Here is a 135,573-nt window from a genome sequence, read left to right on the forward strand (position 1 = left end):
CCGTACCATTACTTCCCCTTCTGTCCCAGTCACATTATAGACTGTTAATAAGACCAATGTCTTTCCTGGTTGAAAGGCATTAACAAATTTAAGGAGGCTGGTATAGGTTCTCTTCTCCTCCACAGACAACAATCACCTTCCTCGTGCTTTCTCAGTAGGACACAGGCAGCAGACTAAACATCTTTTTCCTTACCCAAGGAACACTGATGTATCTCTGAACTGACAGGTGGGTCACTTGTACTCCTCTACTCCTGCTGCACGCAGCATCCTGTGTAATGATGCAGTTGGTAGCTCCTCCTGAGCAACGGACTTTGGAAATGTCATTTTGTCCATATAAGATATTCTGGGACAGTTTATAGAAGGCAGAACTTGTGAGACTTCACACCTTATATTGACTAGTTCCCATGCTTTTTTCTTTTGGAACCTTTATTAGAATGGGTCAGTGCCATTTTTCTCACTTTGCAGGTTATTCTGACAGAAGTGGGGAGAGGAATCTCCAGCAAATAATCTTCAAAAGAGTTCAGTGGGCTTCTTATGGCTTCCTCTATAGCCTAAAACCACCAGGTCAGCCTGTACCAAGTGCAAAGAGTGAAGTCAGCACATTCCAAATGGGAACTAAGATGCAATTTATGCCAACTTCAGACACTGTGAGCCTGCTACTCACGCTCAGCCCGTGTTGGAACTGCAGCATGGGAATGAAAATTTTCCTAGGAATTCAAATGCTCCATTTCTGAGCGTTCATCGGCAACTGCCTCTATCCAAGCTCATCCAGATTATCAGTTAGGTTGGCTGCACACTCCCTCTGCCTCAATGTGACAGATGTGCCAAGTCTGAGATGTGCATCCCAGCAAAAACTGCCATTGTATGCAGGGCCCCTCTTAACATAAACCCCACCTATTTGAGCACTTGCACAGCAAGTTTAGAGGGTTCAGAGCCACACTTGCTATCAAGACCCTGCTGATGGAGAGTATCACCCCATTGTACCTGTTGGAGCTGCATTGCAGCGGCAAGCACAAGGGGAGCACAGCTTCTGGCAAAGGGAGTGATCCCATCTGCTGGCCATGCTACCTCAAACCACCAGACTTCCCTGATTTTTGGAATGAGTCCAGCTTTGCAAAGTCATTTCGCTAACAAACAGCTTAAGCCATTAGCAGGACACACTACGCTCTGTTAACAGTCATAGAATCGTTATGGTTGGAAAAGACCTTTAAGATCAAGTCCAAACCACTAACCAGGCCCAACGTTGAACTAAACCATATCTCTCAGCACCTCATCTAAGGACTCCTTCGTGTGCAGAATGCAGCACTGGTTCTGGAGGCAGCCGCTTCTTTCGCTCCAGTGCAGCAAGTTTCACTGGAGCACTCGGCTCCTCACCATTTGCTTCTGATGACAGTTGTGGCTGCTCCCCAAATACTGCTCCTTGTGATGCACACTCTTGCTTTGTTCCAGTTGCTTCTAAATGCTGGGGTAAGATTACAGCTTTGTGTTTAAACACTACTATAGCATAAAGTCAAGCCCTTCAACTTACTCAACCACAAATAAGATTGTTTGTACTGGTGCATAATAACACAGTCTTCTAACTCAGTGGTCCCATGGGACCACAATTCCCTGGTTGCTACTGACTTCTACCACCTCCAGTATACAGTGTGAAGTAATAAAGTTATTTTTATACAGCACTGATCGTCTGCCCTGGTGCCTCAATGAGGCAGATACAAGGTGATAGGCATCTCTTTACACATCTGACCTGGTGTGATTAACAGGGAACAGCATCATATTTTTGGATACAGACCAGGCCAGAAATAAGAGTAAACGCAGCATGCAAGACTAATGCTCAAAATGCTACACACGCATAAACTAAATTTTCCTCCAAAGAGGGTAAAATGAAGTACAGGTCAAATAAACTGGTCAGCCTTTAAGCTCACAGAACGAACTGGATTAAAACATGTAATCTCAGGCAAAATTTCCTCCTTTAAATTATAACCCTTCTCCATTATTGCCTTCTGTGACTTCACTCATCTCTCACACAAGGGGAAAAGTTATAATGTCTTTCAGCTGGGCTTCATTAACTTGGATTCTGCTACCCAGACTGAACTGTGGCAGAAGGAAAGACCTCAGATACAACTCTTACCTCTCAGGGCAGTGACATCTGACAATAGTGAAATTTCTAGAATTACAACAGGGTAAAAGAAGAGGCTTGTAAATCCACATCTCAGATGGCTGTATTCTTCCCCTTCCATTTATTATCAGTCATCATGTAAGCAGATGGATGCACATCATACAGCTGAAGACAATAGGCTTAAGGTCAGTTAGCTAGGTCCTTGACAAATGGAGGCTCTCTACAATTCTTTTTTCTTGTAATAACCTCAGTTCAGATTCTTTAAAGGGCACCTGCAGTTCATACCAGTCACCATGAGCAGGTTAAAAAAACTAAACAATAGCATTTGCTCTTCATTTCTCTTAGTGGTCAAACCCATTTATTCAATACCAGCCAGACATACAGTTTTCCACAGCATTTTCAAGGCATTAAATACTGTCATCCTTCTAAGGAATGCAGCACTGCATATACAAATAGAAAACCTCATGCCTATTGAGTCATTTTCCTCTTAATCTCAAATAGCTTCTCATGACCCAAACAGGATTTCTCACGTGGCTTTATTCCATAAATTGCAGTCTGTATGCTGCTGCTCTGTACAGCTGCCAGGTACTGATCAAACAGAAAGTACAGTTCAGGTCATCCTGTCTCTATACTCTGTTTTTCTACAAAGATGGCTAAACACCTGCTGTTAGCACTACTTCCATGTGAACAGATAATGAAAACCAGGAAAATTAGCTGTCATATTGAGACAAGTTTCAGTTTGGCAGGCTAGCTCAGCATCAACCAGACCCAGGCTTCAGCACAATTTTAAGCAGAACTAACAGTTTTCCTGTACTATTCCTATCCTTTTGATTTATAAAACCTCATGCCTAGAGCATGTTTGTTCTTTTTATTATCAATGACTAAATGGTTATTATGGTGAAAAGATTATACATAATCCCCTAAGGACCAAAAATGAAGAGCACAAAGCTTAATTATTTTCTTAGAGATTACTGGCAGTTTTACATAAGTGGTACTAAATTAAAAGATGTCTCTTGTTAAAAATTCAGCCATTTTATTAATGAAGAGTCTAAGAGTATAAGCAAGATGATTTGCTCAAGAACTTTTGCTGTTCCAGAGGTTACATGTTGGTAGGTGTACTGACTGAAGATAAAAGTCCATACATAACACGTTTGTAACACAGACCTTTTCACAACACGGATAAGTCTTATAAAAAGGAATGCTTCTGCTACTGCACTGTGCACAGACAGAATAGTAGTTAGAGCACTTGCTTTTCTGGGACCAGAGTTTGATTTCAGCTTAAGGCCAGCCATGTAAAGTGAGCTCTAACAGGATTAATCCAGCTCCTTCTAGATGAATTTACATCCTTCTTTTCTAGAACACCAAATTAGGTCACAATACTTGCACAACTCTTCTTTAGAAGTTGCTGGCAGATGAAAAGAAAGCATTTGACAGTTCAGCAATAGATGTTTGCTGGGTCACTTACATAGCTTTGGTACAACACATAAGGCTTGATAAAAATACTAAGCAAAGAGTTTGTTAATTAGGTAGTGACTTTATAAGCATCATGGACTGACTAATATTCCTTTGATTCTGTGAGAATTTTATTATGCAGTTTCCCCAGCACAGGGCTTTGCAATCTTCACGTTAAACTACGTAACTTTTTTTTTTTTTTAAAGAAAAAACCCATAGCGAACATAGAAAATAATTTGGTTTTAATTGGCTTCCAGTTTTCAAGCACAGAATTCCAGTAATACACAGAGAGAGATTTCCTACTCCAAACTGTCACGGTTTTGCCCGCCAGCAATGAAGCACCGTGACAGTCTCTTGCCCAGTGCTCCCCATCCACCCCCACGCTCATTAGGACAGCGGAGGCCCCAGAGAGATGGGAGGAAAAAAGATAACCACGGACATTGTGAATTGAGACAAGGAGGGCTCACTGCCAATTACGGTTCTGGGCTAAACAGACTCCACTACTCGACTTAGAAGTAGGAAAGTTTATTCTACTGTCCATCAAGAACAGAACAAAAAGTAAAACTAGAGTAGGATGATGAGTAAATTACAACCAGCACTTTAAGATCTCCCTCCCCCATCTCTCCTTACTTCCCGGGCGCAGCTCACTGCTCCCAACGGCTCAGGGGGGCAGGGAATGGGGGATGTGGTCAGTCTCTCACAGATGGGCTCTGCCGCTTCTTTCTTCTCAGAGGATGACTCCTCACATTCTTCTTCTGCTCCATTACAGTGTCTCTCCCCCAGGACACAGTCCTTGACAAACTTCTCGGGTGTGGGTTCTTCTCTGCAGCTGTGGCTTCTGCCAATACAGGGTCCCTCGCACTGGACGGAGTTCTTGATGAATATCTGGTGTGGGTTCTTCCCCACAGTTGCAGCTTCTGCAGATACAGGGTCCCTCCCATGTAACAGGCCTTCTTCTGGGCATAATCTTAATTAACTTCTTTGGTGTGGGTTCTTCCCCACTGTCACAGCTTCTGTGAATATCGGGTCCCTCACATGGGACATCGCCTCCTCTGGCCATAGTAACTGCCTCTGGCACAGGGTCTTTACCAAAGTGAGTCACTGCCCTTGATGTGGGGTCTTTAATGAAGTGCAAACAAATCTCAGCTTCATCAGTCCTCTCCACAGGATGCAGGGGAGTCTCTGCTCCAGCACACCTCCTCCTCTCTTTCATCACTGACCTTGGAGTCCGCATGGTTGCTTCTCTCACGCTTCCCACTCCTTGCACCACCAGCAGCCGGAAGAGAAGGGACAGAAGAAAGAAGTAACAGGAAGCAGCCTCCTCTTCCGGCTTCTTCTTAAAAAGTGATCGTGGAGGCATCTAATTGGCTCAGCCTCAGAAGCGGGTCTGGCTCAGAGCTGGGGAGAGTCTCGAGCAACTTCTTACAGAAGCCACCTTTACAGCCCCTTCTCCCTTACCAGAAATGGCTTCATGTCAAACCTAAGCCTGTGCTGCCAGGACTCCCGAGCTTGCTCTTGAACAGAACTGAGGACTTGAGAAAGCTCTCCAGGACCTTCACCACTCCCCTACCAGCTGTGCTGTGAGTCTGACTCCTCTGGCAACTGCAAGGACCCTTGTTTCAGACACAACTTTCCCCATGGCCAGTCTCTGTTCTAAGGATTGCTTCTAGCCACCTGAGTCCGGAGCTGAGTTCAAAAATCTTGCCTGTCCAAGGTGAGGGAAAAGCAATTCCCAACCTCCCCCTTTCCCATCATGAGGAGGCAGAGGGGTGCGAGTTTTGTTTTGGGTTTTTTGACTGGATTCAGTTTTGTCTCAAGAAATTTCATAAGATGTATCTTGAGCTGTCTCTCCAAGATTTATGACTAGATTTAGTCATATATCATTAACAATTAATAAGCAGCAAAATATATCTGTACTGAGTCCAGAACTCTACACTATGTTCTTAAGTTGTTCATGTGACAGTCAATGAGAAATCTTGAAATAAAGCAACATGTTAACACACTAAAAAAAGGTATAATAATTACAAAAGCTAATTACTGTCACAGGTACATATTATTTAGATTTTTTCTCTTAAATACTTCAGTGATTTACAAAATGTATCAGGCTAAATTCTTGTTTCTTGTCTTTCATTTTGACCAAGTAAAATGAGGCAGCAGTATCTTTTACTCTGTGGTCACTGTGGTGCTGGAAAGACAACGGTGATGAATTATGACTAAAGTATTCTAAGGAGACACCTGAAATTGTTCATATTTTTTGAAGTGTTTCTGAGCAAATTCAGAAAATGTTTTTAAAACTCAACAATTTGAAGCCCACACAGAAACTCTTATTCCTACCAAAAAGCTTTTATTTCTGCTGCTTCAGTAAGAGAATTACCCATATGTTTCTGCGGATGATATACAATAAAAGTTAAATGTCTTTCAGATAAAGGTGAGGAATTGAACACTAATACTGTACTGAAATAAAGCAAGAGTCAAAAATCAACCTGCTAACACCCAAGTATGGACAGCATTTATCTTTTATTATGACGACATGATTCTTGAAATTGCAATAAATACCACTTCAGGGTAATCATCCCTCAGAAAAGAGGCATTCCAGGTCAGAATCTCTAATCTCATCCTTAGTCAATAGGATACATTTTACTGCTGTACAAATTCAGTGCTTAGAGGTCAGAGTCAATGTAGAGGATACCCTGAAGATTTGCGGAAGCATATTACTCAGTTGGTAAAACATTTCCTCAGAAATTGTCTGGGAAAACAAAAACAAAGCAAAACCACCAGTAAGCTTTGGCTTTTTGCTGTAGTCTGGAAGAATTAAGTCTCTCTCAACCTTGTTTTTTGACATTTAAAGAGAATTTCTGTTTTATGTAAGACAACAAAGGCTGTTTTCAAACTCTGTGTTATAATTCAATTCAATGAAAAAAAAAATGAACAAAAATATTGTTTGTGTATTTATGTGGCATATGTGTTTCCAGCAGAGTTCTTGTTCCAGTAATTGATTATTTCTGCCCAGTATAAGCAGGATAGTGCTGTTTATTATCTACAGGACTCCTGCTCTCTCATTCCAGGATTAGATTCAGCTGCAGCACTTAGTTTATGCTTGGCTTCCTCCTTCCTCAACAGTTTACTAATTTGTCAAGAAATACATGTTATTTCTTTCCTATTAAAACTTTAATTTTTATGTTACCACCACTACTGCTTTTTAGAACAAAACTTAGTGTAGGTCACCTTTAGAAAACCTCCTGTTGCTGAAGATCAGCTAGAATTCCAGATTAAATAATTTCAGAATCTTACTTACAATTAACTTCAAATACCTGGAGTCATTAATGACTCTGTGGAAGCATGACTGAACTCAGTGCACTGGAACTTTCCAAGTTGTTAGATGGTATGATTAATGAACACTAAACTCACGTAACGCAAGGTTAGCCCACCTCTTTAGAGTAAATAATAGCTAAAAAGTATCTTTTTCAAAGGTAGTGCATTCACTGTTTGTAAAGGTGAAGTTGTATCAGAAGATACTGAAGGGTATATATATATAAAAAAAAAAAAAAAACGCATCCAACTCTCGTTTTATAGGTAAAGAACCAAAATCAGTGCTTAACTTCAGGTCATAGAAAAACAGCAGGGTGTAGCAAAGAAATCAAAGCTAGATCTGCTGACATTTAACTACTTCAAGTAGTTTCCTAGGTTGGATATGAACTTGATTTAACCTACCTGTGGTACCAAGAATTGTACAGTCCGAGAAATTCCTCCATCCCACGAGGCCATTTCCATCATGAAACCTAAAAAAAACCAGCATTCATGCTATATATGTTGCTTATGCAATCCCTGTCATAGAATCATAGAACCATTTCAGTTGGAAGAGACCTTTAAGATCCAGTCCAGCCTTTGTCCCAGCCCTATCAACCATTAGACAATTTTCCTAAGTAAAATATCCATCTGTCTCTTAAACACTTCCAGGGACAATGACTCCACCACCTTCCTGGGCAGGCCATTCCAAAGCCTGACAACCTTTATCAAGCAGTAAGGGAGTTTTCATATACAATTAGGGTTTTAACTGCCTGAATTGGGGATTAATGGTATTTAAATCAGACCTGGCCAACCTCCTGACTGAAATCCGCTTTAACTGGAAAATCAAATTATGAATTATGGAGAAAAAAAATACAACAAAAAATCCTTAAAGAGCAGAATAACCTGTTCTTATGTATAGCACGGCACTAGCCAGCAGAAGTGAGAGATTTCTCCAAATATGCATGAGTTCTTTCAATGGCTTGCTTACATTGAGAAATAGCTTTTCCCTTTAGCTCTGATGTGACCACATCCACATTAGTGAGAACAACCTTGTTGCCAAAACCACAATGACAAATTTGGCAGCAACAGAAAATACCTGGACCTACTGATATGTAAGAAGCTCAGCACTCATTTATTGCTCAACTTACAAGACAGCATTTTTATGCTAGTGTTTCCTTACAAAGGTCCACAGGAACACACTTGTTGCAAATAAAATACTCAAAAAAATACCTGTTTAATGGAAGTGGCTATGTGGATTGTTCTCCACAGTGAATTACTAACAGGTCACAATAGGAAGAGGTTCCCCAAGCAGGTAGTAGAAAGAATATTAAACACTCTAAATGACTGATTCAAGTATTTAAGTGCAGCACACAAGAATGCAGGAAGTAACACCACCACTTGGAAAGACAGAAACCCAAGTTGAGTCATGCAAATTTTCCAGCAAAGAGATGAATTAGAATATAAACTAGTCTTGGGAAAACACGGGGAGTCCTCATTGTTTGAGGCAATCAAAAATACAAAAGCCACTGGAAATTATACCGTAGAGAACGATCAGCTCTTGCCCTCCTTCAGAGATCGCTCAAAGCAGCAGTAAGGGCTTTTTCTTCTATTGTCTGTGTTTAAGTTGTAAAGATGCATTTGAAATATTTTAAGTCTCTACAGTGTCTGAGACTATATCTTGGTATGATATACCATTTTCAAAAGAAAATATGTGTATGTTTTATCAAACAATAAATGATTGAAAAATACGTTTTAGAAAACTCCATAACAGCCTGAGCTAAGGATGGATGTCATCAAATGCAACACAAAAAAAACCCAGCAGAAGAATTCACTAACGTACCTTTCACACACTTGAACACGAGCTCTGCCCTCTTCAAGCACCATGGAATAGTCATTTCCTAAAAAGAATAAATAAATACTTTCACATTAAATGAAGAACTTTAATATCCAATGGATACAACCAACAAAAGTATCAGGGAAGTTACTACAAATAATTAATTCTTGACACAAAACGCGATTTTGACAGGAGGTATTCAAGCAGCATTATGAAGAGAGATTTGGCTTCCCAAGGTATTGTAGGCAGGTGGTATATACCTTACAGGTGACTATAAAAGCATTGAAACTGCTTATTAAAAGGAGAGCCCAGTGATAGAACAATATATGCACTCTAAAGCTGAGATCCTGAATAAAATATTGAAACATTTTCTTATTAGCGTTATTGGGAACAGAGCGCTCTAATTCCCCTGTAAAGGTTCAGAAAAATGTATAAAGTCTGTCAGATTGGTACTTCAGATAAGTAAAGATAAGCTCCTGATCACATCTTAACAGCGGTAAGAGATGATCCCAAGCTATTCTTGATGATTCTGGTTAAGGTTTATTGGCATTCCCACTGCCTTCAGTAAAAGCTGTCTATCCAATAATGGAACTAGATGAAACCCTTCTCCCCTAAAGATGCATTTATGTTAAGAGTTAAAACAAACAAAATCCATCCTTATGTAATGGAGAAGTTTCTGATATAAATAGTCAGCAAATCCTTACAAACAATTAAATACCAAGACAAGATATGAAAATCACAGTGACTTAAGATACATCTACAAACATTGGTCTAAACAACTGAAGTAACAGTTCAAATGCTTCAGTACATTAAACATTCTTTGTTTGTAGGCTACAAAGTCAATTATATCAAGATGAATATTCCTCAGAGAATGTCACTGTAAACACTTCTCAGAAAAAAAGAACACCTGTTTGTTCTGATGTAGTCCTAAAGATAAAAAAACAAGCACTTTCTACTCTGAAAATAGGAATACTGACATGGAAACAAATTTATCATTCTACATACCTTTTCAAACCTGAGCTTTATGTAAGGAAAGCCAGCCTTTATTTTGGAATGACAAACACTGGGCAATCTGCCATTATTAAAGATCTTAATTTCAGGATTATGTTATTTAAGAAGAAAGGTTAAGAATGTCAAACTGGTAACATCAAAACTGTATATGGAACATGGCTGCATTAAATACCTGAAAGGCAAAGTTTCTACTTAGGTGGAAGTATCTCCTACTATCCTCAAAATACTTATGTTAAAACCAACATAACCTAGAGATCTTTTCAGACAACTTTCATTATGTAAATCACTGCATCAATAGATGCTGCTTGTATGGTCTACAACAAATCACACAAGATAGAATAATGGTGGACAACACTTCTTTCCTCCCCCCCATAAGCTTCCTGGAAGAAATACTTGGGTCTTTGTTACAATTTATCTGTCTATGTGTGCTTTCAATTAACGTGGGCATTTATTGTTCATTTTAAACACTGCTTTGGCTTGGGTAAAAAACAAGTGTCTAAAAATAAAGGTCCTGTTGCTCTGAAGACAACTCAGGAGTGTCCTGCATCACCAATAAAGGGACCCAAGCCTTAAAAGGACCGATCAAAACAGCAGGATATGACACTACTCCTTCGACTATTTCAGAGGAACATACATGCTAAATCTTGTGGGCACTCAGTGAAATAACAGGTTGAATCCATAATGTCCCTCCATGCAAGCCACAAAAACTGAAAATGACACAGTAGTGATTCAATTCCAACCCATCTTTAAAAACCCAAGTACTCATGATTTTGCCATTTCACCACGATTTTTCTCTGTAAGCAAACTAAGTAGCAGTTGTGGAAATGATGAAGGATCGGTTAAGTAGCCACTAGAATACAGTGCGGGAGACAGAAAAAAGAGCAAACATCCTATCTCCTATAGTGAGTTTTAGTTAGTAGCATTCAAGCAAGAAAAAAACCCACGAGGGACTTTTGGTTCACTAGCAGAGACCACATCTCACTCCTTTTTAGGATGCAATGATTTTTTTTTTTGTCAAATGAAGATTTCTTCTGCTTATTTTAAAAAACAAAAAACAAAGGGGAGGGGGGAGGGAAGGAGGGGAACGCAGCTTCACTGATTAAGATATGCTGCAAACCTTTTTATTCAAACTGGTGACAGACCCACTACATGGGGCTCACACTTTTATAAAGGGTGTCATAACCAGGTAATGAAAACACTGAAGTCCATAAATTGTCTTGTGGGACAAAGATTTCTAGCCAAATGTTGATGGTTAATTTTAGTAAGTTAAGAATTGGTAACATTTTTAGTCAAAGTGCATCTATGCAAATCCTGAACACCGTCTGAGAAGCTATATACATTTAAAGGCAGGAAACTTAGACGAGATCCATCAATAACCCTTCCATACATATAAATCAACTTCACGAATATGTTACACACTTTATACTCCTTTCATCTTTACTTCATTTGTAAACATTTATTTCCTCAACTGATGATAACAGACCCTTGAAGAATCACAGCAGCAATGGCTTCTATGTTGAAACTACTAAGGAAGTGTGACAGCTTGAGGATCTTTAACAATGTCATGCTCTTAGAGCTATTTCATCCCTATTTATATATCAGTTTATATCGACTTAGAAGTGATGAGACAGTAACATTTCAGTTGCTTGAATCTGAACTTGTCTGCTTTTCCCTTTCTCAAATATAAAAATCAGTTTCTGTCCTGATCTTAATGATCATAACAGAGAAATCCATTCTTGTTGTTCTCATTGTTAAGAAAAATTAAGGAAAATGGAATTGCTGATTTTTTTTTTTTTTCCAGAGACATAATATTGACCTGTAGTGATAATATTGAGATGAAAACACTCTTCAATTCTGTGAGGTTATAATGACTACCTCTTCCAGCTATAACGGAAGAAAATGTTTGGGAAAAGCACAGAGAAAACTCACGATGAATGCCTGTCACAGTGAAGCATGCAAACATCTGCAGCTGTGCTCCTGGTTAACCACTTTACAAAAATGTTTTTATGTAGGTGGTAAACACAGATTCAAAACTGGGGCTGCTGAAGGCACCAAGTTCAGCTTAACTTTGAGAAATCTGTTATTACTCACTCTTCCCTCAACAACAAGTTGTATGTTTCAAATGAGGTCAGCCAGCTGCAAAGCACCATAGTAAGCAGCGTTGCTAATGCAAATCACATAATGCACTTATAAACATATCCTTATCACACAGGTCACTTGCTGCTTACTCCGCAAAGACTTAAAGCTTCATATAAATAGTTTTACTAGGACATTTTAAGGATCCAGCTAGCAAGACAATTCTTCACTTTCATACATCAAAGCAACAACACACTCTCAAAACATGCTGAACACTTGGTCTTGTGCTTTATTTATATTTCAAAAATACAGATATGCAAACGAAAGACAAAACTAGCAGAGTTTAAAGAAAAAAAAGAAAAAGGCAGTCAGATGACAACTTGATTATGAAAAAAAATCAATAAATCTATGAAATATAGTAATTGCTCCCTATGAGTAACTCAGGTTCTATCCTGCAAGTTGATTACTTGCGTTTGTAGTCTTGATACCGGGGATGAAAAATTTTCAAAATAATACAATCTAGTCCTAAAAGTCTCATTTTACATATGGAATTATATCCTTTAGAAGCTTTATAACGAGATGTTTTTAATTTTTGCATTGCTTGCACTTTCACAATTAATAGAATCTGATCTTGCAGAAGGGGGTCACTTCTACACTGTTTTACAAACAAATTGTGTTGTAAAAAGAAGCTCATTGGTGAGCCTTCATCTTGCTATGAGTCAGGCACTTTGAAAGAAGAAAAGATGGTATTGAGATTTACATGTGAAAAATTAATGAGTTATTTAAAAATACCCACATCAGACTATAATTATGCATGCAAGGATAATCATCTCAGTAACTTCAGTAACAGCAACATTACATTATTTTTCTCATTTCTTTAAGTTTATAGACTTTTCATCTGCCAAGCAGGTGGGGCATATCTCTGTACTGCCTACGACTGTACTGTTTATCCACTGCTTCCCTCCCTGCCTGCCCATCCCCTTTTTTTCCCTGCTAGTATCTTATGAGCCGGATGTGATTGAGGAAAGAGGTTGTCAATGGTACTAAATTACTATGCACTGTGAAAAGTTTCAGCTGAGTAAGAGACAAGCTCTATATCAGTGTCCCACAGAAGAGAAGAACACAAAAGCTCAGCACAGTTGTATCTACAAAAAGCCTCAGCAATATGCCTAGATGGTATTTAGAGGATTTAAAGAGGAAACAGGGACAGAAATTAAAGATGCAAGAAATCAAGCAGGGAAGGATGAAACAGTTCAGAGTACAGGTGAAATTCAGTTGGTGCTGTGTAAGGCTGAAGTGGTAGAGATAGTTCTGCTCATAAAGCTTAGTTTTAAATTTTTGCTATCTAAACCTAAAACTGGGGATCTGCTATCACTATAGCATCAGTGAGTCCAAAGGTATAGTTCTTAAGCAAAAGCTGTTTCCAGCTGTTCCAGGCATGCAGTCCCATCACATCTTTCATTAATACTTGTGCAACTGTGCAATGAGTTGGATCAAGGAAGTGAACTGTCAAAAATGAGGGGTGGGAATAAAAAGACCAAAAGTGACTCAGTCAGCTGAAATGTTTTTAACTGGTTCATTTCCTTTACAGGGATGATCCTACAGAAATGGGTGCAGGCAAAATGATGTGGCAGGATCATCTGACTGGAATATAAAACTGTCCCATTTGGTGTTAAACTGGCATGAAACATACTCTTTGCAAAAATCACTTCTACTGCATCCTAGAAGATAAAAACAAACCAAAACATTGCATTTACTTACTTCTGACATATCGTGCACCAATAGGAGAGGAATACTAATGGTAGTAATGTCATGTGTACAGCAAACTTTGAGAATGTTTCTAAGTCCCATGATTGCAGGATCCCGAGCACTTATGTTACCGGATCTTACATTATCATCCACACAGAGGTGAAAAGCAACGTGAATTTCAGAAAGATTTGAATGACGTGTGATGTAGAATTCTCCTACAGAATAATACAAACCAAGAAGGCAAGATATCATGGTCATAATCTGTACTGAAATAAAGCCATTACGCAATGAGGAGACAGGGTCAGTTAAACCAAAAGGCTTATGCAAATACACAACAGAGATCAGAATGTATACATAAGGAGATTAAAAAAAAAAAAAGTTTGAAGCTAACTGATTTAAATCTCCTGGAATATCCCTGTTTTACTATCATCCTATACTCACTGCCCTGCTTTGATGGGTTTCACTGGTGTCACAGACACCTGGTATAATAAGACGTAACACTGCCAGTACCAGCAGATATGATCTATACATAGCACGAAACAGAAAAACAAACACAGAGGAGGTGTAATACTCAAAATACATAATGTAAGCACTGAACTGTAGACAGATGTGGGAGGTGGAAGTACCAAAAATGGATGGGTTAAAATAAAGGATGCAAAAAGTCTGTGGAAAAAGAGTGGGTTATGCAGCAATTAAAGATATGTATCCGATGACAAAGGTATCGGTGACCATTAGACTTCAAAACAATTCATAGTGATGAATTATTTTGAATAGTGAAGGAAAGATTTGCTACAGAACTGTTTGCAAAAAGTTACCAGGATATCTTGTTGAGGGTATTTTTCAGACTTGATATTCACTTATCAAAGGTAGAAAAAGAGTAGGTGCCAGTGAAATGCGGGTATCTCCATCTTGCCTTTCCACTGGAGATCAAAAGTCTATACTAGAGTCAACAGAAAAGCATGTACCCAATTCCCCTACTGTTTTAATCGACAGATAAACATCTTTTTTCAAACCTACTCTCACTGGTCACTTAAGATATTACCTTTATACTGGGACAGCAGAAGAATGGTCATGTCCTTTCTGATGACTGCTAAGGAGGCAGTAATCCCCAGCAATTATCACTTATAGTAGTAATACACATGCCACTGTAGCAAGAGTCACCCAGATTTATGTTAAGGACCCAAGTTGATTTACACTAACAAGAAGTATGTGCTTACACTAACAAGAAGTATGGCAATCATGAAAGTAATTTTAAGAGACTTTCTTATTCAACCATAGGTTTCGTGGATTTAACTCCCCCCTCAACTGTTTATTCATCTTCAAATGCTATAGAAGCTTTCCTTACAAAAAAAAAAAAAAAAAAAAAAAAAAAAATCACAACATATATACGGAAGATACTTGCTCTTTGAAAGGATTTGTTAAAAGTTTGAAAATACATTCTAAAATGCTTTGCTGCATCACAACAGTAACACACACACATATATATATATAAAACACTATTTTCAAAACCAAAATTATTTTCTAATATTAAAGTTTCACTTTTTTTCAGGATACTCGATTATATTTTTTTCACTATCAAATTCTGAAAAGAAATTTTAGGTATAGAAAAGTTAAGTGATTTGTCCCAAATCACATGATGTAGTGGCAACGCTGGGAATAGAAACCAGATGTCCTGACACCCAGTTCTCTGCCTTAGTCACAAGAACATCCTTCTCTTCTGATTGAGGTCAACTTGAGTTTAGTTTATAATCTGCGTTCTGACTTTCAAGCTAAAAATGTGCATCTATAAAACACCATTTGCTTTAAGAAGAGAGAGAAACTACAACAGAACTTACCTGGCAAAATATTTGACTGGTTTCGTTCAATATTCTTTAATTTGTCTTCATTTCCACTACTTTTGTTTTCTGTATCTAAACTCATAACACAAATATTAAATGTATCTTCTATTGATTACACTTTGGTATGCAAAGTTGAAGTAATGAGACGATATCTGTCTTGAATTTTTACCATAAAGTTAACATAATGTCCCCAAAAAGCAGGGTGATGGACAGGAAGTGTTTTTGCTGTCTTCAATAAACACCGAATTGAATACTATTTCAAATCATTAGCTTTCTTAATTAATCATCTTATGATACCCCTTCACTTGGGCAAAAGAAAATACAACAGTCTCAGACATAATACTAAACTTTCCAAATCGCCCCCACAACTACACAATATCTTGCCATTGCTTTTAAACAGCATAACTATATAAAACAAATTTGTTCGTAGTGTTAGAAGAAAAATTTTGAAGAGGTTTACATAAATCAGCAGTAAAAAAACCAGTTTTTGCCATTTTCCTCAAGACTACAGCCAAGATACAGATTCCTAACCCAACTTGTTTCTTTGTGCACTCTTATGAATCTATTCATGTTACTAAAGTATTTAAATAAGTAGTCCTCTGCAAGAAAAACAAAGTTTCATGATGTACAAGTACTGCCTTAACACCACGTGGTCTGAAAATGACACAGCCATTTGTAAATATAACTGCAAAATAAACTATTCACAAAGATTTGATCAGATTCAAAAAAGTATACATGTTTATTCAATTTATTATTCAGTCTTCAGTGTTCACTTCCAAGGAAGGGAAAAAAGCCGTAACTTCTCTTCTGCAATTTTTAGAGCTTTACATTTAAATAAAAGTGAAAAAAGTAAAATCAGATAAAGTTTGAGTTCCTACAGGCAGTTTAAACCACAGAGGAAGGCACGATGGCCTTAAACACTTCCCATGCTGGTGAAGTGTGATCAGAACTACACACTCAATGCCTTTTTTTGTAATGTATATCAGTTATGGCAGCAAAGACATCATGTGAACATGCTGGCTGTGAAGACAGAATTTCATGCAAACTTCTCAGAGTGTATTGATAAAGATTCCATTTTACCCATCAGGTAAGTGAAGAAGAGTGAAATCAGTTTGCCTGTAACCATAAACATTAAGCTGACCACTATTTTATTTTAAGGGAAGTAATTTCGGTTGTCACTGACCATGATGTCTTTTTGACTTACTGCTACGCTGTGCTCTTGCCGTAAGTACAACCTTCTGGACAATTTCAAGCTGTTCTTGAATTCCAGGAAAATGGAAATCCGTGCATTCTTGGCAAACTGTTGCAAAATCTAGGAAGAGAAAAAAAATATATGTCATAAGGCTGTGCTTAGTAACATTATGTAATTCTGCTCTACTGTTCAACCAAGGCCAGTTACAAAAGCAATCGTCCCTCCCAATCCGATGAAGTCCTGCTGTGCTCCTCTTGAAATTATTTTTAAAATATGGCAGAGATGAAACATTCTGGAAAGAAATTAATTGTCTGGGGGAAAAAAAGACACATCCCTGTGTGTTGCTGCTCTTCAAACAAATCTCCCACTCAAAATAACAGCAATATGTCTATTAAATGCAACTGTGCTTTAAAATTTACATCTTATTACTAATAGTCCTTCAATCTGATTCATAGTTATTAAAAAACACAACAGCATTCCAGTTTGTCATTAAAAATGAGCTCTATTAATGAAATTCTAAAACAGTGTCACTCAAAAGCTAGAACTACAGTTCTTTCCTTTTAGTTTTCAAAACACAGTTCTGAAAACTACAGAAAAGTGTCATCAGATCACAAGAGCTGAAAGTTCCTTTTCCTAATAAGCAAGTATTATGTAAAACTTGGAAATATTACACTGATAATCAGGATCATAATATATTGCCTCTCTTCTAAGCTCCTTATCCTAACGTCCAGCTGCCTTTCCAAGTCAATGACAGCCAAGCAAGCTATTGGCAAGGAGTTGGACTATACTAAGCAGTTGCTACCACTTCCCATTTTGAGTTACCTGCTCTAATTCTCCTTAAAGTTCTTAACGTACACTGATTATCTATCTGGAGAGCACCATGTACTGCTGTGATCAGGCCGTAACAGGAACTGGTAGGGTAGAGAGAAAAATCTTAATGTTATCTTTTTACATGAAGTCTCCATCATAAAATCTCTTTTCAATAGGCTTTAATAAATTCTGGTGTCCAAAATCAAGGGAAGAATCACCTCATATTCCAAAAGATTGCAACTCCTGTCTGTATCAAGATGAAATAAAGTCACAAGATACAAACGACAAATCTTTTGTATTTAAATTAAAATTAACTTTTATTGTTTGTCTGAGCTACAGCTACTCGAAACCTGAGTCACAGCAGCCCTACAAAGTCCTAACAGAATAAACTAGCTTATAAAAAGTAGTCTGAATGAAATTAGCATGTTGAAAGTTAACACAAATTTAATGTTCTGTTCAAGGCTGTTTTCTGCACATGTCCAATTCTGATTTCAAAGGTACATTTTGCTTGTTTCTGTTTACACACTATAAGCAATACAGAAAACTGGAAAATACCTCACATATATCCTGAATTGAGACAAATGGAAACATTTTTAGATAACAGATTTACCGAAGATGCAACAGCAAAATGTTTACCAGACAAGAGAAGTAAAATACACTAAATGAAGTACATTCTAAACCTCCTCAGGAGGGAGCTAAACAACCAAAATCAATCAAGCATGTTGCAGGACCTGGTTTAGTGCTTGCCAAGTGATCGGTGCTGCCGAAAGCAACGTAGAATGTTTGGAACAATATCATGTTCACATGAAGCTCATTTATTATAATAACCTTTGAAAATCTCTGAGGTTTGGGGGAGCTTCTAAGCCATAACAAAATAAAGGATATTAGGTTTGTACTTTTCCCTAGCTTTGAAATAGAAGCACAAAATTGCTTCTGCACTTTTGTAACCCAGAAATGTATAGACCGCACAAGCCATGACATCTCTATTTAAATAGCAGCATTAACCGATTATTTACAGGTCTTCTATACAGCAACTTTATCAAATATGCTAGAGGGTTCAAAGGTTATTTCTTAAACAGCCTTTTAGGGAGGAGAATTGATTCTGGCTAGTGCTCTTGCAACAAACAGCTTAAATAGTTTAAGAGTAATGTCTCCTCTCAGAGGTGTTTATTACTGCTCTTCTGTCAGAAGCTACCACTCTCACCGCAGAGTGGATTTAAAGAAGTGTGTCCAAATCTCAGTTGCCACCTATAGTGGTTTGAGGTCTTCATACAACCAGGCATTCACTGATGGTTAAAAGTAAGACATGAGATATTCATTTCTGCAACATTTTTAAAAGAATGGTGCTGCAGACAGCTGTGGAACGTGCCCATAGTTAAGTGTGCCCAACTTAAAGAAATAAAAATGTATTAAGGATTATATTTTACAGACTGTGATATCGTCCTTTATTTTCCCTTTTACCATGGCTACAAGATCTAATTGGTGGCTAGAAGATGCAATTTTGTGAGTAACGGTGTTACTTAAATGTCATCTTCTCTTATCAGCCTATTTAGCATAAAACCAAATATTTAATATTTACTAATTTAAATATGTAAGCAGCAAAAAAACCCCAACTAACCAAAAATGAGTACAAGTATGAAATAACACTGTCAGAATTAATCAACTTAGAAACCATCAACAGCACAAATGCAACTACAATTTGTACTGATACACTTCCATTTCCTTCTTGCTGCAAGCCTGATTTCACACTGATTTTGGAGTTCATTATTTCATGGCATGCTAGAATAATCACAGAATCACAGAATCTCAACAGCTAGAAGGCACCTTGAAAGATCATCTAGTCCAATACCCCTGCCAGAGCAGGACCACCTAGAGTAATAGTGGCTCCAATAAAAAAAAAAAAAGTGTAAATATTTTGGTGTTGAACTTGAAGAGGAAGGTGGGAAAGTCAATAGTGTAGTTCAGAGAAAACCCTGGTGACCAAAATTGGGAGAGGAATAAACACATTTCGTTGGTTAATCTTGATAAAAAAACACCTTTATCATAGTGTCCAGTTACTCAAAGACATGCATTTAAAATGGCTACTAATCAAACTTTCCAGGAATAGGCAAGTAATATTCCTATTGCTCATTTTAAATAGAATTCATAGTGCTGCAGATATCTAAAGCACAGAGTATTATTTACTTACCAATTTAAAATCCTAGTGTATTTCATGTTCACCTTTGCAAATAGGTTTCTGTATATTAATTGGACGCTAGTGAGTCAGAAGCCCCAATAGCAAGTCAAAGGCAGAGAAAGCAACATTGTTCAGTCTAACATGTTCTTTACCCAAATACAAAACCTAGCATATCAAGAGCACAACTCTGTTCCCCATCCTTAGTCATATTTCTTGTTGCATTTGTCACCCTTTTGCAATATTATGTCTAAAATGTTAGGGTCTCCAGTAAATTTTAATTTTTGTGAGAGAAGATAGCAAGTTTTTAAAGTAAAAGTCCTTTTCCCCTCACTTGATATACCCCATTAGAGAACTCACCTCTTTTGATGCCACTATATGAACTGATTCGGTTATCTACCAGTAAGACCAGACCACAGAGAGAAGTTGAATAGAGAGACATGGCAGTTTGAAGCCGGTGAAGTTTTACTCCACTTCGCTGATTGCGCTTGTGTTTACAGAAATCCAGCATATCGGCTCTCAGTAGCCTCAAGTTATGCATAGTTTTCAACTGAGCTCCTGTAAGGAACAGGAAAGATATTAATAAATCCTGTAAAAACAGGGAAAATAAAGACTGTTATTAAAATTCAAGGGATCAAAGTCGTCCCCTAAGTTTAGAAAATTAAGCACAGAAAAATATCTGTAAGGTAAATGTAATCAATGTTACTGAAAGAAAGCTCTTAATCATATGTTCAATTTTACTTTGTGAATTGCTAACACAGAAGTGTAAAATTGTAGTATTTTCATTTTTTACATACCATCACAAAGCAAGGATTATCTATACCTGAAGAGTCTTGTCCCCTATTATAAGGTTATGGATGACATGTTCACTGTCAGAACAGGTAGTGTAAGAATTCTCTACTGCATAAACAAAAAGTAAAAATTGTAAGTATCTATTTTTCTGTTCATTAATTGTGGGAATTTAATTTAATACTCATATTTTCTTACCAAACCTAACAAAAGTTAAAATGTAATTTTTAACTGGAGTGTATTTTGATGTTAGTGCACTTCTTTACACTACTCACCTTGATACAGTCAGTAAAAACTTGCTTCCAGAAAGTCTTCCATTAGGTACGCTCCATTTCAGGTAGCTAAATACTGATATGGTTTATATCATACTGTACCTCTCTTACATATGTAAACAATAAATACAAAATAAACTGTATACACTATAATACATTGACAATTAAATACTGTAAATAATAGATGGCTTAGATACAGCATCTGTGATGATGTTTGGTTTTGATATCAGTTTACTTACCTAAGTGAATAGTAAAACTTTCTTCTAACAGGCTTTGCTCTTCATATATTCTTCCATTTCCTTCTACAGATTCTCTCAGCTGCCATGGCTGAACCTTAATTTCATCACTAAAATTATGAGAAACATACTGAAAAAGTTTATCCTAATTTTTGTTCAAGATCAACAATATTTTGTGAAAGCTACCCAAAGTTTTCTCAGGTAGTCTGTGGAAAACAAGAGACTAAAACTATTTTTAACAAACTCCACTCATCCGAGGTTTCAGTTTCTGGCATACAATACTCCAGTTGCATATCAGCAGCAAGATTTGCACTACCAAGCTCATTTGTAAAGCATTCTGAGATTGAGAAATAAAATTAAATCACAATACTTAAGTTATAAGAAGAACAAAGGAATTTAAGGAAAAAACATGAATTTCTCTTTTCCCTGCACAAAGCAGGGGGTTATTCAACAACAAATCAAATGCTTCACAGTGTTCAATCTAGCAGGAAACATTTAAAAGATTAATTTTATTATTTTCCTAAATTCTTCTGTCTGGTACCAAGTGATATAAATATTATTTCTAATGCATGAAAGAACATGAATACATTCTGCATTAATGTAAAGTTTCTTTGTTCAAATTGCCTGATCTTCAAGGTTGTCTTACAAACTTGCAAGCAATTCCACCAATTGCAAATGCCTAGTGATGAGGTAGAGCTGAGACAGACCATTAATAAATATATAAGCAATTAGATGCATAAAAGGGTGTGTGTAAGGCTGTCCTCCTATAGCCCACGGAAGTTAATGGGGCTGATTATCTGCCTGCAGCCTGTGAAGGAATCCACGCAGGAGCAGGTGGCTGTGCCCGAAGAAGGCTGTGACTCTGTGAGTAGCCCACACTGGAGCAGTCTGTCCCTGAAGGACTGCAGCCCATGAGAGGGACCCATGCTGGAGCAGCTCATGGGAAGGACTCATGTCAGAGAAGTTTGTGGACGACTGCCTCCTATGGGAGGGAACCCACACTGGGGCAGGGGAAAGGTGTGACGAACCCTTCTCTGAGGAGGAAGGAGCAGCGAGATAATGTGTGACAATCTGAGCCCAACCTCCATTCCCTGAACCACTGTGTTGCTGTAAGAGAGGAGGTAGAGGAATCAGGAGCAAAGCTGAGCCTGGGCAGAAGGGAGGGGTAGGGAGAAGGTGTTTTTAAGATTTGGTTGTATTTATCATTATCTTACTCCGATTTCAATGGTAACAGATTAACTTGATTTTGTTTTTCCTCAAGTTAAGTCTACTTTGCCCATGGCCATAGTTGGAATGATCCCTCCCTGCCCTTGTCTCAACTCACAAGACTTTTGTTACCCTCCCCATTCTATAGTAGGGGTGGAATGAGAGAACAGCTGTTTGGTGCTTTGTTGCCAGCTGGGCTTAAACCACAATATATGTCTATATATGTGTATAACAGAGACACAACTCTAGGCTTCTAGTTGCTCTACTATACACTTACTGTACAATATTTTCCAGTGCAAGAGGGACCAAGAGTTTTCAGGATGCAACATAAGTGTAACATACTCAGGATGCAACATATTTTGTACTTAGGAAAATGGTCTAGTGGTTGATAGGGCTAGGACAAAGGCTCGACTTGATGACCTTGAAGGTCTCTTCCAGCCAAAACGATTCTATGATCCTAAGATAAGCAGAAAGACTCCGCTTTCTGCTATTGCATATGAGTGCAAAGGTTAAAATACTATCACTTCACACCTGTTACAAGCATCCAAGACAACAAAGCCAAAACTTCTTCCCTCACTCTCAGGAGTCCCGGCCTCTAGGTCTCTTATCAATCCAAAGTTTAAAGCTTTCAGCTCTAAGCAACTTTATTGTGGTCATATTTTACATATTTACATATTTAAAACTTCTTCTTCCAGTTTTACTCCTATTTTCCTATTAGTAGCAAAGGTGGTGCTTACCAATGATAAAGAATAAGGATCTCCCAAGTTATACATTCTGTTTTCCCTACTATTTCCTCAATCACAAGTCTTTACATTTAACTCCCAAGTGTTGACACTAAAAAAAGTTCAATTTGTGTAGCTATTTAATAAATCAAAGTGTATGATAGTGTTACTATTTATTAAAGTACAATTATTCTGCAGAACATCCTCAAGTGGTAACAGAAAGACCTGTGAAATTGTGTTTAAGATGGATGATGTAAATAAAGGCAAAATAGGAGGAAACTCCATTCAGCACAAGTTGCATTGTACTATACTACAGCACTTTCTGGTACAGAGAAGTTGTAACATTACACAATGAAGAAACTACTAAAAATATAAATATCTGATTATGATGGTTTACTTGCCTTCTATGTGCTTTGACTATCCTATTTAAATGGCTAATCTGAAATAAAGATTATATAAAGCAAGTCCTTCGAACCATTGCAGATGGAAGTATCCATCACACAGGAATTAAATACCTCATTGAGCTGTTGTTCGGATTCTTTAGGTCCTGATGAAGCTTTATTACCCATCCCTGATATTCCTGCTTCTGGATAGCAGTAGACTGTTTTAGTTCATTGGTCCATTTGTTCTCCAAATCCTAAAACAATGATAGTGATAATTTCAGTGCTTTGTAGTTTCTTTTTAAGATAAATTATTTGCATGACATGTTCTAGTTCATTGAACGTCATTTACCTGCTGAGACTCAAAATGCTGAGCTGCTAATGAATTTACATCTTGGTCTGTTAGTGATTTCCCTAGCTCCTGCATCACCTTATCCATTTCAGCTCCTTGTCTGAAAAGGAAGAAAATGCAGATTTACAATAAGCAACATTTCCAAAAAACTGGCAGAACACCCCTTGCTGTCAATAGTTACTGATACAATGATCAGTTGTTATCAGTCAGATGGTCAAAGCTCATCACAAGTGCAGACACAACTGAATCCATAGCTGAAAGATAGATCATGCAGTACTTTGTCCATCTTCTTATTCCAGAATTAGAATTCATATATTTAAGATCTACCCTCACAGATATTCAAAAGAAGGTACAAAAGAAGGTATAACACTATCTCCAGATACTCTTAACGTAGTACTTCACTATCCTTATAGAATCACAGAATCATTATGGTTGGAAAAGAACCTTTAAGACCAAGTCCAACCACTAACCTCACACTGCCAGACCCATCACTAAACTAAACCATATCCCTCAGTAACTCATCTATACATCTTTTGAATATCTCCAGGGACGGTGACTCCATCACCTCCCTGGGTAGCCTGTGCCAATACTTTATAACCTTCTCAGCAAAAATGTTCTTCCTAATGTCCAACCTAAACCTCTTCTGGCACAACTTGAGCCCATTTGTTGATGTCCTGTCACTCATTACTAGAGAGAAGAGATTGACCTCTACCTCACTACAATTCCCCTTCAGGTATTATCAAAGATTTTTTGAAATGGACCTACCCAGTCTCTTGCTTTCCTCCCACCCCAATCACAGTTAATGCGGGCACATAAACACCAGGACTTGTGCTAAAGACACTTATTTTCAATAGCCACATGGGCTTCCAGCCCAGGCTACATTCAAGGCAACCTGAGTTTAAAGGGCTTCTCTGCTACCATCAGTTCATCCAATACCTTGTCCCTTAGTCTTCTTACTCCCTGGCTTCATTTAGTCTTTCACATTCAGCCCTTTCTTCAGCAAGGAATCGCTTTACCCTAGTAGAGATTTAGCAATGAATATCTACAAAACAAGACTGAGTTAACGGTCAGGGATTCTAAGCCAGTTCTTGCAACACCTACACTCATCTAGGATAGTCTCAGCTGGCACTGACATACGGAGTTCCTTGATTATGACAGATGTGGTAAATTCCACAGCTAGATGATGCTACAGCTCTACAGCATTACTGCTCTTAGGATTAAGTGCCCTTTCCTCTAGATGTATACTTGAGGAGAGTTAGTAAACACCTAAAAGTTTTGCTAACACGTTATTTGCAATGTTTATCCCCACATTAGAGATACAAAAGATTCAGCTCAAAAGAATCTATAAAAACATTGTGTAATGTGAGCTTCAGAAAACACATCACAAGAGGAACACAGTCACTTAGATTACTAAAAGATAACTACTTAGAATATTTTGGCACCTCACAAGATTCCCCTGTATTTAGTATCTATGTTGTATGTATATTTGTGTGCATTCATTTTCTTTAACCTATTTAATACTAAAACCACATTGTATGTGCTCCCTCTTGTGGGCAAAGTAGCAATCTGCAGCTATTCAAGCTTATTTTGGAAACTCGGGATCCCACATAGAATTTCCTAAACTTACATCAGAAACTTTTGAATTTGAAAGTCAGTTCAAGTCTTCTGCTCATCTTTTCACCTCACATTTAAATTAAATTTAATATAATGTCATTAAATTTAAATCACAATTCATTTAAATTACACCATAACAAACACAAAACATGGTATTAATGTACGTTTTATTTTCTGGATATCTTGAGCCCTTTACACTGCTTATACCACTTACAACATGGACAGAACAACAGAAATCAAACGTTATATTACTCTGATGGCCTTAGCTTTTATTATTTTCAGTGATTGAGGAGAATATAGACAGCTGACTACCAATATAATCTGTTACATGACTTTAAAGAAGGAAACATAAAGCTAAAATAAGGCTTACAAAGACAAACACACGTTGACACACATTGTCCTACAAGCTCTATGCACCCAGCGGCATGCATCCCTATTACAGGGAAAAAAAGAGAAGGAATACCTTTCCCGTAGCTTCTTCAGTTCCACATCTCTTTCACTTATTAATTCTGAGATACTAACAAAATAATTGTGTTCCAGGTTTAACAGCATTTCAGAAGCTGGAGAATGTATCAGGTCATGATAAACATCTGCAAAATCTTCATCCCAGCTGGTTTCTTCAGGTTTTGCATGCTCTAATGTTGTCTAAAAATTGTAAAAGATTTTAAAGCATACAGTAACTTTTAGGATACAAGGATTCCTCATAATAATAGGGCAAAACCACCTGGGCATGCACATTGTTCAACATGCATGAATTATCTTTCCATATTTGAGTTTTATGTATTCTCCCTTAGCTTTAAAATTTTCTCCCTTCTCATATTCTTTCTCTTTTGAAGCAACTAACAGCAGAAAGATTCAGGTTTTGACTACAGTGAGGAATTCCCAATTCTCAGCCATCACCGGCTTGGAAAGAACAGCATTTGCAACTGATGAATTTTAGACAGGGCCCAAAACACCAGCTGTGCAAACAAAAATGTTTTGCTAGAAAGGATGACTAACTTCTGATGTCATTAGAATTTGATCAACAACTCTGATTTAAGAAAAATATTTACATTGAAGAAAAAATGGCCCAAAGATACTAGTTTTGCAAACTCCTTTACCCCAAAACACTTCTTATATTTGCAATCATTCCCACCAGGTTCAGTTAATGAATTGAGATGGTATCATTGAAATGTAGTCAAGACACTATCTAATCCTAATGCCTGCACTCAGGCTAACTAACACAGACATCATTAGTACAGAAAACTGTAAACTCTTTCAGTGTTCCATGTTCATCCAATACAAACTTTTCCTTCTTAAAGATTTGCTAAATTGATTTTGTTGACATTTGTTACTATAGATGATTTGCTTCCAATTCTCTTTGTAATATTTTTCACACTATTTTTCTATATTTCAAGATCAGCAAATAAAATTCCTACAAGTCTTTCCTCAAATGCTGTAGTTTCTGTCACTCTGGTTTTTTTTCCCCTTCTTCACTAGGACTCCTCCAGTTCTTTTCCACTCCTCTGTTTTGAAGATCATGTACAAAACTTGATGCATTACTGCAGCTAAAGCTTCTTCATTCCTAAATGAAAAGACCTGAAAAGTCTCTCCCAAGGATACACTTTCTCCTTGGAGTCTTCATTGTTATTACAGATGCTTAGGATATGAGTACCACTTTACTATCTCTTACTTTGATTCTAATGCATTAAATCCGTTACATCTAATTTTGTTTGAATACCACTAGCTACTTACCTCTCAATTTTTTATCTTTTGACTCTACCAAGCTTGGGAAAAATCTGACTAAGAACACAGAGGATGAAGATTTAATGATGACTTTCAGATAAAAAGAAAGCAATGTATAAATTCATCAGTAAAAGTGAATTTCAGTGTAATTTTCATCTTCACAGATGTGACTGTGCCTATCCATGTGCAAACACTCTCAAAAAGCAAGTCCTAGATATTAACCTTTCAGTCTTAATCTTACCTCTTTATAAGCTTTCGCCCAAGTATCTGCCAGCTGGTTTATGTCTACTTTTCCCGACTTCACTGCTTCCAGAGCTGTTTCAGCTTCTCTATCATAATCTTTTATAGTTTCCTCTTCTATGAACTTACTAAGAGATTGTTTCAGGTCTATTATAACAAGAAGAGAATTGTCCATCAACCAAATATGTCAGTGGAAATATCAGTTATCATCCATGAAACAGATTAAGTTTTTCTGAAAACCTTTTACTTGGGCACCTTACTTCCCAGTACTGACAGTAATTTTCTTTAATATTTTGCTCTTTAAAAAACAACTTTTGTAAGAATGCTTTAGCAGATACCCTTCTTTCGGTTTCTTAAAGTAGGATGTAAGATACTTGTGGACATGGATACGTGACACTCATTTAAGAAATCAATTCTTACCATTTTCTATAAAGCATGGCAGATTGTGCAGAAGCATTAGCCGTCCATGCAAATGACTAATATTCTCTTGCATGGGAAACTTGAGAGGCACAGTAAGCACCAAGTGTTGATTTCCAGCACTGAATTTGTACACATAGTCTTTCTCCCTAGCGCAGGTCTTTCCTTTATTAGGCTTCATCTTCTTGAGCTTGTCCTGCATTAGAAATTAAAATAACATGAGTTCTACTCTTGTAAATCTTAAGTAAAGTCCACTAACTAAAAACATGGCTTTGTTAATAACTGCTTCTGACAAGAAAACTGAAACTCCCAAATTTTTTACTTCCGTGTACATTGGCTGCAACTGAAGCATAAACACATTTCTATGGCACTGAACGCTTATATACTGTAATTAAGTATATCAACATAAGAATTTGGGTAATTACTCTTACAAATTACAATATAAGCCTTCTGACTTGAAGGCAGAACCAGGCCAAATGAATCCTCATAAATAGCAAACTTTAACTGAGATACAGTTACTGCTTCACAGGGAGTTGTATTTTATTTCTTCCTTTCTGTGGGTAGTAGGCTTGGAATGGGAGGGGGGAAGCAGATGTTTGCAAGCACAATTTTGCAACTTTGTAGCCTGCTTTAGGATAGATTGTCATTCTGTTTACATAACATGATTAAAATAAACCAAAATAAAAGCAAGAGAACTGTCTACAAGATGAAAATACAGGATGAATGATACATATATATACCCGTGTCAGTAATTTTTCCCTCCACTAAGCTCCTCTACTCATTTACACTCCTTGTTTTTTGAGCATTACCTACAAAGCTGGACACATTACTCCAGTGAAAGTGAGTCTTCCCAGTGAAACCTTTCTACTGCTAAAAATCACAGTCCAAGAAGCAGAAAATGAAAGGAAAACAAACAAACAAAGAAGTATTTTCCTCAGCAAACTTAATGGGACCTGCTTATAGGTGTTTATATTTGGCTTTCTTTAGTTTGTGTTTTGTCTCCTGTGAATAAATCTGCATACTGGAACTGGATAAAACAACCAGTTACAAATCGCCACACAATAACAACAGCAACCTCAGAGCAACCGAAGCTAAACCAAGGTGGCCACCTGGCCCGTCACGGAAAGGGATTCCAACAGCAATACAAAACTAACGCCTTCCTGCTACTCCCCCAAAACACATGGTTTAGCGGAGAGGAAAAAGGCGGGGCGAAGTGACGGTCGCTCCCTTTGCCTACTGTGCAATCGGTCTGCTCCAGCAGGAGAGGGTCAAACCCCCTTTGCATAACCGGCGCTTGTGTCCTCACCACCATGTCAGGCTCTAGGATGCCAGACCGGTAGCTCACGCCACGAGAGGCAACATTAGCTCCCGCTAGAGAAAAAGCAGGAGCAAAGATGGCGGCGGGAGGGAAAAGGGCTGCAGGATCCATCTACCTTTACTCCCCTAGGAAGACTCCAAAACCCCATGGTAAACACAGCCCTTCAGCTTAGATGGGGTAGCGCCCACAGGGAACGGAGCCGTTTCCCCCGCCGCGACGGGCAGGAGCGATGTCCTCCTCCTTCTTCTTCTCCCTCCTCACTCACCTGGGGCCCAGGCGGGCAGGTGAGGGGGCACACGGAAGTGTTCAGCCGCTAAGGAAAGCGGCGGCGCTGAGCGGTTCCCGCCTCCCCGTTAGAAGCTCTGAGCCTGGCAGCGCTGAGCAGTTTCCGCCTCCCCGTTAGAAGCTCCGGGCTCGGCGATGCAGATTCGGCACTAATCCGCTCTGTGGCGAATGTACCGGGTCGGCGCGCGCACCGCTATGGGAAGGGGCAGAGCAGCACTGCCGTCAGCCGGGGCCTGTGCCCCGCCCCCGCGGCCGCCAGCCGCCGCGAGCCTCCAAGAGCTGGGATGGCGCGGCCGGTGAGGAGGTGGGTCTCGTCCGTGCGGCGCCGTGAGGGGACGCGGAGCGGCCGTGCGGCCGTGCGCAAGCCGCCGCCGCCGCTGCCGGCCGCCTGGCCCCAAGGGCGCGCGGGAGCCGGGAGCTCGCGCTGGCGGCACTGAGTGACGCTTCTTCGAAAGCCTGAGCGCGCGCAGGCGGCGGCGGCCGTTGCCCACTGAGGGAGCAGAGGAGAAAGACGGGCTCTCTCAGTGCCGCGGCTGCCGCTCTGTCTGAGCCCTGCGTCGCCGAGCCTCTCTCTCCACGTCTTGGCGTAACATGGGGCTGGAGGACAGGCTTGCGCCGTTTCCCATTCAGCTGTTAGGAAACACGGGGCTTCTCCTTTAGGCGGGGCAGCGGTATCCTACGAAGAGTAGCCCTGGCCGCGGAGGCCGTCGGGTGGATCACTGACTGAGGGGTGATCTTGGAACTACAGCCCATACTGCCCTCTGGGTAGGGTAACATCTGCACCAACGGCAGCAACACAGAGAAGGCAGCCTAGGAGGTGTACCTTTAAAAGGAAAACACCTTTTGGGGGCCTAAAAGCGACCCAGGAGATAAGTAATTTCCGTTGCACAGCAGCAGCTCTCAGGTGGAGTGTACATAACGAGAATACAGTGCTCCCAACGAGAACAACAAAAAACAGTTTCTTGAAGATTTTAAAAATTATAGAACCCGCTGCTAATAACGATATTGTATACAGTAGTGCTGGTTATACATACAGTTGAACATCTGTGGCTTTTCTTCCTCTAAAAAATATTTAACCAGAATTCAAGTGTTAGCAAATCAAAATAATAGAATCATAGAATGGTAGGGTTGGAAGGGACTTTCAGAGATCATCTAGTCCAACCCCCCTGCAGAAGCAGGCTCACCTAGATCAGGTCGCATAGGAACATGTCCAGGCGGATCTTGAAGACCTCCAAGGAAGGAGACTCCACAACCCTTCTGAGCAGCCTTTTCCATTGCTGCATCACCCTCACAGTAAAAGAAATGCTCAATCTGGAAGGACTAGAGTGTATGTATTTTGTTGGGTTTTTTCTTTGTGTTTTTTTTTTTACTACAGGAACAAGAAAGTCATTGATTATTCTCAATTTGGGGATTTGGAAGATGATGGTAAGTTGCATGTTCCTGTACATTACAAAAATGCCAAACATTAATGTACTTGCTAAAAAATGTCATCAGAGTGTTTTAGATTAATTAGTTCATTGAGAAGGCTGTTAACTCTTGTCACTGGAAATAGTTGGGACACACTTAGTATCCTAATTCAGCGAGAGTATGATGGCCGTAAGTCAGACCATAATAGCAGTTTGACAGAAAACTGGTGAATACACTGTGTCTTGCTTTGGGAAAATCATTTTCTCTCCCTCAGTTTTCAGTGGTAATTGATTGCCACATATCCTCCTGATTTTCAATTCACAGGGTTGTAAATCAGAATATAAAGGAGGCATGAGTAACCTACCTGTAAATTGAGCATTTCTCCTAAAGATCTATATCTTGATGGGTTTTGGTTAAGGTACTCCTTTCAGTCCTGAGGCCTGCAACATCAGGACATGGAGCTGTTGGAGCAAGTCCAGACGAGGACTGCAAAGATGATCAAGGAGCTAGAGAACCTGTCCTGTGAAGACAGGCTGAGAGAGTTGTTCAGCATGGAGATGAGAAGGCTCTGGTGACACATTAGAGCAGCCTTCCATTACCTGAAGGGTCTACAAGAAAACTGGAGAAGGACAAGGCTATGTAGTAACAGGACAAGGAGTAATGAAAGGAGGTAAATTTGGATTAGATATTAGGAAGTTCTTCACTGTGAGGGAAGTGAGGCACTGCAACAGGTTGTGTTCGAGGCCAGGTTGGATGGGGCTTTGAGTGACCTGGTCTAGTAGAAAGTGTCTGTGCTCATAGCAGAGGGGCTGGAACTAAGATTGTCTTTAAGGTCCCTTCCAACTCAAAACACTCTGATTCTATGACATAGCAGTCAGATTTTTAGTTCCATTCTTAAGAAAAATAGATTGATGGCTATTTGTTTTCATGATAGTTGTCCTTTGCTTCTAAGCCCTAATGGGTGATATTTTTCTTATTGGCTGCTTTCATGGTTTTGCCTTTTTTTGGTCTTTCCGTGCTGTTTGCAGAATCCAGGGAACAGTTTGAATTGGTGGAAAGGGGAGTGCGAAAGTAAATAGTGTTGATGATTTCTTGTGAATCGAGTGGATTAATGGAGATGCTTAATTTCAGTTTAAATGTGGTGCATGACCTTTCTTAGTTTGTAAGTGATCTCTTGTAATATTAAAAAATAGTGTAAATTCCCAGAAACATTAATAATCTTATCTAAGGTTCTCCATTACTTAGAGAATAGTGAAGATATTTTTTTTTCCTTTATTTTGCGCTGTGATCTGCAGTGTCTACAGCTAGAGGAAAGACAGTTTTCATGCTTTCTAGTTTTCTTTGAAAACTGAAGAAATGTACTGTATTTGGGAAGAGACAATATGGAAATCACAGAAGAAGGGGAGCAGCTGTTATTTTTCAAGAAGGGGGACAATCCCCAAAACACTGAGGACTCTAAAACTATTCAATGACTGTGATTGCTATTACAATTGATTGCTGTTTGGTGTATCAAAATGTGAACTTGTAGTTGCAGAAAATCTGTTAACACATTGGACATTGAAGCTTTATTGCTGTATTGATAATAAAAATTGAGATCACTACCTCTGGAATAAAAGTGCACACAAAAGAAGTCTCATTAAATTTTCATTTAAAATGCATTTAAGAATTGTATATTTACAGTTGTGTTGTTTAAAAACAGAATTCATTTCAAAAAGGTTATCTTTGGTATGTTTTCAGTGAGTGATGAAATTAAGTTGAATTTGGTCATATGGAAGAATACAGTAAAACTTATTGAAACTTGTTGCTGTTTACCAAACAGATGAAGACTTTGCTTGTATAGCTGCACCTTCAAGCAAAAAATCCAGAACACAGCTCAGGGACACAAAGAAAGAGAAAAAAGAGAAGCAAAAAAAGCCTCAGAAAGAATTGACTCCATCACAAAAGCAGACACCTAGCAAAAGGTAAGAAATGTTGAAATGTGATTAACTCTGTGTAAAAATGGATTTCAACAGTAGCATTTGATTTTTCTCATTTTTTAATTTGTTTGGTTTTGGTTTGGTTTTAGAGCTGAGAATAAGCAACTAACATATTAATGTGGTAAAGATTTTTGACATTGTTGGTATTGTTGCATATTAGAGATAATGCGATTATGTGTAGAGTCAGGAAAACTTGCCTGAGTTGAGAAGTGAGCTACATCTGTTTTGTTACAGCTCTAAAAAGTTTCAGCAAGTGGCTTGCATAGGTGCAGAAACAGATTTGCACATCTTGATATCTCTACAGTCAAAATATCTGTAACAATTCTAATTTACTTAAGGACCACTGAAACTGTGAGACATAAAGACAAGTTTAACTCCTTAAAAATGAACATACTGAACACTTGATAGAAAAGACTTGTCAATGAAAGTCAGTGTCAATGGAAAGAAAAAAATCTGATTATTTTGGTGGTAAAGTTGTGTATACAAACTACATTTCAGTTTGGTATTTCAAACAAACAGAATCACCTTTGTCTGTGATAATGCCAATTATTACTGCATATATATATATGCACACAGACAGTGTTCTGAAATTATAATCCTTTTAAGTATAGGGTACTTTAAATGTTAACATATACATTGTCTAAGTCTTTAGGGGAAGTAATATTTGTAACATGCTATGCTTTAAAGTATGGATTGAAATATTAATATCTTTACAAGTATTTGAATTCAAGAAGTTCAGTGAATCAGAAGTAGATCTATAATGCTCATGTCATTGTTTTATTATTTGGCATGTTTGTGGGTTTTTTCCCAGGATATCCTTGGATGACAAACTTTATCAAAGAGATTTGGAAGTTGCCTTAGCCTTATCCATCAAAGAAAAACCTGCAGATATCCTCAAGCTGCAAAACTCAGAAGAAAAAGGTTATTTTACAGTTCAATGCAACACTGTATTTATATTTCATGAATTCAAACGTGACTGAATTTAGTTTACATTGAAATAGATTGAAAGTCATGTTTTATTTCAAGATGTCATGATAAGGAAATGAGAATTGCTAGATAGTGCCTGTCTTCTTAAGTTCATGTTTTTTTCTGTGATAAAAATAATTCTTCTATAAGATATTCCAAACATACAGTGTGATTAAGGACAGAAAAAGCAATAGCTATTTTGATTTCTTAATATCTTGGCTTATTGTAATATAGTTTTCTAGTTCTTTGACAACCAGAAACTGCGGTTTAGTCAGTTAAATGTGTAAAATGAAAATCACATGGAAACAAGTGCTGATGTTATGCTTCTGTATAGTATACCTCAAAATCACAAGAAGGAGTTCTGGGGACTCAAATACCTGCTTCTTTTTGAGAAGGACAGGTTTACTGTGAATTCAAATTAATTAGACCACCCTCTGTTTCCTAGATCTCAATCGGATTATTAATGATGATGCACCTAGGGGTGAGAGAAGGGAAAGGACAGCAGCATCTAAAGTTCCAGCAGATCAGAAGGTACTAACTGTTGACAGTGATGATGGAGAGTGTGCAACTGACTCTGAGCCCGAGTCTGTACCCAGTAAGTTGTTCTCTGTAAAAACTCTCCTTATCTGTGCTTTAAATATGATGTCTTGCATTTAGGTTAGATTTTCAGTTAAATGCATATACTGCTTTTATGGAATCTTCCTTCTCCCTCTTTTAATACTAATGACATCTCAATTGCACTTTGACTCTAGATCTAAACATTGGAGCTTATTCATACACATTCCCCAAACTGGAAAAAATGATACTGCCTCTCTGCATTTGGTGCAGTATGTCAGAACAAAATTTTTCTACCCTCTTTGTCCAGGAAGGTTTTGTCTCTTTAAACACCTTCTGTTCATTTTTCCACTCGTTGTCTGGGATTTGCAACAGAGCAGTGACTCTGGAGTAGTGTCAGTGCTTTCAATATGGGCTTTTTTTAAGCTTCTTTTAAAAAGTAAGTAGCCTCCCTTCTTTCCTTCCTCCAGTTTTCAGCTCTTAGAAAGATATGCTGCATCTGACTGATGGTCATTCTGGCCTCATATCTTGCTTCTAGAAGCAGCTTAGTGTTGGAAGTCTGCAGAGTATGATAGACATCTGTTTCATTCCCCAGTGGCTAACTTGTCTTCCTTACTGCAAGTTTTATTGGAAATGTTTCTAGATTTGTCAATGAAATAAGATATCAGGGGAATAATACAGATATTCCTGATGATAGAGAAGTATATTTGCTAATGCCTGGGTGGTTTTCAATAAATATATAAAATCTTTTTTACAAGTGAAAATAGACATGGTGTTTTGCCATTTTAAATAGTTGTGACTAAGAATATGTATAAATTTGAAGATCGGCTGAATTAACTTTTTCATCTCAGTCACTTGGAATATGGAATAGTTCTGCTGTTAAAATCATTATTGAATGCAGTTTATACCAGGGTGTTCCATTATTAAAGTACAGAGCAAGAATATGTTTTATGGTGGCTCTTCCTTTCTCAGTTCAGCATATAAATATGTACAAATTTGTTCTATGTCCTTAAGAAATCCTGGGGTTTTTTACTTCCAGAATGTGATTAGAAGGCCTTGGAGGTAATAGCAAAGTGTATTTCCTGTAAAGAAATTGCATCCTTTTTCCTTGCTGTAGGTGAGGAGTCAGAAGAAGATTCAGATTATAGTGAAAGTGATGATGAAGACTTTGCTATGGACAAGAAGAAAGGCAAAGGAAGTAAAAATACCAGACAAAAGATGCCAGCTGAAAGAGAGAAGAAAACTTTGAACTCCAAGATTAGTATTACGGGTAAGTTTGTCTATGAATTTGAAATAGACTTCTTTATAGTGGAAGTCCCTTTTATTTTTACTGGAGGAATAGATAAATTTGGCTGACAGACTGACCATGCAAGATAATGGTGAAAATGACTATATGCAGAGGAAAGGGAGGACAGTAGAAAAAAATCCTGAAACAATAAACACTTTATAGTAAACAAACATTCCTTGAAATAGAATCAGACAAAAGTGAGTAGACAGAGATAATTTCTTCTTCTATAACTATGTCTAGCTTTTAAGAAAAGGTTAGAGAACAATGAGTGATCTGAGGATTCTTCTTTTAAACATGATCTCAGAGCTTCCTCTTGCAGTTGCATTTATGAATTTTTAATTCAAGAATAGCTAGTACTACTAACCACTTGGTGAAAAACATTAAGTACTCACGTCGTTCAGAGTTAATTGTTCACTGTGTTGCTAACAGAATTTACTTTATATAGTTTAACAAAATTCATATCAGTGTGTTAATCTTGTGTCTGATTTGGTAATGTGTTTTAATTACAGTCCTGAGTCTACAACATTCATATCAGTTTAAAATCAGTTTTACTTATGACAAGGAATTGTTTGCTTTGTCTAGCTGACAGAATAATCTTCCCTCTTAGAAATTTGATATCTTGCAAGTCTTCAATAATTGTTACACTGCTTATTTTCAAACCAAGACTGAAATTCCAGAGCATAACAGGAGTGACAGTATAAATATGTACTGCTATAGTTGTGACAGTTTAGTAGCATGCTTGTTATTCAATGCAGAGAGCTTGTGCTGTACAGTGATCTGTCATGTTACACACAGTGTGATGGTTTTTATGCTAAAGAGTATCTTGCTAAGGTCGCTTTTATTTTCCAACTAAGTTTCACCTGTAGTTTCTCCTTCTCCGATAACGGAACAAAAATTTGAGCCAGCACAAAAGGTGACATCAAGTTGTTCAGAAGCAATTGGGAGGCCTCTACATACATCGAGTCCTGTAACAGAAAAGAAGCCTAAATGGATACCACCAGGTAGCTGTTAGATTGTAATTATTAAAAAAAATTATTAAAAAGAGATATATTAGTTAACTTTTTAGCAATCTCTCCTAAAAGCAAAGACACAAATAAAGAGTCTTTCAGAAAAATGATTGCCCTTTTATAATGAAAGATAGTATTTACACCTTTCTTTTTGTTTTTTAATCTATCTCCATGCTCCTTTTCCTCTTGCCACATTATTCTTCACACCTTTATGTGAGGAGATTAATAAATTATTTTCTAGAGTGTGGGTAAATGTTAAAAGACATTGTTTTGTGGTTATTTATTTCTTATGAAGAGCTTCTTTATCTCTGATACATGCTGCATTATTATCTATCGTAAACAAATAATGGAAAAATGTTTGACTGTTTTAACTGCTCTAGTAAAGCAAATTCCTAGAAGCTTTGTTTTCTTAAGGTATTTGAGCATGCTGCTAGTGACTCCTGTCTCTTCGATTTTCCTTCATATTTACTCTTCTTTTCTGTACACATTTCTTCCTTTTTGGTCCTTTCTTTCAAGCCCTCTTTTCCCACTTGGAATGTGTTCAGTTGTGTGATTCTCTGTGGAGAACCTGAAAATGCACAGTACGCTGGGAACAGTATGCTTGTCCAGGGTTGCTCCAGTGTGTTAATTAAAACTGTGCACCCTACTTGCTGCATTGGCTCACAGATAGATGGACTCCTAGTGAGTATACTGATTTTCATGTGCTTCTGTGCTATGCTGTTCAGACCTTTTTGCAATATCTTTAGAATACTTCTTTTATTCTGCTATGAAAAGTGTAAAAAGGGAACAGTCATGTAATTTTTTTTTTTCTTCTAAACCTCTTACACTTTCTTTTTCTTTTAAAATTATTTTCAGCTGCATCAGGAAGCAGTAATAACTCTATGAAATATGTTTCAGTTAAGGCACCTACTCAGTGTCTTAGACTCGGCCTCTCCAGACTAGCAAGAGTCAAACCGCTGCATCCCAGTGCTGCCAGCAGTTAAGTGGTTGGTAACAAGATGCCATGTAAAGGAAAAGACTTTGGAAAGTGTTTTGTTTATAAATAGAGGGTGGGCAGCAAAATGACATAATCTGTTTTGGTGGACTTGTTTATGTACATGTCTAATACTATAATGAGTTTTTATTTTGCTAAATGCTGGGCATCCTTAAGTCTACTCAATAATAATATTATTTAATCAAGTTGACATCTGACATCAGCAGTTCTTTGCTGGTTTATACTGAGAGATGTGGTTATGTGATAATTTTAACTCTCTAACATCTAAACTCTTGGCATTAAAATAGCCTAGACAGCACTATTACAGTTACAGAATTTGATATCTTAAATGGGTTCTTAACACAAGTGAAAGTCACAGCTTAAAAAATATTTCCACCCCCTTCTTGGAAAGTTTGTCACCCCACCTCAAAATCTGTCAATATTTGCATGTCTTATTTGTGGATTTTAATGATTTTTTTTCTTTACTGTATTGTAGATATAAATATTTTTTAGAATGTTGTATTTTTAAAAAACCCTCAAAAATAAAAGACTTTATATAATCTAGTTATTGTATTAATTGATTAATTGTATTAATTGACTTTATTAGTTTTGAAAATAACTTCTAAATTTTGGCTACAGTCTGGCAAATATTTTTCTATATGCATACTCATACTGGAAGTCAGCAGTGTGAGTCAGGCACAGATGGCGAGTATTCTGCTTTGAGCTCCTTGGTCTTCACTGCAGCTGCCGGTACCATGCGTAGTTAGTGGATTTTGTAAAGCATTGAAGTGATAGTTACTGAGGAGTGAGGCTGAGCTTTCAAACCTACTAGCCTACCACATAAATACTTTCCTGTCTAAGCATATTGACTGTGTCAGATGACACAGCAGATAGATTTCTCCCTGTATTACTTCAGGAATCTGCTCATGACCGAGGGGATTGCATTAATGAAAGAATATTTAAAGTACGGTTCAGAGTAGTTACATAGGTAAAGGTATGGTGCTGCTGAAAGTATGACATGGCAAATGACTTTTTAACTGTATAGTATTTACATTATTAAAACAAGATACTAATAAATGCATTTACTAAAAATAGTACGCTTATTGCCTTGTAGAAGGAACAAGAAGAAATCCACAGATGGAAATCTGTTTCTCAGAAACAAGGAATGGTGTACAGTGTGACACAGAATACATCATCTGAAGGTTGTATTCCCGGTATGGAATCGAATAAGCCCTGAGCAAAGCGTGTTCCACTGAGCTGGGCAAAGTGAGTATAGGAGGGGATGCGCATGCCTACTGGCTCTAGCGCTTACCTGACTCACTTGTGAGCTAAGTTGCTAAAACAGGGCATCAGGAGACCAGATGTTTGCAGCAGGTTGCCATCAGATGGGCTTGAAACTGCTCCCAAACAAGGGTAAAGCAGGAGTACCTGCAGGAAGAAAGGTAGATATCCAAGAATAATGCTTTTGACATATAGTGTGTAACATGCATGTTACATTGTGTTATTCCTCCTCTCACTTCCCTTTCTTTGTGCTTGCTTACATAGCCCCTTTTTGAGGTGTGGAGTGAATAAGCAGCTGTGGCAAAAAGGGAAGCACCAAGAGCCTTGGGTAATTTTCAGTCATCACCTGTTCTTAAGCCCCTCTTTAAGTTGGTGTGGGTTTCCAGTCCACGAAGATTTTCTACTATGTTTTTCCTTTTTTCTTTTTCTGAGTGAAAATTTCACATCAGCAATTAGGAAAAAAATGTCTTGGAAAGGGAAGTAGTACATGTTCTGGATTGTACGATTCAAAACTGCTCTGTAGCTGATCTGCAGAAAACAGGTCTTGCTTGTAGGTGGAGATTGTTTTTATAAACGATGACTTCTTTTGTGTTCTAGGTTATTGAAGGGCATGGCCAAAACCAGCTAAATTTATTTAGAGGCTGTAATTGTTACAGTATTCTGATAGTAATGGAGCGATTGTCTGTGATAATCCCATCTGCTTTCGACCTTGGAAAATTATTTTTTCCCGAAAATAACATTTATAGTTCCCTCTGTGCTCTCAGTTTTAAACAGCACTGCATAGAATTGTCCGTGCATTGTTCGTCTCCTGGTTGTGCAGTGGTATGACATGAAACGTGCTTTGATTTCAGTTTGTCAAGCAATCGGAGGGTGTTGATTTGAAGTTCATACTTCTCATGTCCTTGCTGTTTTAGTCCCCTTTGATGGGAAATCTGTCAAACCTGCACTACAGCAGTGTCTGCCCCAGGCAACGTGAAAAGATCACAGCCCAAAAGCAATGTTAGCATATCAGTTATATAGCCGTCATGCATCACTGTATCACAGTGCTTCAAGATTTAAACCAGTACCTTTGCTTCACATAGCCTCCAGGATGTGTTTGTACACACACCAGAGGAGCTGGGAGCTTTAAGCTGCCTCTGGTGCATATAATGCAGGTTTTACTTGATGCACAGCTTCACCTGAGGCTCAGACCTGTGACTATCTCTGACTCAAAACTGGATTAGGATTTCTTGGCAATTTCATTGGCCTTTGCGGGAAAGAGCAAACCAGCAAGAATGGGTATCAGGAGGTTGGGGCATCCCTATTTTTCTATAGTAGCTAGCAATAGGACAAAGGGTAATGGGATGAAGCTGGAACACAAACAGTTCCACTTAAATATAAGAAAAAACTATTTCACTGTGAGGATGATGGAGCAGTGGAACAGGCTGCCCAGAGGGATTGTGGAGTCTTCTTCCTTGGAGGTCTTCAAGACTTGCCTGGACATGTTCCTTGTGACCTGATCTAGATGAACCTACTTCTGCAGGGGGGTTGGACTATATGATCTCTAAAGGTCCCTTCCAAACCCTACTATTCTATGATTCTATGATCTGTTCAGACTTGGTAGAGCTGGAGTCAAAGTCAAAGTCTTAACACTGATACGTAGTCATGTTTAAATCTCTGTACAGTGTAATTCTTCAAAATGTTAACCAGCTCATAGATATTGTCTTAATATAGTTTTATCAGTCCGAGTTTTTCCTTTGTTTTTCTCTCTTGCGTTCTTGTTTCTTGTAACTGTATGAGAAGGAACATGTGAGAATATAAAAATTATACATCTGAGAAATTTATCCAACTAGCAGTTCTTACTGAGCAATCGTTTCCATTCATTAGCATTAGAGAATATGGTATGTGCAGCAAAAAATATGTATCAAATCTCTACGAAAAATCACTAGCCATCACTAAATACTTAGTCAAATACATGTGCTGCTGCCATTATCCCTAATACATGCCTTTGCAAATCATTCCATTAATGGCTTCGCTGTTTGGGGGTTTTTTTGCTTGCAGATCCATTGTTTATTTGCTCTTGATGTATTATCAATCATATTATCATCATAAACAAAATAATCAGTATTTCAACTTTTACCATTTTAGAGAAAAAAAAACAACAACATAAAACCAACATTGTTGATTCAGAAGCTCTCATCTTGTGAGTATTTCATTGTATGATTCAAAAAGTCTGAAACCCAGTCCTCATTTTCCTGGTCTGTATTGGTTATTCTCAGATGTTCTGTTTATGTGAAATTCTTTGTCTTTTAAGTAGCTAAATAATATATGTGTAACTTAATGCTCACTCAGAGCTGTGGGATTTAATAAGGGAAACAAACCTTTTCCTATTATTTTTGTGAGAAAAAATAAGAATGCACAAATGCTATTTCCTGATATCAACTGCATCAGGAATTCCAGTCAACTCTGTGGGCTGCTCTTCCCTAAACCACTCTTTAATTTTTGATGACAGGGTTATGTTGTAGCAGTGCAAGCTATATTCATTCAAAGACGTAGAGAATCTAGGTAATGCACATGCAGAGACGTACACAGGTAATGTAGTACAACCAACAGAGTTGACTCGAAGCCACCCTTTCTTAGCTAGCTACTTCCTTATATGCTGCTTCTGCCCATGTGTTCACCCAGGGTCCAATTTGTCAAGTCCAAGTCACATTTGTGCCTACAGGGTTAGGTGTCATTTACAAAATGCACTATCTCTAAGCAGATAAATGTCATCTGTTTTTCGTGTTTGATCCTTTTTGTTTACTCAATTTTCTTTTACCCAACAAACCAGCAACGTGTCAGTGCAAACCACAAAGATGAAAAACGGATGTTACCACTTCCTGTGATCCTCTGTGCAGAAACCCGTTCTTTGCATTTTAAAACAGTTTGTCCTGCTACTTCAAAGAACTGTGTGTCTCTACCATGTGTGGTATTGTCCTCTTGAGAGGAAACCAAAAAGCTCTGAAAAAAAATCAAATCTTATTTGAATTAAGGTGGTTTCTCCTGTGCTGAAACTTTCACTCCTCACACCCCCAAGGTTCATGATGCTTGTGTATGTTTTACACAAAGGCTTTAAGCTCCCTCACCTGTTTTCCCTGACCTTAATTGAATAAGACTATGTAAGGACATAAAGCTTGACTAATTGTCACTGTGTGTAAGACAGGATCTACACGTTCCTTAGTGTATTTAAGCTTTTTTCAATCTAATGCTCAGGCATCACAGTTCCTCTCACCAAATTCTTCTTTGTAATTACAGCCCTGTGGCCAAGACAATAATATTTATGTCTTAGACCCTGAGGAACAAAGAAATTGTCTGAAATATGAGAAAATAGAACTGATAAAACATGAAAGACATCTGATATTTACCTGCTTGGAGACAGATTATCTTGGAAAGTAGAACCAAAGATGACATCATTTTCCCATTTCCCTCCTTAAACAGATGACAAATATTACTTCAGTGTCTTTTTTTTTTTTTTTTTTACTTCCACTAAATCTGTAAATATTCCTTTAATTCTGTTAGTTTTGCAGGAGTCAATAAACTGAAAGTCCCTGAAGAGTTTTCATCAGGTAGTTCTTTTAGAAATACCATCTCAGCAGAAACATTAGAAGAGAGATGATTGTCCAAAGACCAAAAATTTCAAAGATGTGTCATCTCTCTCCTTGATGACTGAAGGAGACTGAGGGGTCCGTTGACTACTGACTCTGGATTCTCATGTGAAAACAAAACCTGATAGTAGCAGTGCAAGGTTCTCAATCCTTTCTTCTCAAATTGATGTTTTTTTTCTAACTCAGAGTTGCACAATTGATAGGAAAAAAAAAAAGCAGATTTGTTTTTATAAGCCATGTTGTGCTCTTTGTGTTTCATGTCTTGGATTATTATAAAGAGGATTGGAAGGTTTGTGTTTTGCTGGAGGGCCGTAAGCAGAGAGATGGTACCTATGCAGCATGGGTAGTAGTCTTTTATTTTTGCTAAGTGTCAATGAAATTGAGGGAACCAGTCATTGAGATACTCGTGGAAGTGGCAACAGAATAAAAATGAGAGGAAAATTCTAAAGTGTATATTTTTTGAATTATGAATTAAAAAATCTGGATAAAAAGTATATGGTTGTTCCAATAAAATTTGGTATTAGGTACAACTTCCATACATCAGTAATTTCACAGGTGTCTGAAACTCTCAGGCTGCAAAGTAGCTGTCTTGCTCTTAGTCGAACTCAAATAATCACAATATTCCTTATGTTGTCAATTTAGTCTCAATAGTAAGTCATTAAATGTGGAATTCGTAGCTGATTTCATGATATTGTGATTTCTTTTGGATGCTGCTTGTGATTTTCACTTAAACTGGATTAGTCAAGTCTTTAATTATTCAAATTCTGATGACATTGGTTCTCAACAGTAAAATAATCTTTGCTTGATTGTTGAGAATAATTATTTTAATCATCATTAGCATTTTGGCACAAATTTTGATCTGTTATTTTGGTGCTACTAGGGAACATCAGTGATCCAAGGAACTGATCAGTGGAAATATTAATGCTTGTGTGGACCTTCCTATTGAGTAGTGACCCTTTATGGAATGTAAAAAGAAAAAAACAAGATGCTAGAAACTAAACAAGTTCCCACTATATATAATGTGCTATGTGGTTATTTCAAAAGTAAGCATGAATGAAGATTGTTAACGGTGCTTCAGCTATTGTTTATGCTGTGTTTCACAGCTCTACAAAGCAGGGACACAAGCTTCTACTTCCAAATGTAATCTCAAGAAGGATAGCATTTCAATATTGAATACAAGTCCATTTAAAAATAAAATCAACTGCTGAAAGTTTTTGGGTTGATGCAGAATTTGTAACTAAGAATTATTCACTAGATATCAAACAATATCTCTCTTTTTATTTACCTCCTGACTCGATTTTTCTCATCTCTAATGGCTGTGTTTGAGACCATGAGCAATTAGGAACATTAGGAATATTAAATACTCTACTTTTTAAAATTCCAGCAAAAAAGACCACAGCTTGCTGAGACATTTCTATGCTCCCATTTTAAATGTCAGACAGTAATGGCAGTGTCAAAGCACAACAAAGATGCTACCAAGAGGTGGGCTCCATCGGCATGACAGGGCAGGATCAACTGACAACCACTACTGAAAAAGACACTTGGAAGACCTCCCTGACCCCAGTCACTTGTCCTTAACCACAGGGAACATTTCTGCCACTGCATTGTGAATTGGAAGAAGACTGACGCAGCTTAAAACTAAGCTGAGTTTGCTTTACTGGTTAAATTTTGAGTTTTGATCCAGTTTATTGTAGGATTTCATGAACATTTGTGCTGGTGTGAAGGGATTAAGGATTAAGTTGAGGATTAAGAATAAATAACAAAGTGAGAAGCAGGCTTCTTCCCTCCTCCCCAGCCCCCCTTTTTGCAACAGTGCTGGTTTAAAATGCTCATTAAACTATGGTGCTCTTCTCTGTCCTGCTGTAGCCTGTCTCAGTATGCATAACGAGGCATCTTGAATGTGTTCTTGTCCTCAGTTTTAATCAGTTCAGACTGATCCAAACTGCTCTTATTAACTCTAAATATTACTTTGATATATGAAAGAGTAAAATTTTTTGAAAAGTGCATTATTTAAACCCATAGTGGGGGAGAGCAGATGATAGCAAAGTTGGATATCTGCAGTTTCTTTTGTATTCGGCATTTTCTCTGTGATAACGCGTCCCAGTAGGAAAAGATGTGGTATGTAAAGGATATCTGCCAATTACGTCCATTTTATCCTCTCAGAATATGAAACAGAATTTCAACCAACTCAATTCAGGGAATTCACTTTTAATGATAACAACATGATTTAGGTCACTAGATCCAGAACTTTGAAGTTTGCTTCAAGGCCAACTGAAATTGTGATCAGTCTTGATTTCAGGAGGCTTTTGAGAATAATACCTAGTAATAACTCAGAAAGGAAGATTTTCTTTTCTTTTTAATAAATTAATTCCTGGTGGCCTTGGAAAATCATTGTGTTCTCAGTGCTTGGCATGTAGAGACTTAATTTCACCCATGATCTTTTGCATTTAGTTACCTTTTTTTTGTTTTGTTTTGTTTTTAACAAAGTGGATAATTTCTCCTGGCATGGGGAGGAGAAGAGGCAGGCAGGATAGTAGTGGCTGATCTACATTCTTTTCAACATAAAATCTCATCTGAACTTCAAATATGGCTTTGTTGAATCAGATTGCAGCAAGAGGACACAAGGACTTTTGACACTGCAGACTGTCTTAGCCTGAGGGCAGCAAGACAATAGTATTATACTAGTTTAACATGCAGAGTTGCTCATTTCCTGCACTGGTGTCCAAGTAGTTTTGTTAAAATGCCTTTAAGAAACATTAGTTTAAGACTGGGAGGCATTTTTCTTTCCTAATTTTCAACCCATAGTGACAGTTCATACTTAGTTATGCTTGGATGAAAGATTGCAAACTTAAAAAATAAATAATTGTAGTAGTCATCTTGCTTTTCTCAGACCCCTACTTCAGTCCAATAAACTGAAGGGTTGTAAAGGATATGCTTATATTCTGAGATCTGAAATATCTGAAACATCTGTTTCTGAAATATTAATAAATTACTACAACCTTATCCATAGAAATTCTACTAAAATTCATCATGTTCACTGCCTCCAGTGTACAATTTACTTGATTATGGGTTACCATTGCTTTAACAAATCTTGGAATATTGCTTGTAAAAAGTTGGAACTTTTTCAGGAAATTGAAGATAAGATGAAAGTCATAAAGATAGGTTTATATAATCTGTGACTGTTGCCATTTTGAAACTCTACTTGTCCTTGACCATTTCAACATTTTTTTTAGTCATATCTTATATCAAAGGCATTAATTTTCTGCAGGACGTGATGTATGTTAAAGCTCTGTGTCCGTCTATATGATAATTTTAATAATATCTAGTTCTTTTGTAGTGACTTTAGACAGAACTCAAATCACTTGTAAAAGATGTTCTCCTTGGCTGTGTTCACATGGCTGCGCAGAAGTAACCATGAAGTTGCTGCCAGCTTTGGAGAAGCAGACCAGCTGGTATGCCTGAGACAAAGATCCTTAAGTGAACACTTCTGAGCAAGTTTTCCAGCCATGTGGATGGGTCTTCACATTCTTGTGCCTTGCCTGGCTGCCCCCACCCATTCCATCTGCCCTTCTGACAGATCTAGGAAGGCTGAAGTGTGCCCATAAAGCAAAGCAGATGAGAGATATTTACTCAGAGCTGGCTGAATTTAAGCTACCTGCAAAGGAACTGTAAATGTGAAGTGGCAAGCTGCCAAAGTTTCTGGGAACATGTAAATCATCAGGATATAGATACAGTACTGAACAATTCTGAAACCATCATTTAAAGTAAAAGTCATGGTCTGTGTGGGATATATTTTTCACCTCTAATTTATGTAGTTGTGTGTAGAAAGTCTGATTCTCTTCTCATTTATCACCTTTGTGCACTGTGTCTTCATTACCCCCAGTGAGGTGGTAATGAAAAATAAGTGATAATAGTGTATGTTCTCTGCTGAGCTGTGTACACTTTGGAAAATGAGTGAGCTTGTCTCCACTGAGACGAGAACTTGCTTCCTCTTTTTTCACTTGCTTTGATTCATCTTTGCTGCCAAAGAAATTTGGAGGCAGATTTTTCCAGCTGCTCCTGAAAGAGTTGGGAGTATGTTATTAAAGCGATGTGAAACATTCTGTTCTCCACACATCACAGCCAGCCTGTGCCTAACTCCCAAATTTTGATCTATATCATTCCTGAGACATGTCGCCCAGCACATACTGCAGTAGCTCCTCTGCACACGATTTCTGTACTTCTCCCCATAAGGGACAAAGGATTTATGAGAAAATGGTTTTGTTAACATGTGATATTGATTTACTACTGTTCTGATTATGACATGATTTTACACTCTGTAGTAGGACATGCAGAGGTTGTCTTTGACACAGGGTAAGAAAGTGAAAGTTATCCTCTAAATTGTGAGGTGAGACTGTGGTAACATCAGTAAAAAAATGTGTATATATGTATGGTAAACAGTGATACTGCAATCATAGAATGGTAGGGGTTGGAAGGGACCTTTAGAGATTATCTAGTCCAATCCCCCTGCAGAAGCAGGTTCACCACAGAAGCAGGTTGCAGGAATGTGTCTAGGCGGGTCTTGAAGACCTCCAAGGAAGGAGACTCCACAGCCTCCCCTGGGCAGCCTGTGCCACTGCTCCCTCACCCTCACAGTAAAATAGTTTTTTCTTATGTTTAAATGGAACTTTTTGTGTTCCAGTTTCATCCCATTACCCCTTGTCCTGTTGCTAGATACAAATAGATTCAATATTACAGTAACAACTGTAAGTTGAAACGAAGTTCTTGAGATCATCTGCTTCAACCTCAATTATTCCTGGTACAATAATATGTAACACTTAAGGAAATAGTTCTCCTTTGAAATCTCCCTGATAATCTGCATATTTATAATGCATGTAGAGAGCATTATTAAAGTGATTTTACCTACGTAATAGGAAATCCTCCTTATTAAATACATATATCTCCTAGAATCCTGCTGGGGCGTGATTTGTAACACAGGCCTCCTCTCCAAAGTGAAAGTGAAGCAAAACACATACTTTAAAATTTTTATTTAAATTAACAGTAGCAATACATAAGTGCCAGGTATGGACTTTTCATCACATCCATCTTCAATACAGTGAGATTAATATATTAAAATTCAGCATGTTGTTGTGGTTTAGGCCCATTTTAGGAACAAATGACCATGATCAATACTTTTGAGGGCCTTTGGATTGCCCTAAGGACAGGGAGGGCTCAATTGCCACTTATGGTCCCAGGCAAAACAAGCAAGACTTGGGGAAGAAAACAGAAATTAATTTAATCCACCACCAACCAAAACCATAAAACCCCAAAACACAGCAAACAGAGAACAACTCAGAGTGGTACAAGGATGAAGAGCACAACCAGCCCTTTAATATCACCTTCTCCTCACCTCTCCCCTCTTGCTGTGCTCATAGCTCTGATCCCAGTCTCTCTGCCTCCTCTCCCCATAAATGGCTCAGGGGGGCAGCGAATGGGGCTTTCAGTCAGTCTTTTCCCAATGGCTCCTGCCACTTGTCTCTCCTCATGGTAGATGGACTGACTCCTCACAAGCCCTTCCTGCTCCAGCACAGAGTCCCTCACACACCTGGCAGCCCTACATACACAGGCCACTCACATGCATTCATCCCAAGGGCTTCAGCTCCTCCCTGCCTCCTGTATGGGTCTCTGATGCCCACAGGCTCTCTAGCACATCCTGTGCCATGGCCACTTCCTCACACAGTCTCTTGCAGGTCCAGGTGCACTCACCTGGGGGATGTTTCGAGAACTTACTGGGACCAGCACTGCAGCTCACTCCCCGTGTCCGAGCAAAAATCAGCTCCACTCAAATCTATGCCAATGTATACAGAGCTTGTGTCAGTACTTGGATTTAGCAAAGACTGTAAGCACTCAACTTTGAAGTCCATAGAACCACTTGCATACTTCAAATTAACTGTGTGCTGAAATATCTTGCTGAATCAGTGCCTCAGACTGCTAATTAACTCATGTCTCCCCTACAGAGGTGTTGCCTTAAACACATGTCATTTGGGTCATAGTTGACTGCTCAGTTTAATAACAGCAGATGAAATGCAGACTGCAGTGTGAATCCTGGGGGTTTCCTGTGGTGGTCAGGCACCATCTCACTAGGCCAGTGGTTGCCAGCCAGTGATGCATATGGACATTAGAGGTGGATCAAGGGGACTCATCAAACACAGCACTGACAGGAGCTGTTAACACCCCAAGGAGGCTGCAACAAGGATGGTAGTGCTGCTGGTATGGGAGGCAGTTTGGACCCTTCTCATGTCTGGTGCCCCTTCCTCGTCATACTGCAGCATCTCTGTATCTCTGGCTGCGGCTGTAACACCGTGTCTCTAGGGAGGCTCAGGATTTCTGGAGGTCTGGGAAAGGAGGTGAGCATGGACTCCTAAATGAGGCACTGGATGAGAGCAGGAGGGAGTGGATAGCAGTGAAGCACTTCATTCAATATGCACCTGCATTTCTGATACACCTAAGTGTCTACAGCATTTCTGAAAATTGGGTTTTTGCCAGTAACATGTGTAGTTAAATGTAGATATCTTACAATAACTAAAAGTAGACACCAGCAGTAGACAGTCCATCCTCCCTAAATAAGATCCCTGAGCTTCACATACAGCCCTTGCAGGAAGGCACAACAATTCAGAACACCCAGAGCAAGTCAAATGCAAAATGTAGTCAGAAGGGTAGGCCTGGAAGTTGCATCCTGCCTTTACATGCTTCCACCTTAGATCTGGTTTTATTCCTAATCAAAAATAGCTGGATAAACCTGTCTACACCTTTCTGTAACCTCCTTTCAGGTAGTCATGGAGGGTGATAAGGACTCCTCTAAGCCTCTTTTTCTCCAGGCTAAACAACTCCAGTTCTCTCAGCCATGCTCTGCTCAGCTTCCCATTTGCAGTACTATCCAGTTTTTCACAAGTGCACACCAAATTATACCCTTACATGAGGTACAAGTTAAATATCTGCACAGACTCAGGACCTTTTAATATCTGCCATTTTCCAAAAGTCAATTATATTTTGTCTAGCAGTACGCTTATATCAGCTCACTGCCGTGAACTCATTGCCACTTGTCAATCTCTAAAGGGAGCTGTTGTGGATTCATTCATCTGTCTTTCCTCCTAAGTGAACTTAACTTTTTCAAGTAACTGAAAACAGAGTCCATTTGCCCCCTCCTGACACCTCTAAATGAATTTGACTGGTATAATAACCTACACTAAAATGATCAGAGTTGTTTGGCAGCGTTTGATTGTCCGGTTCGTAAGTATTGTGTTTGTGAAATCTAGGGGAGTCATGACAGGTTTCTCAGTGCTTGAATGAAAGGTCACATTTCTTACGTTGACTTGTTCAGTCTGCAGCAACTGGTTCCACTAGGCTTCACAGACTTCATGCAGTTTCTTCATTTTCCATCGTCTCCTTTCAAGCTCTACATTTGACTCTCATAAACAGAAAAACACTACACTGATGTTTTGTTACCCAATTGTCTTTTTTCTCATCATTCTTTTTCCTTCCCTCCCACTTTTTTTTTCACCCAGTTGTGTTTTTTGTTGTCCTTTTGTCGTGGTTTTGCCCAGCTGGAGCAAAGGGAAAAAACCCGCGACTCCTCCCCCTCCCGGCGGAACGTGGAGTGGATCAGACAAAAAAAAAAAAAGGCAAAGAGCCCGCGTAAGTTTAAATAAGAACAATTTACTACGGGAAAATTGAAGAGGAACAACTATAATAAAGACAAAGCGATATTACAGAGAAAATTGGTGAGTGATGCAGTTGCTCAGCCGACCTAAGCGACCGCTCCGGAACGGCGACCGAGAAACCGCGACCCCGGTAGGGAGCTTCTTCCGGCCAGCCCTCACCTGAATACCGGGCGTAACGTTAGGATGGTGTCGAATACCTGCTGGACAGCATGGGTCAGCTGTTCAACCTGTACCCTTTCCTGGTTCCTCACGGGAATTAACTCTATCCTAGCTCAAACCAGGATATCCTCCTCTTTCCTTTCCTCCCCACTCTTTTTTTTTTTTTCGATTTCCAAAGGAAATAAAAGTTGAATAACGAGATGATATAATTTCAATGTCTTTGGGGTCCTGAATCTTTTTTTGCATTAAAAAGTTTTGAAATGGGGATCTAATAATATTAGTACACATAAAATGACTTTTTAACATTAAAAATATACAAAATTTAATTGGTATTCATTTTAACCTTTTCCAAAAGACAGATTTGGAGATTTCTTTTTTTTTTTTTTTTTAATTTATTCCAAACCTGCTATGGCTTTATTGTCATAAGGCTTGTGTTGCTCTCCTGCTTTTCAAAGTATTTCACTTTGACAAAGATTGTGGCTTCATTGTTCTGTTCTTTATGAAACATGAATTGCCTTAGTGATCTCAGAAGAAAAGTAAAGAAAATAATGAATCGAGACTAAGTGTTAGCTGTTCTCCCATGGAGCCTCTCAGGAGTACAAAAATAGATTATGGCATTCTGAATACAAGATCACTGAAGTCTAGTCCCTTAAAATTCCAGAATAAGACTTCCCATTCTGCAAGCATTTGTTTTGCTGATGCAATATGCAAAAAGCTGTTCAGGCATACAGAGGATTAAATTTTAAGCAGAGACGGGACTACATAGAAATAGTCATTCCCTGACTGCAAGTAGTTTTGAGGGCTAAGAGGAAGCTGTGAATGAAATACCTGAGGCCACTCTTTGGATTCATAGTAAAACTCTGAATTACCTTTGAATTACCTTTATTAGACAATTTATGTTTACAGCAGGAGAGCTAAAGCTATGCTGTGTCTTTGAAAAAGAAGAAAAAAAAAAGAAAAGGAAAGCCAACAATGCACCTTGCCAACAATGCAACCAATGCAAATTTTCCCCCCAAGGGGCAAATTTGCAATCGTGCTGAGCCTAATTGATGAACATGTGCTTGTGCTAAGTTCTCAAAGGTTTCATAGCATCAGCAAAGATGCTACTATTTGCAGTTCAGTTTGATATTATTTGATTTGTGTCAATGCTGTGGAACTGTGCTAGAACAGCATGTGATTTGCTTCCAGTCAGCTCATCCATAAAAATCATCTATCAGCCCATGCTGTGATTCACAGAGGGGCACCTGTATGGCTGGAGACCAACTTAGTGGAGATAGATTTAAAATATGGAGTTTTGTCATTATGAGGAAAGAAAGAAGCAGCAAGAGCTGCTGTGGTTTCAGCTTCTTCAATAACTCTTGTTTACAAATGAAAAGAAACAGAATAACTGAGCCTAAGGTAATAGTGGTTGGTGTTTGTTTTTATTGTTAGATGTGGAAATGTTTGTATTAGGTTATAACATGCCTGTTGTGAGGAATGGAAAATTACTATTAGAAAGCAGAAAGAAAACAGTTTCATCAATTGTACCATGTACCATCCGTTCCATATTATATTTTTGTTGGACTAGCCCGTATTTAAATTTGTTTGGAGAAGTAGAAATAAGATGAGAATTTAAAGGGAAATAATTAATAGTATTAACTCTGCAAAGTTAGGAATTGTTAACATTTTAAAGCTACAAGGCAATCTTACAGGTTTCTGCATAAATGGTGAGCAAATAATTCATTTGTAGAATTCCAGAGCACCTTTCTGCAAAAGATTTCAGACTAACCTTTAGGTTTATGTGAGAGGCTTTGTGGTTTATGTCAATTGCAGGAAGCCAGCCTATTTTTTATTTCAGACATAAAAAGGTAGTCTATATTAATCTTGTATTAACCTGAAATCAAAAGTTCCACCATTTGAAAAACATCTGTGTCTAAGTTTAAACCTAAGACTTGATAATTTTATTTAAATTGACCTTCTACAGGAAAATCAATGTGAGGGATCATTCATTGACGTGCTACTAATTTTATACCCTCCAAAATAATAAAGCTGTGAAATGATACCCCTGATTTTCCTCTCACATAGCACTATTTAGGAAGCATATCTGAAAGCATAGATGAACGTCTGATGTCAGGAGTATTTGGAAAGGTATTTAGGAAGTGTAGTTATGAATTATGCAAGGACTGAGAGGCCTTGATTCTTCTGGACTAACTTTTCCACCTTTCACTTCCAGTCGTCACAAGGGTAACACAGGTGTTTCCCAAGTTTGACCTGGAGATTGGTAGAAAGAGAAGGAGGTCTTTTGTGAAAGGAAGATCTTTCAAGGTATTCAGGGGTTGATAGGAAAGCTAAAAATTCTTTTCCATCATGATAATGATATTTTCATATCAATGGTTTGTTTTTTTTTTTTTTTGCCTGTGACTTCTCAACATAGCTAGAGCTACATTTAATCTGTGTATCCCACTTGATTTCAATAAGCTTGTGTGGTCCATGTCTAATTCACGTTTCTCATGTGATTCTTTTCCAGTTTGTGAGTCCAGGAATAACCATGTTTTCTGCTTTTGTAATAGTTCTAAGAACAGATGGATACTTTAGAAAAAGCTGTTTGAGCACTGATTTCTAGTCTGTCCTATGTTTTCCCAATCTGATTCCTAGAAATGATGATGTTACTAGAGTCCTGGTGGCTTTGTGTAGTCAAACAGCTGTTTGGAAAATCCCCATATACCCAAATTATATTTGACTTTAGTTGTGGACTCTTGCTCATGTGTTAGGCATTATCTCCCAGGGTGATGGTAATTACATCCTTAGCTCCACAATGACTTAATTTCCTCCTATGTAAAATTGCACTCTTGATTCATATCCAGTTTTTGAGCCCATTTAGAAATGAGCAGTATTATTAATTTGGGGTTTTTTTGTTGGCTAAGAGAAAGAGCAGATCCTGACCATGATAGGAATTGCTAACACATTTTAAAGAGCCAATACTGTGGCAAACAATTTAGATGTTAGTAACTTGTCTTTATCATATCTCAAGCTTTTGCACATGTCAGTGGAAGACACATTCTAAAGAAGTCAGAAACTTTGCTACCGGCTTTAACATTTCCATCAGACTTGGACTAGTTGGTTCATCTGGTGTGATTTTGCCCAAGTAAAAGTATGCAAAACCTTAAACCACCCATTCTCTTTGCACTGATTTTGCAATAATCTTATTCTTTAGAGACTTTGAGTATTCATCTTGGTTGCCTCAGCCTGAAGTGGCAGCATTTGACTTTCAAGACTGTGTGTATGCCACAGCATAAGGATGGAGATGATGTTCAGTCTGTTACTCCTCTGTATCTTTTGTCCTCACTCAAATCAAGAGAACCAAAGTGCAGGAGGAACACAGTATAAAGAGTAAAATTAGTCTAATCTAATTTTACAGATACAGACGTGTTTTGGGATAGCTAATCTACAGTATTTGCATAGGCCTTTCCTCAAGCCAAGTCAATAAAAAGGCTGGGGCACTTCCACAGGGAAATTTGTTTACCTTGAATTTTGAGGCTAAGATGGAACAAATCCTCTTCCCACTCCAGAATGACTGCTTTTTTGGAAGCAAAGTTCTTCAGTTTCCTTTGCTTCTAATACTATTCTTCCTCAGAGAGATGTTGCTAAACGTAGTAAATTTGTAGTTAAGGTTTTTGTCTATATGATGATCACAACCAGTGATCACAGCCACAAGGAATTTATCAACCATTGCACATAGCTCTTTTAATTAAAAATCTTTTAGGATTTTTTTTAATGCATTACAAAGTCCATAAATATTTCCTTTGAACTTAACAAAGCTGCTTTCTAATTATAGCTGAAATATTCTATGCACTGCTTTTTACTTCAGTGATTCATGAGTAAAAGTTTGCAGTAATGCAGTCGGGTTTCTCTTGCTTTGGGAGTGTTGTTGAGAAATGTAGGAGAAAGGTTCATATGGTTTCTTATGCTGACAAATATTAGTTGATCCTCTTGAGGTATGAGAATAGGATCATCCTGAAGATTGTTTTTATTCCTGCATGACTTAGCACACCAACTTTGAATATGGTTACAAGAATGTAATAATATAAAACAAGGAGAACAGAAAGCATTGCAAACAACAGGAATAAATCAAAGAAAATAAAGCAGAGGACATTCTTCTTAATGCGATGCCATTGAATGCATGGTCAGGTCTATTCATCACTCCTTTCTGTGTACGCTAACCTGAGAATGTTAATGTTGGCTCTTCGTATACCTGGCACAGCTGATTGAAAGAAGAACACAGAATGTTAATCTCAACTGTCAGTAGTGATTGTAGTTCTTCCTCATCTGTGCAGTATGTAAATATAATATTGACAGTGCACTGCACTCATATTTCCCAGTATCACAAATCTATGTTTTCACTGTTAGAATATATGCCACACACTACATTAGTTAATCCCCATCTTGGGAACCTAGGTGAAACTTACTCAGAAATGCTAAAATATACCTGTGGGAGAGAAGAGTTGGAGCGTAACTAGCTGTAGATACTCGCACATGTTTGTTTGTGTGCGTATACTTGTGTTGGAGGGATTCAACTTACATAGAGTTGATGTGTGTTTGTGCAGTTTAATTTTCATTCCAGCACATGACATCTCCATGCATTCCCAAGACTGAACCTGTCCTGCTGCTGTGACATTCTTTGTGATTATTTGCCTAGACAATGAGAAGTTTTTCTTGTAGGTATGGTGTAATATTGGGAAGGGTTTGTCGACAATTGCCAAGATTGGAAGAATGGAAAAGTGAGAGTGATGGAAATGGGTGGGATGTGCCTTTTAGGATAGTGCACCTCAGCAATTATATTAGGCAAGGGCATTGTGTGGACTGCCACAAACGCAAAAGAATAGCTGTTTGCCTTTTGACCTCACTGTGAAAAAGAGCCCCAGTAAAAGTGGCAGCCTTTGAGAGCAGCTTCTGCAGTCGAGCCTGTATTTCTTCCTTGAAAATCCTGGTTTCTGAGTGAAAATTATACTGTTCTGGTTTGTTGACAGATTTAAGACCACCAGGGAACATGGCTGGAATATTCATTGATTTTATGAAGAAGGAGAGCACATTGTATTTTCAGTTTTAGATATTCCCCTAAGATAGGGACACCTCCATCCATGCTCCATCACATATGCACAATGCTGAAAAGAGGAAAAGGAAAAACAAGATGTCAGCTAAGCTCTCTCTCACTATCCGCTCCAAAATGAGAGTCTTATTTTCTCAGAAGGCAGAGCAGCTCTGCACTGATGCCAACAAGAACCACAGACCAAGGTGCCACAGTTTGGTCCCCAGCAAATGGCACATAATTTCCAATGAGAAATCAACCCTTGAGGCTGTCAGTCTTGGTGAATAGATTTTACTCACTGTATAGCAAGGTCAGCCTGACAATTTTTAAAAAAATATACAAGTTCAAGTGTTTTTTGGTTTCACAAGCACATGAGCTCAGTGAGAAAGAACAGACTGAGACGGCAAGGAGAACAGCCAATCATATTATTACCAACTTGCAATGATAAATATGGAAAATTATATTTGGCTAGAAGGAGGCTGAGAAAGGGAACAGATGGCCACCAAAAGAATACTAGAGCAGCTAATAGTCACTGACATATTTCCGGGATAAAAATTTAAATCTGAAGCTGAGGAGAAGCATTATCCATTTTTTTTTTTTTATCAGAGTACTGTGTATGAATGTGATCCTGCTATGTTCTGACTAGATGAAGGTGGGCTTCCTGAAATGCATTCACTGAATGGAATAAACAACCTCTATTCTGCAGTTAACGGATCTTGCAGTTATGCTGACAGAAATAGTTGACAAGGTGGGGAAGATGTTTATGTTCCTACTGCATTCTGAGTGAGTGAGAGTGTGTTTGCTATAGCTTTTAATCTATTGCATGATTTAACATCTACATTGCATTCTCTCTATGCATTCTGCAGGCTTTATTCTGTTTTGAGGACAGAGAGAAGACTGCCCATTTAAATGGAGATACAATAGTGTCTATATTTTATGTAGTTGTGTATTTAAGAATTTCTAAAATTCTAATGCATTGCTGATTTTTATGGTTAACTGGGTACTGAAAAAATAATCTGATATGTTGGGAAATATAAAAATGTGTCACGATTTCTGGTTTTGTAGAATGCTGTATGCTCAATACCTAAAATTCCTTATGACTGCAGACTAGGTAGTGAATGAGGACATTGTTCTTTCTTGAGTGATAATTGGAATTAGCAAAGTAATACATGGTTTGAAGGGCTGGAATTGCAGGAGATGATAGACTGGGATTGAAATACAACAATAGAGCTGTAGGACAGGCTCAGTGCTGTAATAGTAGGACAGCCAGGAGTGGAGTAAAATAGTAACAGTTGCTGCAGTTTTTCTTTGGAGTACATCTGCCAGAGTTAAATTGGTCATAACTGCTTATAGATTCCATACTAGACATACAGGATTTTGCCAGAGCAGCAGCTGATGGGTCATCTGGATCAAGACCGTCAGATAAGTCACAGTGTGCACTAACTGATCAAATCCACCTGCTCCCCATTCAGCCACCAGCAGGACTATTGTAGTCACAGATCATTTTTCTATGGATAAAGATTATGCTATTTAACCTATTTGGGGGAAAACTATAAGTATTAATCAGTTATTGATTTTAAGATGTTTGGAAGAAATTGCCCGAAGAGCTCTGAAGAACTATAAACCTTTAAGCAGTAGGTTTTGAAAAAGGCAAAGAAAATCCCAATTTTCCATCATTACAAAAAGGCAGGTCCTTGATCTGATGCACTGGTTTTGCTTTTGCAGTGTAAAAGGAGAAATGTCCATCTCAAAATCTTGTTGACTGTGGAAATTAAATGAATTCCAGGTTCTGACAGCATGTCTTGATGAGCAGTCACCTGCTTTCTTAGCTCTTGATGAATTTTAAGGAGAATTTTTTTAATTGTTCATCTTCTATTAGGAAACACAATATATTCTGAATTTTTTATTTAGTAATGTGGCCATTGCTATGTAGTCTTTTTAAAGTATTGCTAAGAAATAGAAATGTTATTTTGGAGTGAAGACTGAAGTCTCTACAGGTATGTGCAGTCCTCCGTTTCCTTGGTTTTCAGTAATAAGCCGTTTCTTTTTAAAATCCTGGCTTTATATTGAGCTGTGGTTAGAAAAGAACAAAGGGGTTAGGAAACTGTCATTGGAATGTAATGTTTTCTTCACCTTCAGAAATTGAAACAAAAATGAAACTGTCTGGGAGTAAAGTATAGATGAAATGTGATGTAAAGTGCGACATGATTCTATGACTCTATTCACAAAAGTTAATAGTCTTATTAAGAGCTGGGTTGATATAACCAGTAGAGTTATGGATGTGGATCCCACATTTAATAAGAAATGTAATTTTCCCCTTGAAATGCAGGATACATAGTTTGTATGTGAAGTGTTTGTCTGTAAAAATACTTTGTCAGTGGCATTTTCCATGGATCATCTATGCAAATTTGCACTGAAGAAGAGTAATCACAAAGATATTTGGTGCACTAGGCAAAATATATCATGCTCTTGGATGTCCATTTGTAGGAAGCAGTAATCCAGTGGTGCTCTTCTAGGGGCATTTGTTGTGGTGGCTCTGGAGATATTTTGGGTTTACAGAGCATAATCCCTTACTCCTGGCCAGTTGACCTCTAGTTCCAAAGATGGAATGACTATGTCCTGCAAAGACAGGTCTTAGTACCTTTCCCTTTCCTAACATTTTCCTTTGCTCCTCAGATATACATGACCTTTCCTCTCAAACTATACACAATTAAGCATAATAAGGCTAAACTCGGGTGTGCTGCTCTCAACTCTTCCTGAATCTGAAGCTTGCCCTTTAGGCTTGCAGAAGGACTAGTTTATTTGTGGTTTTTTTCTGCCAACTTTTCAAATGAGAAGAGAGAGAAAATACCTGCCATGGACAGTAACAGCACAGTTGTCCAAAGAGCAGTTTCTAGGTAGTCTGCCCGGCTTTAGTGGTGTCCTCATGGTTGATGGTGAGACAGTTGAACCTGCCTGTCAAAGGATAGCATTTCTTTCATGTGATCAGGTGGGTTTTTATATAGAGATTTTGCTCTCCATATTTAGTTTGGAAGCATCTTCTAGATATCTCTAACTTAAACTCATCTCTGAGATTGAAGATCCCACAGCTTCTCTGAGCACCCGTTCCATACTTACAGGGCAGGATGTGTCAGAGCCGTTGTACACGTATCTTCAGCTTGATCTCTGCCTTTGTAGCAGTGCTGATGTGCCCCGGATGTATCAAGGTCACTTGAGGTGCATGGATGAGTCTGTGCACAAGCATCCCTCACCTGCTACAGCTCCTCTATACATATGCAGTGTATTGTCACAGATGCAGCTATCTAATCTCAGTTGGCTCTTCTTTCAGTGCAGCTAGAATGGATCAGGGCAAATGTTTTATGGCACTAGCAAGTACCAAACACATGAAACATACTGCTCCAGAATGCAGACGTATTTTCATGTGGACCAACTGTGAGAAAGACCTTTAACAAGTGATCCCCTAGAACTGGTATTGGTATTAGGTAGGATAAAAGTCACTACAAAGAGCAAAGACTTTATCATCAGCATTTCACATCTGTAAGATAATTTTGAGTGCAAATTTACTACTTTGAAACACTAATTTCAAGTTCCTCTGCTTCTAGAGAAAATATTGCCATTCTACAACTTCAGAACTTCTGTAGTGGAACTGATGTATCTACTTGTATAAAGATGGGGTTTTTTTTTACTTTAAGTGAAACAACATTGTGTCTCTAGAGCCTAGTGTGGTTCACTCCAGCCTACAGAGCAGACCTTCAAGTGGTTTTAGCCACAGAGTTTTCAAAATCTAAATCATTGTAAAGATTTCTGTAATTCACTGCAATCTGTTATTGGACAGAAATATATGGTGATACTTATCACATTTATACCAAAATTGCTGAAAAAAACAGTACAGTCTTCAAAATTACAAGCTGCTTAGCACTCTCCTGATGTCTTTTTTTAAAAATTATTTTTATTTGTTGCTAATATTATATGTTCATTGGAGCCAATGGATTTTTTTCTGTATCTCCAGAAGTTTAAACATTGATTTGTGTTCCTATAAAAATGATATCAGAAGTGAAATCTGTTTCATGCTGGCATTAACAGTGGATGGGCTCAAAGCCTACCTTGTGAGGCAGTTTAAAGATGTAGTTCCAAGCAGACTCACTGTTGGTTTTTGAGACGATATTCAGCGATAACAAAGACCCCCCCCTCTTTCCCTTTCAGTGATCACATGGGCATATCAAGCATGCTGAGAGGCCTAATAGGCAAAGCAAGCTGTCTCTGCATCTGCCTATAATACAGCTGTTCGATGAGGAGAGGAGTTGACAGAGAGTAGAGCATTTTCAGCAGCTTTTATGGTCCTCTCTCACACTCAGCATTGGCACAGACACTGCCACAAAGGAAAGAAACACAGAAACCATATGGAGATTGCAGGATTTATTTTTTTCCAGAATAATTTTTATTAAAGCATTATTTCATGTTTGCAGTCTTCCCATGTAGATGCATTTTCTCAGTCTCAACTGACTGTTCAAGACAGCAATCATCTGGGGTCTAACAGAGTCTTCCATCAGGTATGTGAGTCTTCATCTGACTTTAAAAATATCAAAATGCTTGTTTTCTGAAAGACCCCTTATAGCAAATGAGCAGAGGGAAGTTCATTATTCCCTGCCCTCTTCCATTTCCCTTCTACGACTGTCCCAAGTGCCTGTGAGTATTTGTGCTAGCTGTTCAGTAACATTAGAGACATTTCTTCTGCCTAGCCACTTTTGTTTCTTGAAGCTTTCATGAAAAGTCAAGTGGAATCTCAGTTCTAAGGTTTTAAAGACTTTTTACATAGTGTTACCAAAGACAAGTTACTTGTTCAAGTTGCTTGTGTTGAGAGCTTTGTTTCTTTGCTTTTTGAGAAACTATCAAACCTCTCTTTTGTTATAAAAAGCTTGACAGATAGGTTTCTATCCTTCCCTGATGGCAAACATTTCACAGGCTTATACGGATTGTAGCCTTAACTCTCTGGATCTTGTTCTGCATTTCATAGTATATTTCAAATACTTCCGTCTGAAGGAACGACTAATAATCTGAGAGTTTTCAAAGGAGTATAAGCATTTATTTTTCCATGACGATTGCACAAAGCTTGCCTTTCCTCACTAAGGAGGAGTGCAACAAAGAGGCCTAGTCAAAATGAACTCCATGGGAAATGAGAGGGAAGGAACTATGAGAAATCAGTGCAGGAAAGACCCTCCCATTGTCTCCACCCCTGGTGTCTGGCAGCAATCCATTCCCAATTCCTCTCTCGCTGCTGGGAATAGTTAATGTTGTTGCCTGCCATTTAGAATTCATGCCTGCTTATGACTCCACACATGCTGTCATTTTCCCCACTCCTGGGGAGTCCTACTGCCTGGAAAGGCTGTTTTGTTTCCAAGCCTGGCCACCTTTTCCAGCTGAAGCAGTCATTGCTGTGATGCTAGATGGAGTGTTCTCGTGGGGAAACTTTCATGCCCTAAAATGTGCCAGGCTGCCCAATTGCCTGAACAAACTCCTGTACCATTAGTACAACTGAGAGCTGCCGGAGAGCATCTGCTCTTTTCATTTTCGCCATTAGGTGTCAGAAGCGAACCATACACATTTTCCAAGGTTTTAAAACCCTCTGGTTTTCGAAGGCGTTACACAGAATTGCTCACTAGGTCACTATGTAACATTCACTTTTGCTTTCTATTTAGAAAGTCGGTCGTGGCGTTCTTTCCCTCCCACATCTGGAAGGTCAAGCAAAACATGGTTTGGTTGCAGACACTGCAAAACCTTCCACCCTTGAAAGCAACCTGCCTCAGGTAACAAATAAGAGCCTGCAGAGTGTCCTCACCTCTCTTCAGGTGAGTTATAAAGCTCTTGAGCATCTTTGTGCCTGCTAAGAGAGTGTCAGTGGCAAAGTGCCACAAGTGTGTTTGTGTGTGGGAAGAGAGAAATAATTTAGTGTCAGCATTTGCATCAGTTTCTCTTTTAGAGTTAGAGAGGAAAAAAAAAAGAACTGCAAACAGTAAAATAAACAGATTATTTACCAGCATGATTGTATGTATGTATCTCCATGTATTTTAATGGACACCTAACAATAACTGGCAGTTTTTGAAGACATCTTCACTTTCGGCATTCTGTCCTTCTCATTTTTTCACAAATCCTGTGTCCATCCACTAATTGTACTCTTCCTCCTTTGCTGCTTCTCTCTCCAACACATCAGAGATCTGCATTACTCACCATCATTACTCTGATCACTCCCTTTTTCACCTTTCTTCTTCTTCAATGGAGTCACTTTATTGAGAGATTTGACCAGTTCTGTAGGGCTATGACGTGAAGCCTTTCCAGATTTCTTGTGCTAGAAGACCCCACATAAAGTATTCTGCTTGAGAAGTCAACAATCTTCTCAAATAGTTTGACTTTGAAATGGCAGGCTACTACTACTGCAAATCATGTGATTTGGTTGTAGGGACAGTATGTATCATTAGAAGAAGCAACAAGGTGCAAAATAGTACAAATGATGAGGCAGAGGTAGAATGAGTTAGTGTTTAAAATAATTTAATTTTTTAAAAAAATCTTAATTCTGCGGCCTTTGTAAGTCAAGCCTGCACTCAAGTCTTTCAAAAGCCAATGATTCATATTTGCATCTAAAAATGATCTACCATTCCATTTAGTTTCTGTTAAAAGATTGGAGTCAAGTGTTTTACAGAGTGGGTTTTTTTAATCTGCAAGTAGTATTTATAGACTTATATAAGAAGCTGTGTAAACAGTAATAAGAAAGCCTCTTGCTTGGCTGAAAAATGCCAGGGGACAATATAAACATTTCAGTTCAGAAAGCATGATTATATGCTGTCTGTCTTCTTTTTTTATCCTTAGAAATAACACAGCATTGCTGAATCAAAGGACTATGTATTAGAAAGGGCAGAGTGGAGTTCTCCCACTACAGCTCAGCAGGATATCAGTGTCTGTACAGACCTGTACTTGAGCTGTTCAAGTGGTACCCCTCATACTTGGTTTCCCTGATTTTCTTGCAGCTAATATAATAAAAAAAGTAGTGAGGTTAGAGGCAAGTACATGAAGATGATTTTATTTAAAACAAACCTGTTTTCACTTGTGCTAAGACATTCTTAACCCAAAATTCACAAGCACCAAGATGCATGTATCCAAGTGTTACCAGCCAGGACTTCTTGCAAGGACATGGTGGACTAGGATTGCTCACTGCTTAGTGTGTGTCACGTTGCCTGGGTTCTTGTCTTGGCAACCATGTACTGATTATTGAATTCAGGTTTTTTACTCTCCTGACACCAAGAAAGACTAATCTCTTATGATTTATCCAGTTCCCCTTCTGTGAGTCATCAGGACCTTCTTAAGGTTTGAGAAATTAATAGGCAAATTAAGGAATAGTTTATGTTGGAAGTGATCTCTGAAATACATCTTGCCCATCCTTCCCCTAGAAGCAGAGCAAACTTGGAGCAGGTTGCTCAGTCCATCTGGGTTGTAAATACCTCAAAGGTTGGAGAGTCCAGAGCTTCTCAGGGCAACCTGTGGCAATAGTGAACCACTAGTAATAAATATTTCTCCTAACATCTAATCAGCATTTCCTGTGTTGCAACTTGTATTCATTAGCCACATACTCATCTTGTCCTACAGCCATGCACCTCTGAGAGGAGTCTGTCTCTGCTTTCTCTGGACCATCCTGACAGGTAACTAGACAATCTAGTCCAGCCCCCGGCTCAAGCAAGTCCACCAAAATCAGGTCACACAGGCACATGTCCAGGTGGGTTTTGAAGACCTCAAGAGAAGGAGACTCCATGTCCTCCCTGGGCAGCCTGTGCCAGGGCTCCCTCACCCTTAAGTGGAAATTTTTGTCCACGTTTTGTCCATTACCCCTTGTCCTGACACTGGAGACAAGAGAAAAAAGTGTTGTCCCATCCTCCTGACAGTACTCCCTTTAAGTTCTTGTAAGTGTTAATGAGATCCTCTTCTCTTGTCTAGGCTCTTCTCCAGGTCTCACAGCCTTTCCTCATAAGGAAGATGCTCCAGTCCCTTCATCATCCTGATGGCCCTGCGCTGGACTCTGTCTAGAAGTTCCCTGTCCCTCTTGAGCTGAGGAGCCCAGAACTGGACACAGTACTCCAGATGAGGGCAGAGTAGAGGGGTAGGAGAACCTCCCTTTACCTGCTGGTCGCACTCTTCTTGATGCTTCCCAGGATGCCATTAGCCTTCTTGGCACTTTGCTGGCTCATATTTAGTTTTATATCAGTCCTGAAGCTTCCTCTTTAGCAGTCAAAAAAACTGTATTTCCTGCAGCCTCTCCTTGTACATCATGTGTTCCTGGCTTTTAACCACCCCCTGACCCCTTCCCTGCATTCACTCCAGCAGGTCAAGATCTTTCTTATACTGGGACTATACACAGTACTCCCAGTATGGTCTCACAAATACTGTATAGAAGGGAACATCACTTGTCTCACCCTGATGCCTATCCTATTGTTAATACCACCCAGTACATGTTTGGCCGTCTTTGCTACAAGGGCATGCTGCTACCTTATGTTCAAGTTGTTGCCAGGCGCTTCCCTGCAAACCTGCATCCTTTCAGTTATCCCTCAGCATGAGATCCTGTTCTAGGTTCAGGACTTAGCATTTGTCTTCATTCAACTTTAGAAGGTACCTGTAGCCCATTTTTCCTGCCTGGTGAGGTCCTTTTGGACAGCAGCCCTGCTAAGGTCTGCAGATTTGAGAGGGTCATTAATAAAGATGCTAAATTGTGTTGGCCTTAGTATGGATCCTTGAGGGATGTTACTAGTAACTAACTGCCATTGATCACAGAACCTGACTGTCCAGGTGATTTTCCACTCATGTTATGATCCATTTATCCAATTCATATCTCACAGTGTCACAGGCTCTGTTGAAGTCAAAGTATACGTCTTCTGCTTTTCTTTCATTGGCCAACCTGATCACTTCATCAGATAAGGCAATCAAGTTGTTCAGACACCATTGCTCAAAACTTACGTGTGCAATTCCTTGTTGGCTGTTCCAAATAAGCTTCTTGTCTTTCATTTGGTTGGAAATAGTTTCCAAGAGGAATTGTTCCATAGGCCCTCCCAGGGGCTCAGGTAAGACTGTGATTCCCTTAAGTCTTCTTCTTGCCTTTTTTGAAAGTAGGTGTGACATTTACCATTCCCAAATTCTCAGGTATGGCTCCTGATTGCCATCAGCTTTCAGAGATGATAGAGACCTGACTTGCAATGACATTGGCTATCTACTTCCACACCCTCAGGTGCATTCCATCTGATCCTGCAGGCTTAGGAATGTCCACCTGCTTAAGTGGCCTCTATCTATCTTCTACTGCACATGATGCTTCTTTATACAAATGTTGCATCTAGAGTCAGGGACTTGGGAGACCTAAGGGCAAAATTTATAAATTAAAAGCATTGAATACCTTGGTCTATTCCAAATCCTTGGTCACTAGGTCCCAAATTGGACTGGGCAGTGGGTTCACATTTCCCTTAGCCCTCCTTTCTTGCTGGTGATGTACTCACAGAAACTGTTCTTACTGGCTTTCACATCCCTTACCAGCTGCATTTACAGCTGACTCTTGGCTTTCCCAAATATACCTACATGTTCAAACTGTTTCCTACATGAAGCTCAGATAGCCGATCCCTACTACTTTTTTGTTGTTCTCCTTACTGTGTTTGTGTCTGATCAGAAGTTTTTTCATCTGTACTGACCATCAGCAATGTTTGCTCAGCTTTCCATATGTTAGAATGGACTACTTTTGTACTTTAAGGAGATTAATTTTGAAGATCAATGAGCTTTCCTGATTTCCTTTGCCCGGCAGGGCAGTCTTCCATGGGTTTCTGATGAGAAGATCGTTGAACAAGCTAAACAGTGCTTTCCTAAAGACCAGGGTTTGCAGTTCTGCTTGTGTCACTTCTCTGAGGATTTTAAACTCCACAATCACATGGTTACTGCAGCCAAAGCTGCTCTTTCCTTGACCTTTGCATCCTCAGCCAGTTGTTCCTTGTGTGTAACAGGCCCAGATGTGTTGCTACACATCTCAGATCACCTGCTTTAAGACCAGTCTTGATATTTCCTAGGATGCTTTTGCCACTTCAGAAGATAGTAAGGTAACTGAATTACCCCATGAGCCTCAGGGCCTTTAGATTATGATGACTCTTCCCTGCTGTACCTAATTAAACCCCCTCTTCATCAGGTTAGTAAAGCTTTTTACAGACACTCTTGCTCTGTGTCATCAGATGGATCACAGTTTTGCTCAGCAATTCTTGTTCCTCATCCTATGTTTGTCAAAGCCATAGCCTTCTCTGTGGCTTCAGCCAGGTATTGATCTACTGGATGTATCATCTCCATCTGAGTCTTTTCCCCTCAATGAAGAAACTGAAGACAATGAGGCCTGGGCCTCCACACCCAATGTCCTTATCTCAGAACATGCTGTTTTCTGTCTCCTTACCTGGTGCTTTTCTATCTTCAACCCTCTATCTTCACAGTTTCATTCTATAGTCTATACTTGTGTTTTCCCATTCTGGGATCCCTGAGAATCTGCCTGTGCTAGCATGTCAATCACCTGCTAATAGAGGTGACACCTGTATATCCTTTCTTTTGCAGTTTCCTCCTTCTAGTGCTTCCATGCTCACAAAGGCCCATTCATTCCCCAATTTTGATGTGTCTGTTATAAAAGTGTATATGTGCACACCCAAGCTGATGTCCCTGCGGTTTTGTGGCTGCACAAGTAATCTCAAGGATTCTAGCACAAGTCTTCAGAAGATGTACCCACATAGAAATCTGAGGTGGATAATGCCTATTATACTATCTCTCCTGAACTCGGTACTAGTTCACGTGAATTACTGCAACTTAATCAAACTATGGCAGCTTGTAGCACGTATAGAAAGTGAGAGCCCGTGTATTGAATGAACCTTGAAGATAAACTTCCTTCTCTTACTTAGAGATTGATCTTTCCTTGTTCTAAAAGCTCTGGTGCTATTGGCAGAATTTGCTCTGTGGGTAAGCAGAGCATTCTAGTCAGAGCATGCTTATATTGTCTCAGAACAAAATGGACATAGAGATCACCCAACAAATTAAAAAAAAATATCTTGTAGCTTTGGGAATGTAGCATTTTTTGATATATTTTTTTAATCATAGAACTGGAGATCAGCTGAATGACAAACATCTGAAAACAAAATTTAACTTTTTTTTTTTTTTTTGCTTGGCAGGAAAATGGAACCCTAGGCAATTTTTCCCAATTTAACCTACCAGACAGTCTTCCTGAAAGTAATACCAATGTCCAGACAAAACCATCAGAACTGGAAAGCACCAGCAGCAGCATCAAACTGCCTATGACAGCTTCAGGTAGAATATAAAAAGACTGGAATGACAGGCTGCCTGCCCAGACAACCTGTGTGTGCAGCCCAGATACTCAGTGACCAGAAGCCTCAAGCTAAGTGGTCACTGAAATATATAACAAATAATTTGGAGGACAGTGATATGGGTGGGCTCAGTGATTTCTAAAAATCCTACTTGGGGATATACGCAATAGGAGAATAAATAGACTAACACAAATATATAAGTGAGAGAGGTATGCATTATACAAAAGAATGTATTTTTGTCTAAGACTTATGACAGGTTGTGTAGGTGACAGCAATATTCTATTACAGTGCTAAAACACTTTTCCCACTTGCTCACAGCTGTGTCACATTTTATCTCTATAGGCTAAGTTGCATTTTGGGAGTTTTTGGATAAAGAAAGTTTCTGGTGGAGCTAATCTATTTTTAGAAGGAGTCTAGGAAAAAAACCCTAAAAGTAGTGGCCTTTTGCTTTGAAATTATTTAGCATCCTAGCATTAGTGGATGAAGATCTGACACTTTTTAACAAAACACCCACATTCATGCCCAGAAAACGTGTTGATTTTTAATGCTATCATCTGATTATTTATCTAGATTTAAATTATATAAGTGGAGGTGTTAGGGTTGCTGAAATGTTTCTAGCCGAATCAGAACTGAGAGAACCAGAAGCAGATTTGGGCCTATTTAATTCCTAACCTTATGCATCTGAACTTGGCATTTTGTATCAGAAAAACAAGTACTTGAAAGCTTTGGTTAACTAAAACTTACTGCCATTTTATAAACATGACAATCAAACCAAGAAAAATACTTTCTTTTTTTTTTTTTTTTTAATGTGAGCTGTGAAGCTTGCTGAAGCTGAGACAACAGATGGGATTTTCAAAAGCATCTAGGTACATAACTTCACTCAGAATCAAATAATTTTAACTTAAGTTCTCTTAAAAGTCTTGCCAACAGATGATGAAAGATTTGTTGAACACAATACTGTAACTCAGAAAAAAAGAACAACAATTTGTGCAAAATGTCAACATTGTAGAGTCATAGAAGCGTTGATTGGAAAGGAGCTCTAACAGTCAGCTACTCAGCCTCCTGCTCAAAGTGACACACTCTTGTGTAAAATGTTCCATTGTAAAATAAATTTGACACCAGGTTTTTGTCATTTTATTGATTCTTGGTTTTACATTCTTGTTTTCTGATTTAGAAGCCTTGAAAAATTTTAGAAACCAGTTAACAGTCTATGAGCAAAAAGAAATTTTCAATTATACAGAGCTATGGTTTCTTGGGCTGGAAGCTAAAAAGATTGAAGGTTTGCCTGAAACCCAGAATAATAATTGTTACGATGATGAGCATGGTTCCTACTTAAAGGTAAGTGGAAAAATTATGGTATTAATTTTCAGCTCAGTAAGTTTGTAGTGAGTGCCAACCTTTAAGTGATCTATATGAGATAAATGTTGTTTCTAGAAGATAAATAGTCACATAGTGAAAACATCTGTACCAATCACTTTAAAGCCTAGAAGAGAATCCTAAAGAGAGACCCATTTTGCATCTCATTCAGGACTGATGGTACGTGGATTAACAAAGCATGCACTTATTATTTCCTCTGTTACCCTTGTTTAATGTAGACTTCATTTGCTACCAGTCCATCACCTTTCATAGACAGTAAACTCACACACATGAAGTACTTTAAAGCCTGATTTTCATCACGATATTTGAATCTGAACTTTTTTTTTCCTTTTGAAGGTTTTACATGACCATATTGCGTACCGATACGAAGTGTTGGAGGTCATTGGGAAAGGGTCATTTGGACAAGTGGCTAAATGCTTGGATCATAAAACCAATGAACTAGTGGCACTCAAAATAATAAGGAATAAGAAAAGGTGAGACATCTGTTGACTTAAACCAGTACAATCAGCTCTTTGCCATGCAGGCAGTGACAACCTGAGGTAATGTGAACAAAGCAAAATCAAATCTCCTGTACATCAGACTTTCACAGTAAAGAAATGTCCTGGACATAGTAAAGATACAGTCTGTGAAAGCAGGCAGTTTCTCCAGACTTGCAGGGAAGTCTCTGTATCTGTAACACAGTTAATACACAGCCCAGGTAACCAACACTAAATGATTGAGAGCTGAGAGCCTACACTTTTGCACAATACTCCAAAACCACAGGACTATGCTTAAAGACTCCAATTACTCATTTTAAACATGAAAAATTCTACACTGTGGTTGTAAGCAAGCTCTTTTTGTTGTCTGACTGGTTACAAATTTTTAGTTGAGTTTAGCTTGAACTGGAGTCAGTGAAGCAGATGAGAATGATGCTGTTGTCTCCAATAACGGAGTTTTAGATGCTCAGTTTTCCCCTTCATGGAACACTAAATGTACTGACTGTCTTACTGTGGTAGGTATGAAGTATGGTCCTATTCAAGTAAACAAAACCAGTCCTTTGGACTTTGAATGCACTAGGATTTTACTCTGGATGCTCATTTGAAACTTTTTAACTAAACCTTTTTTTTTTTTTTTTTCAGAAGAGTTAAATAACCACTCTTAAGTCTTACATAAGGCCAGTATATTTAGACTAGGAAATAGCCATAACAAATCAAAGTTGCAGTAGTTAACAGGGGTAAATGGTAAATTTTTAATCATTGACCCACATGTTGAGTTTACAATGAGATCGTGGTGTTTGCAGCATTTGTAATTCTACAAAAAGTAGACTCAGTTAATGTTATCATTCTTATGTCGTGTGATATTTCAGGTTTCACAGTCAGGCTTTGGTAGAAGTGAAGATCCTCGATGCTCTCTTGAAGAAGGACAAAGATGATACTCACAATATCGTCCACATGAAGGAATACTTCTACTTCCGCAATCACTTCTGTATTTCCTTTGAGCTGCTGGGGTAAAGTGTATTTTCCTTTACACAAATCTTAACCATTGTATATCTTATGCCTTACAAGCTTTAACTTTTATGCTTTGGAAGAATTTGTAGCTCGTAATGCTACAAGAAAGGAATACTGTATAAATATAGACTGCATAACTCAGTCTTTGATCACCAAAGATGAAATGGAAAAGGCCTGTTCAGACTTCCCACAGACACTGACATGATCCATCCCTTATTTTCTGTGCTGCGTATTGAAGTCTTCTTCCCGGAAAGACCTATGTGGAAAAGAGTAAAGCAATAAACGCAGTACTGGTAAACTTCAGGGAACATAAATATAAATAATGTTCAATAATTTAAAATTATGACATTGCTTTTTGTGAACCTGTGCTGCAGAACACATCTTGGGAGGAATTTTTGAGAAGTCAAATCACTTTACTCATCAGCCTCCTTGTAATCAGGGCATCAAAGCAGTATTATGGAAATTACTCACAGTTCCCCATCCCTTAAAGTAAAGCCCCCACTGCTTAATGGTGTTATAGCCCTTGCTGAAGATTCAGCATCTTATGCAAGGCTTGGTCACAAAGAGACCTAAATTCATTGTGTTGCTGTGTGTCAGCCTGTTACTCACAGACAAACAGGTATCAGAGTTGATTCTCTGTCTCCATAGAAGATATAGAGCAGTCTTTTCAGAAAGCTGCTGTGTAAACTCATAGGAAAATGCTCATGGGATAGCCACTATGTTCTTTACAAAAGAATTAAAGACTGACTGTCATATAAAGATATTTGTCTGATGAAATTTTAATTGCTCCTAAAATATAATGAACCCTTTGATTTGTGAACTTTCTTCTCCATCAAGTCCTGCGATCTTCATTTACTTTTGAAGGAATGGGCCTTGCCTGGCACCAGTAAACACGCAAGTGGGGAAGGCAGAAAACTACCATATTTTATGTCCTTGCTAACATGTGTAGTCCTGCTGAGGACACTTTTGAGATCGTATTTCTTGTGCATTCCTTCAAGAGACACCATCCCCGTGGCATCTCCTCCTGCAAAGACTGACCACACATTAAGCACTCAGTACTTGCAGAGGCTTGTGGTGCTCTTGGCGTCTTAGGGCAGCATTCACATATTGCCAACCATGCTTGGCAGATGTTATCCACATCACTTAATGCCCTGCTGGAAAGGAGCTAAGATATGATGGTGACAGGAGGGATATAAAAACTTATGAGGGTTATAAAAATTTATGAGGGATACCTCATAAATTCAGATATTTATCTAGAAAGATTTACTGCTGATTTAAGACTCTTTATAAAAAAAGAGTTTACACAAGGTGCTGAAGCAAAGACAAATGAGAGTGAAAGGAGACTGTAGAAAATTTATTTCTTTCAGTTTCAAATGATAGCTGTTCTTGGTGAAAATCAGTACAACCACAAAACATGGCACTGAGTTTAGCAAGCAAGCAGCTCCACTGACATTATATCTTTAGATCTGGAGACTCAGGGAGGTGTTTGTGCATATGTATACAGAACAGAATTCTCAAAGAGGAAAATAGCTAAGTAATTTCTTCTGCATGAGTCCTTCCTCATGTAGGAAGGCAGGCTAAATATTCTCTTCATGCACTGTAAACTAATCATGCCTTTGAAAATGAGTTTCCTAATCTTTCTGGTTTCTTTCTTCTTCTTCCACCCCCACAATTGCCACAGGATAAATTTGTATGAGTTAATAAAAAAGAACAATTTCCAAGGTTTCAGTTTGTCTTTAATTCGACATTTCACCCAGTGTGTGCTCAGATGTTTAAAAGTGCTCTACCAGGAAAGAATAATTCACTGTGATCTGAAGCCTGTAAGTACAGTAATTTCATAACCCGTTATTTTGTACAGAACACAATAGTTGATCCTATTTTTTATTGATCAAGAGGAACTTTCAGAAGAATCCTTAAAACCTAGTATGGTGTTTGTACAGAAGCTGTAGTTTATTTCAGACTTTATTAGTACTAATGTCAAGTGATTTGTTCCATTCATTCAGTTCCTTCACTGCAGTGTTATACAAGATTATCTGATTGCCAAAATGTATGCAAATATGAATCAAATCCATGTAATGACTTTTTGCTTTTAGAAAGAAAAAAGTACTTCATTATGTATTCATTATTATTATGTATTTCAAGGAGATGTACAAAAGGCAGCCTGTTTCAGGTTATCCTGTTAAGGCTATTTAATTTCATATGCATAACTATAGAATTGAGTAGCCTAGTAGATTACAAAGCAATTCCATAGAACAGTATTTAGGCTGCTTGCCTGTTTCTAGAGGAACATCTGTGATTTAATTCCTGCTGCTCTGCTAGGCATTTATGATAGGTAAAATATTTCCATTTTTCTTAAGCCCAAATCTCAAATATTTGCATTTTTCTGAGATTTCTGCAGACAAAAATGCCAAGGATGAAATCCTGCTCTCACTTTGCTTGACGTATCTTGACTCAGAAATCTGAAGAGTCACATGCTATCTGTACCCAATGTCTTGCCAAGATCTTTGCCAGGCCAGTTTACAGTGAGAAGTGAGACTTGTAAGATAATCAAAATATCTTAATCAAAAACAATTAACTCAGTGGGAAATCTGTTTCCAGGACAAAGAATAAGGTTGGCAAGGTGGATGAGTATAGTCTGTGTTTAAATCAAATAATACATTAGTGAATTTAGTGAGTAAAGTAATAGAGATTTTTTCCCCCATTCTACATTTATATAGTTTCATGAATTTAATTTATGTTGCCTGAAACTTACATCTGTCATTCCATCTGCCTCCTGTGCTATTTCTCAACATAAAGTAGAATATGGAGTTTCTCCAGACTTAATGTTAGGTGATCACTGTCCCCAGAATCTGGTTTTGCAGTTAATCAGCTCTCTTGTATTATAAGAGATTCTGTATTAGAGACAGAGACCTACCAGGAACATGAAGGGACAGCCAGCTGCATAGAGATGATGCTTCTTCCTATAACAGAACCAAGACCACCTCAGTAGCAGAAGCCTGTCTTTGCCCTGACTTTCATCTGTAGCAGCATCTCCCTCCTGTCACATGCAATGTTCCTTATGGATCTTCTAATTACCCACAATGCTACTTTGTCATTATTTGGCATCAACCTGGGAATTGCTTAGTCCTTCAAAGTTTTGATGTTGTAATCACTTTAAAACTGGTTGATAAAGGCAGCCATCTCTCCACTGAGAAGTGGAGAAGACTGTATGATCAGAAAGGAAATCAAAGGAAATCCTTGATGTAGACAGATTTTTAATAAGGATAAAATTCAACTCTTCAGAAGAGAGCTAATAGCCTATGTTTACTCAACAGTGCAAATATTTCTGAGCTAACTGTTTAAGAATCACTTCTCAAGCTGGAATTGCAGGCACAGGGTGCCATACCCATCTGCATCCATAAGACCCTATCATTTCCATTCATCACTACCTTGGGATATATACATCACACTGTTGTGCAATAGAGAGAGCTATATGTTTACAGAGAGTTGGGAGAAAGTTGAAAGCAGTGGAGGGAAGAACTCATTTATGGGGCATTGGCTTTCTGTGATTACAAAGGATGCCTCTGGTTAGTTTAGCACAGCATGCAAACAGATGAAGTATATCTTTTAGTAGATTAACAAGAATAAGTTTTGGTAAACTTGCTCTGCTCATGTGGCAAGCATTCTCACTGCCAGGCACCTTGATAGCACCACAGACTGTGCAGTGCAGTGGCTTGGATTGTACATGAAGGACTAGTGTCCCTGTCTAGCTAATCTTCAGACTGGGTACCTTCACAAATCTCCCCTTTGCTTTGGTTAATTGCACATTATTGGATATCTATTCATGTTAGAAAATGCATTCCCAAGAAAAATGTAGTTTGAAGCTTTTATTATGCAGATAAGTGTAAACCCAATGTGTTATGCATTGCTTATTTTCCAAAGTGTTCACTAACCTAACGTGGTGTTAAAAACCTTTTTTTTTTTTCTGTTTAGGAGAACATATTGTTATACCACAATGGCCAAGGTTCAGTTAAAGTTATTGATTTTGGATCAAGCTGCTATGAACACCAAAGAGGTTTGCAGAAAAGTCAAGTTGATGTAATTTTCTTAATAAGCTTTCTTAATTTCAAATAATGTGGAAAAGTCATTTCTTTGATTGAGCTAACAATGTGACCTCTACCCCTAATTAGAATCTGATTATCTGTTTGGCTACTGGTTGTGGAACAAATACCAGTAGGAGACAAGTAAGCTATTACTATGCTTTTTCTTTGTCCCAAGTCTGACCAGCTCCTCTAGTCATGTTGAAATTAGAATTGCATTTGCAAGAGTGATTAGCTGAAAGATGCCTACCAGGATAATACTGATGCTTAACAAGGAGTTTATTAGGTCCAGGGAGCCTTTGTCAATGGGGTGGTTAAATTATAATTAGTATTTTTTGGATGAATACAATGACAGGAATGGGAACTGTGTTTTTAGTTTAGAAGTCTAAGCTCAGTTTTATTTTTTTTACTGTCAAAGACTTCAGTAGAATGCTTAAGAGATAACAAGAACAAAATTTGTCAAAGAGAAATGAATGTACAAAAATTCACCTAAAAATAAATCTTAACATTAAGAGACATGTTGCAAGGTAAGAATATCACCAGGAATGCAAATATAATTTATTTTAAAAAGCAAGCACCACAGCAAAAAAAAAAAAAAAAACAAACAAAAACCAAGAAAGAAATCCAACTGTATTTTATGAACTTAGAAAAACAGAACTAATCTTAAATGGCTTACATTTTTCCTATGAAATATAGATACTTAAGGTGAGCCAAACATGTGCATCTATGTTTTTGGATTCAGATCATTAGATTTACATTACAATTTGATAGGAGTGTGTAATCATTTTAGATTTGCCCATGTTTGAGTAGAATGTATCTGAGATGCAGCCGGAAATATTTGCAGAAAATAACAAATCAAAACACAAAGCAGGTGAAAATAAAGATGGAACACGACTGAGTAGAGTCTGTCAGCTGAAACAAGAACTGGTAGTAAAGTAGTAAAGTATTAGAGAGCAGAAAACAGGAAGCCAGCTATTTATTTGTGACAATTATGATGAAAAGCAGACAACAGTTATATATTCATCAAATTCACAAGGACACAAATTGCCATTGTTATAGTCTCTAACTGTACAGTTTTACTGAAAACACATATTGTGCACCCTTCAGTGTGCTTTCCTTCCAGAAAGATGTTGAATATCTGAGGATACAAAGAAGTGCAGAAATACAAACAAAGTGACCATCAGGGTGATAACAGTAAGAAAATAACAGAGCTTGCATGTTGTAATTGTGTTTGTCTGAATGACAATAAATAAAAGAACTAGTCTCCTCACTGGGATAAGTCTTAGTCTTGGAATGAGGTTTTTTGACATCTCTTGTGGGGCTCTAATGCATTAGTAGAGAAATCAGAAGGCAGTAGAAGATGTTCCCCACATGTCAGTGACACCATTATTTCCTACAGTGCAAACATGTGGTAATGGAAAACTGATGACTGATGCCAGGTGAAAACCTCCAAATAGGAAAATGGGCATGGAGTAAGCTGAATCCAGGCATTTGTAGAATAATTTATTTCAGTAAAACTTGTTGAAGAACAATTTTCAAATTTCCAAGTGGAAAGCACATTGCCTATTGATTTTAGGATAGGATTAGAAAAGTTTTTGTCAGAGCCTACATGAGCAATCCCTTAAGTCAGCTAATGGATAAGAGTACCTATATGATGCCTGAACACGTATTTCACTTTTCTGTGAAATCTGGAATCCACATTTTTGTCCAGTTATGATATCTTTCTTCTTGTCTAATTTTCTGTTTTGATATAGTGTACACCTATGTTCAGAGCCGGTTTTATCGCTCACCTGAAGTGATTCTTGGTCATCCTTATGCTATGGCTGTTGATATGTGGAGTTTAGGCTGTATCATAGCTGAGCTTTACACAGGCTACCCACTGTTTCCAGGGGAAAATGAAGTTGACCAACTTGCCTGCATCATGGAGGTAACTTCTGGGGTTGTTTTTTTAATTGCATACTTATTTGATAAACTATACTTTCAGCAACAAAGAAATGTCAAGAGATAATGAAATGCAATTGGCTATGGACCAGCCTTTTTAAGGGTTATTACAGTGAAAGGGCTCTTTGAGAGGATAGGTTCTAATGCAAAACTGTTATTTCTGTTTCATATGCCAAATGCTGCTTTGTACACTCACTGTCTTACTTCTGAAGGAAATATATTTTAATCTGGTCAGAATTTGTATGAAGTTAGAACAGAAAAATCATACCTAAGGGGAAGGAAAAGCAAATAAAATTATAATAGGCTCTTCTCCTAGAAATCAAATATGTGTTGGTTGAATCAGATGTCTTTTGTTCTAGATCCCACTGAGACAGATTTTTGCTAAAATTTGTGCAGTCAGCTGTGGCTTTATCTAGCAAATCTTGAAAACCTCAAAGGCTTGAGTAGAATCCCACTGAGTGACCTGCCCAAGTACTACTTTATTCTCTTGATAAAAAAGTTTTTCCTAATAGTCACCCTGCACCTATCAAGCCACAATTTTTGGATATTGCCCCTTCTTATACTGGCTGCCCCTACTAAGGAGTTTGACTCTATTATCTTTGTTGTAAATGTTTTCAAAGAGTTTTAGGAACATACTGTGTCATTACCTACCTCAGATCACCTACCCCGTGCAAACGTTAAAACAGGTGCAAGACTGACCCATGAAAGCAAATAACTTATTTGCTCCATATCAATTACTAAACTGCAATCTGACATTGCAATCTGACATTGCAGCCCCAAATTCTGATCCTTCTAGTGCAATCTCAGTTTGTGTAACACTTTTCAAAGACAGTATATCTCCATGTGGCCTCCTACAGCAGCTGTCAGAGATGCTTGTTCTTAGAGCCTTCCGTGATAGTAAAGATCCCAGTGTCATTCTTTATAAGATCATATTTTCTGTGTACAGGCAGCTCTAAGGAATCCCTTAATTCCTTTCACAGTAAATAACACAAGAGGAAATGGTTTGTAGACATTTCACAGTAAATAGCAACATTCAATCTCTTCTCAAAGGAGGGTGAAATACCACATCTCTCCTGATGGTTGTTATGAATGTTTATGAAACAAGGAGTAACTCCATGAAATAATTTTCTGTGTTGAAGGTATTGGGTCTTCCACCAGCTGACTTTATCCAAGCTGCAACAAGGAAGCGAACATTCTTTGGTAACTGCTTCTGATTGTTTGTCCTTGCTGGACTCCTCTCTACTAGTTAATCACTAGTTAATAGTACTGGGAGAGAGTATGTCAGAGACTATAGTCTTAGCTGACGAAATTTCTTTCAGGAAGAGGTGTTAAGGAGAAGCAAAAGGGTAACGATGCCTCTTAGTGGAAATGGTGCTGTGCTCTTTGGGACTTATGGACCTCTCATTGCCAAGGTGATAAGGAAGGGATTGGGAAATCCATTCCACTGTTACTCCTTTAAAATTTTATTGCTAAAATGATCACAGTGGGTTTTGGTAACTAACTTACATTAAGTTCATTCCTCTGTGTGTAGTTTGGTTTTGGAAGTTACACAAAATGAAGAAAAAGCCACAGTGTAGCATGCAGTCTCTAGGATACAACCAGTACTATTTGCCACAACACTGGCAGACTATCAATCCAATAGGGCAAAATAAGTTAGTGGGATAGATGCGGGTTTTGCAACTCTATTAAATATTTGGTGAGGATTTTTAACATAATTTTTTGAGCGTGTCTTCATTTTTTTAAGATTCCAAAGGTTTTCCTAAATCCATAACTAACAGCAAGGGAAAAAAGAGATGCCCAGACTCCAAGGATCTAAGCACAGTGTTGAAAACCCATGATGCTGGTTTCTTGGACTTTCTGAAAGGATGTCTAATGTGAGTTCATAGTTTTGACTTATATGTAGAAGGCTAATTTTGACTTTCTCTTTCTTTTATGCCGTTAAAATCTTTGTATCTGTTTGGGTTTCTGGTGAGGTGTTTTCTGTTTTGTTTTGTTGTGTTTCCACATGGTAGCATTTGGATAACCTCTTATTCACAGTTTATCACAGGAAGAAATCACTGGGATGTGGGATTGACATTGACAGTGTGGGATTAGAGCAAGGTACGAGAGGAAGCTGACATTATCATATGTAAAACCAGATATTCTGATGCTGGAGACTAAACTCTACCAACAATCTTTTTACCCATTGAGCCCTTTGTATTTAATCTTCTCTGCTTTATCAGATGTTCTTTCAGATAATCATAGAATCATAAAATGGTAGGGTTGGAAGGGACCTTTAGAGATCATCTAGTCCAACCCTCCTGCAGAAGCAGGTCCACCTAGATCAGATTGCATAGAAAGGTGTCCAGATGGGTCTTGAAGACCTCCAATACGCTGACCCAAGGCAGTGAATATGTCGAAATCAAAGTTTAGTTTTCTACTTAAATGTAGCCTCTGCTCTAGTGGGAAAAAAGTCTTCCGGTTTCCTCCAGCATGAGCTGATTTGGAGCTGATTTAGCTTGCTTTAATTCCTTGGCCATATTTTCAGTGCTAGGTCTTGGAAATAACAATCAGGTAATACACTGCAGTATATGTATGAAAAGCTTTTCTTCTTTGAATAGCTGCTCACAAAGATCTTGCTCTCTGCATACACATTCCCTTGGCTGAGAAAACTCTTTTTTGTTCCAATGCACCACAGACCACCCGCCTTAGCAGACTTATCCTCTCTGTATATTTATATTTAAAGTGTATTTAAAGTATATTTAAAGTATATTTAGCCATGTCTCCACCCTTGAATCAATGGCAATGTTTGTTGCTTCTTCTAGACTGTGGTAGATAATATGGAGAATTACTTACCACAGTTATCAGAGTGTTACCTTGTAGTTTTCATGCTGATTTAAGCCTCTTTTCTCCTTAGCATAGTCGTATTTATTTTTCATTGACATCAGTCACATTGCACATTTCAAGAATTAATCGATAGGTTATATTTTTCCATTCTTTTGACTGGAATAGATTTTTATAAATCACGGGTGCTCAGAATGTGAGAGGAGTCTAATATGCCTCAGATCTTCCGATTATTTCTGGGATAAACTATTGACTTCAGTCACAGATTTTACTACTGGATATCTGGCAGGACAGTTGTTTTCTAAAAGGAAATCGATGATGTGCACATTTTTGTAAACCATATGACATAAAATACCATAATAAGGTAGAAAACCCACAGATTCTGTATGCCAGATTTTTTTATCTAGTGCCACAGAATAATTTAGGTTGGAAGAGACCTCTGGAAGTCATGTAGCCCACCCTCCCACTCAAAGCAGAGCAAATTTGGAGCAGGTTGCACAAGACCTTGTCTGGTTGGGTTCTGAGTATCTTCAAAAAGGGAGATCCACAGCCTCTTGGTGCAACTTGTTCCAATAGTGAACCACACTCATGGTGAAAGTGTCAGTGGCAGTGTCTAGGTGTTTATGTGGGGAAGAGAGACGTGATTAAGCATTACCAGCACAAAATGAATGGGACATTTTAATAAATGAAGTACTGTGGGAGAAGTGAACTGATTCATGTCTCAAACATGATTGTGTGTCTTTTCCAAGGCCGTCAGGTTATTAAGCAGTTTACAGGGTGGCGTGCCGTGGACCCTGCTGATGTGAGGTGCCATTTTACCAATAAGTCTTTTTGCTTGGGAGATTGTTACTAATGATGTTTTACTCATTCATCATACTAAAACACTGAGTGTGCAGGAACAAACTTTTGTCTGATTACCTTAAATATTGACCTCTTGCATATGTGCAGTAAGACTTTTAGGGTGAGTTTTGATCTTGATTTGTGCTGTGTAATGGCAGCAGAAGCTGGTCCCATACCTTTTGCAGTGCAGCCTGTATCTTATGCAAGGCTAATAATTTGTAACTTTTTTAGCACAGACTGTAAGTTTCTTTCTAGCAGTTCTTCTCTAAGTAAATCCATGCTAGCCTGTATTTACATTAAAAAAAAAAAAATCATCTCTCTGTTTCACACGAAGGTTGCTTTTAAAGTTCTCTGTGTGCTAAATCTGTAGGAATCATTGATCCATTTTGTTTTTCTGGCTGAATCTGAACACTTAGAAAACAGTTTCAGCAAAGCAAACAACCACTTGTATACAAGCAATTTCAGGTCACACAGGAAGAAATGTTGTATGTTGGAATCGTTTAAATTTTCAAAAGAATGAAGAAAGGGTTAGGATTTTGAATTAGGGTTATGCTTGAGATTCGCAGCTGAAGAAAACAAAATAGTGGGTTTTTTTTTTTTGTCTCAAGCCTGCATTCTGGTAAGGTGACAGCATAGGTGACCAGCAGTGAAAAATCTCAAAGCTCACAGCTTGAAGGCATGACAGCAAGGTTGCAGAATATCAAATGTCTTTCATTTTCTTGTTACCAGAAAGGAAAGCAAATGTATCTTCCAAAATACAAGGAAAACCAGGCCATGAGTATCTACCTTGCCTAACATTTGTGGAGACTGAAGTCAGCAAGGTTCTGATCTGAAATACCAAGTCTAAACAGCAGGTGACTCCTGAAGCTTATAAGTAATCTATTTAAAGACTAGTGCATCATTACCAATCAAGAACTCCAGAGATGTGATGAGAACTCAGCAGCTGGCAATCCTTGTCCTCTGTGTGACATACAAGTGGGTTTGGCTAGGATGCTTGGTATTTGTGGTTGTATGCATGTGAGAGCTGAGTGATGAAACCTATGAGAGGATATATTCAATGTCGGGATTTTCCAAAAAAATTACCTTTCATTTCCGTAATAAGATCTCACACAAGTTTTGTTACACTAGGTCTTTATTTTGGTTTCAGGTGCAGTTAAGTTGGGGAAGACACATCTTCTAATGCATTACTCTAAATCTCCTTTATGTTCCCCATGTTGGAGCTTGCATTGATAGAATGTGAAAACCTTGAAATAAACATTCAGTAGGTTCCCTACCCTAATAACACCATGAACTGCATATTAAAAATGGTTTGATGCCACAGAGGATTTAATTAGCAAAGCACATATTGCTGAGAATGTTCAAAATAAAGTTTTGAAGAATGGAGATCACTTAAGGTTTTTCCTTGTTTTCAGTTAAAATTACTTTGTTTCAAAAAATGTCCTCATGACTTGATTTTGAGAAGACAATACTGAATCTTTTGGCTTAAACTGATTTTCAGTTAGAAATAGTTGAATAACTATTTGTCTACCATGAATTTAAGGTGGGAACCTGACCTGCGCATGACTCCGGATGAAGCAATGAAGCATGCATGGATCCAGGAACCAAAAATATACAAAGCAAAACAGAAAACACAGACTTCAAGAAATCTGAATGATGCCTCTTTCTCTACACTAGATAAGAAAATAGAGAATATTCGTAAGCATATATTACCTGGAGAGCTAAGTGCATTTATACCAGTCTTTGGTATTTATTTATATTTAATATCTGTCTGAAGAAAGGTGAGGTGATAGCAGACAGTGGGAAGATAACAGATGGTTACTGGAAGGTGGTGGATAGAGCCACTATTTCTCAGTTCTGTAGAAAAGCATTACTTAGGTTTCATAGCAGCTGCCAGAAAGAAGGCTGGCAATACTAAAGATTCATATTTTATTTCTTTACTATTACAGAAAATATTTGGAAAGATATGGATGATGAAGTGAAAAGTGAACTGGCCGAAAGACTGACTCCCACTGTGCCCTCCACAGGCTCGACAGAAAATGATGGGCAGAACACAAGGAAACATGTTATTCCACAGAAACGTTTGGAAACCCAAATGGAAAAGCCTGTAAAAAGTGATCATGCAGAACACAGTGGTTAAACAACTCTTCCAGAAAATTCAGTTTTTTCCCACGAATTAAGTAATACACAGCACAAGCAATGATTGCTTCAGTTGCATACCTGGTATAGTTTTTAGGTATTATATGTACTCAGGAATATAAGCTGTGTCTATCTGTACGTGGCCTGTGCACACTCTAAGTATATTTAATGTTCATTTTACCTTGAAATAGTCCAGGCAACCAAAACAGAATTTAAGAACCATTCCTTTGCTTCACCTACATTCTTGTGATCAGAGATCCTACATAACTAGCAGCAATAAAATGGAGACTGTAGAAGTGGAGAGTGGCTTATTATTGATGTCATAATTGACTTTGGAATGTTGAATTTTCCTGTATCTAAAAGAACAAATACATTAACTGAAGAATCTGAATCTTTTCAGCATAATTTAGGAACTATTCATAGATTACTAGGTTTACTTCTGCATTAAAAAAACTAAACAAACAAGAGAAATCAAACCCAGCATCTTCATTTTCCTCATTCTCCATATCACTCTCGTTTATAGTGAAGCACTAGATGGAAACAATTGTCTTAGCAGATTTTGAAATGTAAATTATGTTGTTTAGCTCTTTAGCAGCAAAAAAGAATGGTATTCTGTGCCCAGTTCTGCAGAGAATCCACTCAGTATTTGCATGGACAAGAAGGATGGATTAAAGTAAGCTGTTTTGACTCAGGAAAATTGTACTCCACAGGAAGTTTAACTTAATACTCTAAAGCCCCCAGATTTCTTTTACCCTTATGATTTATATTTTTAATTAATATAAACATCTAGCTCTTTGCACAATAGACAGTGTTTTAATTGCATTTGTAAAGCACCCACCTTATTGTGACTCATGCACTTTACTGTGGTTTAGAGGTAGTACTGCAGTTTGAAAGCAAAAAATGAAGAAATTATCCTACAAAATACATCTGCCAACATAGCAGTGATATTGCAGTAGTCCCAAGAGAAATAGGTGTTTGTAGATGTTAAGTCACTATAACAACAAACTCTCACAGACTCTTTGTGTAAAAGGAAAACCCAAAGGATAAGAAAATGGTCCTCGCACAGTTCTAATGTAACAGTGAGTAAACAAGCCATCTGGCAGAGTACAGAGGTGACTGACTGCATGGCAAAAGGCCCACTGTGGATGCACTCTCCTGCTGAATAGAAAGTTGATAGTAACAGTCACTTAGAGAAAATAGACTGCACAATGTAGCATGATTATTCACAGAATCATACAATCGTTTTGGTTGGAAAAGACCTTTGAGATCATCAAGTCCAACCACTAACCTCACACTTCCAAGCCCATCACTAAATGGTTCAACAAGGTCAAGTTCCAGGTCCTGCACTTGGACCACAACGACCCCCAGCAGTGCTACAGGCTCAGGGAGGAGCAGCTGAAAGATGCGAGAGCAAAAGAAGACCTGGAGGTGTTAATTGACAGCCAGCTGAATGTGAATCTGTAGTGACCAAGAAGGCCAGTGGCATCCTGGTTTGTGTCAGAAATAGTGTGACAAGCAGGGCCAAGGAAGTGATTGTCCACTTCTACTCGGTACTTGTGAGGCCACACCTTGAATACTGTGTTCAGTTCTGGGCCCCTCACTACAAGAAGGACACTGAGGTTCTGAAGCGTGTCAAGAGACAGACAATGAATCTGGTGACAGGTTTGGAGCACAAGTCCTGTGAGGAGCAGCTGAGGGAGCTGGGTCCATTTAGCCTAGAGAAGAAGAGGCTGAGGGGATATATGGTCATTCTCTACAACTACCTGAAGAGGAGTTGTAGTAAAACGGAGGTTGATCTTTTCTCTATAGTAATGAATGTCTCGGCTCAAGTTGCACAAAGGGAGGTTTAGATTTAGATTAGATGTTAGGAAGAACTTTTTCTCTGAGAGAATTGTTAAGCATTGGAATGGGCTGCCCAGGGAAGTGATGGAGTCATCATCCCTAGAGATATTCAAAAGATGCATAGATAAGGTGCTGAGGAATATGGTTTAGTTTAGTGAAGGGCTCAGCAGTGTTGGGTTAGTGGTTGGACCTGATGATCTTAAAGGTTTTTTTCAAATGTAATGATTCTGTGATTCTGTAAACCACTTCCCTCAGCACTTCATCTATGGGTCTGAAACACCTCCAGGGATGGTGACTCCACCACCTCCCTGGGCAGCCTGTGCCAGTGTCTAAAAATCCTCTCACTGAAAAAGTTTTTCCTAACGTCCAATCTAAACCTCCTCTGGTGCAACTTGTGGCCACTTCCTCTTGTCCTATCACTGCTTACTTATGAGAAGAGACCAACCCCCACCACCAGACAACCTCCTGTCAGGCAGCTGTAGCGAGTGATCATGCCTCCTCTCAATCTCCTCCAGACCAAGCAGTCCCAGTTCCCTCAGCTGCTTGCTTCTCATAAGACCTGTTCTCTAGACTCTTCACCAGCTTCGCTGCCCATCTCTGGACATGCTCCAGCATTCTCTTGGCCTCAGGCAAATCCTAGGACTCATGAAGAAACACCTGAAAGACAAGTAATCAAGAGGGGCAATAGTCCATTATTGAGTGTAATGGAACAGTGAATTATAAGGGTATTTTGGCAGACAGATATCATCCTGCTGTAATGCAGACATTGCTGACAAGCAGGCCAGCTTGCAGTAACAGAATTGCCTGTACCCCTGGCTCCAGAGAGACTCCTTTGTAGCTGAACCCTTTTGGAGACTATAAATTCTTCCATTCATCACTAGAATGATGTACTGGGAAAAGTGAGTTCTGTTATGCACTATGTTCTGGTGGTTGCACAGAATATCCAGAGTGGGTGAGCATCTTGCAGAATGTGGGCAGAGACCTTATAACATTATTCCACAAATGATGACACCTGCTGTGGGAGATGAGTGGAGAAGTCAGGCTAATCAGTAATTTTAGAGAATATTTAGATGGATTTTTGCAGATATTTGGAAAATATTTTGGCTGTTTGTTTGGAAGTAACACAGAAGATAAGAAGTAAAGTGTTTATGTCTTAAGTGCAAGGGTTCAATGTGGACTAAAAGCAACAAGAATGGTGATACTATGTAACATAAAAGGTCAGATTCTTACACTTTCAATTTAGTTGCTACTGATTCTCCATTTCTGTTGTGTTACATTCACTTGATTGCTTGGGCTGCTCCAAGTTAAAATATCTGTCTTCTCACAATTGTGCACTTGTGTATTTATCTGCTCTGACTCAGAGGCAAAGTCTGGGTTCAGGTATAAGTTGCTCTTGATAGTATTGCTTAGTCCTAATGAAACTGGAAACCTCATTTGATGTACAGGCTTGTGTGCTGGAGCCACTTTTTCCTCACAATTAATACATTGCTGTAGATTTTGGTAGTAAGCAGCATCACTTTACATCTCATGGCATATGCTGATGGGTTTTTCAAGGCATTCAATGTTGAAGGAAAAGTGACAAAGCCACCTGACACTGCAAATCAGTTTGATTATCCTTCTGTTCACAGAAGGCAGACTGACGGCATTTTACTGCAGCTAGTTGGCTGTCAGTATTTCCTGTCCTTCCTTACTTGCTGACCTGTTCTTTTTAAATTCCTTCAGCCTCCACAGTGTTTTCTATCTTTAAAATCTTTCCTAATAAGGACTCTTTTAGGTAACTGTTGGATTTTTTTTTTCAGATGACAGAAATAAATAGAAATTACTTGGCAGCAAGATCTATCCTTCAGATATCATCACTGCTTTCGCATTCCTCTGAAGAAACAAGTAGATCCATCAGATACAGGCAGCATCCGCAAATCTGCTGTGAGAAGACAACCTTCAAAATGTTGAAAAGGACCCTTTAAACCCCATTCTGCTTAAGACTGACAGTGATGGCAACTTCTAGAGAAAAGAAATATTGAGTGATCAATTTACTTAATTGAAAAGCTCAAACCATGCATCACATTTTGTTTCTGTATGATACAGTGTAATTTTTTAACCATATTTACCAAGAAAATGAGGTGGCTGCTTTCTTGTCTATCACTGCACATTGGCTGCCCTATCTTCCAGTTGGTGTCCTCTCTCCCCAGTAACTCCTCAACTTAGTAACAGATACTACCTGAGGTAGGTAGAGTAACAGTTTTCTCTGTCTCTCAGTCTTTCTCTGAAAAGTATTTGCTTATATATGTTACAATTGACAGAGGAGTGGGACCCTACTAGTGTTACCAGTGAGCGAAAGGCAAGAGAATGTGGCTATGGTCAGTTCTGTTGACCCACTGAGCAGCGTGACTGTGCTGGCTGCCCAGGGAGCATATGTATGTTTCTATGTCACTGGAAGGGAATGCTGACCCTTGACCAGGAGCTGGCCCAAATAAAAGCCATTAGGGAATGTGAGACATGGAAAGAACAGGGCATTTTACAGCAGAGAGAACTAATTTGGGGTGTAAGGCTAGAATGGGCACCATGGTATAGAGAAGTGCTGGAAAATTCTGTCACGTTGAAGTGCAGGAACCAGCACTATTGCAACTATGGATATTTACAGGATGACTGACACAAATCTTTAAGAAATCAGGCTCTGAGTACATAAAAGCTCAGTGAATAATCTGTTATACTTCTTCTGTCTTTGAAACCCCATTAAGAAAATGTTGCCTATAAAAAAATAATGATAATGCATGTTCCTAGCCATGCTGCCTTTCTGGAATTGAATGCATTTTGCAATAATTTCACTTCATCACCCCTCCTAGGATACTGCCTAAGTAATAATTGCTGTAAGTCAAAACACACAGTTGATGCCACAGCCCAGACCAACCATAGGGATCCTAACTCTAAGTCTCTAAGTCTTCCTTGTGCTAGATCCTGAAGTTGGTTTTTGTATTCTCAGTCAATAAAGGTATTATCTACTACCTCCAGTGAGGCACCACAAGGCCAGTTCTTGTAATGCAGAAGTGCAGCTGAACACTGTATTTTGGATCTGTTGTCAAATGTATCAATGCCATCTAGTGTCACTGCAGGTTGTCTGAATTCAAGTTTAAATGCATTGCTAATAGCCCTTCTTTGACACTTCCACCCCCACTTCATCACTCCCTACAAAGAGCAGTAAGTCCACTAAATACAGCTCATAGAACAATGCACAAAAGTGGTGAAGTCCCTTCTTATATCCAGAACTGTATCTTGGGAAGAGAGTGCTTCAGGGCTTCATCCCAAGTAACAACAAAACAAAACAAAAAGCACCCCGTGTTATGTAAGAATAGAGCTGAGCCATGTGAGTGCAGCAGTGTGTCTGTACTGCACTGTAAAAAAAGAATGAGTTTAGCAATTGCTTCACTGAATCACTGCAGCTAAGGAGCAACCAGAAAAAGAAAAAAAACCTACAAGAACTCTAAAGCAGAGGTTTTACAGTTTGCTCTCCATTGTCCTTGATTTGCATTGTTTTGATTTTATGGTGCATGATGTACATATAGAATGCTGTGGTTCCTGTAACATCTGTGTGAATAAGCAGGGATTATCTACCCTGGGCAAGGTGCTAGCCAGGAATATAAATTATTTGTAATGCTGACTTTTATCTATTTATCAACATGTTAATGTTTGTTAGACTAGATCGATTAAAGTCTTGAGTCTGCAGAGAGACTTGACAGAGAATCTAAGAGATTGGTCACATTATTTCCAGATATTTTTTAAAAAGCAATTGTCATAATAAAATCATTGATAGGCCCAAGCAATAGTAAGAGTTTCTTTAGTGGGATCATGTGAGTTTGTATGGGAAGTAAATAAGTTCCTGTTTCCTAGAGCACAGTCAGAGTCATGTGGTTGTGGACACTTTTCATTCTCACCATTCCATGCCCATTTCTAGACAACAATGTCTTTACTTCATCTGATGATCCTCCTGCTAAAAGTGAATCTCTGGTTTTGCTGCCTGTACAGATCTGAGATCTCCACAATCAGAGACTTTCCTGGTCTGCAATGCAAAGGTTTCTCAGCAAGCTTAAATTTCTGTAGTTATAGGTGTGCGTGTGCTCTGCTATCTGCTATGTGAGATAGCAACAAACTGTGTTAGCCTGGGAACTGGTTGCATTTGACACTATCCTTCCCAGTGCTTTTAGCCTTCAAATGAGAAGTCTATCAGCAAATTGGTAATGTAGACGCTGTATCATTTATGTTTGTTCCAGAAGACTTTTGTCCATAACCTGCAATGCTCTGGCCTTCAGCAGTATGTTCTTCATCCCTTTGAAGCATGTATATAAACAAGTGATTAGCTTTACACAAAAAAATGAGAAGAAATTTAAAGGGTATAGAAAGACTACATTTTGGATTCATTCCATGTCACTTAAGTCATTTAAAAAATAGTTGCTTGGTCTAAATTAGTCTAGGCTCCCACTACCACTAATCTTGAAGACCTAAATAAAACCTTTGTCTGGATATCCAATTTTGACAGCTTGCTGTCTTTGAGGTGAAGTTTGCATTTCTTTCCACATTTCCAAAACAAGACGCTGTGGTTTTTATTTTAAATTGAGTATTTTGTTAAAGAATGGCCTGAAAGAACAAGGAAAGGTGTTAAATAACTTCAACAGAAGGTCAAATTTTGTGATATGAAATACTGGCATTGCTTCAACTAGTTATAACAAGAATTCTGTTCTTCCTTCCCTGCACTACAACAGGGAGTTGTTTTGCTGGTTAGACCCATCAGAGTAATTTCAGAAGAGTGCTGAGTACAGCATTTTCATTCTTCTTCATCTCCTCAGTTTATAATCCGCATCATAATCCCCAAAGAAAAATCTCAGTGAAACATCACTGCTTTCCTCTTTTTTCTGTGTCTCTTCTGCTGCCTGAAGGTGAATCCTCAGAGGTGCCATTGCACCCTGTGGTTCTGATGCTCCTCTTCCTATTCACACTTACCTTCTGTATGAGCACAGTTTTTTTACAGGAAGAAATTTTTATTTTCCTTCCTCTACTCATGACGCCTATAATTTCATAATCTTCTTTGGTATTTTGCTCACTTCCAATCTGTGGTATCTTCCTGTTCCTGGGTATCTCTCCCACCCCCTCAACATGGGCATGCAAACACCACATCCTTCTCCATCAAAGAAACCATGCAATTCTAATCTTTGTCACACAGCTAAACCATCCATCCTTGAAGTCCTGGAATAGTCACATCTTCCAGCAATGTCTCAGTTGCATCCCCTAACCTCATAACCCTCTCCACGTGAGAAAGGGCTTTGCTGCTTTAAAGACTAGAGAACTAGCAAAGGTGAAAATTTCTCACATCACCAGCTCTGCAAAGCACCATAATGTGGCTGTGAAAATTATCTTCACTTTTTCCTTTCCCTCTTTCATCATAACTCTGTCTTTGGTTCTCCATATAAAGGGGTCTCTTCGTTTTGATATCCCTGTGCTGTCCTAGCCTTGAAATAGTCACTTTTTGCATTACCATATCACTCAGCCCTGCCTGGTTCCCCCAGAAGTGTGTCTCAGAACCTCACTAAAGCAGAAAAAAAATTAAAATATTCTCATTATATTATATAATTCACAAAAGAAACCATAGATATGCTTGCTGTTTTCAGACCGACTGTCAACAACATAACCTGGCATTCAAGCACACTGTAAACAATTTGTCTGTTTAGGCCCTATCCCTGAAAATCAGATTTGATATCTCTCCTTCTCTGTTACTGCTCTGTTCTGTGAGCACTTGTTCCAGAAATTTAATGCAAACAGGCTTTCCTAGGCTTTCCAAGCAAGTAAATAGGAATAAACTACCATCTCCTTCAAAATGCACAGACCTGGGCTATGTTTTGTAGAGGATTATGCAACTGAGCAAATTGGAGGTGACCTGCACAAGGCACTTCCTGGCACAACCAGTTGGAAACCTGATGTGAATCCTTGTTGTTTATGTTTATGCTAAAAAGTCTTAGACGGATCAACAGATGATGCCCTTTTCTCCTTCCATCAAGGTGTAGTGCATGGAGTAAAGGCATTTTTCATATTTCACTGTTTCACTAAAGTTCAGATTGCTACCACATGGTTTCCTCTGTTATCCTCTTCCAATGATAAGTCATGGCATTACGACCCACCAGCCCAATTCCACCAAACTTGCCAATAAGCATCACACTAGATGATAGAGTGACATAGTCCAGGTTTATTTCAGCATTTGCAACAGAAAATCAAATTAGTCAAAAGTCAATTCTTTTCCTTGGTAGGAAAAGAGGCAGCCTTTACCCACCCTGAGGAGTACTACGTAGTAGGTAAACACATTGTTGCTTATTTTGGTTGTGTAGTACAAAACAACTGTTAAAAATTTTTTAAGACGTAAATGAAATGGTCTAATACAGTTTCACTAATGCAGGGTGCCAGAGCACATTATGCAAAATGTTGATCTTTCCTACCTGTTAAATTGGATATAGAATAGTCAGTTTCCATTCCTTTCTGACAACAGTTTTAGACTCATGCACTTCCTTATAAACTGGGTTCCTTGTAGCTAAAAAGCTGCCCAAGGTATCAGCAAGGCTCAGAAATTACAGTAATTCTGTTGATGATAGCAGTTCTCAAAAATCAAGGCTATACTCTTCCTCTTGTTCCTCCCCTGGTTTTCTTCTGATCAGCCTGAACCTCCGCTACTGCGTTTCTCCTTTCTGGATCCTTCAAACATGGTCCACCTCTGCAGGGATCACGACAAAGAGCAGCTGATGACATTTGAGCTGAGGTCTATACAACTGTCTGGGTGGCATTTGGATTCAGCCCTCATGAGGAGTTCCCTGGATCTGACATTGTGATGGGAGGTGTCTTCCCAAATGGTAGCATCCATTTCTCTTCTCAGTAAGTTGGAAAGGCTTCCTATGTACCAACAGGGACTTGAAAGTGTGTGGGCTCAACTGACTGAAGATGGATGTCCAAGGCCATTCAAGATATTTAGCTGGGATGGCCTATGACTGACAGTCCAGAAGAGCCCAGGTCTTCTGCAGATATTTTGTCATGGCTGCTAGCTCCATGCAGCTACCAGAGATAACTTTTGACATCCCAGAGGGCACTAAATGATGTTATTCAGACTAAAAAACTGATCCAATTTGCAATTCAAAAAACACAGCCAGAATCAATTAGATATGATTGAAGCAATCACCTGTCACAAAGCTAGGAGAGGCTGCTGGGAGTGTTAACTTTTGATTCATCCAAATCAGAGGTCAGTTCAGACAGGGCAGAGATGTGAAACTCCCATATTTTCCCCACACTGAAGGTTAATTTATTTGATTTCCTCTAGTAAGTTGAGACGTGTTCACCTCCAAAGGTTGCTTTTTTTCCTGACAGTCTTAAATGTCTGCCATAGGAATAGGACATCCTCAGGACTTGATGTTTTTTCCATTGCCTGTAACAGCAACCACTGAGGATATATGCCTAAGATTAGAGAAGCAAAATGCCACCTAAGTGTGCTAAATGAAAAAAAAGAAAACCAAACAGTGTTGTTTTGTTTAGTTTTAAACATGAAAGAGAAATAGTTTAATGTTATCCAGATATAGAAAGAAAAAGGATTTTACACTGGTGGAAGTGTACACCAGTCACAGTGGTTTTATTTTGTTCAGCTATATTTTTGGTTCCCTTTTCATACAACATAAAAATGAAGTATATCTTGCTGTTTGCCTAAAATGGGTGAACTTTGGAGGGAATGTCATAGCTAGCCTTACTTATGCTTGTTAGCTGGTTGCAAAACCATCCTTGTAATACTATGTTTTGAAATCTTTTTGTGATTGCAACACAGACTGGGAAATTTTGTCTGTGAGTGCCTACAGGGAAAAAAACCATGTGATTTAGAAGAAATGCTTGTTCTTTGTTTTTTAGTAGTGATTTTGCAAAAAAATGATCTGGGGTAAAATGAAAGCATTTAATTACTGCTAAAAGAACATCCTGAAAGGGAAAATGGAACTGTTTCTTTACAAAAATATTAAATATTCCATTATTTTCAGAAAAAAATATTTAACATTTTCAATGTTTTTTGGCATTGGTACATTAAACTCTTTTTTAAAATTATTTTATTAGAAAATAATTTTAGTGCCACAAGGTTTTAGATTTTTTTCAACTCTTTTACATATCAGAAAATATATTTCAGTTATTTAGGTCTGGACACATTCCAGTAAGTATGCACATTAATGACCACAAAAATCCAAATGTTCTCAGTAGATTGTAAAGCACATTCACTGAACCCATGGGACAGGTAGGTTGAAGAAAAAATATGCTAATTACTGTAAATGGAGTTTAAGTGGAGTTTTCCATTTGCATTCTTCCTTCTAGCCCTTGCATCCTTGGTTTTTATTTTAATTTTCCTCTTTACTATAGCTACAGTAAAGTCAGCACCTAAGTAATGTCCAATGGTTCAAACACTAGCCAAAAGGGCTTGTTCTCACAAAGCAGGACAGGGGTGTCGGTTACTGCTTTTCTCTTTCTTAAGGCATATCTAATTTTAAGTATTTTATTTATTTCAAGGTAGTTCATTTGAAGAGTACCTCAAATTTTGATCTTTTAAATGAAAGAGTGCAACAGGTATTTAAAAACAGTAAAAAAACCCATCTGTATTTTCAAACTATTATGTGTCAAATTTGGAATTCGGCTTGGAGAAAAATTGCTTAGATTATTCTGACAGTCTAAATCCATGGATAAATTCAAGAAGAAGAAAGAATATTAGAGGAGAGTCTGGGAAATTTAGCAAAAGCTATGGGAAGATTTTGAAATAATCACTTAAAGGAACAGATATAGGAGGCAAAAATACCAGGAAGAGTTTCTCATTAAAAGTTTCTTCCTTTATCAAACTGTTGTACAGTAAAATTTTTCTTTTCTTTTTTAGCCTTCTGAAGTTGAGCACTGTACTAAAACTTATCAATGTAGGACATAACAGCTGTATGTTAAGGAGACATTTGCTTTATTATGTTTTAGATTCCTCTTGGAGAGATTTTCATCCCATCTGCAACCACTGCCTTCGCACTGCTCATTGGTTGAAGTTCTTTGCCACAAAAATGTGATGTGATCAAGTTGGAGCTTTACTTTTATTTTTCTTCCCATTTTGCAGCTGCATTTAGATTTTTTCCCTTGTACTTTCATAGCAGCAGTTATTGTTGCCTATTTTGTTCCCAGTAAGACTTCTACAGGAACTAGACATTTAGATGTTTTTCACATTATCTCATGCTTCTATGCCTTTTTAATGAGTAATGATGGCATTTGATGACCTCAGTCATACATTATTTGTCTTTTTCATTATGCCTATGCTGCTAAAGCCATTGACAATCATGTAGATTCTAGGAAAGCTTAGCATTCAAAATCAGGTGCAGGTTCCAGGTGGTATGGAAAACCAAAGGGTTGAAGTAGAAGCTTTGGTATTCCTAAAATAGTTCCCTTTTGAACTACATCCGTTTTTCCACAGGACTTGTTTTACTTCCTACCCTATTTGAACCAGATATGCTAAAATGCCCTGACCTACAGCAGGTCACTCTCTCAGGAAGCAGGGATGATCCTCTAGTTTCCATCCTATTCAGGCTATCATCTGGATGATGAGGCTGCTCTTTGCTTGAACAGATGGATATAGCAGGGACTGGATGTGAGTTCTCTCTAATTGTTTTGTAGAAATCACCCATGAAAGCAGAGGAGCTTTTTGGAGAATGAAATGCTTCAACAGTGACGCAGATCACACCAATGGTACTTGGAAACATGATTTTTTGCAGTGTGGGAAGCTCTTCTCGACTTTCTGTTGCTTTTACCACTGTTCTTTATTCAGAATTGTCATGTGGTGTGTGAGGAAACCCTTGAGGAAGATGAGAGCCAGGACTACCAGCCACTGTCAGTGACAGAGAATGAGACCTCCACCACCATGCTGTTCAAAAGCCACCTCTGGACATGCGATCCAAATAAGCTGGGTATCACAGCAAGAAAGAAAGAAAGTTGCTCAAGCAACATCCCAAACAAACCTGCTCTCATGTCCCACTCTGTTCCCAGATCCACCAGATCAGATCTGACAATGACAGATCTTTCTCACAACAGAAAAATAACAGGAATATAAATTAAAATGTGGAGCCATACAGCCATATCTATATTGCCCATTTCAGGGTCACCATTTTTAAGTCAGTGATGTTTCCTCATAATGTTCTCCATCACAGAACTGGAAGATTTATATATCTCAACATTTTCTTAGGCTTTAATGCAGCTCTTCAAAATCCTGTTCGTTTCTCTGTCTCACTAAAAAACAATCTAGTGTGGCAGATTTTTATTTATGTAATATAAGGCAGTCTTCTGGTAAGGACTGTGTTTATTAAATTAAGAACATTTTCTCTTGGAAAAGCTTCATATTGATATTAGTTGAGGTAAAAAGCTTAGCCAATCCAAACTGGTATTTTAAGTCAGAGATTTTTTCAAAAACATGGCTTTGCCAAGGTTCACAAGCATATAAATGCAATCCATTTCAGAACTCTGCATATAAAGACATTGTTTATACTATTTCACCTTTACTTTGGAGGCCTCTGGGTAAATTAGCATTATACAAGGCTTAACTAATAAATATTTGTCCAGAATTACATGCACATTCTCCATCTTCCTGCAGCTCAAATATATGTGCAAATGATTGGTTAGATACCTTTAGTTACAAACCTTAGCAATCTTTACTAATTGAAAGAAATATAATACCATTCTGAATGGGAAGAACCTACAGACTTCATGACTGCTGCTGTCCTTACATGATGGGGTGGATCCAGGCACATTTGTTCTGAACAGTAGCTGCTAATGGGGAATCAGGTGACTACAGTTTTGTTAGCTTTTTGTCCAAGTCCCTCAGTAATTCTCTGTAAAAATTGCCTAAAGCACATAGCGAGATATATAAATATTAATATGAAGATCTGAATATCTGATCTTTAGCACCCTTGTACATCTCCCACAGCTAGAACAGTATTGAGACACTCAATATCTGAACACTTAAACATACAGCCTCTGAAATCTTTACCAAATCCCTCACAACCTTTTTTCAGCTTTCTTTCGCTTCATATACAAGCATTTTAGATCCACATGTGCTTTAGTAAAGTGTGTGAAATGAGAGTGGGTACAGCTTTCCTTGTGTCTTTTCTAGCCAGCATCCTCTCTCTGCGGAAAAAAAAGAAACTCATCAAGTCTCTGCCTGGACAAGACAAATCTTGTGTGTTACACTGCCTACTTTCTGTTATGTATCTGAGCATCTGAGTATGTACCAAGTATGCACAGCTATGTTATTTTAGATAACTCCCAATTGCACATGGTTAATAAGTGGATTGCATTTTAATACATGTGCAGGGGTATAAGGCATGTGATGTAGAGTGAATATGTGTACGTGTGGTTGATGGGAAGGAACGAAGGAGATTTTTTGATGAAGCACTCCTATTACAGGTGGACACAACATGCCTTGTTGCTGCATTTGGCACTGATGACACAGTCCAATTCTTTAAGGGTCAAAGATTTTCCAAATCTCTTTTCTTGATGAGGTACATCTGATTTGACTGACCCAAAAATATTCATCACCTTTGACCTGAAGCTGGATGAGGTAAGTATTGTACTGGTACTTGAAATGTTAAAAATTTTTCTTTGTAAAGTTTATGACGCCCATGCTAGAGATTTGGATTGCATAGGTCAAAAGATGGATGTGATTGATCTTGGAAACATGCAAATGGAGCTGCCAAGGGTGAGAAGGAAGTGGGAATGGAAGGCTTGCTGTGTGGCAGGTAAGTAGCTTGTTTGTTAGGAAAATGCTGTAAGGTGTCACCTGTTCCCTCAACTAGAGTTTAGAGATCCAAATACAGACTGTGATACTACTGCATTTGCAATACAATTAACTCAGGCATATCTGTTTATAGATCTATTGTCCCATTCACATGGACCCATATAAAAATAACTATAATATAGTGAAGATATTTCAGATTCTTCTCATCTTAGTTTTATGTGAACTGCATAATATCACAGAGACAAAAACTAACAAATATATATTTAAATGCTCTGTGACAAGTCTGGCTAAGAGCTTAGAAAATGGAGTACATGCTACTGTGTGTGCTGCCTCCGGTATTCACTTATGCAGCAGCATTTCTGTGTCAGATACAAGGATTTGCCAGGGAAGCCAGAAACCCTTGTTAGCATCACCTCGTGGTACATGTGACACCCTTGCAAATGGAGTTCAAAAGTGCCAACTCAGTGTGGCACTGTGTTAACACCTCCCTTCCTTAAGCTGCATCAGCCCACACAGCCAGCACTCAATCAATATGCAGCAGAATCTGCTGATCAGCGTGGGCAATATTCCATAGTGAAAAGGGGCACTATTTTTATGTAAAGATTTGTGGGGCTAGTGTTATCATGTATTGTGCTTGTGACTCCATTAAAAGTGTTGATTGAAGTGCATGGATATTTCCTATGTTTGAGTTATGTTACAATAGGCAAATTAGTTATACATTTCCCTTTTGGAATAAAATGGAAATAAGTCTGAAAGAAAAATAATTTAAGACCTGATGGAGCTCACAAATTTGTTTGCCCTTCACCAGGGGACAATTTAATCTTCTTGACCCCTTAATCTTCTCACTCATTGCAACAAAAAACCAAGCAGTTGCTTTCTGAATACATCATCTCTCCTGCCGCCTCCAGTTCTGAATCTCATTCTCTTTGCACTGTCTTCTTTGGCTTCTCCAGTTCCCTGCAAACATTATTGAGTTGCTAAGGGAACCTTCAGGTGACTCGTGGGTGTTTCTTTTCCAATTTGCTGCTCCAGTTGAAAAAACCTAGCATGTCTGTACCTTTATGCCACTGACCATGGCCAAGCAGAAACACTATTATCAAGGTAAATTTGCAGGTTGCCTTGCCAAGGAAAAACAGGACAGAACAGATTCACTCCTTGCATCATGCTTACAAGTTTACCATCCATTTTGTGAATCAAATTTTATGTTTACCTGACAAAATACGGTTAACTGCTCTTTCTGGTTGCTTGGGAAACATGTATTTTAGGGTTGGAAATAACTTTTTTTGATTCCTTCTCTTGGCTACGATTTGAACCTCTAATAACACCCCACAACATAACCTTGATTCATCACACTCTTATTTATGCCTGTGGCAATGCCAGTGTGCTACACAGTGGCATAGATGACTGCTATGGAACCAATCCAGATTTTTCCCTTTGCTTTCATGTGCTCCTGGGCTGGACTGTTAGAGGAGACATGAGTCTGCAGGGTTCATTCCTTTCCCCATTTCATGTTATGAACAGTAGTATTCCTGTTGTCAGCTTGTCCAGTAAGACCCCACAGTCCCACGGGGCCAACCAAACTAAGGAATTTCCTCATACTGTCCCCACTCAACTTCTGCTGTACCTACTATTTGCTTTTTTTTCCGCCCCTTCAATTGTATTTATCTCTTTTTCAGCAGAGTAAAATTAAAAGTTTAATGAAACTGGGGCTTCTGACTGAGTGACCTAGTTATAAGTCAGTGATGCACAAATTTTGGCATCCATCTTGTGCCTTTCAGAGCAAAATGTATTTTGCATTTTTGTAGTATGCATGTACATGATGGATGGAGACAAAAAGGAGGCAAGATTTAAACAAATCCCTTGTATGAATTTTATACTGATACGAAACTCTGCAAGAGTGTACACATACTAAAACCATTTCCTATTAAATATAGTATAAAAATAGAAAATTAAATCAATCAAAAAATAAATTACAAGTAAGTTTTGAAAATTCTTCCTTGTTCCAATTCAGAATTAAAAGAAATGGAACTGGCAGAATTTCCAACAATATTTTGATTTGCAACAATGTCTAAATAAATATTCAGAGACCCAAGAAAATAAAAGCTTTTTTTTTAAAGTTTCCGATCAAGAAAAAACAGAGTTAAAAAATAATTATTTCATGCAAGTTTATTCCTGCACTTCCTCTTTCCACAAGTCTTATCAATTTCCAGATGAAGTTGCAATTTCCATAGGGACATTTGGAGACCCTCAGTACATCGAACTAGAAATCCATTACAACAGTTTTGACTTGTTAGCAGGTAGATAATGCTGGACAATTTTCTGACAAGGAACAGCCTCAGGATGAAAGCCTCAGACCTCACTTACAGTCCTGTTAGAAACCAACTTCTGCATGAAACAATTCCATGTGTTGCTTAGTACATTCTTCAGGACTGTAAGAAGAAACTGGACTGGGCTCCAACTCAGGAAGTACTTAAACTAACTTTAGAAACATAGTTAATGATATCTGCTTAGATTAGACGTGTCTTACCATCAAAAAAGCTGAGCACTAGCCTGCTGCCATACTAGCATTAGGGAAAATGTCAGGGAAATGTGGGCATTGTGGGAAAAAAGAGCAGACTGGGAATGGACAGAGTGACTGTGGGACAAACGGTTGTATCAGGGGTTAGTATGATGTTCTGGGAGCCTAGTAAGACCTCCTCAGTGTTCTGCCATGACCTCCAGCACTCAGTCCCTATGGCAGGTGATGAATAGTGCCACGATGGTATTTACTGCCATTTTACAGGAGGAGAAACAAAAGTGTTCAGTGATTCTAAGAATCATTTGAGATGATAAGCCGAACTGGATTCAGTTGCAGTATGAGTGAAGATATGTAGAACATGCACCTCACATGACTTGAGACTGTACATTACAGTGGACCACATCAATGGGGGCAGGGTGGAGGGCTTAGTCTTTCCTGTTAATTTGTGCTTGCTCCCAACCTGTGATTGAGAAAGGGACACTGTTGTTGCTTCAGGCCCCACTTCTGATGTTTCTGGAGTCAGTGCTGAAGAAATAGTAATTTTTCTTTTATATACTTGATTGACAACTCAGGAGTATGAATCTACTGTACTCCAGAGTTACAGAAATATGATGCAGGGGTTCTGTAAACAGATATTTTCACTTTCCCTGTGCATTTCATTCCTCCTGGAGCAGAATTCTACAGATCTTATGGCCTTTGCAATTCCAGCCAGTTTGATGAAGTTAGTGGGGAGAAAGCCATGCAAAATCCTTCTTGATTGTCCTTACTTTGGGCTTTCATCTTGCTCCAGACATGTCCAAAACTTTTTGGTGCAGGGTGCTATCTTAGCCTTCATTTCTGCATGTTGCAAAATGAACATCTTTTCCAATAACACCGCTCAGCTGACCCATGTGAACATGTCAGAACCATGGCTTGAATACCTATTCACCCCGTCTCAGTGAAAGGGAAACAGAACCCAAAGGTTTCAGTGACTTTCCCAAGAGCCCTGAGGGAGTCTGCTTCACCATATGCAAGAGGCCTTTGTCCTACTATAGATGTGTGGTACTGGTGCAGGAAGGCAGATACGAAGCTGGAAGGACATGATGGTCTCTCTCAGGTCAAGAAGGTACCTCTAGAGCAGAGATATAACTTTCTTCAAAACACCTCAATAATAATCAACTTTGATGGACTGTGGGACACAGGAGACTCACAGGCCCCTCCAGGACTGTTAGATATGAGGTTGGCACTTTCATCTTTCCCAGGCTCAGGTGATGCTGAAGCTGGAGGCAAGTTCCAGAGATATAGACACTTCCCACCTCACCGAAACACACACATCCGGAGCACAAACTGAGCTGCCCACAAACAGATCAATGTGGACAGTTTTCAAGCAGTATGCAGGCATCAACAATTCCTACCCAAGCATGGAGAACACAAACAAACCAATCCTCTTCTTCTTCTCTGTCTAATCAGGCTTAAAATTCACTAGAGGAACATAACCATAAGCTCTCTGACTCAGCTCCCATGTGGATCTCTCCAATTTTGGGTCTAGAATATAAGTCCTTTCAGCATCTGTGCCCAGATCCAGAGGTTTTTTTTCCCTCAATATCTGGCCTGGACCTTAGGCCTTTCTGTCTGGAAGTTTGCTATTGGAACATCCCACCCCAAAAACACAGGCTTATACATAAAGACAGTATAGAGAGCACATTCACATTGAAAATAGTTACGAACAGTTTAATAAGACAGTCTAGATTGCAGTGATAAGGTAGGTACCAGGTTTTGCTAGACCAACATACTGACCAGCAGTCTGCTGAAGTACAGTTGGACTTTCCTCTCCATTTTCCTATGTTTGTTTCTTTCCCTAGCTTTGACCTCTTCCCTAAACATCTGAAACTGTTTTGCACATTTCTTCAACCCAGTTAGATTATCCCAGCAATTTTACACAGTCCCACAATCCCCTTCAGACAACCCATGGATTTGTTCCCTCTTATGAGACTTGCAGTAATATTGTTTTTATTTTTTTATCAGTTTTCAAAGACTTTCTTTGAACCTTTTAATGTTGACATATTGATGATTCTTTTAATGACTCATTTATTGGTGTCTTATAATTTCTGCTTTTGACGTTCCTATTATCTGTTCTTTCTTAGAGTTCATGTATCTGCATATTTAACTTCTTATTTCTCCTGTATCTTGTCTTTGGTTTTTACATAGCTGACAGCAAGATATGCTTACAGTACCAAGCATGAGATATGACAAATTCAGATATTTATGACAAAGTGCCTAAAGCCAGAAGAACAATTTTCAGAAAGATTCACCAGAACAACCTTTCCATTAATAGTGACCTACATAAGGAAATGAGATTAAACTACCCTTTTTAAATAAAAAAAGTTAAGCTGACATTTACACGATTTCCATCAAGCTTGATGGGCAAGCCTAAAACATAGCTATGCTCTGACTGACAGGCTCTGACCTACTTCATTTTGAACTGCAGATGAATGGGATGCTGATTCCAGATCTGCATGTCTTTGCCTACTTGCTTCACACCCACCTGTCTCGCAGAAGAGTGAAAGTTGCTCAATATTGGTAAGAGAAGGAAACTCACAGTACTGCTTCCCAGACATGGGATCAGTCCCTGCTTCTTGGGCTAGAGTGGATGAGAATGATGTTTGAGGTTTGTCTCCATCTGTCTTTCAGTGTAGGAGACTCCACAGTATCTGAATTATAGTACAAAGAATAGACTCCTAGGAAAAGAAGGGTCAGCTCAGAAGAGAGTAAAGAGTTTGCCTCCTGTTAATTGTCAGTCGTGGCCTGCAGTATAGCATTTAAACACAGCTTCAACTACTTAGAATTTGAAAACAAACCTAAACAAAATGCAGAACTAAAAACTAATTGTGTTTTAGACCACAGAGGCATCACAGAGGTCCGAGTGCTTGGTGGTATAGGCATAACATCTATCTCCTCCTAAGGTTTCCAACCCAACATGAACCTAGTATCACACTGCAGACAGTTACAGGGAGGCAGATGCTTAGTGCATGCCAATGAGTCAAAGGACAATCCATTCTCCTATGATATTTAGCAATATGGATTAGCTCAAGGTGTTGCAGAAATACTCTTATCTTAGAGTGCTCACAGTGACACCTTCAAGATCAAGTTCCCTGCCTGTCTACATGCACTGCTGGTGCACATTCTGGGGTGTGCTGTGAATTCCCTCTGGAATGGCAAAGGGAAACTTTGGCACTGTCTGCTTCTCATAGGGCTGTGCTCTCACACCAAATCCCCAGACCTCTGCACTGTCTCACACACTGCCTCGCCCAATGATTCACTCTGCAGAAACTCCACATATACCGAGCTGATCATGTGAACTGCTGAACTGCTCTGTAGGCAAGCTGTGGAAGGCAGGAGAGTGCCTCATAGCTCACAGCCAATGCAAAGCTGAGTTATGAGCAGGGTAGATGCTAACTCGACTTCCAAACACATGTATGAAACACCATTCAGAAGAATCTAGGTTGTTTGAAAATGGCACATCTGCCCATGAAGATGGCCTTCCATGGTTATCCTTAGACAGCAACAACCCTCAACAATCAAACATGGTTTAAACACCTTGTCTCCGTTCTCTGCTCCCCAGCATACCAAGGAATGGGGTCAAGTAGCTAGAAGTGCCTCCAAAGGCAACCTCAGAAAAGTGGGACACAATTGTCTGATGTTTTTTTCCCTCTCTCTGGCCAGGGCTGTCTGCAAAACACTCTCCTAGCAGTCTCAGTAGCCTGTGGCATGGCAAAAGCAAGGGAAAACTTTCTAAGAACCTTAGGAAACACACTTGATCTGCTATGACTAAACTAAATAAATGGGGATTTTGTAATGTGAAAGGTCCATAATATATCTGCTTCTCAGTTATACCTGTCTGTGTCTCTCAGGAGTAGCACATTATAGCTGGCAAAAGTGTCTGTCTCTTGCAAAAGGAACAAAGCAGACATCAATAAAATCCATTGGCTTCAAAGCCATCTCTCAGTTTCAATGCTAGTGATCTCCAGCCCAAATTTGCTGACATTTGGATTGCTATGCTAGACAGTAAGAAAAGAGAACTGAGCCTTCCTCCATCTCACTAGCTAGTACCTTCCAAGTGCATGGTCCAAGTAGCAGAGAGTGATATAATCAAGAGAGTTTTCCTTAGGCTTTAGAAGAAAATGGAAGGTTCTGTCTCCTTACAAGGAATCACTTGAGGTCATCCTCCAGAGAGCTGAGGCAACAGTTCAGTTTACTGAACATAAGTATCTTTATCATGCTGTGCAGATGAGCAGCTCTGCAGAGAGAGACCTGGGAGTCCTGATTGATAATAAACTAAATATGAGCCAGCAATGTGCCCTCATGGCCAAGAAGGCCAATGGCATCCTGGGATGGCATCAAGAAGAGTGTGGCCAGCAGGTCAAGGGAGGTTCTCCTCCCTCTCTCCTCTGCCCTGGTGAGGCCTCATCTGGAGTACTGTGTCCAGTTCCAGGCTCCTCAGCTCAAGAGGGACAGAGAACTTCTGGAGAGAGTCCAGCACAGGGCCACCAAGATGATGAGGGGACTGGAACATCTTCCTTATGAAGAAAGGCTGTGGGACCTCGGGCTGTTTAATCTGGAGAAGAGGATGCTGAGGTAGGACCTCTTTAATACTTACAAGTATTTAAAAGGTGCATGCCAAGAGGATAGAGTGGTACTTTTTTCTGTTGTCTACAGTGACAAGACAAAGGGTAAAGGACAAAAGCTGCAACAAAAAAAGTTCCACTTAAACCTAATGAAAAAATTTCTTTCCTGTGAGAGTGAGGGAGCCCTGGCACAGGCTGTCCAGGAAGGATGTGATGTCTCCTTCTTTGGAAGCCCCCTGGACACATTCCTATGTGACCTGACCTAGGTGGATCTGATTTAGCAGGGAGGTTGGACTAGAAGATCTCTAGAGGTCCCCTGAAGCCCTACCATTCTGTGATTCTGTGGTTCTGTGAACCAGCAAAACTTGCAGCTGATGTTCAATCATTGAACATTTAGATTTAGTGGGCAAGCAGAAGTCAAATACAGAAATTGATGTAATCTGTCAGCTGAATCTGATTTGGACTTCTCAAAATATGAAGACATTCTTTTTAGTTCTTCTTATTTAGACCAGGCATGAGTTTTGCAGAACTTAACACATAAACAAATACTGTTATACTCAGGCTTCATAAGTTATTTTAGAGCATATGCCATTCAGAGGAGTTAATGATGTTACTGCACTTAGAAATGTGCATAAGAAACTGAGATTCAGCCTAAAGAAGATTACAGAGTTTATATTCAGAGAGAGCATCACTGATTTGGTTGGGTCCATTCCAAAAGTAAGGATCGACTGAAAATTCTGATCTGGATGTCACATTCAGTTAATTCCCTAAATGTTTTAGTTTAACTCCCCAGAGTTTCAGATTTTGGGATCTTGCAGATTGAAATAAAACGTGCTAGTTTTCCTGAAGGAGAGAATAAGGAGATTTAAGTTCTAAAACTGCAGAACAACCTATTTATCAGACTTCTGTGGATACTTTCATTCTCTGTTTCTAACTATCAGACAAGCACCTTTTTTTTTTCACCAGACAGAATCTGCACAAGTTGTGAACAAGAGTGCTTTCCTGAGGAGAAATTGTCTCCTTTTTGTGTCTCAGCAGACCTCTGAGTCATCTTTGTGTCTTTTCAGGGTGAGTCAAACACCGTGAATGAGATGTATCTCCCATTCCTCTTCTACTAGCTTCATAACAGGATCTCCAGTTGTATGAGTTAACCTGACATTTTATATGTTGAATATGTACTCAAGCAGGAGGCCTCAGAGTGAGTCTTGAGTCAGTATGTTTCTGGAAGTAGCAGAGTAAAATGTAAGGATGAAGAATGACAAACAGAAAAGATAATGAAAATGAAATGTTGTTGATAGTGAAGAAAGAGCCATGTACTTGGATCTGCCAAGTGGAACTCCTTTGTTGCAGGAATCTATCAACTATGATACTTTAACAATCTCTTCCTTTTTATCTTTTTTCTCCCTTTTATTTCTTTCCTTTCCTTCTGTGTCTTCTCATGGTTTGTCTTTGCTTCCTCATTGCCCCTTACCCTTTCCTTGGTGCAATGGAAAGATTGACAGCCATGGATTTTGTTGACTGGGACAAGAATACTGTCAAAATTGTAGAGAAAACAGACAAGGAGGCAGATCAAGTAGTTGTGATTAAAACCATTCTGCTCTCTTCTGAGCACTTTCTGGATGGGGAAGTGGACTTGGCTCTGATGTTCCAAGAGCAAAGAGCAGCTGAGACCCCAGGTAATACCAGCTATTCATAGTTTATCCATGGCTATAGGAAATAAGATTACCTGAATTATTAAGTCCTGTGTCTTAGGTTACAGCTGCAAATAACTGTCTAAGACATATTTAGTCATTAGTTAACTTTGAAGCACAAAAGTTAAAACTTTTTCTTCAAAGAGAAAAACCACTTTTGTGTAATGTAACAGTGCCTAGGGGTGATGCCAAGCAGGGCACTTGGGACAGAACAAATAACAAAGTGATGCTGAAGATCTCTCAGACATGTGTGTGCAAAGGAAATTAAGATGACCCAGAAAATCCATATATCTGGAAAACAGCTGCCTGGCTCTTATCTATCTGGCTACATTTCAGTGCATCGGTACGGTACCTATTCATCTTAGAAGTAAATTAGGGAAAAAAGTCTCTTAAATTGAGAAAGGATCAAAATCTTTTTCTCTCTCAGAGAGCTTCTCTGCTGTCAGAGGGAAAACTCATTTCATGACTTGCTCTGAGATGGCTGGTTATCCATCCAGACAGCAAGAAAACTAAAATACATACAAAACTTTCAGTGTTATGCCAGAATTTTGTGGCTCCTAACTTAAAAACATACTATGTAATTTTATTTTTCCCTCTTTCTTTGCATCCCCAGGAATTCCAGAGAAATGAGAGTGGTCTAAGCAGAGACATTAGTATTCCAGAGCGGGCTACCTGTCACAATATTTCTGGACACCTCTCACTGTCAGGTCTGAGGGCCACTGCAAACCTTCGTTTGATCACAGTACACACTTCTGAGTCACCAGCCACCAAAGAAACCTCTTCACTTCCTCTTTTTTCTCTCATGCAGCTGGTGTTTGCTGGTCTCATCTTGTCCTCTGAGTTTGGGAAGTGAGAGGCAAGATACCAGAACAGATCACAAGTCCACTGAAGAAGTCTCTGTAACTACCACCTGGTAATGGGGCATTCCAGATCTGATGGCTCTGAACATGAGAGAAAATAGATTAGAAAATTGTCTCCCTTTGGAAGACATACATTCAACAAGCATTGTCATTTATTTCATTTTAATAATAAATACCTTCTACTATAGTTTGTTCTAAATCAGAAAAGCCATGTACTATAACACAAAAAAGAAGGAATATAGTAATCCGTTCAATAGCTACTACTTAATTGTTAAATCTAGAGCTTTCATAGATGGGCAAATAGATGTACTTGCTCACTGGCATTTCAGTAATCATTATCTATCCTCAAGCTATCTGCATACTCCTTGCACTTAGGTCAGTATGGAAAACCAGGCTCCTTAGTTGTTAAATCATGTGATTGATTCTAAAACTAATTCTGTCATATCCATCAATGACTGCATGACAAGGAATTCACCTGCTGATTTATAGGCAGTAATGAGACAATGACTTGGTGTTTACTGAAAAATGGATTTTATACACTGCCATGTAGCAAACTTATGAATTCCAGTTCTAGAAAAGCTACACCATTTGTTATTCTTTTTTCGTATCTTTTCCCCAATGTGTACATGTGAATTACAAAAACAAATCTGATGACAGTTATGTTCTTTGTCACCATACTGACTCTTCAAAATTTCCTCCTCACATTCCTTATGGTAAAGTCTCTGCTTATTTCTCTTAATTAATACACTGGGTAAAACTACTCTTGAATTTAAAAGCATGCATTACAAAACACAATGATTAGGAAAGTAACTAACTAACTACATGGCCTCATTGGGCTGATGAACATTCATTAGATAGTAATTATCTTGGCTAAAAATGAAGCAGGGACAGAAAAAAGTAGTATTTGAATTGAAGATGAGCTCATGAAGAGCATCCATGAGATTCCAAGAGGATCATCCAGACTCTCAGGGCTGTGTTCCAAAGAAAATGTCCATTACTGAGATTACTGTGCTGTACTTAGTAACATGATCTTAATTCTCATTGAACATTTTCCACTTCTAAGTCCTGTAGGAATATATCACATTCCTTCTCACATTGTGACTAAGTCACAGCAAGGCCAGTAGTGTTGAGTGAGACATTAATCCTTTCTTGTATTTAATTAGAGAAAGAAGCTTTAGGATAGGATAGGATAGGATAGGATAGGATAGGATAGGATAGGATAGTTGACAGGGACTTACAATGATTCCTTAGTCCAACTGTCTGACCACTTCAGGTCTGAGCAAATATTAATGGATGTTATTAAGAGCGTTGTCCAAAAACACTGGCACGCTTGGGTCATCCACCACCTCTCTAGAAAGCCTGATGCAGTGTTTGACCAACCTCTCAGTAATGAAACACTTCCTATGTCCAGTCCGAATCTCCCCTGCTGTAGTTTTGAACCTTTCCCACATGTCATAGAATCACAGAATGGTAGGGGTTGGAAGGGACCCCTAAGATCATCTAGTCCAACTCCCCTGCTTAATCAGGTCCACCTAGATGGAATTACACAGGAGCACATCCAGGTACATTTTCAAAACTCCACATCCTCCCTGGCTAGCCTGTGCCAGGGCTACCTCACCCTCACAGTACAGAAGTTTTTCCTTACATTTATGTGGAAATTTCACTGGATCCCAGGGAGAAGAGATCAGCATCTTTCTCTCCATTTTGCTTCCTCAGGAAGCGGTAGAGAGCAAGGAGGTCACCCCTCAGCTTTCTTTTCTTCAAACCACATAAATCCAGTGTCTTTGACGTTCCTTCTAGCCCTTCCACCAGCTTTGCTGCCTTCCTCTGCACATATTGAAGTGCCCTTACATCCTTCTTAAATTGCACTGGTTTTGGCTGGGAAAGAGTTAACTTTCTTCATAGTAGCTAGTATGAGACTGTTTTGGATTTGTGATGAAAACAGTGTTGATAACACAGGGACATTTTGGTCATTGCTGAGCAGTGCTTGCACAGCATCAAGGCTATCTCTGCTTCTCATCCTGCTCTGCCAGTCGGTGGGCACAGGTTGGGAGGGGACAATGAGGACATCTGACCCCAACTTATCCAAGGGATATCACATGGTGTCATGGTCAGCATATAATGCTATGGGAAGAAGGAAGGAGGGGAGATTTGGAGTGATGGTCTTTGTTTTACCAGGACACCATTATGTGTGATGGAACTCCACTTTTCTGGAGATGGCTGAACATCCATCTGCTGATGGGAAGAAATGAATTGATTCCTTGTTTGGCTTTGTTTTGTTTGTATATGAAGCTTTTACTTTACCTATTGAGCTGTCTTTATCTCAGCCTACGAGTTTTCTCACTTTTACCCTTCCGATTCTCTCCACCATCCCACTGGAGGGGGTAGTGTGATTGAGTGTGTGGTGGTTAGTTGCCAGATGGGGTCAAACCATGACAGGCACACAGTATTCAATGTGAGGTCACACTAACACTGAATACAAGGTGGTAATCACCTCTGTTGACCATCTGGTTCTGTTTTGTTTGATGTACTCCTGGATGTGGGTTGCCCTCATGGCTGCCAGGACACATTGCTGACTCACATTGAGCTTGCTGTCAACCAGCAGATCAGGCTGGGTGATTGGGCTTCTCCTGACAGATTATATCTGCAATTAGCACAAAAACTGAATTTGGCACTTGCAGTTGGCAAATGCTGCTGTGAGGTAGGATTTACAACAGTCTCCACATAGCTGCCACCTCCTGCTCTACGAAAGCATTAGTCATAGAATCATACAATTATAGAAACATAGAATGTTAGGGTCGGAAGGGACCTTTAGAGATCATCTAGTCCAACTCCTCTGCAGGTGCAGGTCAACCTACATCAGATCTTATAGGAACATGTCCAGACAGATCTTGAAGACCTCCAAGTAAAGAGACTCCACAACCCCTATAGGTAATTAGTTATGAAGGAATTAAAAACCTGGAAAGCCTGGAGCTTGTCTTCTATTAAATTACCATATTCTAATTGCTGCCTTTGCATATTAAGCACCTTTCACCCTTCCAAATCAGGCAGGACCAATCCCACTTTACGAATCCTCGTTTGACCTCAGAAGTTACCTACAGAGAGGAAGAACATGTTTCTGAGCTGCACAAAATCCATATTTCTCAGGGAACAGCAAGTCAGCTTGTTTCTGGTTTAGAAGAGCTGCGGATATGACCCTGAAGGGTGTCAGGGTCCTGTTTCAGCAACCATATGTACATTTCTTCATGGATCAAGGCAAATGTATCGCGTGTTCAGATGTCTGCTTTTGAGACCACTGCCTTCTGGACTCCCTGGGATGTACTGTGAGTCCACCCTGAGATCTTCACTCTTTTTCCTGGGGCTGGCTTTCAAATCTCTCTACTTTTCTTCTCTGTTGCATTTCATGTAATAGAGCTTGTCTTTTCAAAATGCAAAGGAGGGGCAGTGTGTCAAGACCTGCAAACTAAAAATATTACTGATGCCAAAACCACTTACCCGCAGAGATCATCTCACTAAGTGAGGTCATGACCTTCCAGTTAACACACCACTAACAAAAGATATGTTAGAAGTACATTTCCCTTCTCATTATGAGCACAACAGATGAAAGAACTTCCTCCTGAAGGTTAGCAAGGGGAGGGAGCTATAAGTCGTCCTCAGTCTAGAGTACCACTTTTAAAACAGTGGCAAGATGAAAAAAGGAGATAGGGGAGAAAGAATGTCAGAAAATCTCATTTACTGTGACTTGAATTTGACTGAACCAACCAGGCCCAGACTACAGAAAGTCACTCATGTTCAAGGTAGGTCAATTGTTCTGCACTGAGCTTTCTTTGTATTCTTCAGTCTACCTTCTTTTTTTTGAAAGAGTGCTGTCGTGCACTAAAGCCCCAAAGAGGGCTAAAGAAATGCGAGGAGAACTGCCATAAAAATTGCCTAAGTGGGGTGGCCATGTAGGTTTTTTTTTTAAAAAAAAAAAACAACCAACCAAGGAGGTTGTTACAAGGTCTGCTTTTCATTTGTAAAAGTGCAAGGGTGAAGGAGAGTTTCTTGTGTGATATTAAGAGTAATTTCTATCCATTTTGGGTATTGCTCCAGAGCAGAACACCAATTGTTTCTGAAGCAGGCATGTTCTCATGCAGCGGACTTTGATTTCTGCAGCAAATTGACTAGGAGATTTAGCATCTAATGTTTCTGTTGTTTGTAGCAATCTCAGCATAGCCTCTTCCTGTTTACTGAGCATAGGAGGCATTACTTTGGGTTTTTTCCTTCCTGGCTCTGTGCAAGCTACTTGTTTAATAACTCAAGTATAAAATGTTTTATGGACAGATAAAGTTTGATTTATCATAAAAGATTTTGCAAAATTCTAACATAAAACTCACTTTTCTTTAACACACTAAGAATTATTCCATAAACTTCTGCACTAACTTTAATACATCTGCATAAAATCAAATCTTAAAATAGCAGACATCATATACTTTGTCTCATTTTCTTTTTTCTTCCATTTCTTTTTAACCTTACTATCTCTTTGAAATACTAGTTTCTATTTCTTGCCATCATGTGCTGGTCTAAATTGACAGGCATCCAAAATCGATGCCACCAGATTAAAAGTTCTATTTTCCTTATAAATTAATCCATATACACCTATTTATAGTTTTTATACAGTTTTAATAGCATTTTCTGTGTTTCTCTGCTTATGTTTCTCTCTGAAAAACCCCTATAAACTCTTTTGTTCTAGATATTCACTTAATTTCTCCACAGTATTTCCCAGTGATTCTTCCTGTCATATAGAAAAGAGCTCAAACCCTGTCATCTATCTTCTTTTTTTTTTCCTCCGTTTTGCTGTTTTCTTTGATGGTGGATTCCCTGGATCAAATGCAGTGTTCACAAAGGAATTAATTTAATTCCTTAAGCCAGACTAATGCACTTAAAACCAGAAGATATTAACTCTGTATGGTGATAGAAACAAAGGATCTCAATGCTGTACATCTGGATGGCTTTGAATGTTTTATAAAATTGCAACACCATGTTTCTTTCTTTCTATTCCCTTTTCATATGTTCACTCCCTTCCTTCATCCCCACATGCTTTCTTCCTGTTGTGGTTTAGGTCCACCGGGGAACAAAAGACCACAGTTAGCCTCAACTACCAAAGACCTAAGGATTGTAAAAGGGCAGGGAGAGCTTAATTGCTGCTTAAGGTCCAGGACAAAACAGACCAGGCTACTTGGCTTGGGGAAGATAACAGAAAATAATTTAATGTGACACCAACTAAAACATAACTATAAAACCCCAAAACATAACAAACATAACACAACACAGAGTGGTACGATGATGAAGAGTCCAACCAGGCCTTTAAGAACACCTTCTCCCCACCCCTCCTCTCTTCCTGGGCTCAGAGTCCTGATCCAGGTGTTTCTACCTCCTCCTCTCCCCCCCCCCCCCCCCCCCCACCCCTCCGCCGAAAGGCTCAGGGAGCTTCTGCCATTTGTCTCTCCTCAGGACAGGTGTGCCCCACACCAGTCATAGAATCATAGAATCATAGAATGGTAGGGGTTGGAAGGGACTTTTAGAGATCATCTAGTCCACCCCCTCTGCAGAAGCAGGTCCACCTAGATCAGGTCGGGTGGGTCTTGAAGACCTCCAAGGAAGGAGACTCCACAACCCCTCTGGGCAGCCTGTTCCACTGCTCCAGCTTCATCCCATTACCCCTTGTCCTGTTGCTAGCTACTATAGAAAACGGGGATGTCCCAACCTCCTGACACCCACCCTTTAGATATTTGTAAAAGTTAGTAAGATCTCCCCTCAGTCTCCTCCTCTCCAGGCTGAACATCCCCAGCTCCCACAGCCTTTCCTCATATGAAAGATATTCCAGTCCCCTCATCATCTTGATGGTCCTGCGCTGGACTCTCTCCAGAAGTTCTCTGTCCCTCTTGAGCTGAGGAGCCCAGAACTAGACACAGGACTGCAGATGAGTCCTCACCGGGACAGAGCAGAGGGGAAAAAGAATTTCCCTTGACCTGCTGGCAACACTCTTCTTGATGCATCCCAGGATGCCATTAGCCTTCTTGGCCACGAGGGCACATTGCTGGCTCATGTTTAGCTTATTATCAATCGGAACTCCCAGGTCTCTGCAGAGCTGCTCTTCAGCAGTTCGACCTCCAGCCTGTACTGGTGCATGGGGTAGTTCCTCCCCAGGTGCAGGACTCTGAACTTGTCCTTGTTGAACCTCATGAGGTTCCTCTCCACCCAGCTCTCAAGCTGGTCGAGATTCTGCTGAATGGTAACACAGCCTTCTGGGGAATCAGCTGGTCCTCCCAGTTTGGTGTCATCATTGAACTTGCTGAGGGTACACTCTGTCCCCTCATCCAGGTCATTGATGAAGACGTTGAACAAGACTGGAGACTTGCAGTCCTCCCTCCATGTCTGTGGGGTCCCTCATGCACATGGCAGCCCTGCAAGCGCTGCTCCGACATGCATTTATCCCAAAGGCTGCAGCTCCTTTCTGCCTCTCATGTGGCACTGCTCTGCAGCACACAGAGCTCTCCAGCACGGCCTGTGCCATGGTCGCTTCCTCATACAGTCCCTCGCCCGTCTGAGTGCACTTACATGGAGCTGTTGGTGGCTCTCAGTCCTGTCATGGCCCTGCATGGGTTGCAGGGGTAGAGTCTGCACTCTCGCCACAACTTGCAGAGGGGTCTCTGGTATGGTGCTCCTCCTTCCTTCCTCCTTCTCTGTGGGCTCCATGTGGTCACCTCCATCTTGTATCACTCTTACACCTCCTGGCAGCACTTCAAATTCCCATCCCTAAATAGTGATCGCCCAGCCAGGCCGGAGGTGGGTCTGAACCCAGGAGCTGGGAGAGAGTCCAAAACCTCTTTACCTGTTCTTCACTGCAACCTCCTCCCCCTGTTACCAAGCTGATCCTTGCTAAACCATGACACTTCCATACTCATTTGTATTTATTATCTGCAGATATTAGAATAGCTTTCACTTTTCTCACTATTTTATCGTTAACTAGCAACCCCTTCAAATTTAGCCTGATGTACAGTTTTCAGGTTTGCTTCTATGTTGTAGCTGTTTCCAGTGCTCAACATATGGATGTAAACCAGTTAAGACAATCAGGCAACCTGAGACATTTCTTTCCACTTCTGTTTTTATATAAAATGCATGTGCATGCATCCATGTCTCCTGTGCTACTGTCTGCACTGAATATAAACCAAATCTATTTCTGCCTACAGCAAGTCCTCTGAGGTGTGAGTGCAAAAATATTATTCAAGCATAAACACAGTCACAGTTGCTGCCATTTGTTTAGCATTTCTCATAAATTCAGTAATTAGTTTCATTTGTTTCTCACCTTTGCCTGTTCTCTATTGTTTTTGCCTCATTTTAGATTCTACATACACAGAAGTGAAAGTGCAACCCCTAGACACAAATGTCACATCATATGGTGAGTTTTAGCTATCTGATAAATTCACATGAATTTAAACAATGGGAGAAGAGGAAGCCACTGGCTATTTTCCAAATATGCATGTGAGAGACAGGAAGTTAACTGTGATCTTCACATGGCCAGAGTGAGTGCAGTTGATATGTTGTGTTATATGCAATGTAGCCCAGCCTCCTGCCTACAGCAGTGAGATATGAATAGGAAGAGATAAGCACATGTGATATCTTTCTGTAATACTTTTACATTTATACATCTACTCAGGAACTTCCTGATGTGTTTCTATTTATGTACTCTTAGTAGATTTCTCTTCTACAAACTTGTCTGATCTCTCCTTGGCTCTATACACAGCCCTAATTTTTACAACATCCTTTGATGAGGGGATCACTGGTCTTTTTTATCATTTCATGAAGAAGCATCTGCATTTTTTTTACTCTGAACTGGCCTCCTGTTAGTTTCTGTTGATGTTCCCTGAAAGAGACAGTAAGCAGACAAACCTTATCCAAAGTCTCTATAACACTCTGGATTTTATATAACTCTGACACAGCTTCTTCTTAGTAATCTCTTTTTCAAATTGCACAAAAGTAGTCTAAACCATCACTTGCTGCTTCTCTTCTTTGAACTTTTTGAAAAGGTGCATGCATCTTTGAAGGAAGAGGTGAATCATGGGTTTATAAAACCATCTGTCAGACAAAACATTACAGATTTTTGTTTGTTTTCCTTCTCAAAAATTCCTAATGGAGGCTGTAGAGTCTTCATTAGGAGATATTCAAAAGCTGACTGTGCATACTCCTGGACAATTTTCTCTAGCTGGCAGCACTTAAGCAGGGAAATTGGACTAGGTGATCAGAAAAGGTCACTTCCAACCTAAATGATTCTCTGACTGTCTAGTTAGGACAGCAGCCCTGAAGTTCACAGATGTTCTCTAGAACATTTTTCATTTTTAGTGGTTAATTATCATTGGTTCTTTTACTTCCTAGTTCCTGGGTGCAAAGATAGTTTTAAGAATGGGATTACAAAACAGCATTAGTAATCCAGCTGTCTCACATCTATTGTGTCTTGGAATTTGTTCTTACCCAGTCAACCCTGCTACAAAGAATTAATTTAGCTAGTCTATTATGACTTTTGAATGCTTCCTGGATAGTCTATCATCCACTAGCCTACAGATCTCCAGCAAGACACTTTCTTTTGATGTGTTTGAAACATATGTGTTTTCTTTCTCAAGTTCTTTTCTGTCTAATTGTTTTTTCTTATATATATAATCTTTGATCTTCCATGGTTTTGACACTTTTTATTTTCTTAATTTTATTGACAACAGCTATGGAAAGTTAAAAATCTGCTACTAACAGCTGTGTCAACTTCCCTTTTTCCTGTTCCCAGGTCACTCTTAATAGATGCCCTGTATTGGCCATGTTTTGTCAGGATGATATCCTTCAATAATATACGATCTGTCTGAATGGATTTCATTCTCTCTTAGCCATCCTTTTCATCTTCTTTTTAATCACTCTTTCCTTCCTGTAGTTCCTCTCTTTTACTCATTAATACTTTATTTTTCCTTATGTACTCCCTCAAATACATAGTGTATTGGGATGCCATTCAGTTACCTAACCAGAGCTATCCAGAGTCATCTGGGAAGTATCAAAACATTTTGTTTAGCTTCAGTATGCAAACCTGGAAGGCCACAGATGCTTGGAAGTCCTGTATAATATCTTCCAGTTATCTGATGCCCTAGGGTATTCCAGGTCTTTCCATCTTATTTTTCAGGCTTCTAGTATATGTGTAGAAGCAGGTGTACCATAGCTGTTGTTTGCTTCTCAGATTATTTAAATTACAGTCAGTTTTGCATTTTCTGCTTGACTGTTTCTACACTCTGATCCTTCCTTTTCCTGAGGATTCATAGGTTTCAGAGTCATAGATAATGCTAAAGCCCATGTCACCTTCTTTTTCTCGATTTTGAGAGTTACTTAGAACCTTCAGCCCCTGCCAGCTTGCACTTATTAATTTAAAAGTTATTTTAAATCTTCTAGATATCATGTCCAGTAACTTGATTTCTTTATAGTTAAGATGAAATTTGTTCCTCCAGAGTGTTTGAACACTCTGCACCAAATGTGTCCCAGATTCCCGAAGCCTTAGAAATCTGTATCCTTACCCCATTTTCTCAGACAGGTGTTAAAATGCTGCCCTTTCTTTTCTCCTTCCAATCCTCCATAAGGTACTGGGGCCATATCTGGAATTACTACCTTACGATTCCTGACCACCAGCTTCCTTCCTATAAGCTTCCATTTTGCCACTGAAACTTCTCTCCACCCTTCTAAATCTTCTTGATAACCATATGGACTAATGTATCCATAGATAGTTTGCACTTATCAAATAAACTTGTTGATAAGCTCAACCAACATGTTTTCAGGGTGTAACTATTTCCTGACCAAACGTCCTCAGGCATAAAACCTTCTTCTTGAGTGTTTTCTTCTTTCAAACTCTGTTTTAAAATCAGACTACTTTAATACTGTACTAAGTATGTCAGTTTCTTAGCATTTCAGTAAGTCCCACAGTAATACACAAGTAGGTGTGAAAATTACGTTACTGAACAGATCAGTTATTCATCTTACAGTTAGGATGAAGATTCAGAATGGCTTCTTCATTTATCTAAAATCATTTACTTTACAGAGCAAGACTAATAGCAGTAAAAACCTCACTCTGGTTTTTAGATCCTAGTTATCACCCAGATGTCATAAACTGAAAGGAAGAAGTAGATGCTCTAGCAGATACATGAAGCAAGAAGGGATAGAAGCGATCCTTTACATTTTAATTCAGCATCTAATGAGTCCAGTCAGACAATGAACATACTATTCATCCCCTTTTGGACTTCCTTGTGTTCTGTAGCAACTAGCCAGCATCCACTGAATTAGCAGACAAACAAATATCACAAGCTTCTTCTTGAAGTAAACCCTGAACAAAAGTCCATAAACAACAGTCAGACAGAAAGAGGAGACAGTTAAACTCCTCTGAAAAAAATCCACTTTGTTGAGGAGCGTGACATGGCAGCACCTTTATCTCATAGGCTGATTGAATTTTTCTTTCATAGTATTTTGAGAGACCAGACAAGGATCCCAGTGACCATTTAACTATAGTGTCAAATGCAGTAGAATTGTACAAAGTATTCTAAGCAATAGTAGAACAGTTCAGGTTAAAAGTCTGTTGTGGAAAAAATAAAAAGTGTCCACAGACTATTGCCAGAAAACCAAACATCTGAATGGAAAGGACCAAAAGGCTTTTTCTTACCTTGAGTTGTCTCATTGCAAATCTGAAAAGGGCATCTTTGAATGAAGATGAATATTTCCTTTTCCAGTTTTTCCCCTAATCTTTATGTTTTCCTACCTGTAGGTAAAATCTATTGCTCCAGAACACAAGTGGCTGTGTTGATCGCTGTGATAGTCTTCATTCTGGTCTTAATAGTGTGTCTGATACTCCTATGTAAGTCCTGATAAAAATGTAAAAACTGCAATTAATTTGTGACTCTCACCCACTGACTGATATGTAAGTTACAGCATCTAAAACCAGTAGCAACAGAAGATTAGTTTGAAGTCACAGGACAATAGTTTTTAGCCAACTCTGACTGTAAGAGGAACTCTGTAAAAGAGTCAAGTGGTCTGAAAGTTTAAAATTCCAAAAGAAAAAAAGCCAAAACCCAATTAAAAAACAGATGTTCAAACAATACATAATTTATTATACAAATGTTTTGAAGAAACAAAGATTAAATAGTGCCTATTAGTATGATGATTGCTATCCATGAGATAATTTTAAGATGATCTATATAACTGAGATGTCCACAACACCAAAAATCTTTAAATACATATGTATAAAAGCTCATTCAAAAGAGGTAGCTATGTCACAATTTAAAGAAATTTGTTTGTACCTTTCTCAAATAAAAGCTTAATACTAGAGTGCATAACAATCTTTCAACTACATAAAAGAGCATTCTTATCTCCAGAAGCAAAAAAAAAAAATAACTGAACCATGAGATACTTCCCTTTGAATATTTTTTGAGGAATCATTTTTAAGTTTCAGATGTGATTGCTTGTTTATTTTCATCCTTTGATAGTTGAGCAAGCTTGAGAAGTTTCCACACTTAAGCCCCAGAATTTGCCACCTACTCAGAGATGCACATGGAGAAACTCTTTGTGAAAAAATACCAAAATCTTTGATCCATGGAACTTAAAAAATAGAGTTAGGGGAGGTAATTTTTTTTTCAAGGCATGGAGTAAAGGACAGATATCTGATAGTGCTCCGATCTCTATAAAATGTAAAATACCAGAGGAAGAGCATTAAAAAAAACAAAACCAAAAAACAAATTCACAACACAACGAAGTGAAATTACCAGCATTTATCAGAGCTTTAAATCAGGAATTGAGTGAAGAGTCAGTAGATTGATTCAGGTTTGTCTTCTGTTATAGTTACTTTGTTGGATTCAATACTACCTCAGTGAACTGAAAAAATGCTCCTAAGAAATTTGAGATGTAGATCAAACTTGAAAAATCAAATTAGGTTTTAATTTCAATAGCATATATTTTTCACTTGTATTCCAAATTAAAACTATTGCTATTTCGACTATTTTATTTCTGAATTTTAATTTTGTAGGAGTTAGTTTTCCATATAGTTTTGTTTTGCCAAATATACTATTGTTGACAAACACCTTGTTTAAATGAACTAAAATGTCACCTCATATACTAAGGACTTCAGGGTATATGTACAAGCTAGTATTTCAAGCTTCCAGAGGCCTGGGCTCTCAGTAGAACCTGTCGTCTTCATCTTCTAAAATGAAATGGTCCCAATATTTGTTCATATTATGTTTCTGAGAACTTTTCCTGAAGAGTAAATTCTGTTTCTTCCTCTTTCAAACATGTGGTTGTTTCTTCAGGCTTCTCAGTCCTCAGCTTTAACTTCTTTGTTTCCACCGCAATTGTATGCTTTAATCCCTAAAATGAACAGGACAAATCATACAATTTAGTCTCCACAAAATTAGACTTTTATTGATAAACTTTGATCTTTGAATTGTAAATGCAAAAACTCTATTATACATTGCCACAATTTGGATTTTGAAACTTTTTTCTCACAATTCCAAAAGTCTAGTTCTTGCTTGCTATAGGGGAAAAAAAGTAGATTAGTAGGACTTCCTAGGCAATGTATTTTTGAATTCTATACTGGCATTTCCAATTCATGTTCCAGCAATTTGTAAAAAAGTAGTTCAATAGCTGTTTTGCACCAGAAGATGGCAGGTCATTACAAATCCATTACAAAAACAGGCCCTCAGACTCCGTAACATATTACTTAAAATGCTACTCGTTAGAACAAATACTATAAAGAAAGATAGGACAATATAGAAAGTTCTAGGTCCCTTCAGATGCTAGGAACCCCGAGCAAAATTACAGAAGCAAAAAACTTGGTCCAGTGGCTCTGTTTTCTGGGAAAGTATAAACATTTCCTAAAATAATGCTGTTATTTCCTTCTTATTTCCTGTTATCACTCACTGTCTGGGTCTAGGCTTAGAGAAGGAGCTGATTAATACTCTGTAACAAAATAGAGATTAATTTATGCTGCTGCTCAGTTTGGAGTCTTTTAAGGTCCTTGAAATTGTTCTGGATGTTTTTGGCAATAATGCTTCTGAAACCTTGATGATCTACATATAAAACTTTAACAAGGTATGGAAGATACCTTTTTTCAAGGAAGGTAAGAGGTCAAAATTGCCACTTTCCATGTTGATAGTTGCAGTTAGAATGCTTTTGGGTAGTAATACAACTATAGCTAGTCATCAGGTAATAAAAATAAATTTATCAGCCTTCCTCCACAGTCAATTTTTCTGGGAGTCGAAAGCATATTTTGTTTCAGAGTCAGATTGATTGAGTTTTTTTTCAATGGATGAACAAAAAGGTGAGAAGTAGACATGTTATGTGGGGTGTTGGCGAGGGCCAAAGAGGTCCAGAAATGTTCTGACAGTATATGGCAAAATGATCAGCCATTCAGAGCAGTAATTGTATTCTTATTTCCAGACTTTCCAACTGCAAGCAGGACATCTCACTCAAAAACCAATGAAAAGGCACTGGGTAGGTAATATTATGTCACTCAAAAAGCACTTTCCAGAAGCCTGTTACATTGTCTTTTACGCAGAGTGGAGGGGTGAATGTCTAGGTTTTGTTCGGAAGAAAAACAAACAAACAAAATATGACATCTCAGGAATAAACAATCTTATCCTGTACTCTCATAGGATGAACACTCAAGGCTAGAGATGTTTCACATTGGCCTCTTCTTTAAAAGCAGTGCTTGGTCACCACTGCATGGATGGATGCATTACTGTTTCAAAAGGGAAGAACTCGTTACTCTCTCATGCTAGTACAGAGGAGCCTATGGCTAGGTGAATACACATGAATATAACGGTCCCTTTCATATCACAGTATTGTAATAAACACGGTGGATCAATGTACATGTACTGTTTTTCAAATATCCCTCCATTCCAAGCAATTTAACCAAGCGAAGTTCCCTTTTTGGGGTTTAGGAACTGCTGAATAACCAACGAAACTATACCACACAGTCCCTGTCTCCCTGAATCATATTACCTTTCCCAGGTTCCATTCTCTGTTCATATCAGTACCTTGCCTGGTAATGGAGAGAAATGCTCTTTCTTTCAGTAGCATCACTATTACTGTATCTTGCAGCAGGCAAATAAGACATTTGAAAACTGAAAGCTGCTTTTTGCCCTGACCATTTCTCTTGAAGTCTCCTGATTTAAAAAGCTGGATAATTTTCTCTGTGATTCTACTTCTCTTACTCATACCTAGTGACTCCTAAAATGGTATTAGCTACAGAGACTGGCAAGGATCCTCGGTGGTCTGGTGAAAATTATGATCAGGACCACACAGGTACTTTTCTGTCTATGGTTTACTCTCTTCCTTTTCTTTTGCAATGGGATCCTTTAACTAATATAAACATGGGTTTTTCTGCACCTGCTCTTCCCTCCTGCAGGCTGCCCTCACGACTGGAAAAAAAATGGGCAAAAATGCTACTTCTTTTCTGAAAAAAAATATGACTGGAATGCCTCCCGTAAAGAATGTCAAGACATGAAGTCAGACCTGGTGATCATTGACAACAAGAATGAACTAGTGAGAACTAAATTCATGGGATTTCTTCTAGGGTTGCTTGACCTGTATACCAAAGGGCTGATGATGTGAAGACACACTTGGTGTCTTCTCATGTTAGATGTCTCTGGGTGTCTATAACCTAGCCATATACACCAAACACCTCTCTATGGTAGCAGACTTCTTCACGGTAAGATGCAACTTGGTCATTGAAGTCTTGCATCTGGAAGCTTCTCTCCCAAGCACACTTCCATGGGAAAAAGAAAACTCTCAGCCTAGCTGACACATTTTAAAGGGATTTAGCACACAAACCAAGACCGAGCAAGTCAAATAGGGACTTCTTTGTGAGACCTTTGACAAAACTGGAAAATCCCCAGGTATCAAGTCATGCCTGGCTATCTACAATGTATAGATTTAATTGTATCACAAGTGTATTATTCTATTTACTCTGTTCCTCAGAAGTCCCATAGAGGTAAGATTAAATAAAAATTGATACATTCAGCCTCTGAAGCTGATGTGTCACAGATGTGATTGAGAAGATATAGTTCTACAGATGCCCACTGAACTTTCTTTGTTGGCTTTTTAGCACTAAGCTTTCTGTGTACCTTTGGTGAAGAAAATATAATTTTAATGTATTATCATTGTTTGTTTCCTTTCTAGAATTATCTCATTTCACAATCAAGAGGTCATTACTACTTACTTGGTCTCATGTACTCTAACAGTGAGGAGAAATGGAAGTGGATTAACAACACGGAACACAGGAGTGAACTGTAAGCTTATTGCACCAAGACATTCTGATGCAATGTCTGGAAACAGTAAAAAAAAAAAAAAAAAAAAGAAAGAAAAAAAAAGAGAGAGAGGGAGAAAAGCCAACAACAGGGAGTACAAGGAAGATCAGGGATAGCAATTCCTAGGAACCTGATTACATGAAATTAGGGACTTTAGCACATCCCTGTGACAAGTCAAAGGAAGCCTGTAAGTCATGTGGGAACATCAGGATGGCAGGAGAAGACACAGCTGGTAGAGAAGGAGGAACCTGACTAGATGGGATTCAGTGGAGAAGAAAGAATATACCAGGCAGGGACAAGGGAGAATGCAATGTTAGCACTGCGGAATAGAGGTTATCAAAGAAGAGGAAGGTCTCTAGATGGAAAAGCATAGCCCATATACTTTTGCTGAGGTCTAAGGAACAAAATTGAGGAATGGGAGGGAGACACCAAGAAGACATCTTCTAATCTTACTGAAAAGAATATAACTTGGCAGCAAGGCCAGGTGCCACTTTTTCTTTCATGAAAGTGATACTGACTGCATTGCATCCAGATAGGTCAGGAGTGCAATTAAAACTGACTTTCTCTCCCTATTCAGGTTTGATATAAAAACAACATATTCTGACTATTTCTGTGCTGTTATTGGACATGAAAAAATAGAAACTGCATCTTGCAATGGATCTTCAACAACACAAAATATGTGTGAAAAAGCTACAAGTATTTCAGAACGGTAGAAGGAAGGCTGAAAAGAAGAAATCCAGGCAGGAATGTAATCCCCATTACATGGTGGGTGGGATTTGTCTCATTTATCTTCAGCTGCCTAAGTATCTAGTCAAAGAGACTCTTGTAGACTCCTTCAAGCTTAGCACACTCTTTCCCAAGATGGATGTCCCTCTATACACAGGCTGGATGGATCTCCCTGCACAGGAGCCTGCACTTTCACATATTAGGAGTCTGCGTGACTTGCTTATGTCAGATACCTGACAATTGGCCAGATGCTGTCAGGTGATATGAGTCCAGTCTCAGTGAAAGGTGTAATCTCAAACAGATTCTTTCTCTCAGAGATGGTATTTTTTATACACACACACACACACACACACACACACACACACACACAAATGTTTGTTCACAAAGTTATCCTTTTCTTATATTTTTATCTGAGTTTTTAAATAAACCTAACGTTTACAGCCTGGGATTCTTTGACTATCTTTTGGCATGCCCATTGCAAGGAAATGGTGAAACATTTCACACTAACTCTGACTTGGTCAGTCTCATCGTGATGCAAAGGATAGGGCATCCCAGACCAATTCAAATGTAACCTCAGAGCATCTCTGATTGGTGCTTGCAGAGAATTACAAGGCTAGTTTTAATTCTTTACAGAGTTGAGCAATAGGCTGTCACTCATTTGGATAGGTCAGGCTGACAGTGTCAGCATCCCAGGGCACATCCTAGACTCACGGCAAGCTCCATTAGTGACTGTTATCAAAAAGAACCTGTGATTGAAGGACACTTCCAAGAGAAATTCCTCAGGTCTCATTCTATTTTCATAGACCTACATCCCAGTTTGTTTCAAGCAAAATGTGACCTTTAGTGGATTAACTGGGTTACTCTGCTTGCTTACTGGGGTGATATTCCTCCAGCTACACTCCTCTAATTGGTAAGATTTGTTTCCTCTACTTTTAGCTGTGATGCCACTAACATAAAACCATGATTTCCATGCAGTTCTCTCCCTGCCCAGTTTGATTTTAGTGGACACTATCATTATCAACTATCAATATTAACAGCTAAGTGACTGAGTACATGCTGAAGAGAAAATATGTGTGTGTGTCGTCTATGAGGGCATAACCGTCTGGCTAGATGAGGGGAGAACAGTGGGTGTTATCCACTGTGACTACAGCAAGGCTTTTGACACTGTTTCCCACAACATCCTCATCAGAAAGCTCAAGCAGTGTGGCTTGGATGAGTGGATGGTGAGGTGGATTGAGAGCTGGCTGAATGACAGAACCTAAAGGATAGTGATCAATGTCACTGAGTCGAATTGGAGGCCTGAGGCCAGTTGGGTTCCAGTCTTGTTCAACATCTTCATCAACAACATGGGTGAGGTGACAGAGTGTACCCTCAGCAAGTTTGCTGATGACACCAAACTGGGAGGACTGGCTGATTCCCCAGAAGACTCTGCTGCCATTCAGCGGGATCTCAACCAGCTTGAGAGTTGGGCAGAGAGGAACCTCATGAGGTTCAACAAGGACAAGTGCAGAGTCCTGCACCTGGGGAGGAACTACCCCATGCAACAGTACAGGCTGGGGATTGACCTGCTGGAGAGCAGCTCTGCAGAGAGAGACTTGGGAGTCCTGGTTAATAAATAACTAAACATTCAGGCCTCTTTTAAACATAGGAATATTTTCTGCATAAAGTCAATGGAAACAAGCATAAATTTAAAAAAAGTCATCAAAGGATGTCATGGTTTGACCTGAAGCCATTTCTAGTAACGGGGAAGGGAATGTAAAGCTGGCTTCTATAAGTCGCTCGAAACTCTCCCCAGCTCTAAGCCAGACCCACTTCTGGGGCTGAGCCAATTAAGCTCCTCCACAATCACTTTTTAAGAAGAAGAAGCTGGAAGAGGAGGGTTCTTCATGTTCCTTCTTGTTCCGTCCTTCCTTCTTTTTCTGGCTGGTGTTGGTGCAAGGAATTGGAAGAGAGAGAAGCAACTGTGTGGACTCCAAAGTCAGTGAGAGAAGAGAGGAGGAGGTGTACTGGAGCAGAGACCCCCCCCTGCATCCTGTGGAGACAACTGGTGAAGCACAGTTTTGTTTGGACTTCATAAATGACCCTGCACCAGGGACCGTGACTATGCCCACAGGAGGCTGTCCCCCATATGAGGGACTCCCTATTCACAGAAGCTGTGACTGTGGGAAAGAACCCACACGAAAGAAGATTGTGAAGGAGGGACCCTGTATCGGGGCAGGGGAAAAATGCAAGAAGCTGTTCTCCTCTGAGAAGAGAGAAGCTGCAGAGACCATCTGTGAGAGACTGACCACATCCCCTATTCCCTACCCCCTTGAGCCATTGAGGAGGGAGGAGGTAGAGATATCAGGAGCAGTGAGCTGGGCCTGGGAAGAAAGAAGGAGTGGGAGAGGGACACCTTAAAGTGCTGGTTGTAATTTTCTTATCATTCTGCTCTCTTTTTGCTTTTTGTTCTGTTCTGGTTCTTGTAGGTAGTAGAATAAACTTTCCTACTTTCCTCTCTAAGTCAAGTACTGGAGTCTGTTTTGCCCAGAACCATAATTTGCAGTGAGCCCTCCCTGGCCTTGTCTCAATCCAAAACATCCTTGTTTATCTTTTTTCCTCCCATCTTGCTGGGGCCTCCACCATCCTAAGGAGGGTGGGGGGTGGGTATGGGGCACCGAGCAAGAGCCCGTTGTGGTGCTTCATTGCTGGCTGGTCAAAACCACAACAAAGGCAAAAATTATGACGACTGTGGCTAAATAATAATTATTTAAACTGTGCAGAAATCCTGTGAGAGAATGAAGGGCATTTACAGAACATAGTAATTGTAGTTTTTATGAAAAAATTGTCTGCTGACAAAGCACTTTCTCTACACTGGGCTTCAACACCTTTTTTTTTTAAAGATACAAACAGAAAATTATATATCAGGACAGTATTGGAAGAAACAATAACACGGGAACAAATATTTTGTCACAATATTAATGTGCTTGGGAATTCATTTTATCCACTGATGATAGCATAGGTGACTGTAAAATCTTGCAACTATACTAAAGATTTGAGGGTAGTAATTGTCATACTAACACATTTTAGTCAACCTCAAAAATTTGTTTCCAGATTTAAATTATTTTCCCACTTTCTGATCACCAGGTCATTACAGCTATTTCCAGCCTTGAATAACGCTTTAGAGATGCTCTACCATTAACTGAGACATGCCAGTCATTCCTGCTGTCTCATAAATCAACGACAGGATTTCATCTTGCAACTGCAGCTACTTCATTTCTTTGACAAGAATTTCACAATGGGATACAATGAAAGGCTTTGGGAGATCCCATCTGGCTCCCTGATTGCCATCTTGACTGTAGAGAGAAGTGGAAAAGGCAAGCAAAGTATAGTTTTGAAAAGCAGAAGTCATGCTTGGTGAATTCACTTGTGTATCAGTGACATCCAGTGACAATATTAAGGAAAAGTAGCACACAGACATTGAAATATTGCAAGCTAGAGATGGCAAGGAGCATACAGGTAACTTAAATACTTACCCTTTGTTCCTTATTCTAGAACGATTGTTAAGGGCAATAAGTCTAAAACTTGTAGTATTTTACCAGACAAGCAGAGGCATAATCTAGAAAATAACTTGCACCAGTATTTTACAAGTATTTGTAGTGAATACTTCAGATAGCAGAGTTGGGAACACAGAAGTACCCATAGTGGACTTTGGTATATCTTGAAAATGGAAAAAATACTGACACAAGCTATTATCTGTGAGAATTAACACTATATGAAAACAAATGTAGGGTATGTACTAATGCAGCATTAGTGGTCAGATAATAAAAAAATCCTCATTTCCTGCCCCCACCTCCCCAAATTTTGATTCAGCTACACTTTCTGCCCTGCAAATAACACATTATTACTTTATGTCAATAATATTCAGTAAAGTATTATTCTCATGTATCAAACACACAATCTGTCTAGACTACATGTTGTTGGTCCATTTATTGACTTACTGTATCTAGTAGTTTTTCCTGTCTCCTTAGTACTGGCTTACTGTATGACACAGTAATGTTTCATCAAAGCTGAAGACGCCTGTTTCTTATGTGTAGAGCTTGGGAATGGGATGAGTGAGGAGGTTAAATTTGGTGCCATTGGCTGAGAGGAAGCTATGCCGAGCCTTCTACCAGATCAGGAGGACACTTGTTCAAGGCCAGATTCTGTCCGAATCCCACAAAATTAAATTTTGAAAAATGTCAGTGACATCATTACCCTTATAGAAAAAAAATGTCTGCAAAAGCCACTTGTGATACCTAATTAAATAAAGGATCTTGAGAGACCAAGAACAACTTCTATTTCCCTTGGATATGGGAGGCAGATTCAGAGGATGAATAGGCCTTTTTGTTAGTAAATTTACTTCCATATTTTGAAATTATTAACTACATGAAAACAAGACATAATTAATGACATTTAGTGACATTTGAAGTAATGTGTAAGCATCTGTAATCCCAGAGGAGCCTTCTGTGCCATAAGCCTCTGCCAGCAGGTGGAAAAGTTGATGGTAAATACAGTAACTGTGGCATCTACCACTCCAATTTCTTTTGTTGACTCTAAAGCACCCAGTCTTCTCCAAAGGCCCAGAAAATCATAGATGTAGCCTTGATGAAGGGACAGCATCTTCTGCCTCCTCTCAGATGAAATTTTCCTGCAGGGCTTCTGGAACATCACTGACTGCTATGCTAACATTCTCCAAACATCATGTCTGAGAGGCATTACCTGTTCCTTATATCTGCATAAAATACAGACTTGCCTCAATGACACAGACAATTTTCAAGTAAATTTTAAAGGAAGATGTAAGGAAATCAAAGAGGTCAATGGGAGGAAAAGTCACCAACGTGAATATGTTCACAAAGACAATTCATCCTGGTCAGCTTTCTCTGAGGAGATGACTAACTCATCTGAAATTGGGATTTTAAAAATGAAATCAACTAGAACTCCACATAGGAAAAAAAGATCACGTTTAATACATTCAGTAGTGGCCTTGTTGCACAAGGCAGACTTCTGTTAGTGACGTCTAAAGTTACATAAGTTTATATCTGAATAAAGCAAGAGTAGAAGACAACGTCAAAATGGGTAAAGATGCAAGCTCAAATACAGAAACAATTGCATTACCTAAGGAGGACTGTAGAAAGAGAAACTGAATGAAATGAAACAGCAGAAAGTGCAGTGATACAGACTGATAATGAGAACTAAACTTGGAGTTTCGCAGCGGCAAATGACAAAATACCTGTGCACTTCAGTCAATGTTAAGCAACAGGGAAGCACGAGGGTAGCAAAGCTGTGAAAAGCTGTGCAGCCCTAGAATGTATTGAATTAATGTTTCCAGTAGAGATGAGACATATTACTATGATTCTACAGGAAAATCTACTTTTATCTGTAGTAATATAAAGAGTTGAATGTTGACATCAGCTGTAACAAGTACAGAGAATAATAACTAGCAAAGTCAGAATATGGAGAGGACAGATTTTACAAGAGCCAATTAAAAAAGTTTGTATGGACTGGCTTAGTCAAAGGATACATATAGAAGAATGCATTTTTTTGTCCATAAGTTTATCAGAATTAGGATGGAGGGAGAAAAGCTAAGATGAAGTACAAATCTGTCATGAAGAGAGGAATTTTAAGATTAAATTGTTATTTGGGGTAAGGATGCCAGGATTGCATTGAAGACCAATCCAGTATTAGAAATAAAGCCTGTTCAGAAATTGTATATCCATTTTAGGATATAAGATTTATTCTATTTTGTTCTATTTGCTCTGAAATCTAGGTTCCCTAATTTCCAGGAGTAGATTTTTAGAAAATGTAACTTGAAATCATAAATTTGATGATAAGGTCATCTTTTGTCTGTCTCCAAGCTGACGAAAACTGAGACTCTGGATTTGGCTCAATGTACAACTGTACAGGTAGAATTTTATGGTTAATTGTGATCATAAATGGGGCAGTAAAACCCAACACTTGGGCAGCAGACTGTGCCAAGCTCCTCCAAAATACAAGCAGTTCATTTATTCATAGTAAAACAGTACCTCTCTATGGAAAGAGCCAAGGACGAGTTGTAATAGTTCAGATGAAAAATATTTCATATTCTTCACCTATTTATGTGCATTTCACACTTATGGGACATGATAACTTCAATGTCCACCTGAATTCCAGCCCTTGTAGTTGTCATGTTCTTACCCTCTGTGACAATCGGTGCAGTTTCACCTTTTTTAATTTTTCCCTTTCATGCTTAAACTTCTGCAAATCTTTCTGTTAATAAAAACAAAATAAATAAAATAGCATTTATCTCTTTGGAAAAAGAGCTGTAACTGGACAGGGGAAGAGTTGCTAACATAATGTCTATCCTACAAAGTGAAATAGACAAACATTATTTTCTGACTCAGATGACATTTGATCTGACATAATTTGACCTGACTCTGAAGTGAAGCTCTCTTTCCAAAGCAGTTTGGCTGTACGCAGACTACATAACCAGAAAAATCCTTGGCACATGTTGCTCACCAGGTCATACTTAGCTCTTTGTGGGAGAATGCAAGTGTTTCAGGCTAAATCTGGCCAGAAGAAATGGTTTAGTGGTGGACATAACAGTACTAGATTAACAGTTGGACTTGGTGATCTTAAAGGTCTTTTCCAACATAAATGATTCCGTGATTCCAGCACTGAGTTTTAAAGCAGCATGTAAGCTAGGCAATATCCAGGAAGGTTTTGCTGCTATTCTTATCTCTGCTTTGTCCAATCCCTTTTACAGTGCTTTTCTTGAACACAGTTCACTTGCAAGTAGTGAGTTCATAGCCACAGATCAGGACCTAGTTTGGCAGGTGCAAATACATAACAACCCAGACATAAGACAAGAAAAAACTGATGGAGAGAATGAAGAAATGGATGCGTTTCTGTGTTTGTGCCACTGGCCAAGGAATGATACACCTGTTACATGGACCATTGATGGAGGTACCCTCCACTCTATGTGCATATGTGTTACCATTTGTATTCTAACATTTGTATTCTGGTTATATTAAGGGAAGGAGATTGATGGAGGGTGCAGATTTCTACTTTGGACAAGACAGAAATACTCTTTGCTTCCATTATAGTTTTCAATCCATGAGTCCAAAAGCCTCATCATGGAAACTCTTGCTAGTATTACTTTCTAGATGTGTAAAGTCTCAGGAGACATTACAGACAGCCTGGCTCAGAAAGCAATGAATTAACAGAACTTAATAATAGATTCTCTTCTAGCATATGAATGGAAGATACTGTGACTTGATATTTTTTCATAATTTCTTACATGAACAGAGTATTATGGAGAGGCAAAGAGAGGGAGTAAGGGAAAAAAAACTCATGAAAATAAACTTGAGTGTGAATTTTTCCTGCCCTTGGCAACTGAACAGTGGAAATGGGAAACACCTCATAGAAATCAATTACTCAGAAATAATTGACCGTGTTTCAGTGTATTTCAGAGAAGGCTGTGGATCTGGCGAAGCATTTGTATGGGTGAAAAGGATGCCAAAGTTGCAAATCTCAGGAGTATTTAACATCCATTATACAACATAAAGCATAAATGTGAGAAGCAATGTCATTCTTTTTCAATGGCATTCTTGTAAACAGCCTGGACAAAAGAAAAAAAAGGATGAAGATTCTGATTTTTACTTTTCTCTCTCTTTCATATGTTAAATTGAAACTAGATGCTGTGAATGACCTGCCTTATTTGATTACAGAAGTTTATTCAGTTTCCATATTGGACAGGAGTTTATGGTAGAAGACAATGCCAGACCTTAGAACTAGTCACAAGGATGTGTACCCATAGACAAGCATGTTCCTATAGATTAAGAAAAGACTGGGTAGCATCACTACTTAATGATTTATCAAGTTGCTTGGAAATGGATCTGACTTTGGAAGATGAAACTGAACTGAATTTGCAGTGAAATGTAACGATTCCAAATTTCTAGCACCATATATAATAGAAAATGAATATTTGTGTAATAAAGGGAAGAAAGGCAATGGATGACTATTGCTCTAACAGTTTCTTCTTGTCTCCATGTGTTCTAGATAAAGGTCCTGTGAAATTCATCCTGAAACAAGCCATTTTGTAACAGGGTATAAGTTGAGATATAGTTGCTGGAAAGCATCAGAAATGAAAAAATGTAGATGAAGCTTTGAAAGCAGCAACTGAAACTATAGCCAAGGCTACTTTTAAAATCTGTCTACTCTAAAGCTATGCTGAGATGTATCCATCACTGCTTAACCTGTTTTCACTGTCAGAGTAGATATTTTTTGATAAATCAAACTGCTTCACCATACAAATTCATACACATTCACACCATTCATCACACTCAAGATTCTCACTGCACTTATCTTGAGAGATCTCTTAGAATATTTGATTTAGCTGATTCATAATTTTTTAAGATTAGTGATTTATAGTCACAATTTGCTTTTGACCACAGAGTAATATCATAGAAGGTTAGCAGATCAGTTTTCTTTAAGATAATTTGATTTGTAGCGTATCTTTCATTGCAACTTGATATATTAAATTTCATTCCTTTTATTTACACCACAATCGGCTGGAACACACCTGGAAATCCTTATAAACTTGGCCTGACTGATGCTTGATGCCTCTACTCCCATATCCACTACTTCCCTACAGTGTGAATTTCTGTGCAGGACCTCAGGTCAGGGGTTAGAGAAGAAGTACCTCTGAGCTGTACCTCTGAGAAGTACCCCAGCTGTGTATGAATCATTGCCTCCTAGTTCCTGCAGAGGAATAGTCCCATGCAAAGGGACTCGGGCATCACAGTTATTCTCTATGCTTCAACTGACAATTTCTAACCAGGCATATAAATTCCAACCATTTCTTGGTGTTCATCCTGCCACAGAGGGTAGACAGTTTCCTTCCACATCCCTCTGCCCCCACGTAATCTCATTTAACAGAGAAAGAGGAAGCCTCAGCTGTGAAACTACATTATGCAAAACAGAATTAAAGTAAAAATTAATACCATTTTTCAACAAATACCTCCCTCTACAATTGCATTGCCCCCTCTTCTGGTAGCATTTCTTTGGCAACATAGCTCTTAACCAGTTTAATGTTCACAACACTAGCACTGTGCAAAATTCAGTGGAAGAGAACCATTGTCATGCAGTAAATGCTAGGCACCTTGGAAGTAAGGCTGGCTTTTTGAAACTCTTTCTCACTGAAAAGGGGCTGCCATATCAAGATGCCAAAGAAACAAGAGGATCATAGTGTCAACATAAGATCTATAATAGGAGAAAGAAGAACAGAATGTTAACCATAGAAACTGGATGTAAAGTTACACTTTTGGTCATGATAATCATTGTAGAACATAAGTGCCAACTAATTCTACCTATTTTTTTTTTTGTAGATACCTAAGATTGGTAGAGCAAGGAATCACACTGCTGTGGCTTTTACATGTGGTGTCTTCTAAAATAATTTCAATAAGAAGAACGGATGACAGTATATAATGATTAATTTATTTCTTTACCCATTCCAACAACTCCTAAGATTAATGATGTAATAACACAGTAACGTAGAAGCTTATAGACAGAACATATATATACTGCCATTTAGTACTTGGACAGTATTCAGTTCCTCTGCAGTACACCAGAGACATAGATTAGGAAGATACTTTACCCCACACATGGGATATGTTTTCTAAATCCAAGAGTATCCTATTTATTTGTTTCTAGTCAGGACTGCACAGTCCTGATTATAACTTTCATTAGAAAAAAATAAATTATGTCCATTTGTGCAAAAAAAAAAAAATCTGCAAATATTTTGTGTGATAGCAAAACAAGAAACAAATCATGCTTTGCTACCATATTGTGCCACATGCTGGCAGACAAAAAAGAAAACTGGAGCACGAAATCACAGGGATTTCCCCACTCTTTTGGATGTGCAAAGCCTGCAGGGCTGGTGCTGTTACTGGTGACTACAAATAGCAATGTGTTTGTTCTCTTTTAATAAAATTTATCAGTTCACCATGTGAATGATAAGCCTGTAGCCAAGGACAGGAATGCTTAAGAGCCCAGCTTTGCTCTCCTGGATCCAAGGTGAATTTACAAGTTGGATGGAAACTATCATCCTTTTTATTTATAAATAAATCTGCTAGCTGAAGTGCACTTAAGAGATGAATGATCCCCTAAACAGCAATATAAATGACATAGGCAAGCAGAACAAACAGGGAACAATACTTTCACCTTGATATTCAAGTGTTCTGTTATAAGCCTTTCTTTTAAAAGCTGGTGGATGGATACAGTGGACGCAATGTTGCCAGTTTATGTCCTATATAATCCCTCCTTAAATTCATTGTACTTAAGCAGAATTTGGCTTTACTTTTGCTCTAAACTATTTTGGTCATTCTGGATTGAAGGTAGGCCACTGAGCCAATCAAAGTTATATTCAACTTTTTGAGATGTAAACCATGTTCAGCTTAAAAGTATCTGTTTAAAAATATTCTGCATATTTTCAAAACCTCAGAAAGGCTTGAGCCTGGTAGCTGACACAATTTCACAATAAATTGAGAAACCTGAAAGCTTCCACATTTTTATGTAAATTAATACAAAGAACTTTACAACATTTGCATTTCTTGTATATGAAACTCAATTCATAAAAGAAAGAATAGTTGCAAGATTGACTAAACACTAGTTGCTAAAAAGGGTTGCCTATAAAATGAATAAGTAAAAAAAGTACAAGCAGAGTTGAAAAGTAAAAAACACAGTGTAAGTACAAGGTATCTCATCCATCACCTGTCCACAAAGTGCTTCATATCCCTGATAGGTCAATCAGGTCTCAAGTTAAAATGTATCTGGACAGATGTCTCAGTATTATTTCTGGGCTGGGCTGGCCAGGCCAGGATCAAGAATGGCAATAACACAATTGAATGGCTAGGACCCAGTGATTTTGGTCTGGGAAGTCACACAACCTGTGGTGCCCAATGGTAGCAGTATGTCAGTGTAACTTACCCAGCTCTATGTCAGTGTAAATGACTCAGCTTTCTTGTCCTACCGCAGTTAAGTCAGGCCCCTTGCATAACATCCCTTCCCTTTTTTTGTAACTGTATATACCCAATAACTGCCATCTGAAAATAACCTCTGGTCGACTGCAGTTTAGAGGGTCACTATGGTGCAGAAGAGAGAAAGAACATCTTGATGTGGCCAGAAATCAGCCTTGTAAAATGTTCTGTGTGGACTGAAAATGTTGTCCTTGAAAAAGGCAGGTTAGGATTAGTCCTGACAGACCACTGTTGTTCCCCTTACTGGAACTCTCCAGGCTAGCAAGAAAGGGATGCATTGCTGATGTCATCCATCTAAACATACTGCTGTCCAGAATGGACAGGCAATTCTTTATGGACATTGTCAAGATTAGATTTAGAGGCAAGCACTTGTCCCAGCTGTTTTGTACAAGCTGCAGTGAAGAGTAATTAAAGGGGATGTAGTAAAGAATATGCTGACCTCAAGATACAACAGGTTGCCTGGCTGCCTCTTTATAAGTTCCCTCCAAATAATCCTAGAATGGAGAGTAAATAAGTTTATCTAGTGGACATTTTCCCCTATATCAGCCTTTAGTGAGCTCTCTGCTCTGTGTTTGAATGTCTGCTCTTCCAACTACACAATATTTTACCCTTTTTTCCCAGTAAATTTTGTCTTGTGGGTGGCTCCTCAGGGCTGTGCATAAAGTGTAGCTACCTCACTAGAGGAAGAAAGGTCATTTTTTTTTTCCCCCTTTAACTTTTACATGGTAACCATTTGGGCTGCATATACTTAAATCTTGAAATTTTTTGAGGGTCAAGTGAAAATACAAGAGAAGCCCTTTTTCTTCCTGATACCCAAATCTCTTTTTGTCATGAGAAAAAGGACTGGTGAGACTAAGAAATGTCCTCTTAATATCAAATTTCCCAACTGCTCAGAGTCTAAATCCTCCAGCATTCAATCTCTTCCCACTTCTTTTTTATCTGGACAATAATCACTGTTACAGCGCCAGGACCTTTTCTCCATAGAGTCTCTGAGAAGTGCCTTCTGCACCTTGTAAGGGAGATGTAAACTAACTGGAGCTCCACTTGGGAATCACAGCAAAACAGCAGGGAATTCTTTACCAGCAATGAATTGTCCTCACCAACAACTGAGGACATCTATAGAAGTTTCTCATCAGCTGATTTGATTTAGTAGTGATAGAAACAATTAACACAAGCAGAAAAGGCAGACAAAATTGCAAAGGCCATAATACAGCCAAGGAAAGTTTTATAGGAGTCATCAGAGTCCTATCCTAATGAATCAAGCAAGATGACCACCATCAAATGTAAGCTTCCTAAGAGGCAAACTGGTATCCCAAAGATAATTCTGACTGATGAACAAGATGATACCCTAGATGATACCTCATTAATTATCCAGATAGCCTTTTTGTAGACCTCAGTATCTACATAGACTATCTTCAGCTGTTCAGACAGTGCCTCCTCTCCATCATAGAATGACCTAATCATCCACTGTTGGTAGGGCTAGGAGGGATTTGCCATTGTAAAGAGATGCAGGGCTATAAGAAACCATGGTGACGTCCTTCATCTCATGGTTGGGGATGCAAATGACCTTGATAATTTCATAGGAAAAGAGGATGGCACTGATGTCAATATAAGTCAGATGAGTGAGGTGCAATAGCACAAAACAGGGTGCCAACATGATAGGGATCACTGTCTTCCTTTCTAAACAGTCTTGGAAGACAGACAGATTGGCTTCCAGAACGCATCACGTGCTCTAGACAAAGTCGGGGCTAAGGATTAAGACAATTTTCTGGCTTTCTTGAATGGCCTCAACTATCTTTTCAATAAGTGATTTAACTGGTATAAAGTCCCTCTGATGATAACAGGCCTTCATATTAGAAATCATGGCTTCCAGGATCTGGACAAGGTTCCCCACCCAGGCTGAACTGATGTCGCTATATCTGACAAAGATGAGTGAGTATCATAGGCTGCCAGTGCAGGTAGCTCAGGAAGCACCTGTAGTCCTTGAAGATCAGTCATTCCTGCTCCTGTAGACAATGCAGAATTAGCCTCACTAATACAAGTATCTGAAATGGGTTTAATTGCCTCTTTGAAATCCATTATTCTTTTCTGCAAAAGCATACCACAAAGCACAAATGATGAAATCATGCTCTATAAAAACAAGAAGAAATAAAACTCATATTCGTGCAAACTGTTCTGCCTACCAAAGATAGACCATTTTGCCTACCCATGCTTCTTTTCTCAGGCTATGCTATACACTTCTGGTTTTGCATTCACAGATACACTCACTGTCTTAGTCTCAGGCTTCAACTCAACTCCATGTTGGAAACTTCAGTCACATTGGTGAGAACCAATTCATACTTTTAAATTCACACAGTGCAACTGTTTCTAGCTAGAATTTAACTTAAATTACAATAGTAATTATACAATTACATATTTTAATATATATATAAAATATAAAGCATATTATATATAACATAATTATATATTATATTATATTATACAATTATATTCCATTCTAGTATTTGCAACAGCAAAGCTCCTTAGTGATAGATATCATCAACTTGGGATTTAATATAGATTTAACATAGAAAAGCAAGAGGTAGATGTAGTACTGTAAATGTGGCAGCCCTCTTCAGACAGCTTTCCACACACCACCAGAATGTGTCCTGAATCTCTTCAGATGGTCTGTCCCTCACTTCAACCTAGCTATGCAAGACAAGAAGGAAGCAAACAGATTGCTTTGGAGCTATTTATAAGTGGAGGGTTTTGTTCTGAGTGTGAAAATCTCTCAGAAGTGTTCCATTCACCCACATTCGTGAGGCTGGGAGGAGAATACAATGACCTTTCCAAAACCCAAGGTGCAAGATGCCCACAAAGAATGAGGTAATAAGGCTCAGATATCACTGCTCTATATTTCTTCCTGTATCATCCAAGGCCTTATTAATGAGTCTTAAAAAATACTATTTGCAAAGATCCAGTATGCAACATTTCATGTAACTTTGCCTTATGATAGCAAAAAGAAATGAGTGTCAAACTGTGTCCTTTTACTGCCAAATATTCTCATCTCACCCAGTGCTGGCAAGCCCAGTACCTGAACAAGTCACACAGTAGCTTGCTGAGAATTGCATGAGTGGCACAGAGAATTCTCCAGCATCTCCAGCCTCTTCATTCCCCACTTTGCTGATTGCACGCCAGGCTCTCCTTCCTGTCCTTCTCCTCCACCGCAGAAAGGAATTCCCCTCTGCAGAGCTCATATGAGGATCTGAAACCAAAACTATCCAGAGCTTCCAGCATCAGCAGAGAGACCAGGACCTCAAGCAACAGCCATATTCTTTTTTCCCTACATATCCCATCATGGTTTTTGGGCGCTGGGAGTGGGTCATCACCTCAGGAGTGGGGCATCACTGACACTGCATGAAGGACAGCAGGGCAGCAAGAAGGAGCACTGGAATCTCTCACAGCCTTCTACAAACTGGCATTAGTTTAAATCATGTGGTACATATATACCCTAATCTCTTCTGTCACATTACCTACACATCTCTCCATACTTGGAGATCACAAAACACCTTTCTTGAAATTCCTTTCTTTAAGTAAAAATGTGTTTGGTTCTCTTTGCTTGAACTTGTTTTAAAACAATAGATGTGTCTTGCAAGTTCTCATTTGCTCAGTGGGGTTCTGCTCCTGTTCATTCTCTCAAATGTCATTTCCTGCTTTTTTGGCTCACCTACCTTGCATCTAAGTCTCAATACAAGCTGTAATAGTGGGACAAAAGACACGAAGGTAAGGGAAAAGAATCTCTGATTTCTCCTTTTGCACTCAAACAGACACAAATCACAGGTATTTGTTTTCCCTGTCCTGCTCTCCCTGTAAGTCTTTGAGTCATCTGGCTCTATGTGACAGCCACATAGGCTCAGTAGGTACAGGTTCAAGTCAGTAGCTCAAGTTGGAAGCAAGGTGCACCATGCATCTGGATGATCAAAACACAGCTCTTGCAAGAGTCCACGAGTG

The 135,573-nt window shown here is 38.8% G+C and overlaps 4 protein-coding genes across 9 annotated transcripts; 3 read left to right on the forward strand and 1 right to left on the reverse strand.

Moving 5' to 3' along the window:
* Positions 1 to 6,066: 6,066 nt before the first annotated feature.
* On the reverse strand, positions 6,067 to 29,359 carry FERRY3 (FERRY endosomal RAB5 effector complex subunit 3). 4 transcript variants are annotated; one of them, XM_062007505.1, is made up of 14 exons: positions 29,076 to 29,359; positions 27,496 to 27,688; positions 27,077 to 27,222; positions 25,574 to 25,755; positions 23,497 to 23,596; positions 23,280 to 23,401; positions 20,840 to 20,946; positions 19,900 to 20,097; positions 16,548 to 16,676; positions 15,362 to 15,436; positions 13,539 to 13,741; positions 8,697 to 8,754; positions 7,280 to 7,347; positions 6,067 to 6,314 (listed from the first exon to the last, which is right to left on the reverse strand). In XM_062007505.1, exons 2-14 carry the CDS (start codon positions 27,671 to 27,673, stop codon positions 6,222 to 6,224), a joined length of 1,659 nt encoding a protein of 552 aa, XP_061863489.1. In that variant the 5' UTR covers positions 27,674 to 27,688; positions 29,076 to 29,359; the 3' UTR covers positions 6,067 to 6,221. The 4 variants fall into 4 exon arrangements, with proteins under 4 accessions (XP_061863489.1, XP_061863482.1, XP_061863475.1 ...); XM_062007498.1 differs by having other exon boundaries at positions 16,569 to 16,676; positions 28,926 to 29,359; XM_062007491.1 differs by having other exon boundaries at positions 28,926 to 29,359.
* Positions 29,300 to 37,806, forward strand: RAD51AP1 (RAD51 associated protein 1). Its single transcript, XM_062007526.1, has 8 exons — positions 29,300 to 29,399; positions 30,471 to 30,520; positions 32,322 to 32,463; positions 33,290 to 33,399; positions 33,890 to 34,039; positions 35,117 to 35,269; positions 36,142 to 36,288; positions 37,150 to 37,806. Exons 1-8 carry the CDS (start codon positions 29,380 to 29,382, stop codon positions 37,275 to 37,277), a joined length of 900 nt encoding a protein of 299 aa, XP_061863510.1. The 5' UTR covers positions 29,300 to 29,379; the 3' UTR covers positions 37,278 to 37,806.
* A 23,028-nt stretch (positions 37,807 to 60,834) lies between these two features.
* On the forward strand, positions 60,835 to 81,436 carry DYRK4 (dual specificity tyrosine phosphorylation regulated kinase 4). The gene is made up of 13 exons (XM_061988813.1): positions 60,835 to 60,944; positions 63,079 to 63,241; positions 66,312 to 66,447; positions 67,639 to 67,802; positions 68,178 to 68,314; positions 69,187 to 69,327; positions 71,010 to 71,148; positions 73,301 to 73,382; positions 75,162 to 75,334; positions 76,488 to 76,548; positions 77,093 to 77,222; positions 80,552 to 80,706; positions 80,958 to 81,436. Exons 3-13 carry the CDS (start codon positions 66,435 to 66,437, stop codon positions 81,146 to 81,148), a joined length of 1,386 nt encoding a protein of 461 aa, XP_061844797.1. The 5' UTR covers positions 60,835 to 60,944; positions 63,079 to 63,241; positions 66,312 to 66,434; the 3' UTR covers positions 81,149 to 81,436.
* Positions 81,437 to 108,064: 26,628 nt separating this feature from the next.
* On the forward strand, positions 108,065 to 120,990 carry LOC133626716 (C-type lectin domain family 5 member A-like). Of its 3 annotated transcripts, XM_062007540.1 has the most exons (8): positions 108,065 to 108,265; positions 111,853 to 111,909; positions 115,288 to 115,377; positions 117,951 to 118,004; positions 118,737 to 118,817; positions 118,921 to 119,057; positions 119,694 to 119,803; positions 120,399 to 120,990. In XM_062007540.1, exons 1-8 carry the CDS (start codon positions 108,157 to 108,159, stop codon positions 120,532 to 120,534), a joined length of 774 nt encoding a protein of 257 aa, XP_061863524.1. In that variant the 5' UTR covers positions 108,065 to 108,156; the 3' UTR covers positions 120,535 to 120,990. The 3 variants fall into 3 exon arrangements, with proteins under 3 accessions (XP_061863524.1, XP_061863531.1, XP_061863539.1); XM_062007547.1 differs by lacking the exon at positions 118,737 to 118,817; XM_062007555.1 differs by lacking the exon at positions 115,288 to 115,377.
* Positions 120,991 to 135,573: the final 14,583 nt, after the last annotated feature.

This window comes from Colius striatus, chromosome 1 (assembly GCF_028858725.1).
Source record: "Colius striatus isolate bColStr4 chromosome 1, bColStr4.1.hap1, whole genome shotgun sequence".
Classification (NCBI taxonomy): Eukaryota; Metazoa; Chordata; class Aves; order Coliiformes; family Coliidae; genus Colius; species Colius striatus.

Coding starts and splice junctions, on each gene's coding strand:
- RAD51AP1 (XM_062007526.1), top strand. CDS start 29,380: ATGGCGCGGCCGGTGAGGAG. Junction 29,400..30,470: donor ATGGCGCGGCCGGTGAGGAG/GTGGGTCTCGTC, acceptor TTTTTACTACAG/GAACAAGAAAGTCATTGATT. Junction 32,464..33,289: donor AAGCAGACACCTAGCAAAAG/GTAAGAAATGTT, acceptor GTTTTTTCCCAG/GATATCCTTGGATGACAAAC.
- LOC133626716 (XM_062007540.1), top strand. CDS start 108,157: ATGAAAAAAGGAGATAGGGGAGAAAGAATGTCAGAAAATCTCATTTAC. Junction 108,266..111,852: donor GAAAGTCACTCATGTTCAAG/GTAGGTCAATTG, acceptor GCCTCATTTTAG/ATTCTACATACACAGAAGTG. Junction 118,818..118,920: donor TTATGATCAGGACCACACAG/GTACTTTTCTGT, acceptor TCCCTCCTGCAG/GCTGCCCTCACGACTGGAAA.
- DYRK4 (XM_061988813.1), top strand. Junction 71,149..73,300: donor TTCACTGTGATCTGAAGCCT/GTAAGTACAGTA, acceptor TTTTCTGTTTAG/GAGAACATATTGTTATACCA. Junction 73,383..75,161: donor CTGCTATGAACACCAAAGAG/GTTTGCAGAAAA, acceptor GTTTTGATATAG/TGTACACCTATGTTCAGAGC.
- FERRY3 (XM_062007491.1), bottom strand. CDS start 28,958: ATGGGGTTTTGGAGTCTTCCTAGGGGAGTAAAG. Junction 23,597..25,573: donor CTGAAGAAGCTACGGGAAAG/GTATTCCTTCTC, acceptor CTTCCTTTTCAG/ACAAGGAGCTGAAATGGATA. Junction 20,098..20,839: donor AAGTTTTACTATTCACTTAG/GTAAGTAAACTG, acceptor TGTTCCTTACAG/GAGCTCAGTTGAAAACTATG.